Genomic DNA, 124,031 nt, shown 5'->3' on the forward strand with positions numbered 1-124,031 from the left:
AGTGAATTGCAGAACGTCAGATTTTTGCTGAAATTATGACCGCGCAGCTTAGGGTTTTATTTCAAAAAAAGTTGTTCAGACCTTGAGGGCTAATTCTGTTTCCCATGATAGAAACCCATCTGTTTCCACCGAAAAAGCTTTCAGAGGATCGTTTGCAGCAGTTTGGCACCATTTCTGAGTGAATTTCAGAACATCAGATTTTTGCTGAAATTGTGACCGCGCGGCTTAGGGATTTTTTCAAAAAAAGGTCTTGAGACGTCGAGGGCTAATTCTGTTTCCCATGATACAAACCCATCTGTTTCCACCGAAAAAGCTTTGAGGGGATCGTTTGCAACAGTTTGGCACCATTTTTGAGTGAATTGCAGAACGTCAGATTTTTGCTGAAATTTTGATCGCGCGGCTTAGGGAGTTTTTCAAAAAAAGTTGTTCAGACGTCGAGGGCTAATTCTGTTTCCCATGATACAAACCCATCTGTTTCCACCGAAAAAGCTTTCAGAGGATCGTTTGCAGCAGTTTGGCACCATTTCTGAGTGAATTTCAGAACGTCAGATTTTTGCTGAAATTGTGACCGCGCGGCTTAGGGATTTTTTCAAAAAAAGTTGTTCAGATGTCGAGGGCTAATTCTGTTTCCCATGATAGAAACCCATCTGTTTCCACCGAAAAAGCTTTCAGAGGATCGTTTGCAACAGTTTGGCACCATTTCTGAGTGAATTTCAGAACGTCAGATTTTTGCTGAAATTGTGACCGCGCGGCTTAGGGATTTTTTTCAAAAAAAGGTCTTCAGACGTCGAGGGATAATTCTGTTTCCCATGATACAAACCCATCTCTTTCCACCGAAAAAGCTTTCAGAGGATCGTTTGCAACAGTTTCGCACCATTTCTGAGTGAATTTCAGAACGTCAGATTTTTGCTGAAATTGTGACCGCGCGGCTTAGGGATTTTTTCAAAAAAAGTTGTTCAGACCTTGAGGGCTAATTCTGTTTCCCATGATATGAACCCATCTGTTTCCAGAGAAAAGGCTTTCAGGGGATCGTTTGCAACAGTTTGGCACCATTTCTGAGTGAATTGCAGAACGTCAGATTTTTGCTGAAATTGTGACCGCGCGGCTTAGGGATTTTTTCAAAAAAAGTTGTTCAGACCTTGAGGGCTAATTCTGTTTCCCATGATATGAACCCATCTGTTTCCAGAGAAAAGGCTTTCAGGGGATCGTTTGCAACAGTTTGGCACCATTTCTGAGTGAATTGCAGAACGTCAGATTTTTGCTGAAATTGTGACCACGCGGCTTAGGCATTTTTTCAAAAAAAGTTGTTCAGACGTCGAGGGCTAATTCTGTTTCACATGATACAAACCCATCTGTTTCCACCGAAAAAGCTTTCAGGGGATCGTTTGCAACAGTTTGGCACCATTTCTGAGTGAATTGCAGAACGTCAGATTTTTGCTGAAATTATGACCGCGCAGCTTAGGGTTTTATTTCAAAAAAAGTTGTTCAGACCTTGAGGGCTAATTCTGTTTCCCATGATAGAAACCCATCTGTTTCCACCGAAAAAGCTTTCAGAGGATCGTTTGCAGCAGTTTGGCACCATTTCTGAGTGAATTGCAGAACATCAGATTTTTGCTGAAATTGTGACCGCGCGGCTTAGGGATTTTTTCAAAAAAAGGTCTTGAGACGTCGAGGGCTAATTCTGTTTCCCATGATACAAACCCATCTGTTTCCACCGAAAAAGCTTTGAGGGGATCGTTTGCAACAGTTTGGCACCATTTTTGAGTGAATTTCAGAACGTCAGATTTTTGCTGAAATTTTGATCGCGCGGCTTAGGGAGTTTTTCAAAAAAAGTTGTTCAGACGTCGAGGGCTAATTCTGTTTCCCATGATACAAACCCATCTGTTTCCACCGAAAAAGCTTTCAGAGGATCGTTTGCAGCAGTTTGGCACCATTTCTGAGTGAATTTCCGAACGTCAGATTTTTGCTGAAATTGTGACCGCGCGGCTTAGGGATTTTTTCAAAAAAAGTTGTTCAGATGTCGAGGGCTAATTCTGTTTCCCATGATAGAAACCCATCTGTTACCACCGAAAAAGCTTTCAGAGGATCGTTTGCAACAGTTTGGCACCATTTCTGAGTGAATTTCAGAACGTCAGATTTTTGCTGAAATTGTGACCGCGCGGCTTAGGGATTTTTTTCAAAAAAAGGTCTTCAGACGTCGAGGGATAATTCTGTTTCCCATGATACAAACCCATCTCTTTCCACCGAAAAAGCTTTCAGAGGATCGTTTGCAACAGTTTCGCACCATTTCTGAGTGAATTTCAGAACGTCAGATTTTTGCTGAAATTGTGACCGCGCGGCTTAGGGATTTTTTCAAAAAAAGTTGTTCAGACCTTGAGGGCTAATTCTGTTTCCCATGATATGAACCCATCTGTTTCCAGAGAAAAGGCTTTCAGGGGATCGTTTGCAACAGTTTGGCACCATTTCTGAGTGAATTGCAGAACGTCAGATTTTTGCTGAAATTGTGACCGCGCGGCTTAGGGATTTTTTCAAAAAAAGTTGTTCAGACCTTGAAGGCTAATTCTGTTTCCCATGATATGAACCCATCTGTTTCCAGAGAAAAGGCTTTCAGGGGATCGTTTGCAACAGTTTGGCACCATTTCTGAGTGAATTGCAGAACGTCAGATTTTTGCTGAAATTGTGACCACGCGGCTTAGGCATTTTTTCAAAAAAAGTTGTTCAGACGTCGAGGGCTAATTCTGTTTCACATGATACAAACCCATCTGTTTCCACCGAAAAAGCTTTCAGGGGATCGTTTGCAACAGTTTGGCACCATTTCTGAGTGAATTGCAGAACGTCAGATTTTTGCTGAAATTATGACCGCGCAGCTTAGGGTTTTATTTCAAAAAAAGTTGTTCAGACCTTGAGGGCTAATTCTGTTTCCCATGATAGAAACCCATCTGTTTCCACCGAAAAAGCTTTCAGAGGATCGTTTGCAGCAGTTTGGCACCATTTCTGAGTGAATTGCAGAACATCAGATTTTTGCTGAAATTGTGACCGCGCGGCTTAGGGATTTTTTCAAAAAAAGGTCTTGAGACGTCGAGGGCTAATTCTGTTTCCCATGATACAAACCCATCTGTTTCCACCGAAAAAGCTTTGAGGGGATCGTTTGCAACAGTTTGGCACCATTTTTGAGTGAATTGCAGAACGTCAGATTTTTGCTGAAATTTTGATCGCGCGGCTTAGGGAGTTTTTCAAAAAAAGTTGTTCAGACGTCGAGGGCTAATTCTGTTTCCCATGATACAAACCCATCTGTTTCCACCGAAAAAGCTTTCAGAGGATCGTTTGCAGCAGTTTGGCACCATTTCTGAGTGAATTTCAGAACGTCAGATTTTTGCTGAAATTGTGACCGCGCGGCTTAGGGATTTTTTCAAAAAAAGTTGTTCAGACGTCGAGGGCTAAGTCTGTTTCCCATGATAGAAACCCATCTGTTTCCACTGAAAAAGATTTCAGGTGATCGTTTGCAACAGTTTGGCACCATTTCTGAGTGTATTGCAAAACGTCAGATTTTTGCTGAAATTGTGACCGCGCGGCTTAGGGATTTTTTCAAAAAAAGGTCTTCAGACGTCGAGGGCTAATTCTGTTTCCCATGATACAAACCCATCTGTTTCCACCGAAAAAGCTTTCAGGGGATCGTTTGCAACAGTTTGGCACCATTTCTGAGTGAATTGCAGAACGTCAGATTTTTGCTGAAATTGTGACCACGCGGCTTAGGGATTTTTTCAAAAAAAGTTGTTCAGACCTTGAGGGCTAATTCTGTTTCCCATGATACAAACCCATCTGTTTCCAGAGAAAAGGCTTTCAGGGGATCGTTTGCAACAGTTTTGCAACATTTCTGAGTGAATTGAAGAACGTCAGATATTTGATGAAATTGTGAGCACGCAGCTTAGGGATTTTTTCAAAAAAAGTTGTTCAGACGTCGAGGGCTAATTCTGTTTCCCATGATACAAACCCATCTGTTTCCACCGAAAAAGCTTTCAGGGGATCGTTTCCAACAGTTTGGCACCATTTCTGAGTGAATTGCAGAACGTCAGATTTTTGCTGAAATTCTGACCGCGCGGCTTAGGGTTTTATTTCAAAAAAAGTTGTTCAGACGTCGAGGGCTAATTCTGTTTCCCATGATACAAACCCATCTCTTTCCACCGAAAAAGCTTTCAGAGGATCGTTTGCAGCAGTTTGGCACCATTTCTGAGTGAATTTCAGAACGTCAGATTTTTGCTGAAATTGTGACCGCACGGCTTAGGGATTTTTTCAAAAAAAGGTCTTCAGACGTCGAAGGCTAATTCTGTTTCCCATGATACAAACCCATCTGTTTCCAACGAAAAAGCGTTGAGGGGATCGTTTCCAACAGTTTGGCACCATTTTTGAGTGAATTGCAGAACGTCAGATTTTTGCTGAAATTTTGATCGCGCGGCTTAGGGAGTTTTTCAAAAAAAGTTGTTCAGACGTCGAGGGCTAATTCTGTTTCCCATGATACAAACCCATCTGTTTCCACCGAAAAAGCTTTCAGAGGATCGTTTGCAGCAGTTTGGCACCATTTCTGAGTGAATTTCAGAACGTCAGATTTTTGCTGGAATTGTGACCGCGCGGCTTAGGGATTTTTTCAAAAAAAGTTGTTCAGATGTCGAGGGCTAATTCTGTTTCCCATGATAGAAACCCATCTGTTTCCACCGAAAAAGCTTTCAGAGGATCGTTTGCAACAGTTTGGCACCATTTCTGAGTGAATTTCAGAACGTCAGATTTTTGCTGAAATTGTGACCGCGCGGCTTAGGGATTTTTTTCAAAAAAAGGTCTTCAGACGTCGAGGGATAATTCTGTTTCCCATGATACAAACCCATCTCTTTCCACCGAAAAAGCTTTCAGAGGATCGTTTGCAACAGTTTCGCACCATTTCTGAGTGAATTTCAGAACGTCAGATTTTTGCTGAAATTGTGACCGCGCGGCTTAGGGATTTTTTCAAAAAAAGTTGTTCAGACCTTGAGGGCTAATTCTGTTTCCCATGATATGAACCCATCTGTTTCCAGAGAAAAGGCTTTCAGGGGATCGTTTGCAACAGTTTGGCACCATTTCTGAGTGAATTGCAGAACGTCAGATTTTTGCTGAAATTGTGACCGCGCGGCTTAGGGATTTTTTCAAAAAAAGTTGTTCAGACCTTGAGGGCTAATTCTGTTTCCCATGATATGAACCCATCTGTTTCCAGAGAAAAGGCTTTCAGGGGATCGTTTGCAACAGTTTGGCACCATTTCTGAGTGAATTGCAGAACGTCAGATTTTTGCTGAAATTGTGACCACGCGGCTTAGGCATTTTTTCAAAAAAAGTTGTTCAGACGTCGAGGGCTAATTCTGTTTCACATGATACAAACCCATCTGTTTCCACCGAAAAAGCTTTCAGGGGATCGTTTGCAACAGTTTGGCACCATTTCTGAGTGAATTGCAGAACGTCAGATTTTTGCTGAAATTATGACCGCGCAGCTTAGGGTTTTATTTCAAAAAAAGTTGTTCAGACCTTGAGGGCTAATTCTGTTTCCCATGATAGAAACCCATCTGTTTCCACCGAAAAAGCTTTCAGAGGATCGTTTGCAGCAGTTTGGCACCATTTCTGAGTGAATTGCAGAACATCAGATTTTTGCTGAAATTGTGACCGCGCGGCTTAGGGATTTTTTCAAAAAAAGGTCTTGAGACGTCGAGGGCTAATTCTGTTTCCCATGATACAAACCCATCTGTTTCCACCGAAAAAGCTTTGAGGGGATCGTTTGCAACAGTTTGGCACCATTTTTGAGTGAATTTCAGAACGTCAGATTTTTGCTGAAATTTTGATCGCGCGGCTTAGGGAGTTTTTCAAAAAAAGTTGTTCAGACGTCGAGGGCTAATTCTGTTTCCCATGATACAAACCCATCTGTTTCCACCGAAAAAGCTTTCAGAGGATCGTTTGCAGCAGTTTGGCACCATTTCTGAGTGAATTTCCGAACGTCAGATTTTTGCTGAAATTGTGACCGCGCGGCTTAGGGATTTTTTCAAAAAAAGTTGTTCAGATGTCGAGGGCTAATTCTGTTTCCCATGATAGAAACCCATCTGTTACCACCGAAAAAGCTTTCAGAGGATCGTTTGCAACAGTTTGGCACCATTTCTGAGTGAATTTCAGAACGTCAGATTTTTGCTGAAATTGTGACCGCGCGGCTTAGGGATTTTTTTCAAAAAAAGGTCTTCAGACGTCGAGGGATAATTCTGTTTCCCATGATACAAACCCATCTCTTTCCACCGAAAAAGCTTTCAGAGGATCGTTTGCAACAGTTTCGCACCATTTCTGAGTGAATTTCAGAACGTCAGATTTTTGCTGAAATTGTGACCGCGCGGCTTAGGGATTTTTTCAAAAAAAGTTGTTCAGACCTTGAGGGCTAATTCTGTTTCCCATGATATGAACCCATCTGTTTCCAGAGAAAAGGCTTTCAGGGGATCGTTTGCAACAGTTTGGCACCATTTCTGAGTGAATTGCAGAACGTCAGATTTTTGCTGAAATTGTGACCGCGCGGCTTAGGGATTTTTTCAAAAAAAGTTGTTCAGACCTTGAGGGCTAATTCTGTTTCCCATGATATGAACCCATCTGTTTCCAGAGAAAAGGCTTTCAGGGGATCGTTTGCAACAGTTTGGCACCATTTCTGAGTGAATTGCAGAACGTCAGATTTTTGCTGAAATTGTGATCACGCGGCTTAGGCATTTTTTCAAAAAAAGTTGTTCAGACGTCGAGGGCTAATTCTGTTTCACATGATACAAACCCATCTGTTTCCACCGAAAAAGCTTTCAGGGGATCGTTTGCAACAGTTTGGCACCATTTCTGAGTGAATTGCAGAACGTCAGATTTTTGCTGAAATTATGACCGCGCAGCTTAGGGTTTTATTTCAAAAAAAGTTGTTCAGACCTTGAGGGCTAATTCTGTTTCCCATGATAGAAACCCATCTGTTTCCACCGAAAAAGCTTTCAGAGGATCGTTTGCAGCAGTTTGGCACCATTTCTGAGTGAATTGCAGAACATCAGATTTTTGCTGAAATTGTGACCGCGCGGCTTAGGGATTTTTTCAAAAAAAGGTCTTGAGACGTCGAGGGCTAATTCTGTTTCCCATGATACAAACCCATCTGTTTCCACCGAAAAAGCTTTGAGGGGATCGTTTGCAACAGTTTGGCACCATTTTTGAGTGAATTGCAGAACGTCAGATTTTTGCTGAAATTTTGATCGCGCGGCTTAGGGAGTTTTTCAAAAAAAAGTTGTTCAGACGTCGAGGGCTAATTCTGTTTCCCATGATACAAACCCATCTGTTTCCACCGAAAAAGCTTTCAGAGGATCGTTTGCAGCAGTTTGGCACCATTTCTGAGTGAATTTCAGAACGTCAGATTTTTGCTGAAATTGTGACCGCGCGGCTTAGGGATTTTTTCAAAAAAAGTTGTTCAGACGTCGAGGGCTAAGTCTGTTTCCCATGATAGAAACCCATCTGTTTCCACTGAAAAAGATTTCAGGTGATCGTTTGCAACAGTTTGGCACCATTTCTGAGTGTATTGCAGAACGTCAGATTTTTGCTGAAATTGTGACCGCGCGGCTTAGGGATTTTTTCAAAAAAAGGTCTTCAGACGTCGAGGGCTAATTCTGTTTCCCATGATACAAACCCATCTGTTTCCACCGAAAAAGCTTTCAGGGGATCGTTTGCAACAGTTTGGCACCATTTCTGAGTGAATTGCAGAACGTCAGATTTTTGCTGAAATTGTGACCACGCGGCTTAGGGATTTTTTCAAAAAAAGTTGTTCAGACCTTGAGGGCTAATTCTGTTTCCCATGATACAAACCCATCTGTTTCCAGAGAAAAGGCTTTCAGGGGATCGTTTGCAACAGTTTTGCAACATTTCTGAGTGAATTGAAGAACGTCAGATTTTTGATGAAATTGTGAGCACGCAGCTTAGGGATTTTTTCAAAAAAAGTTGTTCAGACGTCGAGGGCTAATTCTGTTTCCCATGATACAAACCCATCTGTTTCCACCGAAAAAGCTTTCAGGGGATCGTTTCCAACAGTTTGGCACCATTTCTGAGTGAATTGCAGAACGTCAGATTTTTGCTGAAATTCTGACCGCGCGGCTTAGGGTTTTATTTCAAAAAAAGTTGTTCAGACGTCGAGGGCTAATTCTGTTTCCCATGATACAAACCCATCTCTTTCCACCGAAAAAGCTTTCAGAGGATCGTTTGCAGCAGTTTGGCACCATTTCTGAGTGAATTTCAGAACGTCAGATTTTTGCTGAAATTGTGACCGCACGGCTTAGGGATTTTTTCAAAAAAAGGTCTTCAGACGTCGAAGGCTAATTCTGTTTCCCATGATACAAACCCATCTGTTTCCAACGAAAAAGCGTTGAGGGGATCGTTTCCAACAGTTTGGCACCATTTTTGAGTGAATTGAAGAACGTCAGATTTTTGCTGAAATTTTGATCGCGCGGCTTAGGGAGTTTTTCAAAAAAAGTTGTTCAGACGTCGAGGGCTAATTCTGTTTCCCATGATACAAACCCATCTGTTTCCACCGAAAAAGCTTTGAGGGGATCGTTTGCAACAGTTTGGCACCATTTTTGAGTGAATTGCAGAACGTCAGATTTTTGGTGGATTTGTGACCGCGCGGCTTAGGGATTTTTTCAAAAAAAGTTGTTCAGACCTTGAGGGCTAATTCTGTTTCCCATGATAGAAACCCATCTGTTTCCACCGAAAAAGCTTTCAGAGGTTCCTTTGCAGCAGTTTGGCACCATTTCTGAGTGAATTTCAGAACTTCAGATTTTTGCGGAAATTGTGACCGCGCGGCTTAGGGATTTTTTCAAAAAAAGTTGTTCAGACCTTGAGGGCTAATTCTGTTTCCCATGATACAAACCCATCTGTTTCCACCGTAAAAGCTTTCAGAGGATCGATTGCAGCAGTTTGGCACCATTTTTGAGTGAATTTCAGAACGTCAGATTTTTGCTGAAATTGTGACCGCGCGGCTTAGGGATTTTTTCAAAAAAAGGTCTTCAGACGTCGAGGGCTAATTCTGTTTCCCATGATACAAACCCATCTGTTTCCACCGAAAAAGCTTTCAGAGGATCGTTTGCAACAGTTTGGCACCATTTCTGAGTGAATTTCAGAACGTCAGATTTTTGCGGAAATTGTGACCGCGCGGCTTAGGGATTTTTTCAAAAAAAGTTGTTCAGACCTTGAGGGCTAATTCTGTTTCCCATGATACAAACCCATCTGTTTCCACCGAAAAAGCTTTGAGGGGATCGTTTGCAACAGTTTGGCACCATTTTTGAGTGAATTGCAGAACGTCAGATTTTTGCTGAAATTGTGACCGCGCGGCTTAGGGATTTTTTTCAAAAAAAGGTCTTCAGACGTCGAGGGATAATTCTGTTTCCCATGATACAAACCCATCTCTTTCCACCGAAAAAGCTTTCAGAGGATCGTTTGCAACAGTTTCGCACCATTTCTGAGTGAATTTCAGAACGTCAGATTTTTGCGGAAATTGTGACCGCGCGGCTTTGGGATTTTTTCAAAAAAAATTGTTGATACGTCGAGGGCTAAGTCTGTTTCCCATGATAGAAACCCATCTGTTTCCACCGAAAAAGCTTTCAGGGGATCGTTCGCAACAGTTTGGCACCATTTTTGAGTGAATTTCAGAACGTCAGATTTTTTCTTAAAATTGTGACCGCGCGGCTTAGGGATTTTTTCAAAAAAAGTTGTTCAGACCTTGAGGGCTAATTCTGTTTCCCATAATAGAAACCCATCTGTTTCCACCGAAAAAGCTTTCAGGGGATCGTTTGCAACAGTTTGGCACCATTTCTGAGTGAATTGCAGAACGTCAGATTTTTGCTGAAATTGTGACCGCGCGGCTTAGGGATTTTTTCAAAAAAAGTTGTTCAGACGTCGAGGGCTAATTCTGTTTCCCATGATACGAACCCATCTGTTTCCAGAGAAAAGGCTTTCAGGGGATCGTTTGCAACAGTTTGGCACCATTTCTGAGTGAATTGCAGAACGTCAGATTATTGCTGAAATTGTGACCACGCGGCTTAGGGATTTTTTCAAAAAAAGTTGTTCAGACGTCGAGGGCTAATTCTGTTTCACATGATACAAACCCATCTGTTTCCACCGAAAAAGCTTTCAGGGGATCGTTTGCAACAGTTTGGCACCATTTCTGAGTGAATTGCAGAACGTCAGATTTTTGCTGAAATTCTGACCGCGCAGCTTAGGGTTTTATTTCAAAAAAAGTTGTTCAGACCTTGAGGGCTAATTCTGTTTCCCATGATAGAAACCCATCTGTTTCCACCGAAAAAGCTTTCAGAGTTCGTTTGCAGCAGTTTGGCACCATTTCTGAGTGAATTTCAGAAAGTCAGATTTTTGCTGAAATTGTGACCGCGCGGCTTATGGATTGTTTCAAAAAAAGTTGTTCAGACGTCGAGGGCTAATTCTGTTTCCCATGATACAAACCCATCTGTTTCCACCGAAAAAGCTTTCAGAGGATCGTTTGCAACAGTTTGGCACCATTTCTGAGTGAATTTCAGAACGTCAGATTTTTGCTGAAATTGTGACCGCGCGGCTTAGGGAGTTTTTCAAAAAAAGTTGTTCAGACCTTGAGGGCTAATTCTGTTTCCCATGATAGAAACCCATCTGTTTCCACCGAAAAAGCTTTCAGAGGATCGTTTGCAGCAGTTTGGCACCATTTCTGAGTGAATTTCAGAACATCAGATTTTTGCTGAAATTGTGACCGCGCGGCTTAGGGATTTTTTCTAAAAAAGGTCTTCAGACGTCGAGGGCTAATTCTGTTTCCCATGATACAAACCCATCTGTTTCCACCGAAAAAGGTTTCAGGGGATTGTTTGCAACAGTTTGGCACCATTTCTGAGTGAATTGAAGAACGTCAGATTTTTGCTGAAATTTTGATCGCGCGGCTTAGGGATTTTTTCAAAAAAAGTTGTTCAGACCTTGAGGGCTAATTCTGTTTCCCATGATACAAACCCATCTGTTTCCAGAGAAAAGGCTTTCAGGGGATCGTTTGCAACAGTTTTGCACCATTTCTGAGTGAATTGCAGAACGTCAGATTTTTGATGAAATTGTGAGCACGCGGCTTAGGGATTTTTTCAAAAAAAGTTGTTCAGACGTCGAGGGCTAATTCTGTTTCCCATGATACAAACCCATCTGTTTCCACCGAAAAAGCTTTGAGGGGATCGTTTCCAACAGTTTGGCACCATTTCTGAGTGAATTGCAGAACGTCAGATTTTTGCTGAAATTCTGACCGCGCGGCTTAGGGTTTTATTTCAAAAAAAGTTGTTCAGACGTCGAGGGCTAATTCTGTTTCCCATGATACAAACCCATCTGTTTCCACCGAAAAAGCTTTCAGAGGATCGTTTGCAGCAGTTTGGCACCATTTCTGAGTGAATTTCAGAACGTCAGATTTTTGCTGAAATTGTGACCGCACGGCTTAGGGATTTTTTCAAAAAAAGGTCTTCAGACGTCGAAGGCTAATTCTGTTTCCCATGATACAAACCCATCTGTTTACAACGAAAAAGCTTTGAGGGGATCGTTTCCAACAGTTTGGCACCATTTTTGAGTGAATTGAAGAACGTCAGATTTTTGCTGAAATTTTGATCGCGCGGCTTAGGGAGTTTTTCAAAAAAAGTTGTTCAGACGTCGAGGGCTAATTCTGTTTCCCATGATACAAACCCATCTGTTTCCACCGAAAAAGCTTTGAGGGGATCGTTTGCAACAGTTTGGCACCATTTTTGAGTGAATTGCAGAACGTCAGATTTTTGGTGGATTTGTGACCGCGCGGCTTAGGGATTTTTTCAAAAAAAGTTGTTCAGACCTTGAGGGCTAATTCTGTTTCCCATGATAGAAACCCATCTGTTTCCACCGAAAAAGCTTTCAGAGGTTCCTTTGCAGCAGTTTGGCACCATTTCTGAGTGAATTTCAGAACTTCAGATTTTTGCGGAAATTGTGACCGCGCGGCTTAGGGATTTTTTCAAAAAAAGTTGTTCAGACCTTGAGGGCTAATTCTGTTTCCCATGATACAAACCCATCTGTTTCCACCGTAAAAGCTTTCAGAGGATCGATTGCAGCAGTTTGGCACCATTTTTGAGTGAATTTCAGAACGTCAGATTTTTGCTGAAATTGTGACCGCGCGGCTTAGGGATTTTTTCAAAAAAAGGTCTTCAGACGTCGAGGGCTAATTCTGTTTCCCATGATACAAACCCATCTGTTTCCACCGAAAAAGCTTTCAGAGGATCGTTTGCAACAGTTTGGCTCCATTTCTGAGTGAATTTCAGAACGTCAGATTTTTGCGGAAATTGTGACCGCGCGGCTTAGGGATTTTTTCAAAAAAAGTTGTTCAGACCTTGAGGGCTAATTCTGTTTCCCATGATGCAAACCCATCTGTTTCCACCGAAAAAGCTTTGAGGGGATCGTTTGCAACAGTTTGGCACCATTTTTGAGTGAATTGCAGAACGTCAGATTTTTGCGGAAATTGTGACCGCGCGGCTTAGGGTTTTTTTCAAAAAAAGTTGTTCAGCCCTCGAGGGCTAATTCTGTTTCCCATGATACAAACCCATCTGTTTCCACCGAAAAAGCTTTGAGGGGATCGTTTGCAACAGTTTGGCACCATTTCTGAGTGAATTGCAGAACGTCAGATTTTTGCTGAAATTGTGACCGCGCGGCTTAGGGATTTTTTCAAAAAAAGGTCTTCAGACGTCGAGGGTAATTCTGTTTCCCATGATACAAACCCATCTGTTTCCACCGAAAAAGCTTTCAGGGGATCGTTTGCAACAGTTTGGCACTATTTCTGAGTGAATTGCAGAACGTCAGATTTTTGCTGAAATTGTGACCGCGCGGCTTAGGGTTTTTTTCAAAAAAAGTTGTTCAGACCTTGAGGGCTAATTCTGTTTCCCATGATACAAACCCATCTGTTTCCACCGAAAAAGCTTTCAGGGGATCGTTTGCAACAGTTTGGCACCATTTCTGAGTGAATTGCAGAACCTCAGATTTTTGCTGAAATTGTGACCGCGCGGCTTAGGGATTTTTTTCAAAAAAAGTTGTTCAGACGTCGAGGGCTAATTCTGTTTCCCATGATACAAACCCATGTGTTTCCTCCGAAAAAGCTTTGAGGGGATCGTTTGCAACAGTTTGGCACCATTTTTGAGTGAATTGCAGAACGTCAGATTTTTGCTAAAATTGTGAACGCGCGCCTTAGGGATTTTTTTCGAAAAAAGTTGTTCAGACATCGAGGGCTAATTCTGTTTCCCATGATAAAAACCCATCTGTTTCCACCGAAAAAGCTTTCAGGGGATCGTTTGCAACAGTTTGGCACCATCTTTGAGTGAATTGCAGAACCTCAGATTTTTGCTGAAATTGGGACCGCGCGGCTTAGGGATTTTTTCAAAAAAAGGTCTTCAAACGTTGAGGGCTAATTCTGTTTCCCATGATACAAACCCATCTGTTTCCACCTAAAAAGCTTTGAGGGGATCGTTTGCAACAGTTTGGCACCATTTTTGAGTGAATTGCAGAACGTCAGATTTTTGCTGAAATTGTGACCGCTCGGCTTAGGGATTTTTTTAAAAAAAAGTTGTTCAGACGTCGAGGGCTAATTCTGTTTCCCATGATACAAACCTATCTGTTTCCACCGAAAAAGCTTTCAGGGGATCGTTTGCAACAGTTTGGCACCATTTCTGAGTGAATTGCAGAACGTCAGATTTTTGCTGAAATTGTGACCGCGCGGCTTAGGGATTTTTTCAAAAAAAGTTGTTCAGACCTTGAGGGCTAATTCTGTTTCCCAAGATACGAACCCATCTGTTTCCAGAGAAAAGGCTTTCAGGGGATCGTTTGCAACAGTTTGGCACCATTTCTGAGTGAATTGCAGAACGTCAGATTTTTGCCGAAATTGTGACCACGCGGCTTAGGGATTTTTTCAAAAAAAGTTGTTCAGACGTCGAGGGCTAATTCTGTTTCACATGATACAAACCCACCTGTTTCCACCGAAAAAGCGTTCAGGGGATCGTTTGCAACAGTTTGGCACCATTTCTGAGTGAATTGCAGAACGTCAGATTTTTGCTGAAATTCTGACCGCGCAGCTTAGGGTTTTATTTCAAAAAAAGTTGTTCAGACCTTGAGGGCTAATTCTGTTTCCCATGATAGAAACCCATCTGTTTCCACCGAAAAAGCTTTCAGAGGATCGTTTGCAGCAGTTTGGCACCATTTCTGAGTGAATTTCAGAACATCAGATTTTTGCTGAAATTGTGACCGCGCGGCTTAGGGATTTTTTCAAAAAAAGGTCTTGAGACGTCGAGGGCTAATTCTGTTTCCCATGATACAAACCCATCTGTTTCCACCGAAAAAGCTTTGAGGGGATCGTTTGCAACAGTTTGGCACCATTTTTGAGTGAATTGCAGAACGTCAGATTTTTGCTGAAATTTTGATCGCGCGGCTTAGGGAGTTTTTCAAAAAAAGTTGTTCAGACGTCGAGGGCTAATTCTGTTTCCCATGATACAAACCCATCTGTTTCCACCGAAAAAGCTTTCAGAGGATCGTTTGCAGCAGTTTTGCACCATTTCTGAGTGAATTTCAGAACGTCAGATTTTTGCTGAAATTGTGACCGCGCGGCTTAGGGATTTTTTCAAAAAAAGTTGTTCAGACGTCGAGGGCTAAGTCTGTTTCCCATGATAGAAACCCATCTGTTTCCACTGAAAAAGATTTCAGGGGATCGTTTGCAACAGTTTGGCACCATTTCTGAGTGTATTGCAGAACGTCAGATTTTTGCTGAAATTGTGACCGCGCGGCTTAGGGATTTTTTCAAAAAAAGGTCTTCAGACGTCGAGGGCTAATTCTGTTTCCCATGATACAAACCCATCTGTTTCCACCGAAAAAGCTTTCAGGGGATCGTTTGCAACAGTTTGGCACCATTTCTGAGTGAATTGCAGAACGTCAGATTTTTGCTGAAATTGTGACCACGCGGCTTAGGGATTTTTTCAAAAAAAGTTGTTCAGGCCTTGAGGGCTAATTCTGTTTCCCATGATACAAACCCATCTGTTTCCAGAGAAAAGGCTTTCAGGGGATCGTTTGCAACAGTTTTGCACCATTTCTGAGTGAATTGCAGAACGTCAGATTTTTGATGAAATTGTGACCACGCAGCTTAGGGATTTTTTCAAAAAAAGTTGTTCAGACGTCGAGGGCTAATTCTGTTTCCCATGATACAAACCCATCTGTTTCCACCGAAAAAGCTTTCAGGGGATCGTTTCCAACAGTTTGGCACCATTTCTGAGTGAATTGCAGAACGTCAGATTTTTGCTGAAATTGTGACCGCACGGCTTAGGGATTTTTTCAAAAAAAGGTCTTCAGACGTCGAAGGCTAATTCTGTTTCCCATGATACAAACCCATCTGTTTCCACCGAAAAAGCTTTGAGGGGATCGTTTCCAACAGTTTGGCACCATTTTTGAGTGAATTGCAGAACGTCAGATTTTTGCGGAAATTGTGACCGCGCGGCTTACGGATTTTTTCAAAAAAACGTCTTCAGCCCTCGAGGGCTAATTCTGTTTCCCATGATACAAACCCATCTGTTTCCACCGAAAAAGCTTTCAGGGGATCGTTTGCAACAGTTTGGCACCATTTCTGAGTGAATTGCAGAACGTCAGATTTTTGCTGAAATTGTGACCGCGCGGCTTAGGGATTTTTTCAAAAAAAGTTGTTCAGAGGTCGAGGGCTAAGTCTGTTTCCCATGATAGAAACCCATCTGTTTCCACTGAAAAAGATTTCAGGGGATCGTTTGCAACAGTTTGGCTCCATTTCTGAGTGTATTGCAGAACGTCAGATTTTTGCTGAAATTGTGACCGCGTGGCTTAGGGATTTTTTCAAAAAAAGGTCTTCAGACGTCGAGGGTAATTCTGTTTCCCATGATACAAACCCATCTGTTTCCACCGAAAAAGCTTTCAGGGGATCGTTTGCAACAGTTTGGCACCATTTCTGAGTGAATTGCGGAACGTCAGATTTTTGCTGAAATTGTGACCGCGCGGCTTACGGATTTTTTCAAAAAAACGTCTTCAGCCCTCGAGGGCTAATTCTGTTTCCCATGATACAAACCCATCTGTTTCCACCGAAAAAGCTTTCAGGGGATCGTTTGCAACAGTTTGGCATCATTTCTGAGTGAATTGCAGAACGTCAGATTTTTGCTGAAATTGTGACCGCGCGGCTTAGGGATTTTTTCAAAAAAACGTCTTCAGCCCTCGAGGGCTAATTCTGTTTCCCATGATACAAACCCATCTGTTTCCACCGAAAAAGCTTTCAGGGGATCGTTTGCAACAGTTTGGCACCATTCCTGAGTGAATTTCAGAACGTCAGATTTTTGCTGAAATTGTGACCGCGCGGCTTAGGCATTTTTTCAAAAAAAGTTGTTCAGACGTCAAGGGCTAAGTCTTTTTCGCATGATAGAAACCCATCTGTTTCCACTGAAAAAGATTTGAGGGGATCGTTTGCAACAGTTTGGCACCATTTCTGAGTGTATTGCAGAACGTCAGATTTTTGCTGAAATTGTGACCGCGTGGCTTAGGGATTTTTTCAAAAAAAGGTCTTCAGACGTCCAGGGTAATTCTGTTTCCCATGATACAAACCCATCTGTTTCCACCGAAAAAGCTTTCAGGGGATCGTTTGCAACAGTTTGGCACTATTTCTGAGTGAATTGCAGAACGTCAGATTTTTGCTGAAATTGTGACCGCGCGGCTTACGGATTTTTTCAAAAAAACGTCTTCAGCCCTCGAGGGCTAATTCTGTTTCCCATGATACAAACCCATCTGTTTCCACCGAAAAAGCTTTCAGGGGATCGTTTGCAACAGTTTGGCACCATTTCTGAGTGAATTGCAGAACGTCAGATTTTTGCTGAAATTGTGACCGCGCGGCTTAGGGTTTTTTTCAAAAAAAGTTGTTCAGACCTTGAGGGCTAATTCTGTTTCCCATGATACAAACCCATCTGTTTCCACCGAAAAAGCTTTGAGGGGATCGTTTGCAACAGTTTGGCACCATTTTTGAGTGAATTGCAGTACGTCAGATTTTTGCGGAAATTGTGACCGCGCGGCTTAGGGATTTTTTCAAAAAAAGGTCTTCAGACGTCGAGGGCTAATTCTGTTTCCCATGATACAAACCCATCTGTTTCCACCGAAAAAGCTTTCAGGGGATCGTTTGCAACAGTTTGGCACCATTTCTGAGTGAATTGCAGAACGTCAGATTTTTGCTGAAATTGTGACCACGCGGCTTAGGCATTTTTTCAAAAAAAGTTGTTCAGACGTCGAGGGCTAATTCTGTTTCACATGATACAAACCCATCTGTTTCCACCGAAAAAGCTTTCAGGGGATCCTTTGCAACAGTTTGGCACCATTTCTGAGTGAATTGCAGAACGTCAGATTTTTGCTGAAATTATGACCGCGCAGCTTAGGGTTTTATTTCAAAAAAAGTTGTTCAGACCTTGAGGGCTAATTCTGTTTCCCATGATAGAAACCCATCTGTTTCCACCGAAAAAGCTTTCAGAGGATCGTTTGCAGCAGTTTGGCACCATTTCTGAGTGAATTTCAGAACATCAGATTTTTGCTGAAATTGTGACCGCGCGGCTTAGGGATTTTTTCAAAAAAAGGTCTTGAGACGTCGAGGGCTAATTCTGTTTCCCATGATACAAACCCATCTGTTTCCACCGAAAAAGCTTTGAGGGGATCGTTTGCAACAGTTTGGCACCATTTTTGAGTGAATTGCAGAACGTCAGATTTTTGCTGAAATTTTGATCGCGCGGCTTAGGGAGTTTTTCAAAAAAAGTTGTTCAGACGTCGAGGGCTAATTCTGTTTCCCATGATACAAACCCATCTGTTTCCACCGAAAAAGCTTTCAGAGGATCGTTTGCAGCAGTTTGGCACCATTTCTGAGTGAATTTCAGAACGTCAGATTTTTGCTGAAATTGTGACCGCGCGGCTTAGGGATTTTTTCAAAAAAAGTTGTTCAGATGTCGAGGGCTAATTCTGTTTCCCATGATAGAAACCCATCTGTTTCCACCGAAAAAGCTTTCAGAGGATCGTTTGCAACAGTTTGGCACCATTTCTGAGTGAATTTCAGAACGTCAGATTTTTGCTGAAATTGTGACCGCGCGGCTTAGGGATTTTTTTCAAAAAAAGGTCTTCAGACGTCGAGGGATAATTCTGTTTCCCATGATACAAACCCATCTCTTTCCACCGAAAAAGCTTTCAGAGGATCGTTTGCAACAGTTTCGCACCATTTCTGAGTGAATTTCAGAACGTCAGATTTTTGCTGAAATTGTGACCGCGCGGCTTAGGGATTTTTTCAAAAAAAGTTGTTCAGACCTTGAGGGCTAATTCTGTTTCCCAAGATACGAACCCATCTGTTTCCAGAGAAAAGGCTTTCAGGGGATCGTTTGCAACAGTTTGGCACCATTTCTGAGTGAATTGCAGAACGTCAGATTTTTGCCGAAATTGTGACCACGCGGCTTAGGGATTTTTTCAAAAAAAGTTGTTCAGACGTCGAGGGCTAATTCTGTTTCACATGATACAAACCCACCTGTTTCCACCGAAAAAGCGTTCAGGGGATCGTTTGCAACAGTTTGGCACCATTTCTGAGTGAATTGCAGAACGTCAGATTTTTGCTGAAATTCTGACCGCGCAGCTTAGGGTTTTATTTCAAAAAAAGTTGTTCAGACCTTGAGGGCTAATTCTGTTTCCCATGATAGAAACCCATCTGTTTCCACCGAAAAAGCTTTCAGAGGATCGTTTGCAGCAGTTTGGCACCATTTCTGAGTGAATTTCAGAACATCAGATTTTTGCTGAAATTGTGACCGCGCGGCTTAGGGATTTTTTCAAAAAAAGGTCTTGAGACGTCGAGGGCTAATTCTGTTTCCCATGATACAAACCCATCTGTTTCCACCGAAAAAGCTTTGAGGGGATCGTTTGCAACAGTTTGGCACCATTTTTGAGTGAATTGCAGAACGTCAGATTTTTGCTGAAATTTTGATCGCGCGGCTTAGGGAGTTTTTCAAAAAAAGTTGTTCAGACGTCGAGGGCTAATTCTGTTTCCCATGATACAAACCCATCTGTTTCCACCGAAAAAGCTTTCAGGGGATCGTTTGCAACAGTTTGGCACCATTCCTGAGTGAATTTCAGAACGTCAGATTTTTGCTGAAATTGTGACCGCGCGGCTTAGGCATTTTTTCAAAAAAAGTTGTTCAGACGTCAAGGGCTAAGTCTTTTTCGCATGATAGAAACCCATCTGTTTCCACTGAAAAAGATTTGAGGGGATCGTTTGCAACAGTTTGGCACCATTTCTGAGTGTATTGCAGAACGTCAGATTTTTGCTGAAATTGTGACCGCGTGGCTTAGGGATTTTTTCAAAAAAAGGTCTTCAGACGTCCAGGGTAATTCTGTTTCCCATGATACAAACCCATCTGTTTCCACCGAAAAAGCTTTCAGGGGATCGTTTGCAACAGTTTGGCACTATTTCTGAGTGAATTGCAGAACGTCAGATTTTTGCTGAAATTGTGACCGCGCGGCTTACGGATTTTTTCAAAAAAACGTCTTCAGCCCTCGAGGGCTAATTCTGTTTCCCATGATACAAACCCATCTGTTTCCACCGAAAAAGCTTTCAGGGGATCGTTTGCAACAGTTTGGCACCATTTCTGAGTGAATTGCAGAACGTCAGATTTTTGCTGAAATTGTGACCGCGCGGCTTAGGGTTTTTTTCAAAAAAAGTTGTTCAGACCTTGAGGGCTAATTCTGTTTCCCATGATACAAACCCATCTGTTTCCACCGAAAAAGCTTTGAGGGGATCGTTTGCAACAGTTTGGCACCATTTTTGAGTGAATTGCAGTACGTCAGATTTTTGCGGAAATTGTGACCGCGCGGCTTAGGGATTTTTTCAAAAAAAGGTCTTCAGACGTCGAGGGCTAATTCTGTTTCCCATGATACAAACCCATCTGTTTCCACCGAAAAAGCTTTCAGGGGATCGTTTGCAACAGTTTGGCACCATTTCTGAGTGAATTGCAGAACGTCAGATTTTTGCTGAAATTGTGACCACGCGGCTTAGGCATTTTTTCAAAAAAAGTTGTTCAGACGTCGAGGGCTAATTCTGTTTCACATGATACAAACCCATCTGTTTCCACCGAAAAAGCTTTCAGGGGATCCTTTGCAACAGTTTGGCACCATTTCTGAGTGAATTGCAGAACGTCAGATTTTTGCTGAAATTATGACCGCGCAGCTTAGGGTTTTATTTCAAAAAAAGTTGTTCAGACCTTGAGGGCTAATTCTGTTTCCCATGATAGAAACCCATCTGTTTCCACCGAAAAAGCTTTCAGAGGATCGTTTGCAGCAGTTTGGCACCATTTCTGAGTGAATTTCAGAACATCAGATTTTTGCTGAAATTGTGACCGCGCGGCTTAGGGATTTTTTCAAAAAAAGGTCTTGAGACGTCGAGGGCTAATTCTGTTTCCCATGATACAAACCCATCTGTTTCCACCGAAAAAGCTTTGAGGGGATCGTTTGCAACAGTTTGGCACCATTTTTGAGTGAATTGCAGAACGTCAGATTTTTGCTGAAATTTTGATCGCGCGGCTTAGGGAGTTTTTCAAAAAAAGTTGTTCAGACGTCGAGGGCTAATTCTGTTTCCCATGATACAAACCCATCTGTTTCCACCGAAAAAGCTTTCAGAGGATCGTTTGCAGCAGTTTGGCACCATTTCTGAGTGAATTTCAGAACGTCAGATTTTTGCTGAAATTGTGACCGCGCGGCTTAGGGATTTTTTCAAAAAAAGTTGTTCAGATGTCGAGGGCTAATTCTGTTTCCCATGATAGAAACCCATCTGTTTCCACCGAAAAAGCTTTCAGAGGATCGTTTGCAACAGTTTGGCACCATTTCTGAGTGAATTTCAGAACGTCAGATTTTTGCTGAAATTGTGACCGCGCGGCTTAGGGATTTTTTTCAAAAAAAGGTCTTCAGACGTCGAGGGATAATTCTGTTTCCCATGATACAAACCCATCTCTTTCCACCGAAAAAGCTTTCAGAGGATCGTTTGCAACAGTTTCGCACCATTTCTGAGTGAATTTCAGAACGTCAGATTTTTGCTGAAATTGTGACCGCGCGGCTTAGGGATTTTTTCAAAAAAAGTTGTTCAGACCTTGAGGGCTAATTCTGTTTCCCATGATATGAACCCATCTGTTTCCAGAGAAAAGGCTTTCAGGGGATCGTTTGCAACAGTTTGGCACCATTTCTGAGTGAATTGCAGAACGTCAGATTTTTGCTGAAATTGTGACCGCGCGGCTTAGGGATTTTTTCAAAAAAAGTTGTTCAGACCTTGAGGGCTAATTCTGTTTCCCATGATATGAACCCATCTGTTTCCAGAGAAAAGGCTTTCAGGGGATCGTTTGCAACAGTTTGGCACCATTTCTGAGTGAATTGCAGAACGTCAGATTTTTGGTGGATTTGTGACCGCGCGGCTTAGGGATTTTTTCAAAAAAAGTTGTTCAGACCTTGAGGGCTAATTCTGTTTCCCATGATATGAACCCATCTGTTTCCAGAGAAAAGGCTTTCAGGGGATCGTTTGCAACAGTTTGGCACCATTTCTGAGTGAATTGCAGAACGTCAGATTTTTGCTGAAATTGTGACCGCGCGGCTTAGGGATTTTTTCAAAAAAAGTTGTTCAGACCTTGAGGGCTAATTCTGTTTCCCATGATATGAACCCATCTGTTTCCAGAGAAAAGGCTTTCAGGGGATCGTTTGCAACAGTTTGGCACCATTTCTGAGTGAATTGCAGAACGTCAGATTTTTGCTGAAATTGTGACCACGCGGCTTAGGCATTTTTTCAAAAAAAGTTGTTCAGACGTCGAGGGCTAATTCTGTTTCACATGATACAAACCCATCTGTTTCCACCGAAAAAGCTTTCAGGGGATCGTTTGCAACAGTTTGGCACCATTTCTGAGTGAATTGCAGAACGTCAGATTTTTGCTGAAATTATGACCGCGCAGCTTAGGGTTTTATTTCAAAAAAAGTTGTTCAGACCTTGAGGGCTAATTCTGTTTCCCATGATAGAAACCCATCTGTTTCCAGCGAAAAAGCTTTCAGAGGATCGTTTGCAGCAGTTTGGCACCATTTCTGAGTGAATTGCAGAACATCAGATTTTTGCTGAAATTGTGACCGCGCGGCTTAGGGATTTTTTCAAAAAAAGGTCTTGAGACGTCGAGGGCTAATTCTGTTTCCCATGATACAAACCCATCTGTTTCCACCGAAAAAGCTTTGAGGGGATCGTTTGCAACAGTTTGGCACCATTTTTGAGTGAATTGCAGAACGTCAGATTTTTGCTGAAATTTTGATCGCGCGGCTTAGGGAGTTTTTCAAAAAAAGTTGTTCAGACGTCGAGGGCTAATTCTGTTTCCCATGATACAAACCCATCTGTTTCCACCGAAAAAGCTTTCAGAGGATCGTTTGCAGCAGTTTGGCACCATTTCTGAGTGAATTTCAGAACGTCAGATTTTTGCTGAAATTGTGACCGCGCGGCTTAGGGATTTTTTCAAAAAAAGTTGTTCAGACGTCGAGGGCTAAGTCTGTTTCCCATGATAGAAACCCATCTGTTTCCACTGAAAAAGATTTCAGGTGATCGTTTGCAACAGTTTGGCACCATTTCTGAGTGTATTGCAGAACGTCAGATTTTTGCTGAAATTGTGACCGCGCGGCTTAGGGATTTTTTCAAAAAAAGGTCTTCAGACGTCGAGGGCTAATTCTGTTTCCCATGATACAAACCCATCTGTTTCCACCGAAAAAGCTTTCAGGGGATCGTTTGCAACAGTTTGGCACCATTTCTGAGTGAATTGCAGAACGTCAGATTTTTGCTGAAATTGTGACCACGCGGCTTAGGGATTTTTTCAAAAAAAGTTGTTCAGACCTTGAGGGCTAATTCTGTTTCCCATGATACAAACCCATCTGTTTCCAGAGAAAAGGCTTTCAGGGGATCGTTTGCAACAGTTTTGCAACATTTCTGAGTGAATTGAAGAACGTCAGATTTTTGATGAAATTGTGAGCACGCAGCTTAGGGATTTTTTCAAAAAAAGTTGTTCAGAGGTCGAGGGCTAATTCTGTTTCCCATGATACAAACCCATCTGTTTCCACCGAAAAAGCTTTCAGGGGATCGTTTCCAACAGTTTGGCACCATTTCTGAGTGAATTGCAGAACGTCAGATTTTTGCTGAAATTCTGACCGCGCGGCTTAGGGTTTTATTTCAAAAAAAGTTGTTCAGACGTCGAGGGCTAATTCTGTTTCCCATGATACAAACCCATCTCTTTCCACCGAAAAAGCTTTCAGAGGATCGTTTGCAGCAGTTTGGCACCATTTCTGAGTGAATTTCAGAACGTCAGATTTTTGCTGAAATTGTGACCGCACGGCTTAGGGATTTTTTCAAAAAAAGGTCTTCAGACGTCGAAGGCTAATTCTGTTTCGCATGATACAAACCCATCTGTTTCCAACGAAAAAGCGTTGAGGGGATCGTTTCCAACAGTTTGGCACCATTTTTGAGTGAATTGAAGAACGTCAGATTTTTGCTGAAATTTTGATCGCGCGGCTTAGGGAGTTTTTCAAAAAAAGTTGTTCAGACGTCGAGGGCTAATTCTGTTTCCCATGATACAAACCCATCTGTTTCCACCGAAAAAGCTTTGAGGGGATCGTTTGCAACAGTTTGGCACCATTTTTGAGTGAATTGCAGAACGTCAGATTTTTGGTGGATTTGTGACCGCGCGGCTTAGGGATTTTTTCAAAAAAAGTTGTTCAGACCTTGAGGGCTAATTCTGTTTCCCATGATAGAAACCCATCTGTTTCCACCGAAAAAGCTTTCAGAGGTTCCTTTGCAGCAGTTTGGCACCATTTCTGAGTGAATTTCAGAACTTCAGATTTTTGCGGAAATTGTGACCGCGCGGCTTAGGGATTTTTTCAAAAAAAGTTGTTCAGACCTTGAGGGCTAATTCTGTTTCCCATGATACAAACCCATCTGTTTCCACCGTAAAAGCTTTCAGAGGATCGATTGCAGCAGTTTGGCACCATTTTTGAGTGAATTTCAGAACGTCAGATTTTTGCTGAAATTGTGACCGCGCGGCTTAGGGATTTTTTCAAAAAAAGGTCTTCAGACGTCGAGGGCTAATTCTGTTTCCCATGATACAAACCCATCTGTTTCCACCGAAAAAGCTTTCAGAGGATCGTTTGCAACAGTTTGGCACCATTTCTGAGTGAATTTCAGAACGTCAGATTTTTGCGGAAATTGTGACCGCGCGGCTTAGGGATTTTTTCAAAAAAAGTTGTTCAGACCTTGAGGGCTAATTCTGTTTCCCATGATACAAACCCATCTGTTTCCACCTAAAAAGCTTTGAGGGGATCGTTTGCAACAGTTTGGCACCATTTTTGAGTGAATTGCAGAACGTCAGATTTTTGCTGAAATTGTGACCGCGCGGCTTAGGGATTTTTTTCAAAAAAAGGTCTTCAGACGTCGAGAGATAATTCTGTTTCCCATGATACAAACCCATCTCTTTCCACCGAAAAAGCTTTCAGAGGATCGTTTGCAACAGTTTCGCACCATTTCTGAGTGAATTTCAGAACGTCAGATTTTTGCGGAAATTGTGACCGCGCGGCTTTGGGATTTTTTCAAAAAAAATTGTTGATACGTCGAGGGCTAAGTCTGTTTCCCATGATAGAAACCCATCTGTTTCCACCGAAAAAGCTTTCAGGGGATCGTTCGCAACAGTTTGGCACCATTTTTGAGTGAATTTCAGAACGTCAGATTTTTTCTTAAAATTGTGACCGCGAGGCTTAGGGATTTTTTCAAAAAAAGTTGTTCAGACCTTGAGGGCTAATTCTGTTTCCCATAATAGAAACCCATCTGTTTCCACCGAAAAAGCTTTCAGGGGATCGTTTGCAACAGTTTGGCACCATTTCTGAGTGAATTGCAGAACGTCAGATTTTTGCTGAAATTGTGACCGCGCGGCTTAGGGATTTTTTCAAAAAAAGTTGTTCAGACGTCGAGGGCTAATTCTGTTTCCCATGATACGAACCCATCTGTTTCCAGAGAAAAGGCTTTCAGGGGATCGTTTGCAACAGTTTGGCACCATTTCTGAGTGAATTGCAGAACGTCAGATTATTGCTGAAATTGTGACCACGCGGCGTAGGGATTTTTTCAAAAAAAGTTGTTCAGACGTCGAGGGCTAATTCTGTTTCACATGATACAAACCCATCTGTTTCCACCGAAAAAGCTTTCAGGGGATCGTTTGCAACAGTTTGGCACCATTTCTGAGTGAATTGCAGAACGTCAGATTTTTGCTGAAATTCTGACCGCGCAGCTTAGGGTTTTATTTCAAAAAAAGTTGTTCAGACCTTGAGGGCTAATTCTGTTTCCCATGATAGAAACCCATCTGTTTCCACCGAAAAAGCTTTCAGAGTTCGTTTGCAGCAGTTTGGCACCATTTCTGAGTGAATTTCAGAAAGTCAGATTTTTGCTGAATTTGTGACCGCGCGGCTTAGGGATTGTTTCAAAAAAAGTTGTTCAGACGTCGAGGGCTAATTCTGTTTCCCATGATAGAAACCCATCTGTTTCCACCGAAAAAGCTTTCAGAGGATCGTTTGCAACAGTTTGGCACCATTTCTGAGTGAATTTCAGAACGTCAGATTTTTGCTGAAATTGTGACCGCGCGGCTTAGGGAGTTTTTCAAAAAAAGTTGTTCAGACCTTGAGGGCTAATTCTGTTTCCCATGATAGAAACCCATCTGTTTCCACCGAAAAAGCTTTCAGAGGATCGTTTGCAGCAGTTTGGCACCATTTCTGAGTGAATTTCAGAACATCAGATTTTTGCTGAAATTGTGACCGCGCGGCTTAGGGATTTTTTCTAAAAAAGGTCTTCAGACGTCGAGGGCTAATTCTGTTTCCCATGATACAAACCCATCTGTTTCCAAAGAAAAAGGTTTCAGGGGATCGTTTGCAACAGTTTGGCACCATTTCTGAGTGAATTGCAGAACGTCAGATTTTTGCTGAAATTTTGATCGCGCGGCTTAGGGATTTTTTCAAAAAAAGTTGTTCAGACCTTGAGGGCTAATTCTGTTTCCCATGATACAAACCCATCTGTTTCCAGAGAAAAGGCTTTCAGGGGATCGTTTGCAACAGTTTTGCACCATTTCTGAGTGAATTGCAGAACGTCAGATTTTTGATGAAATTGTGAGCACGCGGCTTAGGGATTTTTTCAAAAAAAGTTGTTCAGACGTCGAGGGCTAATTCTGTTTCCCATGATACAAACCCATCTGTTTCCACCGAAAAAGCTTTCAGGGGATCGTTTCCAACAGTTTGGCACCATTTCTGAGTGAATTGCAGAACGTCAGATTTTTGCTGAAATTCTGACCGCGCGGCTTAGGGTTTTATTTCAAAAAAAGTTGTTCAGACGTCGAGGGCTAATTCTGTTTCCCATGATACAAACCCATCTGTTTCCACCGAAAAAGCTTTCAGAGGATCGTTTGCAGCAGTTTGGCACCATTTCTGAGTGAATTTCAGAACGTCAGATTTTTGCTGAAATTGTGACCGCACGGCTTAGGGATTTTTTCAAAAAAAGGTCTTCAGACGTCGAAGGCTAATTCTGTTTCCCATGATACAAACCCATCTGTTTACAACGAAAAAGCTTTGAGGGGATCGTTTCCAACAGTTTGGCACCATTTTTGAGTGAATTGAAGAACGTCAGATTTTTGCTGAAATTTTGATCGCGCGGCTTAGGGAGTTTTTCAAAAAAAGTTGTTCAGACGTCGAGGGCTAATTCTGTTTCCCATGATACAAACCCATCTGTTTCCACCGAAAAAGCTTTGAGGGGATCGTTTGCAACAGTTTGGCACCATTTTTGAGTGAATTGCAGAACGTCAGATTTTTGGTGGATTTGTGACCGCGCGGCTTAGGGATTTTTTCAAAAAAAGTTGTTCAGACCTTGAGGGCTAATTCTGTTTCCCATGATAGAAACCCATCTGTTTCCACCGAAAAAGCTTTCAGGGGATCGTTTGCAACAGTTTGGCACCATTTCTGAGTGAATTGCAGAACGTCAGATTTTTGCTGAAATTGTGACCACGCGGCTTAGGGATTTTTTCAAAAAAAGTTGTTCAGACCTTGAGGGCTAATTCTGTTTCCCATGATACAAACCCATCTGTTTCCACCGTAAAAGCTTTCAGAGGATCGATTGCAGCAGTTTGGCACCATTTTTGAGTGAATTTCAGAACGTCAGATTTTTGCTGAAATTGTGACCGCGCGGCTTAGGGATTTTTTCAAAAAAAGGTCTTCAGACGTCGAGGGCTAATTCTGTTTCCCATGATACAAACCCATCTGTTTCCACCGAAAAAGCTTTCAGAGGATCGTTTGCAACAGTTTGGCTCCATTTCTGAGTGAATTTCAGAACGTCAGATTTTTGCGGAAATTGTGACCGCGCGGCTTAGGGATTTTTTCAAAAAAAGTTGTTCAGACCTTGAGGGCTAATTCTGTTTCCCATGATGCAAACCCATCTGTTTCCACCGAAAAAGCTTTGAGGGGATCGTTTGCAACAGTTTGGCACCATTTTTGAGTGAATTGCAGAACGTCAGATTTTTGCGGAAATTGTGACCGCGCGGCTTAGGGTTTTTTTCAAAAAAAGTTGTTCAGCCCTCGAGGGCTAATTCTGTTTCCCATGATACAAACCCATCTGTTTCCACCGAAAAAGCTTTGAGGGGATCGTTTGCAACAGTTTGGCACCATTTCTGAGTGAATTGCAGAACGTCAGATTTTTGCTGAAATTGTGACCGCGCGGTTTAGGGATTTTTTCAAAAAAAGGTCTTCAGACGTCGAGGGTAATTCTGTTTCCCATGATACAAACCCATCTGTTTCCACCGAAAAAGCTTTCAGGGGATCGTTTGCAACAGTTTGGCACTATTTCTGAGTGAATTGCAGAACGTCAGATTTTTGCTGAAATTGTGACCGCGCGGCTTAGGGTTTTTTTCAAAAAAAGTTGTTCAGACCTTGAGGGCTAATTCTGTTTCCCATGATACAAACCCATCTGTTTCCACCGAAAAAGCTTTCAGGGGATCGTTTGCAACAGTTTGGCACCATTTTTGAGTGAATTGCAGAACCTCAGATTTTTGCTGAAATTGTGACCGCGCGGCTTAGGGATTTTTTTCAAAAAAAGTTGTTCAGACGTCGAGGGCTAATTCTGTTTCCCATGATACAAACCCATGTGTTTCCTCCGAAAAAGCTTTGAGGGGATCGTTTGCAACAGTTTGGCACCATTTTTGAGTGAATTGCAGAACGTCAGATTTTTGCTAAAATTGTGAACGCGCGCCTTAGGGATTTTTTTCGAAAAAAGTTGTTCAGACATCGAGGGCTAATTCTGTTTCCCATGATAAAAACCCATATGATTCCACCGAAAAAGCTTTCAGGGGATCGTTTGTAACAGTTTGGCACCATCTTTGAGTGAATTGCAGAACCTCAGATTTTTGCTGAAATTGTGACCGCGCGGCTTAGGGATTTTTTCAAAAAAAGGTCTTCAAACGTTGAGGGCTAATTCTGTTTCCCATGATACAAACCCATCTGTTTCCACCTAAAAAGCTTTGAGGGGATCGTTTGCAACAGTTTGGCACCATTTTTGAGTGAATTGCAGAACGTCAGATTTTTGCTGAAATTGTGACCGCTCGGCTTAGGGATTTTTTTAAAAAAAAGTTGTTCAGACGTCGAGGGCTAATTCTGTTTCCCATGATACAAACCTATCTGTTTCCACCGAAAAAGCTTTCAGGGGATCGTTTGCAACAGTTTGGCACTATTTCTGAGTGAATTGCAGAACGTCAGATTTTTGCTGAAATTGTGACCGCGCGGCTTAGGGATTTTTTCAAAAAAAGTTGTTCAGACCTTGAGGGCTAATTCTGTTTCCCATGATACGAACCCATCTGTTTCCAGAGAAAAGGCTTTCAGGGGATCGTTTGCAACAGTTTGGCACCATTTCTGAGTGAATTGCAGAACGTCAGATTTTTGCCGAAATTGTGACCACGCGGCTTAGGGATTTTTTCAAAAAAAGTTGTTCAGACGTCGAGGGCTAATTCTGTTTCACATGATACAAACCCACCTGTTTCCACCGAAAAAGCTTTGAGGGGATCGTTTGCAACAGTTTGGCACCATTTTTGAGTGAATTGCAGAACGTCAGATTTTTGCTGAAATTTTGATCGCGCGGCTTAGGGAGTTTTTCAAAAAAAGTTGTTCAGACGTCGAGGGCTAATTCTGTCTCCCATGATACAAACCCATCTGTTTCCACCGAAAAAGCTTTCAGAGGATCGTTTGCAGCAGTTTTGCACCATTTCTGAGTGAATTTCAGAACGTCAGATTTTTGCTGAAATTGTGACCGCGCGGCTTAGGGATTTTTTCAAAAAAAGTTGTTCAGACGTCGAGGGCTAAGTCTGTTTTCCATGATAGAAACCCATCTGTTTCCACTGAAAAAGATTTCAGGGGATCGTTTGCAACAGTTTGGCACCATTTCTGAGTGTATTGCAGAACGTCAGATTTTTGCTGAAATTGTGACCGCGCGGCTTAGGGATTTTTTCAAAAAAAGGTCTTCAGACGTCGAGGGCTAATTCTGTTTCCCATGATACAAACCCATCTGTTTCCACCGAAAAAGCTTTCAGGGGATCGTTTGCAACAGTTTGGCACCATTTCTGAGTGAATTGCAGAACGTCAGATTTTTGCTGAAATTGTGACCACGCGGCTTAGGGATTTTTTCAAAAAAAGATGTTCAGGCCTTGAGGGCTAATTCTGTTTCCCATGATACAAACCCATCTGTTTCCAGAGAAAAGGCTTTCAGGGGATCGTTTGCAACAGTTTTGCACCATTTCTGAGTGAATTGCAGAACGTCAGATTTTTGATGAAATTGTGACCACGCAGCTTAGGGATTTTTTCAAAAAAAGTTGTTCAGACGTCGAGGGCTAATTCTGTTTCCCATGATACAAACCCATCTGTTTCCACCGAAAAAGCTTTCAGGGGATCGTTTCCAACAGTTTGGCACCATTTCTGAGTGAATTGCAGAACGTCAGATTTTTGCTGAAATTGTGACCGCACGGCTTAGGGATTTTTTCAAAAAAAGGTCTTCAGACGTCGAAGGCTAATTCTGTTTCCCATGATACAAACCCATCTGTTTCCACCGAAAAAGCTTTGAGGGGATCGTTTCCAACAGTTTGGCACCATTTTTGAGTGAATTGCAGAACGTCAGATTTTTGCGGAAATTGTGACCGCGCGGCTTACGGATTTTTTCAAAAAAACGTCTTCAGCCCTCGAGGGCTAATTCTGTTTCCCATGATACAAACCCATCTGTTTCCACCGAAAAAGCTTTCAGGGGATCGTTTGCAACAGTTTGGCACCATTTCTGAGTGAATTGCAGAACGTCAGATTTTTGCTGAAATTGTGACCGCGCGGCTTAGGGATTTTTTCAAAAAAAGTTGTTCAGAGGTCGAGGGCTAAGTCTGTTTCCCATGATAGAAACCCATCTGTTTCCACTGAAAAAGATTTCAGGGGATCGTTTGCAACAGTTTGGCTCCATTTCTGAGTGTATTGCAGAACGTCAGATTTTTGCTGAAATTGTGACCGCGTGGCTTAGGGATTTTTTCAAAAAAAGGTCTTCAGACGTCGAGGGTAATTCTGTTTCCCATGATACAAACCCATCTGTTTCCACCGAAAAAGCTTTCAGGGGATCGTTTGCAACAGTTTGGCACCATTTCTGAGTGAATTGCGGAACGTCAGATTTTTGCTGAAATTGTGACCGCGCGGCTTACGGATTTTTTCAAAAAAACGTCTTCAGCCCTCGAGGGCTAATTCTGTTTCCCATGATACAAACCCATCTGTTTCCACCGAAAAAGCTTTCAGGGGATCGTTTGCAACAGTTTGGCATCATTTCTGAGTGAATTGCAGAACGTCAGATTTTTGCTGAAATTGTGACCGCGCGGCTTAGGGATTTTTTCAAAAAAACGTCTTCAGCCCTCGAGGGCTAATTCTGTTTCCCATGATACAAACCCATCTGTTTCCACCGAAAAAGCTTTCAGGGGATCGTTTGCAACAGTTTGGCACCATTCCTGAGTGAATTTCAGAACGTCAGATTTTTGCTGAAATTGTGACCGCGCGGCTTAGGGATTTTTTCAAAAAAAGTTGTTCAGACGTCAAGGGCTAAGTCTTTTTCGCATGATAGAAACCCATCTGTTTCCACTGAAAAAGATTTGAGGGGATCGTTTGCAACAGTTTGGCACCATTTCTGAGTGTATTGCAGAACGTCAGATTTTTGCTGAAATTGTGACCGCGTGGCTTAGGGATTTTTTCAAAAAAAGGTCTTCAGACGTCCAGGGTAATTCTGTTTCCCATGATACAAACCCATCTGTTTCCACCGAAAAAGCTTTCAGGGGATCGTTTGCAACAGTTTGGCACTATTTCTGAGTGAATTGCAGAACGTCAGATTTTTGCTGAAATTGTGACCGCGCGGCTTACGGATTTTTTCAAAAAAACGTCTTCAGCCCTCGAGGGCTAATTCTGTTTCCCATGATACAAACCCATCTGTTTCCACCGAAAAAGCTTTCAGGGGATCGTTTGCAACAGTTTGGCACCATTTCTGAGTGAATTGCAGAACGTCAGATTTTTGCTGAAATTGTGACCGCGCGGCTTAGGGTTTTTTTCAAAAAAAGTTGTTCAGACCTTGAGGGCTAATTCTGTTTCCCATGATACAAACCCATCTGTTTCCACCGAAAAAGCTTTGAGGGGATCGTTTGCAACAGTTTGGCACCATTTTTGAGTGAATTGCAGTACGTCAGATTTTTGCGGAAATTGTGACCGCGCGGCTTAGGGATTTTTTCAAAAAAAGGTCTTCAGACGTCGAGGGCTAATTCTGTTTCCCATGATACAAACCCATCTGTTTCCACCGAAAAAGCTTTCAGGGGATCGTTTGCAACAGTTTGGCACCATTTTTGAGTGAATTGCAGAACGTCAGATTTTTGCTGAAATTGTGACCGCTCGGCTTAGGGATTTTTTTCAAAAAAAGTTGTTCAGACCTTGAGGGCTAATTCTGTTTCCCATGATACAAACCCATCTGTTTCCACCGAAAAAGCTTTCAGGGGATCGTTTGCAACAGTTTGGCACCATTTCTGAGTGAATTGCAGAACGTCAGATTTTTGCTGAAATTGTGACCGCGCGGCTTAGGGATTTTTTCAAAAAAACGTCTTCAGCCCTCAAGGGCTAATTCTGTTTCCCATGATACAAACCCATCTGTTTCCACCGAAAAAGCTTTCAGGGGATCGTTTGCAACAGTTTGGCACCATTTCTGAGTGAATTGCAGAACGTCAGATTTTTGCTGAAATTGTGACCGCGCGGCTTAGGGTTTTTTTCAAAAAAAGTTGTTCAGAACTTGAGGGCTATTTCTGTTTCCCATGATACAAACCCATCTGTTTCCACCGAAAAAGCTTTGAGGGGATCGTTTGCAACAGTTTGGCACCATTTTTGAGTGAATTGCAGTACGTCAGATTTTTGCGGAAATTGTGACCGCGCGGCTTAGGGATTTTTTCAAAAAAAGGTCTTCAAACGTTGAGGGCTAATTCTGTTTCCCATGATACAAACCCATCTGTTTCCACCGAAAAAGCTTTCAGGGGATCGTTTGCAACAGTTTGGCACCATTTTTGAGTGAATTGCAGAACCTCAGATTTTTGCTGAAATTGTGACCGCTCGGCTTAGGGATTTTTTTCAAAAAAAGTTGTTCAGACGTCGAGGGCTAATTCTGTTTCCCATGATACAAACCCATCTGTTTCCACCGAAAAAGCTTTGAGGGGATCGTTTGCAACAGTTTGGCACCATTTTTGAGTGAATTGCAGAACGTCAGATTTTTGCTGAAATTGTGACCGCGCGGCTTAGGGATTTTCTCAAAAAAAGTTGTTCAGACCTCGAGGGCTAATTCTGTTTCCCATGATACAAACCCATCTGTTTCCACCGAAAAAGCTTTCAGGGGATCGTTTGCAACAGTTTGGCACCATTTTTGAGTGAATTGCAGAACCTCAGATTTTTGCTGAAATTGTGACCGCGCGGCTTAGGGATTTTTTTCAAAAAAAGTTGTTCAGACGTCGAGGGCTAATTCTGTTTCCCATGATACAAACCCATGTGTTTCCTCCGAAAAAGCTTTGAGGGGATCGTTTGCAACAGTTTGGCACCATTTTTGAGTGAATTGCAGAACGTCAGATTTTTGCTAAAATTGTGAACGCGCGCCTTAGGGATTTTTTTCAAAAAAAGTTGTTCAGACATCGAGGGCTAATTCTGTTTCCCATGATAAAAACCCATATGATTCCACCGAAAAAGCTTTCAGGGGATCGTTTGCAACAGTTTGGCACCATCTTTGAGTGAATTGCAGAACCTCAGATTTTTGCTGAAATTGTGACCGCGCGGCTTAGGGATTTTTTCAAAAAAAGGTCTTCAAACGTTGAGGGCTAATTCTGTTTCCCATGATACAAACCCATCTGTTTCCACCTAAAAAGCTTTGAGGGGATCGTTTGCAACAGTTTGGCACCATTTTTGAGTGAATTGCAGAACGTCAGATTTTTGCTGAAATTGTGACCGCTCGGCTTAGGGATTTTTTTCAAAAAAAGTTGTTCAGACGTCGAGGGCTAATTCTGTTTCCCATGATACAAACCCATCTGTTTCCACCGAAAAAGCTTTGAGGGGATCGTTTGCAACAGTTTGGCACCATCTTTGAGTGAATTGCAGAACCTCAGATTTTTGCTGAAATTGTGACCGCGCGGCTTAGGGATTTTTTCAAAAAAAGGTCTTCAAACGTTGAGGGCTAATTCTGTTTCCCATGATACAAACCCATCTGTTTCCACCTAAAAAGCTTTGAGGGGATCGTTTGCAACAGTTTGGCACCATTTTTGAGTGAATTGCAGAACGTCAGATTTTTGCTGAAATTGTGACCGCTCGGCTTAGGGATTTTTTTAAAAAAAAGTTGTTCAGACGTCGAGGGCTAATTCTGTTTCCCATGATACAAACCTATCTGTTTCCACCGAAAAAGCTTTCAGGGGATCGTTTGCAACAGTTTGGCACCATTTCTGAGTGAATTGCAGAACGTCAGATTTTTGCTGAAATTGTGACCGCGCGGCTTAGGGATTTTTTCAAAAAAAGTTGTTCAGACCTTGAGGGCTAATTCTGTTTCCCATGATACGAACCCATCTGTTTCCAGAGAAAAGGCTTTCAGGGGATCGTTTGCAACAGTTTGGCACCATTTCTGAGTGAATTGCAGAACGTCAGATTTTTGCCGAAATTGTGACCACGCGGCTTAGGGATTTTTTCAAAAAAAGTTGTTCAGACGTCGAGGGCTAATTCTGTTTCACATGATACAAACCCACCTGTTTCCACCGAAAAAGCTTTGAGGGGATCGTTTGCAACAGTTTGGCACCATTTTTGAGTGAATTGCAGAACGTCAGATTTTTGCTGAAATTTTGATCGCGCGGCTTAGGGAGTTTTTCAAAAAAAGTTGTTCAGACGTCGAGGGCTAATTCTGTTTCCCATGATACAAACCCATCTGTTTCCACCGAAAAAGCTTTCAGAGGATCGTTTGCAGCAGTTTTGCACCATTTCTGAGTGAATTTCAGAACGTCAGATTTTTGCTGAAATTGTGACCGCGCGGCTTAGGGATTTTTTCAAAAAAAGTTGTTCAGACGTCGAGGGCTAAGTCTGTTTTCCATGATAGAAACCCATCTGTTTCCACTGAAAAAGATTTCAGGGGATCGTTTGCAACAGTTTGGCACCATTTCTGAGTGTATTGCAGAACGTCAGATTTTTGCTGAAATTGTGACCGCGCGGCTTAGGGATTTTTTCAAAAAAAGGTCTTCAGACGTCGAGGGCTAATTCTGTTTCCCATGATACAAACCCATCTGTTTCCACCGAAAAAGCTTTCAGGGGATCGTTTGCAACAGTTTGGCACCATTTCTGAGTGAATTGCAGAACGTCAGATTTTTGCTGAAATTGTGACCACGCGGCTTAGGGATTTTTTCAAAAAAAGATGTTCAGGCCTTGAGGGCTAATTCTGTTTCCCATGATACAAACCCATCTGTTTCCAGAGAAAAGGCTTTCAGGGGATCGTTTGCAACAGTTTTGCACCATTTCTGAGTGAATTGCAGAACGTCAGATTTTTGATGAAATTGTGACCACGCAGCTTAGGGATTTTTTCAAAAAAAGTTGTTCAGACGTCGAGGGCTAATTCTGTTTCCCATGATACAAACCCATCTGTTTCCACCGAAAAAGCTTTCAGGGGATCGTTTCCAACAGTTTGGCACCATTTCTGAGTGAATTGCAGAACGTCAGATTTTTGCTGAAATTGTGACCGCACGGCTTAGGGATTTTTTCAAAAAAAGGTCTTCAGACGTCGAAGGCTAATTCTGTTTCCCATGATACAAACCCATCTGTTTCCACCGAAAAAGCTTTGAGGGGATCGTTTCCAACAGTTTGGCACCATTTTTGAGTGAATTGCAGAACGTCAGATTTTTGCGGAAATTGTGACCGCGCGGCTTACGGATTTTTTCAAAAAAACGTCTTCAGCCCTCGAGGGCTAATTCTGTTTCCCATGATACAAACCCATCTGTTTCCACCGAAAAAGCTTTCAGGGGATCGTTTGCAACAGTTTGGCACCATTTCTGAGTGAATTGCAGAACGTCAGATTTTTGCTGAAATTGTGACCGCGCGGCTTAGGGATTTTTTCAAAAAAAGTTGTTCAGAGGTCGAGGGCTAAGTCTGTTTCCCATGATAGAAACCCATCTGTTTCCACTGAAAAAGATTTCAGGGGATCGTTTGCAACAGTTTGGCTCCATTTCTGAGTGTATTGCAGAACGTCAGATTTTTGCTGAAATTGTGACCGCGTGGCTTAGGGATTTTTTCAAAAAAAGGTCTTCAGACGTCGAGGGTAATTCTGTTTCCCATGATACAAACCCATCTGTTTCCACCGAAAAAGCTTTCAGGGGATCGTTTGCAACAGTTTGGCACCATTTCTGAGTGAATTGCGGAACGTCAGATTTTTGCTGAAATTGTGACCGCGCGGCTTACGGATTTTTTCAAAAAAACGTCTTCAGCCCTCGAGGGCTAATTCTGTTTCCCATGATACAAACCCATCTGTTTCCACCGAAAAAGCTTTCAGGGGATCGTTTGCAACAGTTTGGCATCATTTCTGAGTGAATTGCAGAACGTCAGATTTTTGCTGAAATTGTGACCGCGCGGCTTAGGGATTTTTTCAAAAAAACGTCTTCAGCCCTCGAGGGCTAATTCTGTTTCCCATGATACAAACCCATCTGTTTCCACCGAAAAAGCTTTCAGGGGATCGTTTGCAACAGTTTGGCACCATTCCTGAGTGAATTTCAGAACGTCAGATTTTTGCTGAAATTGTGACCGCGCGGCTTAGGGATTTTTTCAAAAAAAGTTGTTCAGACGTCAAGGGCTAAGTCTTTTTCGCATGATAGAAACCCATCTGTTTCCACTGAAAAAGATTTGAGGGGATCGTTTGCAACAGTTTGGCACCATTTCTGAGTGTATTGCAGAACGTCAGATTTTTGCTGAAATTGTGACCGCGTGGCTTAGGGATTTTTTCAAAAAAAGGTCTTCAGACGTCCAGGGTAATTCTGTTTCCCATGATACAAACCCATCTGTTTCCACCGAAAAAGCTTTCAGGGGATCGTTTGCAACAGTTTGGCACTATTTCTGAGTGAATTGCAGAACGTCAGATTTTTGCTGAAATTGTGACCGCGCGGCTTACGGATTTTTTCAAAAAAACGTCTTCAGCCCTCGAGGGCTAATTCTGTTTCCCATGATACAAACCCATCTGTTTCCACCGAAAAAGCTTTCAGGGGATCGTTTGCAACAGTTTGGCACCATTTCTGAGTGAATTGCAGAACGTCAGATTTTTGCTGAAATTGTGACCGCGCGGCTTAGGGTTTTTTTCAAAAAAAGTTGTTCAGACCTTGAGGGCTAATTCTGTTTCCCATGATACAAACCCATCTGTTTCCACCGAAAAAGCTTTGAGGGGATCGTTTGCAACAGTTTGGCACCATTTTTGAGTGAATTGCAGTACGTCAGATTTTTGCGGAAATTGTGACCGCGCGGCTTAGGGATTTTTTCAAAAAAAGGTCTTCAGACGTCGAGGGCTAATTCTGTTTCCCATGATACAAACCCATCTGTTTCCACCGAAAAAGCTTTCAGGGGATCGTTTGCAACAGTTTGGCACCATTTTTGAGTGAATTGCAGAACGTCAGATTTTTGCTGAAATTGTGACCGCTCGGCTTAGGGATTTTTTTCAAAAAAAGTTGTTCAGACCTTGAGGGCTAATTCTGTTTCCCATGATACAAACCCATCTGTTTCCACCGAAAAAGCTTTCAGGGGATCGTTTGCAACAGTTTGGCACCATTTCTGAGTGAATTGCAGAACGTCAGATTTTTGCTGAAATTGTGACCGCGCGGCTTAGGGATTTTTTCAAAAAAACGTCTTCAGCCCTCAAGGGCTAATTCTGTTTCCCATGATACAAACCCATCTGTTTCCACCGAAAAAGCTTTCAGGGGATCGTTTGCAACAGTTTGGCACCATTTCTGAGTGAATTGCAGAACGTCAGATTTTTGCTGAAATTGTGACCGCGCGGCTTAGGGTTTTTTTCAAAAAAAGTTGTTCAGAACTTGAGGGCTATTTCTGTTTCCCATGATACAAACCCATCTGTTTCCACCGAAAAAGCTTTGAGGGGATCGTTTGCAACAGTTTGGCACCATTTTTGAGTGAATTGCAGTACGTCAGATTTTTGCGGAAATTGTGACCGCGCGGCTTAGGGATTTTTTCAAAAAAAGGTCTTCAAACGTTGAGGGCTAATTCTGTTTCCCATGATACAAACCCATCTGTTTCCACCGAAAAAGCTTTCAGGGGATCGTTTGCAACAGTTTGGCACCATTTTTGAGTGAATTGCAGAACCTCAGATTTTTGCTGAAATTGTGACCGCTCGGCTTAGGGATTTTTTTCAAAAAAAGTTGTTCAGACGTCGAGGGCTAATTCTGTTTCCCATGATACAAACCCATCTGTTTCCACCGAAAAAGCTTTGAGGGGATCGTTTGCAACAGTTTGGCACCATTTTTGAGTGAATTGCAGAACGTCAGATTTTTGCTGAAATTGTGACCGCGCGGCTTAGGGATTTTCTCAAAAAAAGTTGTTCAGACCTCGAGGGCTAATTCTGTTTCCCATGATACAAACCCATCTGTTTCCACCGAAAAAGCTTTCAGGGGATCGTTTGCAACAGTTTGGCACCATTTTTGAGTGAATTGCAGAACCTCAGATTTTTGCTGAAATTGTGACCGCGCGGCTTAGGGATTTTTTTCAAAAAAAGTTGTTCAGACGTCGAGGGCTAATTCTGTTTCCCATGATACAAACCCATGTGTTTCCTCCGAAAAAGCTTTGAGGGGATCGTTTGCAACAGTTTGGCACCATTTTTGAGTGAATTGCAGAACGTCAGATTTTTGCTAAAATTGTGAACGCGCGCCTTAGGGATTTTTTTCAAAAAAAGTTGTTCAGACATCGAGGGCTAATTCTGTTTCCCATGATAAAAACCCATATGATTCCACCGAAAAAGCTTTCAGGGGATCGTTTGCAACAGTTTGGCACCATCTTTGAGTGAATTGCAGAACCTCAGATTTTTGCTGAAATTGTGACCGCGCGGCTTAGGGATTTTTTCAAAAAAAGGTCTTCAAACGTTGAGGGCTAATTCTGTTTCCCATGATACAAACCCATCTGTTTCCACCTAAAAAGCTTTGAGGGGATCGTTTGCAACAGTTTGGCACCATTTTTGAGTGAATTGCAGAACGTCAGATTTTTGCTGAAATTGTGACCGCTCGGCTTAGGGATTTTTTTCAAAAAAAGTTGTTCAGACGTCGAGGGCTAATTCTGTTTCCCATGATACAAACCCATCTGTTTCCACCGAAAAAGCTTTGAGGGGATCGTTTGCAACAGTTTGGCACCATTTTTGAGTGAATTGCAGAACGTCAGATTTTTGCTGAAATTGTGACCGCGCGGCTTAGGGATTTTCTCAAAAAAAGTTGTTCAGACCTCGAGGGCTAATTCTGTTTCCCATGATACAAACCCATCTGTTTCCACTGAAAAAGCTTTCAGGGGATCGTTTGCAACAGTTTGGCACCATTTTTGAGTGAATTGCAGAACGTCAGATTTTTGCTGAAATTGTGACCGCGCGGCTTAGGGATTTTTTCAAAAAAACGTCTTCAGACCTCGAGGGCTAATTCTGTTTCCCATGATACAAACCCATCTGTTTCCACCGAAAAAGCTTTGAGGGGATCGTTTGCAACAGTTTGGCACCATTTCTGAGTGAATTGCAGAACTTCAGATTTTTGCTGAAATTGTGACCGCGCGGCTTAGGGATTTTTTCAAAAAAAGTTGTTCAGACGTCGAGGGCTAATTTTGTTTCCCATGATACAAACCCATCTGTTTCCTCCGCAAAAGCTTTCAGGGGATCGTTTGCAACAGTTTGGCACCATTTTTGAGTGAATTGTAGAACGTCAGATTTTTGCTGAAATTGTGCCTTAGGGATTTTTTTTTGCTGAAATTGTGGCTTAGGGATTTTTTCAAAAAAAGATGTTCATACGTCGAGGGCTAATTCTTTTTCCGATGATAAAAACCCATCTGTTTCCACCGAAAAAGGTTTCAGGGGATCGTTTGCAACAATTTGGCACCATCTTTGAGTGAATTGCAGAACGTCAGATTTTTGCTGAAATTGTGACCACGTGGCTTAGGGATTGTCAGATTTTTGCTGAAATTGTGACCGCGTGGCTTAGGGATTGTCAGATTTTTGCTGAAATTGTGACCGCGCGGTTTAGGGATTTTTTCAAAAAAAGTTGTTCAGACGTCGAAGGCTAATTCTGTTTCCCATGATAAAAACCCATCTGATTCCACCGAAAAAGCTCTCAGGGGATCGTTTGCAACAGTTTGGCACCATTTCTGAGTGAATTGCAGAACGTCAGATTTTTGCTAAAATTGTGACCGCGCGGCTTAGGGTTTTTTTCAAAAAAAGTTGTTCAGACCTTGAGGGCTAATTCTGTTTCCCATGATACAAACCCATCTGTTTCCACCAAAAAAGCTTTGAGGGGATCGTTTGCAACAGTTTGGCACCATTTTTGAGTGAATTGCAGTACGTCAGATTTTTGCGGAAATTGTGACCGCGCGGCTTAGGGATTTTTTCAAAAAAAGGTCTTCAGACGTCGAGGGCTAATTCTGTTTCCCATGATACAAACCCTTCTGTTTCCACCGAAAAAGCTTTCAGGGGATCGTTTGCAACAGTTTGGCACCATTTTTGAGTGAATTGCAGAACGTCAGATTTTTGCGGAAATTGTGACCGCGCGGCTTAGGGATTTTTTCAAAAAAAGGTCTTCAGACGTCGAGGGCTAATTCTGTTTCCCATGATACAAACCCTTCTGTTTCCACCGAAAAAGCTTTCAGGGGATCGTTTGCAACAGTTTGGCACCATTTTTGAGTGAATTGCAGAACGTCAGATTTTTGCTGAAATTGTGACCGCGCGGCTTAGGGATTTTTTCAAAAAAACGTCTTCAGCCCTCGAGGGCTAATTCTGTTTCCCATGATACAAACCCATCTGTTTCCACCGAAAAAGCTTTCAGGGGATCGTTTGCAACAGTTTGGCACCATTCCTGAGTGAATTTCAGAGCGTCAGATTTTTGATGAAATTGTGACAGCGCGGCTTAGGGATTTTTTCAAAAAAAGTTGTTCAGACGTCAAGGGCTAAGTCTTTTTCGCATGATAGAAACCCATCTGTTTCCACTGAAAAAGATTTGAGGGGATCGTTTGCAACAGTTTGGCACCATTTCTGAGTGTATTGCAGAACGTCAGATTTTTGCTGAAATTGTGACCGCTTGGCTTAGGGATTTTTTCAAAAAAAGGTCTTCAGACGTCGAGGGTAATTCTGTTTCCCATGATACAAACCCATCTGTTTCCACCGAAAAAGCTTTCAGGGGATCGTTTGCAACAGTTTGGCACTATTTCTGAGTGAATTGCAGAACGTCAGATTTTTGCTGAAATTGTGACCGCGCGGCTTACGGATTTTTTCAAAAAAATGTCTTCAGCCCTCGAGGGCTAATTCTGTTTCCCATGATACAAACCCATCTGTTTCCACCGAAAAAGCTTTCAGGGGATCGTTTGCAACAGTTTGGCACCATTTCTGAGTGAATTGCAGAACCTCAGATTTTTGCTGAAATTGTGACCGCGCGGCTTAGGGTTTTTTTCAAAAAAAGATGTTCAGACCTTGAGGGCTAATTCTGTTTCCCATGATACAAACCCATCTGTTTCCACCGAAAAAGCTTTGAGGGGATCGTTTGCAACAGTTTGGCACCATTTTTGAGTGAATTGCAGTACGTCAGATTTTTGCGGAAATTGTGACCGCGCGGCTTAGGGATTTTTTCAAAAAAAGGTCTTCAGACGTCGAGGGCTAATTCTGTTTCCCATGATACAAACCCATCTGTTTCCACCGAAAAAGCTTTCAGGGGATCGTTTGCAACAGTTTGGCACCATTTTTGAGTGAATTGCAGAACGTCAGATTTTTGCTGAAATTGTGACCGCGCGGCTTAGGGATTTTTTTCAAAAAAAGTTGTTCAGACGTCGAGGGCTAATTCTGTTTCCCATGATACAAACCCATGTGTTTCCTCCGAAAAAGCTTTGAGGGGATCGTTTGCAACAGTTTGGCACCATTTTTGAGTGAATTGCAGAACGTCAGATTTTTGCTAAAATTGTGAACGCGCCCCTTAGGGATTTTTTTCAAAAAAAGTTGTTCAGACCTCGAGGGCTAATTCTGTTTCCCATGATAAAAACCCATATGATTCCACCGAAAAAGCTTTCAGGGGATCGTTTGCAACAGTTTGGCACCATTTTTGAGTGAATTGCAGAACCTCAGATTTTTGCTAAAATTGTGAACGCGCGCCTTAGGGATTTTTTTCAAAAAAAGTTGTTCAGACATCGAGGGCTAATTCTGTTTCCCATGATAAAAACCCATATGATTCCACCGAAAAAGCTTTCAGGGGATCGTTTGCAACAGTTTGGCACCATCTTTGAGTGAATTGCAGAACCTCAGATTTTTCCTGAAATTGTGACCGAGCGGCTTAGGGATTTTTTCAAAAAAAGGTCTTCAAACGTTGAGGGCTAATTCTGTTTCCCATGATACAAACCCATCTGTTTCCACCTAAAAAGCTTTGAGGGGATCGTTTGCAACAGTTTGGCACCATTTTTGAGTGAATTGCAGAACGTCAGATTTTTGCTGAAATTGTGACCGCTCGGCTTAGGGATTTTTTTCAAAAAAAGTTATTCAGACGTCGAGGGCTAATTCTGTTTCCCATGATACAAACCCATCTGTTTCCACCGTAAAAGCTTTCAGAGGATCGATTGCAACAGTTTGGCACCATTTCTGATTGAATTGCGGAACGTCAGATTTTTGCTGAAATTGTGACCGCGCGGCTTACGGATTTTTTCAAAAAAACGTCTTCAGCCCTCGAGGGCTAATTCTGTTTCCCATGATACAAACCCATCTGTTTCCACCGAAAAAGCTTTCAGGGGATCGTTTGCAACAGTTTGGCACCATTTCTGAGTGAATTGCAGAACGTCAGATTTTTGCTGAAATTGTGACCGCGCGGCTTAGGGATTTTTTCAAAAAAACGTCTTCAGCCCTCGAGGGCTAATTCTGTTTCCCATGATACAAACCCATCTGTTTCCACCGAAAAAGCTTTCAGGGGATCGTTTGCAACAGTTTGGCACCATTCCTGAGTGAATTTCAGAACGTCAGATTTTTGCTGAAATTGTGACCGCGCGGCTTAGGGATTTTTTCAAAAAAAGTTGTTCAGACGTCGAGGGCTAATTCTGTTTCCCATGATACAAACCCATCTGTTTCCACCGTAAAAGCTTTCAGAGGATCGATTGCAACAGTTTGGCACCATTTCTGATTGAATTGCGGAACGTCAGATTTTTGCTGAAATTGTGACCGCGCGGCTTACGGATTTTTTCAAAAAAACGTCTTCAGCCCTCGAGGGCTAATTCTGTTTCCCATGATACAAACCCATCTGTTTCCACCGAAAAAGCTTTCAGGGGATCGTTTGCAACAGTTTGGCACTATTTCTGAGTGAATTGCAGAACGTCAGATTTTTGCTGAAATTGTGACCGCGCGGCTTACGGATTTTTTCAAAAAAACGTCTTCAGCCCTCGAGGGCTAATTCTGTTTCCCATGATACAAACCCATCTGTTTCCACCGAAAAAGCTTTCAGGGGATCGTTTGCAACAGTTTGGCACCATTTCTGAGTGAATTGCAGAACGTCAGATTTTTGCTGAAATTGTGACCGCGCGGCTTAGGGTTTTTTTCAAAAAAAGTTGTTCAGACCTTGAGGGCTAATTCTGTTTCCCATGATAAAAACCCATCTGTTTCCACCGAAAAAGCTTTGAGGGGATCGTTTGCAACAGTTTGGCACCATTTTTGAGTGAATTGCAGTACGTCAGATTTTTGCGGAAATTGTGACCGCGCGGCTTAGGGATTTTTTCAAAAAAAGGTCTTCAGACGTCGACGGCTAATTCTGTTTCCCATGATACAAACCCATCTGTTTCCACCGAAAAAGCTTTCAGGGGATCGTTTGCAACAGTTTGGCACCATTTTTGAGTGAATTGCAGAACGTCAGATTTTTGCTGAAATTGTGACCGCTCGGCTTAGGGATTTTTTTCAAAAAAAGTTGTTCAGACCTTGAGGGCTAATTCTGTTTCCCATGATACAAACCCATCTGTTTCCACCGAAAAAGCTTTCAGGGGATCGTTTGCAACAGTTTGGCACCATTTCTGAGTGAATTGCAGAACGTCAGATTTTTGCTGAAATTGTGACCGCGCGGCTTCGGGATTTTTTCAAAAAAACGTCTTCAGCCCTCGAGGGCTAATTCTGTTTCCCATGATACAAACCCATCTGTTTCCACCGAAAAAGCTTTCAGGGGATCGTTTGCAACAGTTTGGCACCATTTCTGAGTGAATTGCAGAACGTCAGATTTTTGCTGAAATTGTGACCGCGCGGCTTAGGGTTTTTTTCAAAAAAAGTTGTTCAGACCTTGAGGGCTAATTCTGTTTCCCATGATACAAACCCATCTGTTTCCACCGAAAAAGCTTTGAGGGGATCGTTTGCAACAGTTTGGCACCATTTTTGAGTGAATTGCAGTACGTCAGATTTTTGCGGAAATTGTGACCGCGCGGCTTAGGGATTTTTTCAAAAAAAGGTCTTCAAACGTTGAGGGCTAATTCTGTTTCCCATGATACAAACCCATCTGTTTCCACCGAAAAAGCTTTCAGGGGATCGTTTGCAACAGTTTGGCACCATTTTTGAGTGAATTGCAGAACCTCAGATTTTTGCTGAAATTGTGACCGCGCGGCTTAGGGATTTTTTTCAAAAAAAGTTGTTCAGACGTCGAGGGCTAATTCTGTTTCCCATGATACAAACCCATGTGTTTCCTCCGAAAAAGCTTTGAGGGGATCGTTTGCAACAGTTTGGCACCATTTTTGAGTGAATTGCAGAACGTCAGATTTTTGCTAAAATTGTGAACGCGCGCCTTAGGGATTTTTTTCAAAAAAAGTTGTTCAGACATCGAGGGCTAATTCTGTTTCCCATGATAAAAACCCATATGATTCCACCGAAAAAGCTTTCAGGGGATCGTTTGCAACAGTTTGGCACCATCTTTGAGTGAATTGCAGAACCTCAGATTTTTGCTGAAATTGTGACCGCGCGGTTTAGGGATTTTTTCAAAAAAAGGTCTTCAAACGTTGAGGGCTAATTCTGTTTCCCATGATACAAACCCATCTGTTTCCACCTAAAAAGCTTTGAGGGGATCGTTTGCAACAGTTTGGCACCATTTTTGAGTGAATTGCAGAACGTCAGATTTTTGCTGAAATTGTGACCGCTCGGCTTAGGGATTTTTTTCAAAAAAAGTTGTTCAGACGTCGAGGGCTAATTCTGTTTCCCATGATACAAACCCATCTGTTTCCACCGAAAAAGCTTTGAGGGGATCGTTTGCAACAGTTTGGCACCATTTTTGAGTGAATTGCAGAACGTCAGATTTTTGCTGAAATTGTGACCGCGCGGCTTAGGGATTTTCTCAAAAAAAGTTGTTCAGACCTCGAGGGCTAATTCTGTTTCCCATGATACAAACCCATCTGTTTCCACTGAAAAAGCTTTCAGGGGATCGTTTGCAACAGTTTGGCACCATTTTTGAGTGAATTGCAGAACGTCAGATTTTTGCTGAAATTGTGACCGCGCGGCTTAGGGATTTTTTCAAAAAAACGTCTTCAGACCTCGAGGGCTAATTCTGTTTCCCATGATACAAACCCATCTGTTTCCACCGAAAAAGCTTTCAGAGGATCGTTTGCAGCAGTTTGGCACCATTTCTGAGTGAATTGCAGAACTTCAGATTTTTGCTGAAATTGTGACCGCGCGGCTTAGGGATTTTTTCAAAAAAAGTTGTTCAGACGTCGAGGGCTAATTTTGTTTCCCATGATACAAACCCATCTGTTTCCTCCGCAAAAGCTTTCAGGGGATCGTTTGCAACAGTTTGGCACCATTTTTGAGTGAATTGTAGAACGTCAGATTTTTGCTGAAATTGTGCCTTAGGGATTTTTTTTTGCTGAAATTGTGGCTTAGGGATTTTTTCAAAAAAAGATGTTCATACGTCGAGGGCTAATTCTTTTTCCGATGATAAAAACCCATCTGTTTCCACCGAAAAAGGTTTCAGGGGATCGTTTGCAACAATTTGGCACCATCTTTGAGTGAATTGCAGAACGTCAGATTTTTGCTGAAATTGTGACCACGTGGCTTAGGGATTGTCAGATTTTTGCTGAAATTGTGACCGCGCGGTTTAGGGATTTTTTCAAAAAAAGTTGTTCAGACGTCGAAGGCTAATTCTGTTTCCCATGATAAAAACCCATCTGATTCCACCGAAAAAGCTTTCAGGGGATCGTTTGCAACAGTTTGGCACCATCTTTGAGTGAATTGCAGAACCTCAGATTTTTGCTGAAATTGTGACCGCGCGGCATAGGGATTTTTTTGAAAAAAAGTTGTTCAGACCTCGAGGGCTAATTCTGTTTCCCATGATACAAACCCATCTGTTTCTACCGAAAAAGCTTTCAGGGGATCGTTTGGAACAGTTTGGCACCATTTTTGAGTGAATTGCAGAACGTCAGATTTTTGCTGAAATTGTGACCACGCAACTTAGGGATTGTCAGATTTTTGCTGAAATTGTGACCGCGCGGCTTAGGGATTTTTTCAAAAAAAGTTGTTCAGACGTCGAAGGCTAATTCTGTTTCCCATGATACAAACCCATCTGTTTCCACCGAAAAAGCTTTCAGGGGATCGTTTGCAACAGTTTGGCACCATTTTTGAGTGAGTTGCAGAATGTCAGATTTTTGCTGAAATTGTGACCGCGCGGCTTAGGGATTTTTTCAAAAAAAGTTGTTCAGACGTCGAGGGCTAATTCTGTTTCCCATGATACAAACCGATCTGTTTCCACTGAAAAAGCTTGAATATAAGCCACACCCGCAAATAAGCCACACCTTTAAAGTTCAGGAGGGAAAAAAGAAAATACTTGAGTATAAGCCCGTCCCTTAAAATTGTGTTACAGGCTGAAAATCGCTGCGGTTGGTAGAATTGTAACTCTGAGCAAATTTAAGCCTTTGAATTTGCAAGCCCGCAAAAGTTACCGTAAAATTGCTAAAATTGCAAATTGCTATTCAATTCCTACAATTCCACAGGCACTCACACCCATAAATGGCAAATGTAGAAGAAAATCCTACGGTTAACTGCACAACAGTCTCAAGCTTGCAAATCGGCAATAAAACTTTTTTTGTTCCGTTTTACCGTATGTCTTTTTCAGCAGCGATATTGTAAAAGCCACTTTTTGTAAGGTCGCAAATTTTAGCCGCACTTTTAACTTTTCACGGTCAGAATTTTTTTTAAAATGTGGCTTATGTTCAGCCTAGTACTGTATTTTTTTGCTTGGAATAAATGGCTGTCTACACCATTTCAGATTTTCTCAACATGGATTTGCATGGGGAAAGCGGATGGGAATGCCTGATGGAAACAGAAAAGCAAAAGGAGCTCATCCCCTCTGTGTATCTCACTGTCTGAAGTATGTATGCTGTGAACTCCTGAAGATTAAAGACCATTAAAAAAACACAAAACTCTGAAATTTCCAAAACCTCGGACTCTTCAGTATGTCAAAACACAATGTACATTACCATAGTTAGAAAGTCTAAGGTTCACAGGACAGTTTTTACTAATGTCTAAATGTTGGAAGATTTAGAATTTGATAGAGCAAGAAGAAAAACCAAGATTATATTCATTCCACATTTGCAATGAGATTGCCCAAATATCAAAAACTAAAGCTGTGCTCAACCTTCTGCTGTTTAGATATTAGAACTAGCAGTTTCAGTAGGAATGTTCCTTTAACACACTTTGATTGTTCAAATAAAATCAACTTTTTATTCCAGTTCAGTGTCACTGCTGCTCAAATATGATGCCTAAATACTTGGTGCTGCTATGGTCAATGGAGTCATCTAATGTCATTCCATATGCAAGATGCAGATAACATTCTGTCTTATACAAAATTGTTATCACCTAAGCAGAAATACCGTAACAATAAATAACAGCCTTTCTGTATTCTGCTCTGGTTTCGCCAGAAGCAGCTTAGTCATGCTGGCCCCATGACCTGGAAAACTGTCTGCAGACAAACGTGGGCTCCCTTGGCCAGTAAAGCGAGATGAGCACCACAACCCCAGAGTCGTCTGCGATTGGACTTAACTGTCAGGGGTCCTTTACCTTTTTAAAGCAGAAATAAATGATTTCACATTCTTTCAGACCAGACTGCTTGTGGATTTCCATCTTCCTTCCAATGAGTGTGAATCGGCAGCTAAAAAAGCCAATGCAATTCTGGGCTGCATCAATAGGAGTATAGCATCTAGATCAAGGGAAGTAATAGTGCCACTGTATTCTGCTCTGGTCAGACCTCACCTGGAGTACAGTTCTGGGCACCACAGTTCAAGAAGGACACTGACAACCTGGAACGTGTCCAGAGGAGGGCAACCAAAATGGTCAAAGGCCTGGAAACAATGCCTTATGAGGAACGGCTAAGGGAGCTGGGCATGTTTAGCCTGGAGAAAAGGTTAAGGGGTGATATGATAGCCATGTTCAAATATATAAAAGGATGTCATATAGAGGGAGAAAGGTTGTTTTCTGCTGCTCCAGAGAAGCGGACACGGAGCAATGGATCCAAACTACAAGAAAGAAGATTCCACCTAAACATTAGGAAGAACTTCCTGACAGTAAGAGCTGTTCGACAGTGGAATTTGCTGCCAAGGAGTGTGGTGGAGTCTCCTTCTATGGAGGTCTTTAAGCAGAGGCTTGACAACCATATGTCAGGAGTGCTCTGATGGTGTTTCCTGCTTGGCAGGGGGCTGGACTCAATGGCCCTTGTGGTCTCTTCCAACTCTATGATTCTATGAGTTTGTTTTGACTTTCCCATGTGACTCAAGGAGGACTCAACCATGGATGTCAGTTCAGCTTATCCACTCCAATGTGACTTAATTGTCCATGGATCCCACGCTGAAAATCTGTTTTATATGAAAAGTAAGCTACTAGGCCTGTTGTGAGATGAAAATGAGAATTCTGGGGGGAAATATTCGTGTATGTCTGCCGTAAGATTTATATCTGCCTTTTAAAATTGTTTTCTGGCCAGAACCTGAGAGTTTTGCGGAACTCTGCAACTGCATTCCAGTAAGCTACTTACCGAACTTGTGAATGACACTATCATGCATTTTCTGCTTATCAGGCCAGGCAGGAGGAACATTTGCCCTCCAGATGTTGCTGAGGTCTGATGGGAGTTGTAATTAATCAACATCTGGAAGGCCAAAATTTTCCGACTCCTGAGTTAGGCCGTGTTCAGTTTTAGAACTCCCCAAAGCGTCACCAGCTTACAATTATGTTTCAGAAGCAGGATATTAGGCTTTGTGGGTAGTCCACCTATATCACTGAGTAAGATCACAGCAATTATTAGACAGTAATAATTATTAGACAGGGACGCGGGTGGCGCTGTGGGTTAAAGCCTCAGCACCTAGGACTTGCCGATCAGAAGGTCAGCGGTTCGAATCCCCGCGGCGGGGTGCGCTCCCGTCGTTCGGTCCCAGCGCCTGCCAACCCAGCAGTTCGAAAGCACCCCCAGGTGCAAGTAGATAAATAGGGACCGCTTATTGGCGGGAAGGTAAACGGCGTTTCCGTGTGCGGCTGTGGCTCGCCAGATGCAGCTTGTCACGCTGGCCAAGTGACCCGGAAGTGTCTGCGGACAGCGCTGGCTCCCGGCCTTTAGAGTGAGATGAGCGCACAACCCTAGAGTCTGGCAAGACTGGCCCGTACGGGCAGGGGTACCTTTACCTTTTTAATATTTGCTATTAAAAAGTACATCAGTCTGCAGCATTGTACAGTAAATAGAAGTTTTATTCTCTCCCAGCTCTGCAAGATTAGCACTGCCAACAGTCAGAGATCAGCTTATGATACAAGGAAGTAGTAACTATTTACAATTTACAGGAGTGTAAATTTATTCCCCACAAAATATAAGTACAAAAGCTAGGAATAAACAAATGAGGTACTGCAATTTGGATTCATTATAAAGCAAGTGCTTGAAAGAAATTGCCTTTAGCAAACAATCAAGAGATCAAATTGTGAGGGAGGGGGAAAAGTCGAAACAGGTTTAATTTACCAAGAACATCACCAAGGCCTCCTACCCACCCAAAGTATATTGCACAATTATTTCAGACGATAAAACTGTTAAAAATAAATAGGGCAGTCAAACCATTAATTCTTCAGAGAGATCCTGTGAGATCTGTATTGCAGTGAGGCAAAACATTTATTAAAAAATATTCTAAACCAAAATAGAAAACTGTGTTCAATATAAGCACTCCATCACCGCGTAAGACAATCTTTCAAGACAACTGTTTGATTACATTCATGCCCAACCCACAACCGATTATTGTTCTTAATTTTGCTCATTTCACGTGGGGCGATGAATAGTAGTTCTTCTCCTGTCCATTCTTCATAGTGCTAGTATGGAGATATGATCAGATTTCAAAGGAGCGCCATCTGCTACAAAGTGCATGAGTTGCAAGTTCTTCAAGAGGACGATCGCAGCCAGGACTGGAAGGGAGGGATGATACGGAAAAATTAAAAAGCGCAAGTAAAAGCAAAGCAACAAACTAATTTACGATACAGAAAGACATAATAGGTTTAAGAGGCAAGCTGAAAACTAACTATCCCACAGTTTTAAAAAGTAGTTTACTGGTGTGTGTTGCTTAATACAGTTCAATATTACACATTTGGCCCACCAGCTAGATCTAGTCCACTCCCCCGCCCCTTAGTAAGTGAATGGAAAAGGCACAATGGCATGACAGAAAGACTGCAAGGGTCTTGGCTAGGCAGCAGGCACAATGTACTATGGGGAATAGAGCAATATATCCATAACAGTGGATGCAGGGAAGACACACTATCTATCTATCTATCTATCTATCTATCTAATCTAATCTATCCTGTTGTTGTAGATGTAGTTGTTACTACTACTACTACTATTATTATTATATGCATATGTATCCCTTATAAGTTCAGTTTTATTTCAGTTAAAATGTGGGGTTGAGATATCTTCGAAACAGCTTTTCCTTTGGCTCACTTGACCTCACAGGTGATTTTAATGTTTTGTTGCTTTAGTGTAGCCTGAAACAGCCAACGTAGCTGATCACATTTCATTCACAAGAGCTTCATATTGTCTTGAGTAATTTCCATCTATGCTACCCAGTATAAATATATTGAAGCATATATATGGTCAAAATAATTTGTCCTCTGCAAGTTCCTTGGCTTCTGGATTCTGTAATCTAAGTTAAATAAATTTGTATTTTCAAAACGAACTTCTGCATAATCACATTTTGTACGCTTGACTTTAAATCGTTATTTAAATTCTGAAGAACCTAGATTTATGTGGCAATTCAGTAGTTAGGGGGCTATGCAAAGTAGAACATGCAAAAATACAGAGGACAAACTTCCCACTTCTACAGCACTGGGACTTTCTGCAGACAGCTTGCTTCACATTTTCAGATTTCCTTCCAAAGCAATTCATAACTTGATTTTTTAGCTTCTTGTGAATTCAGTCCTATGCCGGATTTCAAAACAGATGTAGAATTCACAAGCAGCTAGAAGAAAGGGGGATAACTAGCCCTTCCTGACAGTTGTAAACGACTAGTGCAATCAATTTTGAATAATAAACCTATTACTGAATTTTTCTGGCTTGGATTCCATTCCATTCCTTATTACATTTTGAGAATTGAAGTGAAAACTGACATTAATATATTTAGGCAAATAAAGGTCAAAATAAACATGACACTGGAAACGTGCAACAGGGTACCGCTGTTGCTATTAAAATAAAATAAAAAATGCTGGGAGATCCAATCCAATCCAATATACTACATCTAGTTTGGTCTGCAGTATATCAGCAATTAGTACACAAGGTAAAGTGAGCCAAAATCAGTGCAACTTGTATTATAATCTTATGTTGTTCTAATCTTATGCATCAGATGTGTGAAGCTGCGAACATGTTCTTCAAAATAATCTCAAATTGGTCCAAGATCACAAAAAAATGTTAAGGGATTAAGAAGTCCTCTTTACAAGTGCTAGCCTTGCAAAATAAATATGATAAGAACAAGTGTTCAGCATGCTTATTAGTGGTAAGCCAAAACTTGTCATACTTACTTAAGTCTACAGATTTCAGTGGGTTTACTCTGTACAATTAACAGTGGATATCACTCACTATTATTAACAAACATGGTATGTACTAGGCAAAACCAAATATTGTATGTACCACGCAACACTCACCCACATGCTAACTAAAAGCACTGATTGATGGCTTATTCAGAAGATGCCACTGCGAGGTGAGGTGAACTACAAAGCCAGGAAAAGAACAGCTTAGTGGGTTACTGTGTTAATAAAAGCAATGTGAGTTTAGACATCTTAGACATCTATTTCCACACTGTCAAACTTGTGGACATAGCAAGTGAGATGCCAGTGATTAGCCTTGTCATTTCTCTGCTCTGTACAGAGTTTGACATATGGGTGAAGGGTAAAAACAGCAATGGCAGCCAGCACTGGCACTGCTCTCCAGGATGAACTTGAGCCAAGTTTTGCCTGCTTCATGCAATGCACATGCACAATCCATGAACCTGCAGAATTTTGCTTTTAAGCCTAGGGTGCCTCATTGTTGTTTCTTGCTACTTTTTCCTTCAGGTGGCTCAGGCAAAGGTCTACTAATTTCTACTAAAGCTGCTAGTATCAAAATAGGACTCCAGGGCAGGAACACATGTGACTTAATTCTGACAGATAAAACATGAAATATTGGGCTTGGTACAGTGGTACCTCTGGTTGCGAACTTAATTTGATCCGGAGGTCTGTTCTTAAGCTGAAACCGTTCTTATCCTGAGGCGCGCTTTCGCTAATGGGGCTTCCTGCTGGGTGCACAATTTCTATTCGCATCCTGGGGCAAGGTTTGCAACCAGGAGCAGCTAGTGCCAGGTTAGCGGAGCTCATAACCAGAAGTGTTCATAACCAGAAGTGTTCGTACCCAGGGGTACCACTGTATTCTATTTCCCTCATCTCGTCTAACAACTGCATGCAAAATTATAGAGCCAACAGAAAAGCACAAGTATTAGTATGTATTAAAGCAGGATATGAAAGTAGGCAAACAGGAAAACCAACTGATGACAACGTTTCAATTTTCAAACAGAATCCCACAAAATATAGTGTGCTACCGCTCAAATAGTTTCCCCATAAATCTGAATTGTACAGAATTTTAAGTCCTTTTTGTTTCCTCTACTTTGTACCTTTGTCATGGTCTTCAAATGGTACTCAGACACAGTTTTAGAACAAACCAATGGTAGCCACAAAAGGTAAATAATTTTGAATGGGATGCTGGCAAACTATTAAGTTTATTTCATATTTATTTCCCATCACATATAACTGAAACTTAAATTGTGAGCTGAAAATGTAGAAAAAGGGAGAAACCCCATTTAAGCTGTTTTGCTCTGGGAATCAATGTACTCTGTGAGCGAATACAGATAGCAGCATCCTTTGAGCAAACAAAAAGAAGAAACAAAGAGACAGAATTGACAATCATGACACACACTTCATGTGTCTAAGATCCATGAATGTATCTTGGTTTTATATGGCAAATTTTCCCTTCAGCAATTCCTACATTGAACCCTAGTGTTTAATAATAAAACAAACAGAATGATAAACCTAATGCCTGGAAAGTCCTATGATTGTGGGCGTTTATCACCTTCCTAAGATGATATCAATATTATAGGATTTATTAAATTACTTTAATTGAAAAGCATCTTCTTTTCAACATCACAGTTCCCAAGGTGACTTGTTAAGTAGGCTTTTGAATAGATGAGTAAAACTGTTGCGGACTTCTTCCATATTAACACTGACATTTTATAGGTTTCCCTGACTTGCAGTTGTAGTCCAACTGGAAGACAGATCTATCAAGCAAAGTGCTGATGTAGACATAACAGGAGATTTTTTGTCATCACAATCAGCAAAGATGCACTCAGGGTCTTCCAACATTAAGGTGTTTATTGCTACCACTAAGAGTTTCCCTGCCCTGTGTGAAATCCTTACTTCCATATACAAAATCCTTCTGCGGGAAAGTTAGGTGACCAAAGAACTTTAATGTTAAGACACACCTGAGAAGCCACTTTTATTTAGTATCTTACTATGGCTTACCAAAGGGACGTGGGTGGCGCTGTGGGTAAAAGCCTCAGCGCCTAGGGCTTGCCGATCGAAAGGTCAGCGGTTCGAATCCCCGCGGCGGGGTGCGCTCCCGTTGTTTCGGTCCCAGTGCCTGCCAACCTAGCAGTTCGAAAGCACTCCCGGGTGCAAGTAGATAAATAGGGACCGCTTACTAGCGGGAAGGTAAACGGCGTTTCCGTGTGCGGCTCTGGCTCGCCAGAGCACCGATGTCATGCTGGCCACGTGACCCGGAAGTGTCTCCGGACAGCGCTGGCCCCCGGCCTCTTGAGTGAGATGGGCGCACAACCCTAGAGTCTATCAAGACTGGCCCATACGGGCAGGGGTACCTTTACCTTTACCTTATGGCTTACCAATGCCCGTGCATCTTCTCGTTCCAAGATCTTCTGTGCTTGGTCAGCAGGGAATTTCAGCACCGTGGTTATAACCTTTGCCATTGTCTGAAGAAGAGGGGAACAAAGTAATGGGCATGATAAGAATATGATCTGCTAAACAGCAGTTTCATTGATTTATAAAAGCACTGTATTTTTTGTAGTCCTTATGAAAGCATAGGAATGCATAAAGAATACTTGTGTTTTTCATAAAAAATCTGTGGCAACCTAAGGCTAAGACTTTAAAATAAATGCACTACATTAAAAGCTAAGAGTCTGCAATCCAACATCACCAGCGACTTAAAATTCCCCAAGTGCTTTTGGCCAGAATACCGTATTTTTCGCTCTATAAGACGCACCAGACCACAAGACGCACCTAGTTTTTGGAGGAGGAAAACAAGAAAAAAAATATTCTGAATCTCAGAAGCCAGAACAGCAAGAGAGATCACTGCGCAGTGAAAGCAGCAATCCCTCTTGCTGTTCTGGCTTCTGGGATAGCTGCACAGCCTGTATTCGCTCCATAAGACGCACACACATTTCCCCTTACTTTTTAGGAGAGAAAAAGTGAGTCTTATAGAGCAAAAAATACGGTAAATGGTACAGAAATGGATTCCAAACGATCAGATTTAAAATAAGGCTGAGTACAAGTTCAAAACAGCAATAAATTCAGTATTCCATCACTTAAGGCTTCAATGTTTTTGAAATAGTTGGTTGCAGATAAAGGCCAGATAAAGCCTATATTTACTCATATGCTATCCACTGAAAACAAAGTTCAACTTAAAAGGAAGGCTCTTAACATTCTTTCCCACTGCTATTTCTTGGAAGGAGAAAAATAATAATGTAGTATAGATGGCCTCATAGCAAGAAATATATAGTAAACAGTTTCATGAGTAAGAATGTGCTGGTGACTCTGCTATATGGTATTATTTGCTGAAGTATTATTTGTAAGTGAAAAACAGCTTCTGCCCACAGCAGAATTAAAAGAAATTATTTTTTTTTATTAAAAAAAAGATCTAAGAAGATGGTGACTGAACTATGTTGCGGCGTGATTGGTTATCTGAAATTTTAACTCCAGCAGGGCAGTGCTGTTTTCCAATGGAGAGCGTTGCTGCCGCTTGCTGAGAGGGAGACGACTGCAGTGTGGAGAGCTCAGCGCAGTGCAAGCACGGCAGCAGGAATATCAGATTGGCTCTGATGCTGCACTGCTCAGTCCTCACCCTCTTGGTAAGTGGCATGCTGTTAGCAACCCAGGTGCACAATGGCCCCCTGCCTGTGCTGCCCCACTGGCTGCCCCACTCTCCACACTATGTTAATGAATTTACTGCTGCTCATTATTTCTCCCAGCCCATGCAAACTGATTGTGACCGAAGGTTGGGAACTTGCTGAAAGAAGTAGCTGAAGGTTTAAACCTAAATCAGATTCAGGGATAGTTAAGAGACAAAACTGCAGGGGAGGTGGTCTGGAATCTCACCTGGAAGGGGATGGGGGACAGGAAGGAGCTATGGTTCCATGGCAGAGAGGGAAATGAAGTTTGCGGGGAAACAGGGTTACATGAGTCCTACATCACAGGAGGAAGGGGGCTGGCATATGAGTATTTGTAAGTTTGAGGACAATAGCTCCATCACATTTGCAAAGAGGAGCCTATGAAACCTAAAGAAGGAGTGGACAGACTTGGGGCCTACTTTTATGCTAGCTAGAACCTTGAGATCAACCAAGCAGAGGCAGGTACAAAATAGCGGCTCAGCCAGTTGGACGCACACATATTATATATACATATACATGTGCCTCTGAGTGCATGTTCAGCTCATAAATTTACCAATGCCAAAAGCAAGTAGCAAGTCCTTTCACATAAAAGTCTGTTCCTGTTCCTTGCTCATGTCCAGTATTCTTTTTCAGCAAGCTAATTTGGGGAGGGGGGATTTTTAGCTGTTGCTATTGTTATGACGCGGGTGGCGCTGTGGGTAAAACCTCAGTGCCTAGGACTTGCCAATCGCATGGTCGGCGGTTCGAATCCCCACGGCGGGGTGAGCTCCCGTCGTTCGGTCCCAGCTCCTGCCCACCTAGCAGTTCGAAAACACCCCTAAGTGCAAGTAGATAAATAGGTACTGCTTTATAGCGGGAAGGTAAACGGCGTTTCCGTGTGCTGCGCTGGTGCTGGCTCTCCAGAGCAGCTTCGTCACGCTGGCCACGTGACCCAGAAGTGACTCCAGACAGCGCTGGTCCCCAGCCTCTTAAGTGAGATGGGCGCACAACCCCAGAGTCGGACATGACTGGCCCGTACGGGCAGGGGTACCTTTACCTTTTTATTGTTATGACAATCGGGAGTTGGAAACTCCTGCGAATCTACTGCAAGCTGCCCACCCTGGCCTATGGAGTGTAATATCCACTGAGAGTGGTCCTGTTTGAAAGTATTATTTAGTTAGGAGATTTATAACCTACCCTTCATCAATTTTGAAACCAGGATGGGGTACAACTAAACAACTTTAATAACCAATTCCACACATTAATGATGAAACACTAAAACAAACCCATCACAGATGTAACTCTTCATAAATAGGATATACCCTGTGTCACACCACCTTGCTTCTATCCAAGGTAGATGTGAGCAAGAATGGGCTCATCCCGTAACTTAATAATACTACAACCTGTGCAGTTCTTCTTCTTCCTCGAAGTGACTGTTAGCTTAATAAACATGTGCCTTGAATATGGGGGATACCTTTGTCTCTCGACCCATCATGTACTCGAACAACACCTTCCTCAAGTATTCAAACTCCGTAGGTTCTCCAAAAAGAGAGACATCTGAATGGCAGAGGTTGCCATCTGCACAGACAAGAGACAGTGTTTTATACAATTGTATTTTACACAGATGTGCTACCATCAGTATGCTCATCTCTCTTGACCAAACTGTAACATACAGACATAATGATTGTCACTTACCCGGATTATACTGCTTTTGTAAAGAGCTTTTTACATTTTAACAAGAGGATTAAGCGGCTAGTTCTTAACTCTTGCCTCTGTACCCAAGACACTAACTTACCCTCTCCTTCAAATATATCACCAGGCAGAGGCAGAGGACTATTGTTCAAGCCCCTTCCTGGTAGCATGCTTGTGCCTCAGTGGGAAAGATGGATCTTCCAGTCCCTGAACTGTTTCTGTCCCAGCTGGTCAGTAAGAATTACTATTTAGCTTAAAGAATCAACATCTGAATTCAAACCCGCCCCCATCCCATTTTTCTTTTGTGTCATGTCTTTTAGATTGTAAGCCTGAGGGAAAGGACTGTCTTGTTTGAACTGATTTATGTAAGCCGCTCTGGGAGATTTCAGCTGAAAAGCAGAGTACAAATGCTCTAAACAAACAAAGCCTTCACAAGTAGGATCAGTTGAGTACACAAACCTCCTAACCCTAAGCGCTATCCCTTCCAGAGATTCATGATTGCCTTTTCCTCTCCTATGGCCAATAGCTCCTGCCTGATGCTAGAAGTAACTGCCAAAACAATGGAAAGTATAGGAATCAGGATAAATCCTTTAAGGTAGCACCAGGGAACCTTAGACCTAGCACAGTACCCAAGTTGTCCTGCAAGGCCATAGCCCACAATGCCCCTCCTCACCTGCCCAACATCATATGTAACACCAGGTGTCAGGCAAACATGGACATGGCTACTAAGGAAGAATAAGGAGTTCAAAGGTTGCTTCTCATTGTCCTTGGTAAGTAGGGCTGATTGGAACAGACAGGGAGATCCACTGAGATCAGCTGCACTAGGTGATCCCAAGAGGAGCTCCTTAGCGCAGCTAAAAAGGCTCGCTTTCTCTGTCTGGAGGAAGTGGTTTCTCTCCAAAGAGAAAAAGGTTCTAGTTGAAAGAAGCAGTTTGATCCAAACCTCCCACTCCAAAGAGAATTCAAAGGAGCTCCATGTAACCACAATCCCTTGATCAGTCGTTACAAAAAGCTCTTTTGAAGGTGTGCTCCCCAAGCACCAATTTGGACAGGTGCCATTCACACGACGTCATTATGTCTTCAGGTGATTCTCTCCACCTGTTTGCGTATGACGTACTCCTGGGGAAGGTGAGAAACCTGCATTATCAAACTATCAAACCCTGTGTAACCACTGAGGGTAGGGGCCAACTGGGGCTCTCGGCAACAGATCTAACCATCTTACAGTATCACCATGACCACATTTTTAACAAGGATCAATATTCTACAAGGCTAGACTACAAACAAGCATGCTCTCTCTTAGCAAATCTGGCTCCACCGGCCTAGAAAAGCCATCTCATTGGACCACCTCACTGCTTTGGAATTTAAAGCCTTCCTTTGTAGAACTGTGTTACCTGTATCAAGTCATTTGCATCATTGGCTGCTGCTTATTACAACTTGATCCTTTGCTCCACTGCCCCACCCTCAACATGGAGATATGACAGTTCGGAAAGCAAACCCCACAGGACCCTGACACCCTTTGAGTGTGTGAGTGCGCAGGCATGTCCAAGTTTTACATCAAATGTTGAAGGACAAGGCTGGGAAAATATTTGCAATATATTGTATTAACTAAGCTCTTACAAGTGTTTCTCCTAAGACTTCTAATCTAATCCTGTTTATGTTTCTTAGCAACATTGTTTTCATAAAATTTTTGCATGGTAACTGATATCTTAAAATGTTTTCTTCATAAAAACACAATATAAAAAGCAGAAGCATTCTAAGTATGCCATTAGACTAGCTTTCAGAGGGCAAGGGGAAAATATCTGCATTCTTGGAGATTAAGCCATGACTCTTATTTTTCCATTTATGTTCACTTAAACTAAAAGTCCAAAAGTAGCAGATTTTACTTTCCTAGTTACGTGTGGAATTTAACTTTTTATGCACAAACATAATTGCTGATGGAACTCAGCAAACACTCGTGGCTACCACTGGAAATCACTTGCTAAAACTAGAGGATTGTTAAACTAAAACATCCTCCTCCAGGATGAGACTGCAGTATGAAAACATCTACAGCCCAACTCTCAGTCGTACCGTATTTGTACTGTGGCTTGCTGACATTGCAGCAGGCATCATTAATCCCAAGATTTGAGGAGATCTAAAACATGTCTTCAATACCTGATTTCTGGAAAAGTATGAACTACACATGTATCAAAATGTTAGCTACTGGTTATACCTTAATTTTGATATTATCCATGTTGCTCACATGCACACATAAAACATGTGGCAAACATGCTTACATGTCACACTCATTTTCCATGAGGTAAAATTATACTAAAGGACAACAAAACATTAAAATTAAAGAATAAACCATAATCTGCATCAGGAACTGCATTACTGCAACTCATGTCTATTTACGGCTTTGAAGGTCTAGTCGTCAGGGTATGTAAGCAATTGGAATGAAAATGACTGAAAATATGAACTATGTTCTATTTGTGATTTCAATGTAGCAATTTTTCCACAAGGGAATAATAATATAATAATAATAAATTTTATTTATATCCCGCCCTCCCCAGCCGAAGCCGGGCTCAGGGCGGCTAACAACAATTAAATACTCAAACAATCAAATAATCAAACATTCTAAAAACATTCCATTATAAAAATTAATTAAAGTCAAATTAATGGCAACCGTTGAGCAAAATTCTGTGCAGGTTGCCAGAGGAGGGAGTCAGGCTGGGACCTGACCAAAGGCCTGGTGGAACAACTCTGTCTTACAGGCTCTGCGGAAAGATGTCAGGTCCCGCAGGGCCCTAGTCTCTTGTGACAGAGCGTTCCACCAGATTGGAGCCGCAGCCGAGAAAGCCCTGGCTCTAGTTGAGGCCAGCCTAACCTCTCTGAGGCCTGGGACCTTCAGGATGTTTTTATTTGACGAGCGTAGGTTTCTCTGTGGGGCATACCAGGAGAGGCGGTCCCGTAGGTACGAGGGTCCTAGGCCGTAAGGGAACACTTATATATATTGCATGTGATCCATGAGGTGGACATTGGAATGCAACTAATCTTACATTTACAGATCATGCAAAATCACTTCATTTTTAAAAATATGTATTTGTGTAAAAAGATTCAGAACTGCTCTACTGAACAATATTTCAGCGTAACATCTTCCATCTGATATATGCAAACTTTTAGGGTCAACTGTACAGGAAGGGGTCTAGATACATGGCAAAATCTGTATAGCTCAGTTCAACGCAAATAAGCAAACTGGCATGGAACTGAGAGACTATTAACAAGTGTTAACAAGGCCTTCCATACCTGACACACAACCATAAAAGTCTGAAGACTAACTTTTGGCCTTAAATTTATCTATCTCCCTAAATTTAGATAGCTCAATGGGGTTTTCTCCCCTAGTTAGGTTTCAAATATTCTCTTAGGCTTTATTCTGTAGCTCAGTGCCAAGACAAACATTCCTCACCTCTGTAAGGCGATGCAACTGTTGTGACATACATATTCTTCTCGTAATTTTTCAACCGGTCTTGTAGTGTATGAATCTAAGAATAAAGTGATGGATGAGGAGGATAAAACAAACATAACTGAGATGACTTGGAATATGTTTCAACTTTGAGGTGTACTGAATGTACGAGAAAGCAGTTACCAAACCCTGTCCGTCTGTCCCCACCCACTACTGGTGACAACTCAGGATGTTAAATATTATCTATCTATCTATCTATCTATCTATCTATCTATCTATCTATCTCACTTAAACTTACCATGTAAATATTTGTCAGTGTGCATTAGACATGTTGCCTTTCTTTCTGTCTAATTTAAGATCTGATAAAAGTAGACCTGGCCATGAGTCTCCTGGGAAGCAGAGAGGGGCTGGCTAGCACTATACTGACTATACTGACCCTTGACCAAACTGTCCTCTCATCCGGTATGAGTGCTTGTTATCTGACCACTTCAGTTTCATAGTCTTACTGTTTTTTTCTGTTTGCAGAAAGAGCGTTTTTTGCTGATTGCAACCGAAGAGTGGTTTTGTTCTGAACTGAGTGATTACATATGGGAGTGTTGCTTTGGATCAAAGCATTGCCTCTGGCTTGGCTGATAAGAACAGAACCAGCTACATGTGGGGGAATTCATCCCAAAGTGGAAGACATCAAAGATCATCTCCCTTTGGGGTCACCACTTGGAGGACACACAGTCAACGATGCTTCCCACTGTGGGGTAGAAATTGGAACAGTACAAGAGAAATAGGTATGTCACCCTGACCCAAGGTGCTACTATTGGTATATAAAGCCCCCAGCAGCTTGGAATCAGTTTCCTTGAACAAATGCTTTACACATCTACTCCCTCTCTATTAATAACAGGCAGTCCCCTTTATTGTACCCTTTTCAACACTTACTAAAAACTTTTTTTACCTTTTTTCGTTTTACCTAGAAATATAGTTTTATTATGCATGCTTGTTTTTAAATTGTTGATTTTATCTGTATTTTGATAACTGAATTATGCATACTTCCTTTATTGTTTGTTACATTTACCGTATTTTTCGCCCTATAGGACGCACTTTTCCCCCCCAAAAATGAAGGGGAAATGTGTGTGCGTCCTATGGGGCGAATGCAGGCTTCGCGGACCTCTCCGTAAGCAGCGGGAGCACTCCCGCTGCTTGCAGAGAGTTGCCTGCATGCTGAAGCCTGCGCGCGCCGAGCTCAGCGCGTCCAGGCTTCGCGGACCTCTCCGTAAGCAGCGGGAGCGCTTCCGCTGCTTGCGGAGAGTTGCCGGCATGCTGAAGCCTACGCGCGCCAAGCTCAGGATGTCCAGGCTTCGCGGACCTCTCCGCAAGCAACGGGAGCCACCGCTGGGCTCCCATGGCTTGCAGAGAGCTGCCTGTTTGGGGGCTGGGGTCGGGGGAAGCTCGGGCTTCCCCCGCCCCAACCCCGCGACTGGGGGGGAAATAATTTTTTCCCCTTTATTTCCCCCCCAAAAAACTAGGTGTGCCTTATGGGACGGTGCGTCCTATAGGGCGAAAAATACGGTATATCCCATCTTTCCTTTGAGGAGCTCAAGGTGGCTTACAAAGCCATCCTCCTCCTAATTTTATCCTCACAACAACCACGTGAGGTAGGGTAGGCTGAGAATGCGTAACTGACTATAACACTCAAGTAAGTTTGAAATACAGTCAAGCCTTGGTTCCCAAATGCCTCCATTTTGGAGCATTTCGGCTCCCGAACACTGAAAACCCTAAGTAAGTGTTCCAGTTTTTGAACGTTTTTTGGAAGCTGAATGTTCGATGCAGCTTCTGCTTGAGTGCAGGAAGCTCCTGCAGCCAATTGGAAGGCGCACCTCTGTGGTTGAACATTTCGGAAGTCAAACGGGCTTCAGTAACAGGTTATGTTTGACGACTGAGATTTGACCGTAGAATCAAAGGTTATTTGAGCTTGGTTTTGATTGCTGCAAACTGATTCCTTTTAGGGCTTGAGTGTCACACTTTTAATAGCCTGGTGATGATGAGCAGACTGAATCTGTGTTTAACGGCACTATACTATGCATGTTTACTCAAAAGTAAGTTCAATAAAATGGGATATAGGGTTGCAGCCTAGGTAGCCTTTTATAACCTTTTCAAATTATACCTAGAAAATGCTTTAATGTACCCAAGAGCTAAAGATCCTTATTTTTTTATCAGATCCTTACCTGTTCTATGAATTCCTGTTCTTTCAGCTTTGAATCGCTGACAAGTGTTGTCTTCTGGGCTAGCTGGGCCTGAAACACAACCAGAAACATATATGAAAATGTGCACTACAAACACTTAATTTATTACTTTTCATAAAAGGAAAACTTGACATTTATGCTAGTGGTAAAGATGAAGCCAATCTTACCTGAAGTTCAGCTATTGTTACCTAAAACAGAAAAATGAACATTTAATAAAATGTTTTTGCTTTGTACCCTGCCAAATAAAACAAAAAGCACAGCAGGATATTTTTCATCCATATGAATTGCCATGAATTCCTGATTAACTCTCCATTATCTATTTCTCTGATTCATAATCTTATTGCAAAATCTGAGATGGTATATATTACTATTTGGTACAAAGAAATTTCTCTTACAATTGTTTTATCACATAAAAGCAGTTTTGAGGAGCACAAATAATTAAAATAGCTTAGTCACACCCAAAATACAGCTTGAAATAAATCTAAGTGGTACAAAGAAACTATTCAAATGAGAGACTTAAGTAACTATTAAATGAATTCCTAAATAAGTAATATACTTGTTTTCTTGTGAACAATTTGCTTTCATCATAATCTCTATTAGTTGAGAGCCATGAAGGAAGACTGGGTTTTTTCTTGTAGCAGACATTTAATTTTATGCTAAATTGCCACGGTCATTACATGAACTTACAGCCCGTTTTACATTAATGAGACATGAGGGTACATAAATGGCTGCAAAAGGACATTATCAAAGAAACTACAAATTTTGGTTAAATTGTGACACTAAATTGTAATCCCACTATTCAAAAGGATAAAATACAACATATATAATATATGGGTAAAGGGCAATCTGAACACACAGTTTCAAATGAGAGTAATAAAAGGTGTGAAATATCTTTTTCACCCTAGGATGCCGACTCTCCTGATCTCAGGAGATGAAGGTTTCAACCAAACGATTGAAGGTGTGGGGGGGGGGGTAGGCACATACAGAACTTGATTTTTATTTGCATGTTAGGAGATGGTCCCAAAGCTGTTCATTCTCCCTGCACTACTACAGTAGGTGGTATGTGGTACCAATTCATAGGCAATAATTACCGTATTTTTTTGCTCTATAAAACTCACTTTTTCCCTCCTAAAAAGTAAGGGGAAATGTGTGTGCGTCTTATGGAGCGAATGCAGGCTGCACAGCTATCCCAGAAGCCAGAACAGCAAGAGGGATTGCTGCTTTCACTGCGTAGCGATCCCTCTTGGTATTCTGGCTTCTGAGATTCAGAATATTTTTTTCCTTGTTTTCCTCCTCCAAAAACTAGGTGCGTCTTGTGGTCTGGTGCGTCTTATAGAGCAAAAAATACGGTAGCCTGCAGCACTTGACACGTTGGTTGTAGCTCTGGGGCTTTTACACTCTCCATTTAGGGTGATTGAACCCTGGGTTTCAACAGCCAAACTGTGAACTCGCAGCATAAAATAGCTGGAGGAATGACTTCTCAGACATGGCAATGCTGTCATGTACTTATCCATCCCTATGGAACTGGCATACTTATGGTAAGGAAACTCCAAGCCAATCTGCAAGCTTGAGCCACCGAGCCCTCCAATTCTGACTGTAGCATTTTCAGGGAATAGAGCACCATCAGTTGTCGGGAGCAGGTTGAAGGTAGTCTCTTATTGTGGGGCTGGAATCCTGCTCCTTACTAGCACCTCCAGATGATGTGATCCTCAGCACCTGAACGGACCATGTTAGCCTCCATATCCACAGCTAGCTGCACATATGTGATGTGGTTCTAATCACATGCGTCACCAAAGTGCTTGGGTGGTATTCAACCATGTCTTACTCAGGGTAGACCCACTGAAATTAATCAACTTAACTTATGGTTATATTCATTAAATTCAATGGGTCAACTCTGAGTAAAGCTTCGTTGAATGCTGTCGCTTATTTCCCAATCTCTCTAATTTCAAAGGAAACCAAGTGCAACTAACTCAGTATGGAACCAACTGTATATATAACTAACTGATTTACTACTGAAATAAAACTAAGATATCGAAGAATAGATCAGTTTCCACAGTTAATATTATTTGCCCCTGTAGAAGAGAACAGCAATTGCTTCAAACGTGAGCGAGAACTGTGGCAATAAAGGATAAAAAACAGCCAAGCCCCTTTGCCAATTGTTAGATCAAAAGGTTAAAATACTCTAAAGCCTAACAAAATATTTCTATTAAAACTCTGAAGGTAAGCTAAGATACAAGCCAAGAACCACAATAAATTCCTAAGTAAAAATTTGTAAAATAATGTTTTCTAACTTACTTCACCACTGTTCCAGCTTTCTTCATCTGCCAGTCTTTGTTTGTACTCCTCCTGCAATTTCTCCAGCTGGTTCTGAAGCTCATTTACTTTTTCTGTCATTTCTTCTTCTCGAGTCTTCAGAACAAAAGAAAGAAATAAAACCATTACTTTATATACTTCACAATTAGGAGACAAGCTGGCTTCCATCAGCTTTAGCTACAAGAACTTTAGCTGCGAAATCATACACGAATACTGGATGAAACTGCGCTCTGACTTTTAGGAACACAAAAACAAGCAATACCATATCTACCTCAAGGATTTCTTCATACTTTTTCACTGTCCTTTGTAGGTCATCATCTTTTTCTAGCAACTTTTTATGTAACTGAGTTATCTCTGCGTGGTGACTTTCTATGAGTTCAGATTCAACCTCCTGAGCTTTACCTGTGAAAAATGGTCAACAGTGTTTACATATCGCATTTTAACTGGGCTGTTATTTTAATTGAATTAGCAGGAATACATTCTAGATACATTCAAAAAAATGAATACTACAGTAAAAGAAGAAACTCTACAGAAGAATTCATTAAAAAACACTATTAGAATCTAATGAGATGTCGACATGTCAAAACATAATCGATAACATATTCCTTTTCTTATTTTGGCATACAAGGTGTCTTCTTTCACAATAGAGTAGGTTGGGTCAAACAAGCCAGTATCATGTTAAAACCAGTAGGCAAGATTATGCTTTGAGTAGTAAGCAATGAATTAAACTTCACTCAAAAGTTTAACTGCTTATCTATCACCTCTTCTTTCCCTATTTTTACAGCTGTTAGTATAGTTGGAACTCCCCATTCCAATATGGAGCCATTGAATGCCTAATTCTTACTAAAAAAACTATACAGATGTTATGGTACTTTCAAACTATCTCGAACTTCACACTTGTTAACTTACTGCACAATTTATTATCAGATATACCGTATTTTTCGCCCTACAGGACGCACCTAGGTTTTTTGGGGGGGGGGGTTATTCCCCCCCCCCCAGCCACAGCTTCAGCGCACCCCGCGCTCCGGGCAGCAGGCTGCTATCCGCAGCCCAGGGAGCCCTGCGGGAACACCCATGGGCTCCCCAGGCTTGCTGATAGCTTCCTGAAGCCTGGAGAGCGAAAGGGGTCGGTGCGCACTGACCCCTCTCGCTCTCCAAGCTTCAGCGAAAGCCTGCATTCACCCCATAGTACGCACACAGATTTCCCCTTCATTTTTGGAGGGGGAAAAGTGCGTCCTATAGGGCGAAAAATACGGTATATGCAAAATTAATATATTTACATTAATGGGTTTGTGTATGTGTGTGTGTGTACACACACACACACACACACACACACACGGTACAGTATTGCATGAGCATTCAAATCTAGGGCAAGAATAGAGGGGAATTCAAGGCTTGTTATCATGCCCCTGACTGTTCTCTCTATGGATGTTCTTTCTTCTAAATTGATCTGATGGTTGAATTTACAAGAGGTATAGCCATTTAAAATCAACACAAAGTACTGTTCCAACTCACTGATTGTTTCTTTTACAGCTGTTTCTATTTCTTGGTCCTTTTGTGCCATCTGGGTATTGAATTCCCTCATCAACTGCTTTAATGTGGAGTTGTGCTTCAATTCAATGTCCTCCTGTTCATATCTATAAAGGTACAGCAAAATAAGAAGTCCAGATTTTCTAGGGCAGATATGGCAATTCAAAAGTAAAGCAAAAAAGCATATTAATTTCCAGCAGAGAGATTTGAGAGCCTGCCAAGCATAAGACTGTGTTAAAACAAATGGCTTTCACGAACAGTTTTTCTTTACATTTGTATGGTTATCTGTGTGATTGAGACAAGAGTTACTGAGAAGAGAAAAATACCGGTAATTCATTAAGAAAAATGTTACCAAATAGACTTTTTGTGAAAACATACTGAGGATAAAAGTTCATCTACCTATGATAATTGAAAAATGTGTCCAGTTAAGGCTATAAAAAGGATGATTTGTACAAGTGCAGCTTATACAAATCCAATTAATTTTGTTAGGGCAAATGAAATAACTTAATTACACCATGTAAACATAACCTGAGATTTGACCTGCAAACTCCTAAGGCTTTTAGGACAATGTAGGATAAGGATGTAGACCCAGCAATCTTCGCCTTTGAGGCATGTGAAATGAAATGAAACCAGGAAACGACTAAGTTTCCAGCTGCTATAGTTTCCAGCTGCATCCAAACCAGAAAATCATCGTTACCAGCTTTGGAACAAGCCAGAATATTAAATTTGGATGAATGGGAAAGTATGGTTAGAGACTTCTTGGTTTGATTATTAAAGTGAGACAAAGGGAGGAATTAAGGAGCTTGTGTACTGAGGGCAGAGTATAAGGTTCACTTGAGGCTTTTTAACTGGAGTTACAATTGCCCAAATGCAGCCAAGGACTAGTTTTCCATATGATTTGCTATGAATTTGAAGGATTTATTTTGCCAATGCTGATTATGAATAATAGAGGTTTCATATATCAAGGGACAAACCTAGCAGTTCGAAAGCACGTCAAAGTGCAAGTAGATAAATAGGTACCATACTGGCGGGAAGGTAAATGGCGTTTCCGTGCGCTGCTCTGGTTCACCAGAAGCGGCTTAGTCATGCTGGCCACATGACCCGGAAGCTGTACGCCGGCTCCCTCAGCCAGTAAAGTGAGATGAGCGCTGCAACCCCAGAGTTGTCCGCGACTGGACCTAACGGTCAGGGGTCCCTTTACATCAAGCAATTATTGTTTGGACATAAAGTTATGTAATGTTAACTTTTCTTATTTTATACAGTGCTACTGCTCATGCAGGTGCTTACTGGAAATTTTACAGACTACTACTAGAACTTACTTTATTTTTTGTTCCATTTCTTCTACCGATTCTTTTTTCATTATCTCCAGCTCCTGCTGATGTTCCTTCCGCAGGATACGCAAATCCTTCTGTAGCCTACTCACATCTTTGGCAAGTTTCTGTTTCTCCTGCTCAGTCTCCTCCACTTTAGCTTGCAAATCCTTTTGCTCAATGTGCAGATCATCAAGCAGTTTCTGAAGCTCAAGGACCGATCTACTCTTTTCTTCTGTGCTTTCTTTCAAGTCTTTTATAAGGCCATTTCTTTCCTCCAGCTGCTGTCGGAGTCCCTGCAAATGTTCATCATGTTTTGAAATAGTATCTCCCATCTCAATTCTGTTCAGTTCTCTCTCTTTTGTTAAAGTCTCATCCAAACTGTGTATCTTTTGTTGCAAAGACTGCCTCTCTCCCTCCTTTTCTTGCAGCTTTTCCTGCAAGTCTTTAATCATACCCTCCATATTTTGCTCTTTTTGTTCTTTGGTTTTCAATTCTTCTTGGATAGCTGCATGCTTCTTAATTTGCTCCTCAAGTGCTTGTTGAAGCTTTTCAAGGTCTTCTTGCTCCTTTTTACAGAGTTCTTCTTGTTGATACTGAGCCTCTAGCTTTGAAACACTATTTGCTTTTTGTTCCTCGTCATACATCTTTAGCTGTCTCTCCTTTTCCAATAAATCTTTTTGTAAACCATCTATTTTTAATTCATACATCTGTTGCATGTTCCCTAATGCACATACTTTGTCTTGCTCTGTGGAAACTTTTAAGGTTTCTACCTTCTGTATCATCTCCTTTTCTAACTCAGAATTGATTGATCTAATTTTGTCTTCTAAATACGCAATCTTGTCTTCTTTGTCTTGCAATTTTTGCTTTAACTGCTGTTCCATGTCTTGTCTATATTGCTGTTCCCTTTCTTCCATTTGAGATGTCAGTTGCTTCCTAATAGAAGCAATTTTTTGTTCAGCCTTTTTTTTCAGGTCTCCTATTTTAGCAGTGGTTTCTGAAGTAAGCCTCTCTTCCAAAGACTTTAATTCTTCCTCTTTGCTTTTCATTAAAGCCACTTTTGTTTCTTCAAATTCTTTTGATTTTTCCCCAAGGTCAACTTCCATGGTCTGCATTTTCTTTTCAAAAAGTAGTACTTCTTGTTCCATCTCTTTAAGCCTTTTATCCTTTTCCAAAGCTGCCACCTGAGTTTGTTGAAGCTCTTGTGCCAGCTCTTTTTGCTCACTGTTCTGCTCATTGTGCCTTTTGAGTTTGTCCACTAAGGAATCATTTTCTGCTGTTTTCCGAGTGATGTGTTCTTCTAGTTCAGCAATTCTTGCTGTATGGATTTTTAACTCGGCAACCAAATCAGACTCTTGTTTTTCTCTTCTAATCTGCTTTTGTTCCAGTAAGCCTTTCAAATGTTCTATGTGCTTGGTTTGCTTATCACACGCTTCCTTCATTTTATTCAATTCCTCTTCTTTCTCAATAGCTTGGTTATTACTTAGTTCAACTTTGTTTTGTAGTTCTTTAATTGTGTTATGATTCTGTGTAAATCTTGACTGGGCTTTCTTCTTCCACTCTGACATCTTGTTCATCCAGTGGTCTACCTGTTCAAGAGCAGTTGCTTTTTCTTGACTCAGTGTTTCAATTCTGGAAGACAATTCTTGCACCTCATTCAACAGCTGAAGTCGATTTTCTTTGTGTTGCTTGTTTAACAGAGTTGTGGCAGCATCTTTTTCTGATTTGTCGATTTCAAGCTTGAGATTTAACTCACTGACAAGCTTGTTAAGATCAGTGATCTCTGCCTTCTTTTCATTTAGCTCCTCCTTCAGAGAAGTGACAGCATTAATATGTTCAGACAATTCTTTCTTCAATTGTGTGATGAAAGTTTCTTTCTCTGTTGCTGCTTCCTGCTGGTGTCCTCCTTCTTTTTGCAATTGCTCTTTTTCTGTTACGAGTCTGTCAATATCCACTTTCAAAGACATTATCAAGTTTTCCTTTTCTTGCAAGTGTTGTTTTGATTCTTTGAAACAGCTGCTTAAAGTATCACGACTCTCTCTTATTTGCTTAAGTTGAGCTTCTAGGTCAGGAATTTTACAGGTTTTAATTAATATTGTTTCTTTTATTTTTGTTGTGCAATTGTGACAGTGTACAACTCTAGAAATTGCCGAAGAAATTTTTTCATTGCATTTCACAAGCAGTTCTGTGATTTTTATTTCTAGGAAAGATTCTGCTTTCTGCCGGTAATCCTCTAGTTGTGTAGCTATATCCCTTGCAAACTTCTCAAATTCCGCTTTTTTCTGTTGAAGCTCCAAATGTTTGTCCTCCAGTTTTTTCTCATAATCTTCACACTCTTTAGAATGTGACAATTGCAGAGCCTTGAGTTGTTCGTCATATGTTTTCAACTTCTCTGCCAGCTCACCAACTTTGTTCTTCTCTTTTTCTCCTACTGCTTTTACTTCACTAAGCTGTTCCTGGACTTCTATCTTCTCCTTCAGAGACAAACTAAGGTCATCCTCTAGTTTCTCAAGTTGCTTCTTCAAATCAGTTTCTCTCTGCGTCAAAACTGTCACTTGAGCTGATGTTTGCTGTAGCTGTTCTTGCAACTCATTCAACAATTTGTCCCTCTCTCTCTGTTCATTCTTTAACCGAGCAATATCTGCATTTCTGTCCTCCCTTTCAATACTGAAGGTGGCCAGTTTCTGTTTCAGGACTCCTACTTCTTGATCTTTTTCTTGCAACTCCATTTCATGCTTTTCTCCAAGTTCTTCAGCCAGCTGACTCAGCTTCTTCTCCCAGGTTTGGACAACTTCTTCTAGTTCTTGTTTGTGAGCTTCAAGCAGGCTTTCTAGTTGTTCCTTCTGATTCTTCTCCAGTTTTGACACAGCATCATCAATTCCAGTTGAACTGGCATGAGCCATTTCCAGCATTTTTGCATTGAATTGCTTCTCTTTCTGACTAAATTCCAACTGTTTATTCTCCATCTCCTTTTTGAGTTTTGCTTCCTGCTCTGAAAGTTTCTTCTTGAATCTCTCCTGCATTTCCTTGGATTTTCCTTTAACTTTCTCCATTTGTGTCTCTTGTTGCTTAAATTTGATTTCATATTCACTCTTTAAAGCACTAATTTCTGCCTCTTTGGCTGATAGCTGCTGTCCAAGTTTCTCAATTTGTTGATTCAATAGCCCCTTTGTTTGTTCAAGCTCATTTTCCTTATCAGTAAAATGACTCTTTGCCCGATTTACCTCTTCTCTAAGATCTCTTAACTGTGATTCATGCTGTTCTGTCAGGGATGACACTTTCTGCATATTTTCTTTCTTTTGCTCCTCAAGTTCACATTTCAGATCACGTACCTCAGATATCCGAAACTTTAATTCAGCTTTGAGTTCATTCAGTTCAGCTTCGGTTTTTACAATCTGTTCATCAAGACGCGATTTTTCAGCGTCTACATTTCCCAGCTTTTGCTGCAAATCTATTAACTTTTGTTCGTAAATGCTTGCTTGTTCTCTGGCCATGCTCTCATTGGACTGAAAAAGGCCATCTAGTTCAGTAGACTTTTCTTTGCATTCAATTTCAGCCTTTCTAAGAGATTCCTTCAGTGTTTTCAAATGCTCTTCCAATTCCACTTGGCATTTCTCTTTTTCTTCCAAGAGTAGCTTGAGTTGACTAATTTCATCTTTGAATGTTTTCTCCATGACTTCCTTATCTTGAAAGATAGTTTCAACTTGTTCCTTATGATGGTTCTTCTCTTGCTCCAGCTTTCCCTCAAACTCTAGCTTTGCTTTATCTGCATCATCTTTTAATATCGACAAACGCTGTTCAAGATCTTGACGAATTTTTAGTGTGTCTGATAACTCAGAAGAGAGTGCTTCTAGCTCAGTTTGTTTCACATCAAGCTTTTCTAAAGTTTTTTCATTCATCTCTTCTATATGGCCGTGAAATTGAGTCTCTTTCTCTTTCAAAACTTTAGTCACTTCATCAAGCTGCATTTTCAATTTGTCCATTTCCGACTGCTTCTGCAGTGTTAATGTCTCAAGTTTTTCTGTCCAAACTTGTTGTTCTTGCCGTTTCACATCCTCAAGCTCTTCCCTATGTTTTTCAACCATGGCAGTGATTTCTTTATTGTGCCTGTTGCTTTCTGATTCTATTTGAGCAGTCAGTTCCTCCAACTGGCGGTCATTCTGCGAACACTTTGGAAGGGAACTTTCCAATTCTAGAATTCTCTGTTTAAAAGATTGGTTGAAAAATATCATCAATCCCTTTTTCTGTGACTGACTCCTACTTAAAGATAATACTTTAATGAAATTATTACTATGAGCTATACATTTCAAAACATTATGACATAATCAATCCAAAATTAAGTACTTTCAAATACTCTGCTGCTCCAGAGAAGCGGACACGGAGCAATGGATCCAAACTACAAGAAAGAAGATTCCACCTAAACATTAGGAAGAACTTCCTGACAGTAAGAGCTGTTCGACAGTGGAATTTGCTGCCAAGGAGTGTGGTGGAGTCTCCTTCTTTGGAGGTCTTTAAGCAGAGGCTTGACAACCATATGTCAGGAGTGCTCTGATGGTGTTTCCTGCTTGGCAGGGGGTTGGACTCGATGGCCCTTGTGGTCTCTTCCAACTCTATGATTCTATGATTCAAATCCCATTGATGGGCGCGTGAAACATATACTCCGCTGCCTCCCATTTGAATCAATAGAACTCCAAAGTGCTGAACTTTGGCTGGATTGCACCCTTAATAGGTGCCAATTTTATATAGCCTTGATGTACAGAAGGAGAATGGGGAAATATTACTGGACCCAAAGCTGAGAAAAACTTCCAGAACCATTACATACTTTTCTCATTAAAGTGGAATAAAGACAAAGAGCAAGGGGGTTCTCAAATTCCATCAAAATGAATAATAACAAGAACAATTTGAATCTTCAAAGTATGACCAAGATAAGAAAGTCCTTAACAAAATATTTCCTCAAAAGAGCTAACTTTGGCTTTATACTGAGCCAAGTGATGGTCAGTTCCTCCCGTCTCCCTGTAAAATCACCCACAACTGTACATAAAGGCATAAGAGGCATGGCATTATCAACTGCACAGGATGCCTGTCAGATTAAAATCAGCACAACAGACTTACACACTGCTTTTGACATTGTGTCTCCACCCCACTTCCACATGGCCTAAGGCGCACGTACCTAGGTTACAAGGTATACAGGTTCTTGGAACTAAGAGATTGACTATTCTTGAATTAAAGGGGAAAGGTCACATTCACCTACCGAATCATTTAAAGCTCCTGGGAAAAGGCACCTAACAAAGCAGTAGCTTGTACAAAGAGAAAGTTGTGTAGCTGACTCCCAAACACGAATCCTGATAATTAATGTAAGGATGAACATCATATGCCTCCTATGTTCTGTTTCTAAGACCACCAAGGCATGTGGAAGAGGAAGGCAAGGAAAGATGCAACAGGGGAATATGAGGCTAGGTTATTCTCCTCCTGCTGCAACATATCTATTTAGAGACACTATGTTTGGCTCAAATCACAGTTTCCGCCCCCTTTGTTGTCTGCCTCAACTGATTTCACAATCTTTCGCATGAATCACATAGTGTTTTTTAATATTTTGTTGGGAGTCGCCCAGACTGACTGGGGCAACCCAATCAGATGGGTGGCATATAAATAATAAAATGTAATAATAATAATAATAATAATCATCATCATCATCATCATCAGCCATGCCTTTGGGGCCAAGCACCCTTCCCAAATTTCTCCCATTAGACACAACTATAGGTATGCATACCCCTCATATGCAGTTTACATTTTAGGTTTGTGCAATATAAAAAAGCAGTCCAATGTTCCAAATCTTTTACTCACAGTTTTGTAGGTTTCTATTTCTTGCTGCATGTCCTCTAGTTTTTTGTCACATTCCAACTGAATTGCTTTTTTCTGCAGTTCCAGTTCTTCTAGGGCTAATGATTCCTGTTGTTCTTTTTCTTGTGTAGTCTGTAGGTGTTCACTCTGGCACTTTTCCTGTGTCAAGAATTATGACTTTTTAAAAAAGAAAGTACCATAAAGTCACTGTTCTATCAGCAGCACTAGGAGTATTATCTATTTTAATTCTTGCTCGTACATTTTTTTAAAAAAGTGGATATCACACAAACAGATTAGAAGTCCACGAAGAACCTTATAATTTTATATTTTTCATGAAACTGTAAAGAATCTGAAAGTGAAGTTTCTGTGTGCAGAAAATGAAGAAATAGCAGCAATAATCTAGATTTAGAATTAATCTATTAGTCCTTATCTAACCTTACATACGTGCATGGCCAGCAGTAACAGGGTCTAAACTCTGTAACCTTTACTCAGCATAATTCCCTGACTCTACCTATCCATCCATAGGGCTGCAAGCACATTTGTTCCATGGTATACAGGGAGCCTTCAACCAAACACAGTTCAGCTTACTAATATGTGCATTTGCAAACACTAGAGTAAAGGTGACTGAATAAAAAAGACTGCCTTTTCAGTTACACAACACAATGAAATATGGACAAGTTCTGTCTGGAAACTCTTATACAGAAATCCATTTCCATACATTATGTTTCAGGTATATGTTTAAACCAAGCAAACTACCCAGTGGCGTAGCGTGGCGGGTGCAGGGGGGGTCGGCCGCACCGGGCGCAACATCTGGGGGTTAGGGTTAGGGTGCGCAAATCCACGGGATGGGGGCGCAAATTACTTGCCTTGCCCCGGGTGCTGACAACCCACGCTACGCCACTGAAACTACCTAAAAAGGGTTGCGGGAGAAAGAAAAAGGAAGCGTTTAGAACAGATAGGCAAACTCTCCAAAACGTGTCAAAAGTTCAGAAGTTCCTCTTTATGTAACAGGCATGTCTAGAACATCTAGGATTGGCTACTGTAATGTACTGCATGTGCAGTTACCCTTGAAAACTATTTTAAAAACTACCAAGTTTGTTCAAAGTACAGGGTCCTGACTACTGACTGGGACACGTCAGCAGGAAGGTATCCGAGCAATACCGAAAGCACTAGCTTCTTGCTAGTTTCCAAGCACAACTGAAAATCCTGGTGCTCATCTTTAAATCCTTCTAGAGTTTAGGACACTGGTCCCATACCAATCTGCCAGTATATCGAGGTCATTTTCAGAGGCTCTCCTTCAGATGCCTCAAATTTCTGGAGGTAAGAAATGGTGGGATCCCATTTGTAGAATTCCTCTCCCAGGGAGGCCTACCATTTACTTCCATTGTTATCCTTTTGACACCAGGCACCAACATTCCATTCTCCCAAACTTTTTAATGCATTGTTGTGTTCTTGATTAACATGAACTTACTTATTGCATTTTATTTTAGAAATTGCTGAAGGGTGGTGTGCATATATATACATATTTTAAATAAATAGGTGTTATTATTCACTTGGTCTGTAGATTTCCAGATATATATACAAATGCATCTTTATGCACCAAGTTCTCCTATTCATACTTAGCTTTATTCATCATCACAAACACACGTATACACACACCAGACCCATCTGGCTCTTAAGAGACACTTACAAGAGCTGTTTTCATTTGTTCCTGAAACGCCTGGTCTTGAGCCCGTAATCTATCATTTAATATCTGTTCTTTGCTAGCCAATTCCCTTTTATGTAACTTTTCTAGTTCGGTAATTCGTTCTTCTGAAGATTTCTGCAAATTTGAAAGGCACACGTCTGATGTTACCCAAGAAACAAAGGTGCTTCTATATTATTGATCAAAGAGAAATGAAATAAAGAACAAAAATGTGACTAAACAGATTGCTTTCTTGCAAGAAATGCTATTTGGTGCTTTTTTAAAAAAATAAAAGATCCAAAAGACTTCCAGTGCACATTTGCAATTCTATCTACATTTACTAAGGAATAAGTCCCATTCACCTCAAAGAGGCAGAGATGCAGAGAATTGCACTATGAATGCCTCGCATCTTCCCATTCAGTTTTTAATAGGCCTTCAAGAGTACAATTCTAATTATGCTTACTCAGAAGTCCCACTGAATCCAATGGGCCTTACTTCAAAGTATGCATGCATAGAACTACAGCCAAACAGTGCAATCCTATTAATATTTACTCAGCAGTAATAGCTGCATACAATGGAGTTAACTCCCAGATAAGTATGTATAGCATTACAACCTTAGTAATATATTTCTGGGTGTTGCCTAGCAGCCAGGTTCAACACAATACTACAGAATCCATATACCTTTTCTACCTTACAGAGATTCAAACAATTCCTATCCATATTTTGGTTCTGCAGCAGAGAAAGTGGCATGATTAAACACACAAATTCTTTTGTGTGTTAAACAAGGCTTTAATGGAACAGTGTAAAGCTGCAAGATTGATTTATTATCAGATTCTTAGTACAGTGGTACCTCGGGTTACAGGCGCTTCAGGTTACGCTTCAGGGTTGCGCACCATGCTGAACTCAGAAATACCGGAATGGGTTACTTCTGGGTTTTGGCGCTTGCGCATGCGCAGAACTGCCAAATCGCGACCTGCGTGTGCGCAGACAAGGCACTGTGGGTTGTGAACGTGCCTCCCGCACGGATCCTGCTGCAAAACCAACCCAAGGTTCCACTGTATAAAGGTAAAGGGACCCCTGACCATTAGGTCCAGTCGTGACCGACTCTGGGGTTGCAGCACTCATCTCGCTTTATTGGCCGAGGGAGCCGGCGTACAGCTTCCGGGTCATGTGGCCAGCATGACTAAGCTGCTTCTGGCGAACCAGAGCAGTGCACAGAAATGCCGTTTACCTTCCCGCTTACCTACTTGCACTTTGACATGCTTTCGAACTGCTAGGTTGGCAGGAGCAGGGACCAAGCAACGGGAGCTCGCCCCGTCGCGGGGATTTGAACCGCCGACCTTCTGATCAGCAAGTCCTAGGCTCTGTGGTTTAACCCACAGCACCACCCGCGTCCCGTTCCACTGTATACTGCACTTTTATTCACCCATACACCCCCCCCAACAAGGGAAGATTGAACTATGCCAGTATTAACATGATATATTCTGATTTCAATGTGAATTGCTACCTTATCTCTGCAGTTTACCTTACAGAAGATCTAGCATTTACCTTCATAATTTCAATGTGAATTGTTACCTTATCTCTGCAGTTTACCTTACAGAAGATCTAGCATTTACCTTCATAATATTAACCACCTCCTGCTTCACCCTTGTTAATTCCTGTTGAAGGCTCACACGCTCTTCCTCGCTTGCCTTTTCTACTGCCTTGATCCTTTCATCCATTTCTGCTTGCAGTTTCTTGCGTGCTTCTTCAGTCCTTTGGGCTGCACTGAGAGCCTTCTCAAGCTCTTCAAATGCTGCAGAAAACAAGAAAAAGAAGAGGTTATATGTATGGTTTAACATGGCAGAAACTCTAGACAAAGTAAAATTACCATATGTAGGCCATATTCTCACTGAATAACCTAGCTAAAGAGAAATCATGAAGTCAGCCTGGAAAGGCAATCGTTTACTATTATGTCAACAAAATAAAACTCAGAAATCAAGGGACTAGGCTCTGCTTCCTGCTTAGTGTCAAACATCTCCACCCTTAAAATAAATTGAACAAGAATATTGTATAGAAGAGGCAATTCAACAGAAATTCCCTTTTCACTCATGACTGCATAGCAATTCTCAGGAGTCTATAAGAATGTCTGGAATGCCTGCACTCGTGTAATCCTAACAGCAGCTTATTTGCATTAGAACCGTGAATAACTATACTGCCCTTTAACTTTTATACAGTTTCTTTAAACTTCATTACAGCTCAATTGGTGTCCTTGTTTTAGCTCTCTAGGAGACAGGTCAGAACACTACTTTCATCAGCACATAACACTAAATCCAACCATGGATAAGTGTGAACAAGCAAAAATCACAGCCACTTTGTTCCTCCTGTGAGCCTTTTGCACTACCAGAATCCAAGTCATGGTTTGCTTTGGCATTACATGCAAACCTAAGCCACAGGTTGTCGTTTCCAAAGAAACGATGAGTGATAAGCAAATAACAGCTGGTTACAACTCATAGTTTATTTGGAATGAGACAAACCATAAGCCTGGATTCACACATAATGCTAAACCAAATGGTGATTTAGCTCTCAGTATTACTGCGGCAACAGGAGGGAAGCAAAACAGCTGATATTTTTGCTCTGTGCATCAGCAAGCTTGCTCATGTCAACCTAAGCCACAGTCTGGCATAATGTTATATGTGAACCAAGTCGGGGCAGTGCATAATTAATATTGCAACTTGCTGATTATTTACTATGCATACGATTATATGCTGGTTTTCTCTTAGTCTTCCTTTTATGTAAATTTAGTTGGGGTCTTAGCTGCTTTGATTATCCCTTTTTAAGATAGAAAAGTGGAATGACGATTGTTTTAAATACATGAAAAATAATTTTATAATTAAAAAATGTTACGACTGAATGTTATGACTGAAGAATTTTTATCAATGTTGTTGTTTTGGCATAGTAAAATCCTCAAGTAGTGTGTGTGGGGGGGGGAATCAAGTTGCCACATTAGTTAAATTGTTAAAAAAGCTATTTGCATTCTTCTACATGGGGGGACTCTTCCATAAAGACACTTTGCAATAGAAAAATGATGCCGTTAACGCCCTTTGTGAAGGCTCTACCACATTAGCATGAGATTTGGCCCCGTGTGCCTTCCAGCACAGTTCAGAACATATTTATCAATCCCATTGTACTGAAATGTAGGTGCATTTCATATGTTCAGCACAAAGTACTAACATAAATAAGCATATACTAGTAACGGACAAATTTAGGAACTGCCATATTATCCAAACATTAACACTACCGCATTTAAAAATGTGGCACTGCCCATCTTCTCTGTCTTTTAATGAATTATCTATATTCAGTAGCATTGGCTGTTACTGGGCTATGGTTGCAAATGTCTAGCGCAGTGTCACAGCACTATCAAGGCTGCAATCCTATATTTGGGTGTAAGCTCCACTGAATTCAATGGGTCTTACTACTGAGTAGACACTCATAGAATGGTGCTAAATTTTATAAGGGGGAAAAGAAATGATTCAACATGAGAATGCTATTTTGGGTGGCAGCAGCGTGTCAACTGCAACGCACACTTTCCCCCTTAAGCTCTGATGGAGGATGAGCAATGAAACCTCATAGTGCAATAAATCACAATTTAAGGTGTCAAAGGGCTACCTTCTAAAAGGCAGAGTTCAAAAATGCACAGGCCATTTTATTTATTTATTTATTTTTAGCTTTGTGAAATGTAAAATGGGTGAAAAAGAAATACACATTCAGGCCCACAGGCAGGAAGAACAGAAACTTTCCAGTAAAGACTAGGAATGACTACTCAAATGCAGAAACCCAGCAACATGCAGCTGTATTACCATAAATACAAACACATGACACCAGGGAGAAAGCTACGCAAGCATGAAAACACAAAGAAGCGGCACTTCACAGAAACACATTCTGTTCTCTAAAAGTAAAATTTTATGCATCTCAGGCATCCTAACACATAAGCAGAAACACAACATTACTATTTGAGGTAGCTAATTCTAATACAAGGGGCAGGTGCCAGCTGCAAATGATTGTGTATACTCATGAAGTTACACAACCGGTGTCCATGTTAACCTTTTACTCACTCAGTGAGTCTGGTTAAACCAAAGCTATAAAACCAAATCGTAAAACAGAGGTGGGTTTTCGCCCCCATTATACTAGCATAGCTGTTTCAAAGTAATCAATGTGTGAGAATATTCTGCAATTTGCACTTGACAGGAAATCTAAGCAAGAGCTGTTTGACAGTGGAATGGGGTACTTCCAAAGTTGATGGGCTCCCCCTTCATTGGAGGTTTTTAAACAGAGGTTGGGTGGCAATTTGTCAGTGATTATTTAGCTGTGATCCCTGCACTGCACAAGGTTGGGCAAGATGACGCTTTGGTTCCCATCCAACTCTACAATTCTGTGTTTCTATTAATCTAAGTACACAATGATAAATCACTTCCACTGAACTGATCACATTGTAGCTTTCTGGGGCAAACATGAATGTTTTTCAAGGCAAATGCTAAAGGCTTTCCTAAGCAATGCCACCAATGCAATTGAAACTACGAGCCATAAACAATAGATGAGATGGTAAGCCAGAGTTCTTGACTGTGCTCCTTCAGACTGCAGGTGAGGACAGCAGAGATTTTTTAAAAAAAATTAAAAGATGTACTTTTAATTTAACTGCACTTGGTCCTTACTGCAATCAATGAAAAGGGTTAGGCACAACCCAAGTCCCAATCGTTCAACAGGAAATAGTCCTTATTGAAATTGCTACAAAAAGTTAAGTATAACTAACTCTCTAGACTAGATCCAACCCACTGACTTCAGTAGGGGGGAAACCTCACTGCCCCTCTCTCCACAGAAGAAAGCTGTGCCATGAAAAGTCATGCTTATCACCTAATCTGCTGTTTGTGAAAACTGTCATCACTTTTTTAAAGGAGTTTGTGATAAGGAAGAGGAGCGAAAGGAAGGGTTGAGCTTCACCTGAGCTAGCAAGCTTACATTCACATTCTCAAAAATGCATTTTGTGGGTTTCCACAAAATGGTCTATCTATGAAATAATCAGCTATAGAAGAATGGTATCTTTTACTGGTCCAACTCTGTTTTAAAGCAAGTTATCAAGCTGTTGAACGCAAGTTGAGCACACAGGTTCTCCATCAGTTATAGGGGATTTAAGATGAAGTATAAATTATCTGTTTTTATACATGAAAGCCTAGCTTCTCACCTTGCACTAACAAATAAAGATTCAGAGAAGGTTCAATGGACTTTTACCAGACAAAGAGATAGCTCATGGCTCAGAGTGTTTCAAGGAAAAATATCACATTTATTTGACTACTCTGTGGGATTCCATGGGATAAAAGACACATTACCAGGCTGCAGAATGTTGGCAACTGAATTGATGTTGCGCCAAAAAAGATGAAGGCAGCCATATACAAGAGTGTGTTGCATCATTATGAGCCACAGAGTGGTATTCTGTGAGATCAACAGCATATCCTTTTTCTCTAATGGAACTGGTGAAGGAAAATGATGAGCACAATTTGCAATTATTTTTAAAACACTCTTCATTTTTTTTTTAAAAAAGTGAAGTGCCAGCCATAAGCCAACTCCTTGCTTTTGCTCTGATGAAATACCTAGGTGTGGTTCAAAAGCTTGCAACAAATTTTCATAAACAACTAGAGTTGGTGCAATAAAAGCTATCTTTACCTCTTTCTTTTAAGTCTTTCATGCCATATTAACTGATGTCTTCAACTTATGGCACTATCTAGTGGTGAAAGCAGGAGAAAGCAGCATGGTACCAAATTATGCAGACTAAGAAATACTCATTTAGTCTGTCTCAACAAGTATGCAAGAAATGGAAGTGCAGAACTGTAACAAAAAAAATCATCTAGTCAAAACAACATTCTCTTACATTTAGGCAACCTGCACCAACAATGATTTTGAATAAGCACCTGAATATATAAAAGAGTTTCTTGTCTATGAATGAAATAGCTTTTATGCAAAGAAGGAAAACAATTACGAGGATTTATCTGAAATGGTTTTACATGGCCAAACACTGGCGAACCCTCACAATGTTTTGTGCAGAATATTTAATACTGGTATAATGCTAAAGTTTGAATTATGAGAAATTAATGTACAAGTTATTATAACATAACCGATTTCCAAGAACTGTAAAACAAGGCCAAATATTCCAAGGCATTAAGAGATTTAACTACCATACATTGAACTGAAGGCACTCACTTTAGTTATTGCCTGAGAAGCACAGAATTTACTTTCTAAAGCCCTCTGCAAGCAGCAGTTGAGTGATATAAGTAAGAGATCCCTTACCCCAATCCTGTTCATACAAGGCTTGGGAAAGGCACCATGATTCACTTATTGGCATGTGTGGATGCACAAAAATAAGATGCTTAGTGAGATTTTAACACAATACTTTCATTATTACAGAATGAAAAGCTGCAGTAATAATCTGACATATGAACTGAACTGTTATGGTTTTATTTCATTTAGTTTCAAAGCTTAGCATTCCAAGCATATTTTATTATATATATTTATTACAAGAATTGTTGCAATGACTTGCCCATCACATTTGAACACTGGTAACGCAATCCTACCTGCTGACTCACAAAAATCAAAACAAGTAGGACTTTGGCTTAAAGCGGTATCTTTGTGTCTCTCAACAACTTAGATATACAAGCATATCGAATGTTACCTATCCTTAATATTAAATAGATGCAATAACTCTGTAAAGTATTATCTAACCTTTTATATCAAAACAAAAAAATTGTAAAAGATAACATTTTGCATTCCATTCTGTTTATCTGCCATTTCCCCCACAATTAACTATTTCTGTTTAACAAGCGAAAAGAGAAATGCTAATTCTGGAGGTAGGATGTTGGATGTGTGGAGTGACTAAGAACACAGAAAATACAGGCATAAAACTGTACTGCTGCAAATATGAGCCATCCTCATGGCTGCACATTATCTCTTCCCATGAGCAATTTCTACTGCACTGTCAACACCGGTTAACAAACCATAATTACTTTGTAAATCATGGCTTGAAGTAGTTGCAATCCATGGTTATAGAAATATGATTTGGAATTACCCAGGGGTGGCCAACAGGTAGATCATGATCTACCGGTAGATCACTGGTAGATCACTGGCTCCCCCACAGAAACTCAACAACTTTGGCTCCCCTAGGAAAAGCTCAACAATTTTGAGCTGAACCCCCCAAAACGGAGGTAGATCACTGCCAGATTTTAATTCAGAAAGTAGATCGCAGCCTCTTGGGAGTTGGCCACCCCTGGTTACCTATAGCTTTAGTGCACATATAATGCATAACCATGGTTAATACAGGGAAGAGAAGGGAAGAGCTAAAGTGCTCTGGATGGAGAAGGCAAGAAAGTGCATTCATAAGGCTGCTTCCAATATGAAAAACATGGCTTGCAGATAGTCTGCACCAGGTCTCAAAAGACAGATCCTCCCGTTGTCCACATTTAGTGTCTAAAGGTAAAGGTAAAGGTAAAGGGACCCCTGACCATTAGGTCCAGTCGTGACCGACTCTGGGGTTGCGGCACTCATCTCGCTTTATTGGCCGAGGGAGCCGGCATTTGTCCGCAGACAGCTTCCGGGTCATGTGGCCAGCATGACTAGGCCGCTTCTGGCGAACCAGAGCAGCGCACGGAAACGCCGTTTACCTTCCCACCAGAGCGGTACCTATTTATCTACTTGCACTTTGACGTGCTTTCGAAATGCTAGGTTGCCAGGAGCTGGGACCAAGCAACAGGAGCTCACCCCGTCGTGGGGATTCGAACCGCGACCTTCTGATCGGCAAGTCCTAGGCTCTGTGGTTTAACCCACAGCGCCACCCGCGTCCCATTCAGTGTCTACATCAGGTCAGACTAACTAGCAGGAATGGAGTGTCTCTTTTTCATAGCATGTGACTTCATGCTTAAGCTATTGGTATGACTACTACTGAATGCCAAGAGTTTTAGCTGCTGTGTGGAACTTAGAAGTAAGGTGGCTCCTCATCACAGGACTTGCTGTCAAACTTACTGATCTAACTCCTTCAATTTGTAAGGCACTGCAGAAGCACATTATTCAAAATGAGGTGGCTTAAATCTATGTGGACCATCCTAGCCAGCTCTGATTCCATGATAGGGTTGAGCATTTTCCCCCTAAATGAGGAATGTTGGAACTGTTTTGTCTGCCAACTTATTGACTCTTTCATTTCTGTACAAGCAATTAAGGAAGGAGTAGAGCAAGGATGGCTGTAGGTTTCCACCAAGTTCCACAAGGCACTATCACTACCATTAGTCAAACAGTGTTGTTAATTTTGATGGGCCAGGGAAATGGTGTTAGTGTTAGTGTTGCGACAGTTAGTGACAAAGTGCAAACAAATGATGCCAAAGAAATGTTTCCTGCTTGGATAAGGAACAATCACCACAACTTCTTACCAGCTTTTTCAGACTTTTCCTTCTGTTCTTTTAACTCTTCCCCTTGCATAACCACCTGCTTGACGCGAGTACGCAACTGGGCAATTTCTTCCTCCTTCATTTCCAATGTTTCATGCATTTGCCGTTTGGTTTCTGCTATTACCATGCCCTATAAAATGGGTAATTACAGATAAGGAGGGTGCTGTGTGGAAACATACATACACACACTCATAAACAAGACATGGTTATTGTTATGCAACCTCCCCACCTCTTTGTTGCATTAGAAAAAAGTGCAGAAGCATTGTGAGGAAGAAAACACTACCGAGTACTGGACAAATATATAGCAACTATAACCAAGAGGATGGAAAGAGGATCTGGAGATTACTGGTGGAACTTTAAAAAAACCCAACCCTCAGACTCTGATTATGTGCATGCAGAGCCCCATATCTATGACAAGTCAAAGACCATGAAGAAGAGCAAACAGCAGGCTTAGATATGGACTTTGCTCCTCCCAGCAGAAAAGATATGCAATTTGTTCTGGAAGTTTCCTGTTAGAACAGTGTTGGAGGTGACAGCTGCAGGGGAGAAGGGAACTGGCAAAAGTTACCTCCCCTTCCTTCCAAGAAAAGGATTCTGCCCCTGGATCTAAAGCCTTCTGTGGATGGAAGGAGTTGCTCTGGTCACAGAAGAAAAAGTCTGCATCCCATTCTCTCTCTGCGTTGCTCTCTCATATATCCTCATTTTAGCAATTATTTTCAAGGCAGTCAGCAAAATAAATTCCATGCAATTTTTATGCCTGAATTAGCACTGTTCGCACAATACTTTAGGAATTTAAAAATAATCTATATTGCTTACTTTATCTTGCTCTAGCTGTTCTATCAAGTTCTTGGCGTCACGTAACTGAGTGATCAGCTTGGTCTTCTCAGCCATATGAAGATCCTAGGAGACAGGTTAAAATATAAGCAGTGTACCTATCTTGCAATAGCTCTCTTCCCCTCACCCACCAAAGCTTCACATTTGAGTATAGGGAACGACCATTTTGCATGTGATTGCTGATGCACACACCACTTTCAGCCCGGGAAGGGCATGAAACGGCACAGGCTTACATGTACCCTGCCAACGCATGCAATGACCTGGAAAGCAACCCCCATGGAAACAAGGAGTAGCCTGTATTTCTTACTTGAATCTATACTATCATTCAGCTCCCCACTGGAGAACATCAACACACACAACTCTGGGAATCCTCTGCATTAAGATACCTTTTGTTCCTTCTAAATGCTGGTTATATAGGGAGGAGGCTGAAAATATTTGTTTCCTTGTTGAAGTTATCCTGATATCAGACATTACAGACTTTGAGGGTATAAGCTTTACTTAAAACATTTATACGACGCTCTTTGCCCAAAAAGGCTCCTAGAGTTTCTTAAGGAATAATGTGGAGGCTACTATAAAACTCATTTAAAATTTTAATTTTCAGGCATACACTAGATTAAAAATAAAATACAATCAAGAGTAAAATATGTCCAGTTCCTCCTATTGTAACAAGGACTGCAGCCTTGCTCCCAATTGTGCATGAAATATCTCACTCTGCTGAAAATTTAAAGGACCATGTTTCCACTTCCGGAATAAAAACATCACTGCATGCTTATACGAAAATAAAAAACCCAACAAACCTACTTTGAAGTCTAATTAAGTTAGGTTAATAAACACACACAATTAGAAATGTGCAATTTAAGATATGCAGTTCTGGAAGGTCCTGACATATAGTCTACATCTTTTATTATTATTCCATTTAATAGAATTGAAACCATGTCTAGCCCTTACCTTGGGCATTCTGGAATTTTACAATATGTTTCAGGATGTGACATCTGGCATCTTTTGCTTTATCAGTTAAGCAAAGAAAATGTTGACCTTGTGTGAATTGATACACAAAGTCATTTTTCAGTACCTTTATTTTCTCTAGTTCCTGAAGTCTCTCATCCAGTTGTTCCTGAAGTGCCTCTTTTTCATTGGTTAGCTGTACCGAGCGCTCTTTATAGGAGCGGATTGTTTCTTTACATCGGTGGAGCAAGTTCTCTTGACGTTTCACTCGCTGAGTAAGAGCTTCTAGTGTTTTAGCAGAATCCCCATCACCACCTACATCAAACAGAAAATTATGTTTGGGCAATATAATTGCCTGGACAAAAAATGCTTGAATATCATGACTGAAGAAAGGTGTGAGGTAAGTAAAGTTTATATCCAAAATCCAAAGTCATTGGTTCCGTTACTGCAATAATTTCCGCTTGCACAACCGAACTCTGAACTCTCCTTCGCCCATATTTTCCCTAAATCTTGTCTGAAGGTTCTTCCTACCCTCTGGAGCAGATTTGGGGTTGCCGGAATACATAAAACAACCTTGCCTTCGATAGGAGAAATTTTAAAAAGAACAAAAGGGGGGGGGGGGGAGCCAGCAAAGCAAACCCCTGTCATGTAACTGAAAGGGAATATGCGGAGCTCTGATAAGCACATCTTACCTCAGCAACATCTTGCCCCTCCTCCCAGAGAGAAAGGGATGCGTGCAGGAGGAAAAGGAATTTCTGTTGTACAAGCATAAATTCTAATGGAACATGGGCACTGGATACTGGCCAATGTAAACTAAATAAATGAAGAATACTATTGTAGTGCTCTCATAGTAACATCGTCTGGAAGTACTTAAAATCCCCTGCATGTTCAGGAAGAGATCTTAACATCAATATTTTATCAACAATCTAAAAAGCAGCTGTAAAGCCCTACCAACACTGAACTGGAAATCTGTACAGTCATACCTTGGGATGAATATGCTTCAGGTTGAGCATTTTCGGGTTGTGCTCTGCGGCGACCCGGAAGTAAGAGAATGCGTTACTTCCGGGTTTCGCCACTTGCGCAGACGCTCAAAATGACATCATGCGCATGCGCAGGAAGCGGCGAAACGCAACCCGCACAAGCACTGATGCGTGTTATGTTCGCTTCAGGATGCGAACTGGGCTCTGGAATGGATCCCGTTCGCATCCAGAGGTACCACTGTATTAGGAAACATAGTTATTCGGTAGAACTTGATGAGATGAAAGCACAAGATTGTTAGTATCTTATTTTCAAGATATTTACACTCTTTTTCTACTACACCAACCTACCAGGACTCTCTGGTTGCACAGCATTCTCTGTGTTTAAATCTTTTGTTGGACTCTGAACTTCTGGTTGAGTCTGAACATTTGGATCAGGTAACTCAATACTTATTTGGCCATTCTGCAATCGTTGTTTCAGTAATGATACCTGCAAAAAGAACAAAGTAATATAATTGTTTATTCAGCTACTGTCTGACATTTCTTAACATATAATTAAAATGTTCACTTGGCTGCTGACAGGTGAACTACAGCATAATGTCAGACTTCTGAAAAGCTGCTGGCCCATTGCAGGCATATTGGTGAGACAGAAGCAGGCAGAGGAGGAAGACAAGGACAGGTGGGAGGGGCCCCCAGGAACAACTCTAAGAGGAGTGACAGGAGGTAGCACTGCGTGCAGGAGGTATCTGATTAGAGGTGTGATGTCACAGGGATGGAACACTCCTCTGTCAACCTGCTTGGTCCCTCCTCTGGATCCAGTTCTTCACCCCTTCCCCTGGATCAGGCACTGATTGGGGTCCCGAATTTCACCTCTCCCATCCTGCTAGGACTCTCCTAGTGACATCTAGCTCCAACTCCTCCCCAAGATCCCCTACATTAGATCTGCACAATGCTTGTGACAGTAAGATTCTGACATGTTTAAAATCTGGACAATTACATTCCCAACTATGCATTTGCCCAGGTAGTATAAATTTTGGTCCAAAATGCAGACCAAGCAGAAGTTTTCTCCATCCTCAATTTTTCCTCTCTCCTGAACCCATCAAAAAAACAATTGGGAAACTGACTTAGAAAGAATGAAACAGATAATTTAGACAGAATGAAAGATTATGCTCTCTCTTGGCAAAGCTAGTACACTCAGTGTGTAAGAAAAGACAAGTAACTGTTCTTCCAGGGTACTTTGGAAGCATCTCTCTTGACCAAACATAGATACCTGAGTCTGCAGGACACTGATGAGTTGATCCTTTTCTTCTAAAGATGCATCGAACTCTTCCTGAAGATGTTTTTTGGCCTGTTGATCCATCTGGAGTTCCTTAAATAGAACATACATTTTGCAAATATTTCTAATTGATAATAATAAAACCGCTTAATCAGGGGGTTATCCCTACATTGCAAGAAGGGTTCTCAAGCACACCATTCAGACAGGGAGATGTCCTGTAGTGCCCCACAGGGCTCCAGCTTGTCCCCCATTATATTCAATATCTATATGCAACTGCTGTGTGTTGAAATCAGATTTGGAGTGAATTGTCACCAATACACAGATAACACCTAAGTCTCCGTTTGTTCTACTTTGTTCTACCTGGGAGAGGCAGGTGAAGTACTAAACCCCTGCTTGGAGATAGTGATGGGCTGGATGTTGGCTGAAGAACTGAAAATGAATTCTGCAAAAGCAGAGGTCTGATGTGTTCTAAGGTCTCAAGTCCAGGAGGTTGCCTTTTCTGGACAGGGTTGCACTCCCCTGGAACTATTAGATCTGTAGCTTGGGGGCATTCCTGGATCTAGCCTTGCCATTGGAGGTTCAGGTGATCTCAGTAGCTAGAAGTGCTTCTTCCAGCTATGTCTAGTTTGCCAGCTATGTCTCCTTTTGGACAGAGATCTTGCCACATACTCCATGCTCTGATAACTTCAAGACTGGATTACTGCTTCTACCTGGGGCTGTCCTTGAAGATGACATGGAAAGTTCAGCTGATCTAAAATATACAACAGCCAGATTACTGGCTGAGAATCAATTTAGAACTCATACAAAGCAGCTTCACTGGTTGCCTGTTTCCAGGCCCAATTCAAGGTGTTCACGTTAGTGTTTCAAGGCCTAAACAACTCAGTCCCTTAAGTATGGTTGAAAGTCTGGTAAGAAATTGAAATGATGATGTTAGTTGACAACCAATGCCAGAATGACTTTACTATCAACAACTGGTTTTCATTTCGCTATGTTTTTTGTGAATGACCACTGTTCATATCGTAATCATCACTGCAAATTTCTGCATTTATTTCCTTTTGACGTCACTGTTTACAATCCCCTCCCCGATAATGTATATAGGTAATGATTTTCTTGTGACAAATTCATGACTGCAGCTAGTAAGATGAAGTTCATAGAGCAATAGGGTTGCCAACTTATGAAGCACCCTTTAACTCTCATTTTAACAGCCCCATGCCACCAACATAGCGAGCCGATGGTAAACACACAAGAGCTAAAAAAAAACTAACAACAACACATGGCTAGGCCAATTTTTTCTGTGGCCAGTTGACAAGACTGTAGAGAAATCTTTTTCAGCATTCCGAAATTGTGATGAACAGAATAGCTAGAAGGTCTAGTTTCTTGCTGTTTCCTCATAAAATGTGAGTGTTTATAGAATGAAATGCTTTGGATTCTATGCTTAAAAACCATGTTATGATATTAAGTCACTATTTGCAAAATATACACATACCTGCATTAACGCTCCACATGGCAAAAAAGAGGGCCAATTTCTTGTAATCCAAAAAGGAGGCTTAAAAGGCATAAATACTGCTGCACAGAACAGCTATACATGCTTGCACAAGGATTGCTGAACAGAATTGGGGAAGGCCTTGGCAATATCTGAAGACATCTTGTATTTGCCAAGTCATCTCCTAAAATCATTTGTCTTATCGTTGATCTAAACACATCAGCCACCTAAAATTACCCCAGACCAGATTGGTTAACATGTGCACACTTCATGACCTTAGGAGTTCACTGATGCTATGGCAACCTAGTTGAACATAACCAGGCGGAACCCAGTGACATCACTGTGACAGTTTGCATGCAGAATGTGTCATACTAGTTTCAACAGCAGATTATATCCTGAAGTCAACCAATAGCTAGGAATATTGACAACTGCTGTGGTATTCTTTTCTTTGTAGTGACTGATGTCACTGTCCCACTTTAAACACATTGCTCATTATTTTGATTTCTAAATATCCTTAACTATAAATATCTACATTTATTACAGTTATGTCAAATGATGCTGCAGCTTCACTGGAACAGAGCAAAGTGTTCAGGGAATAGAGAGTCCCCTGCTGTTTTCAGTAAGTGTTCATTTGCTCCCTCAAACAAACAGAAAATCCCAGCTCATTGCAATGTTACCTGATAAAATCAAATAACCAATGTTCATGGACCTTTATTATCTATCTTAGGTATCTATTGTCCATTACACACTCATCAATAACGTAAAGTGACACTAACAATTTTGCAAACACTTTGGAATATGAATTAGCAAAGCTAGCATCAACTTTACTACTTTTATTTCACATTTATTAAGCAGTAACAGAACACATCATTCTTTAAGGAATGGTTCTTCAGTTGGTAGAAAGCACAATAGAAAGTGGATTTATTTACATGCATTTGCAAGAAGTAATGCTGCAAATCCTGCAGCACTCACAAGTAATAAAGGTAAAGGGACTCCTGACCGTTAAGTCCAGTCGTGAACGACTCTGGGGTTGCGGTGCTCATCTCGCTTTACTGGCCAAGGGAGCCGGCATACAGCTTCCAGTTGATGTGGCCAGCATGACTAAGCCACTTCTGACGAACCAGAGCAGTGCACAGAAATGCTGTTTACCTTCCCGCTGGAGCAGTACCTATTTATCTACTTGCACTTTGACGTGCTTTCAAACTACTAGGTTGGCAGGAGCAGGGACCGAGCAACGGGAGCTCACCCCATTGCGGGGATTCGAACCGCCCACTTTCTGATCAGCAAGCCCTAGGCTCTGTGGTTTGTCACAATAAATTAGTGGGCTTTAGTGTACAAAATGATGTGCTAGAACACTTTAACTTTATTAAGCAGTTGCAAACAAATGTTCATACAGTAGAACAGAGATTGGCAACTTAATTTACATAACAGAAAAATGAATAGAAAGAGGGAAGCAACTCAAAGATTTCTGGCTTTGCAGTATTTGTAGAGTCTGAGGATTGTCTCCCAGCTGACGCTAAGTCTTCCATCCACAAAAAGGAGGAAGAGTTTTTCAGCTCTTGCCCCTTCCCTAGTATACCTCTAGGAAACTGCTTCCTTACACATTCTGCTGACTGAAAATTTACTGTCAAAATCAGCGACGTGGCTAACCCGTGGCCCTTCGGTTGTTGTGGGACTATAACTCCCATCATCCCTGATAACTGGCCATAAAACCAGTATTGGTAGTGGGGAGTAATTAAGGTAATGGTTCTTTAAATGAACATTAATTGTGAAAATGGCAAGACGTACAATCTAGGGAATACATCTGAAGTAACAAGGAAAACATGTGTCAAGTTCCCTTTCCTTATGGCCATCTGTCTCCTGGCAATTAATTTGAGAGGTCATGTTACAATTTCCCCCTCAAAATGCATAATACTCCAACTAGACTTGGCTAAACAATTGTATATATGACCTTAAATAGACCAGCACTAAACAGTTTTTATATTGCGATACTACCTTTGAAAGCAGTAACTAGATTATTTGCACCTAAAAAAAAAAAAAAAGCTTATTTGAAGCCAGGCCTGCGCTGTTAGATCGACGTATTACTTACCTTATGAAAAATTGTTTGTTTTCATATTGATCTTATTCCGTGAATGGCCATGGGTTCACTATTTTACACATGTTTTCTATACCAATATCATCAATATTTGATTTGATTTGCTTTTACAAAGTATATATATTAGTTAATATAATATACCAATATTAGTTATTGTTTTGATTGCCTCAATTATTATTCTACTGTACGTGCTAAATTATTCAGAAAATGTCCATTCACTGAGAATTACTGCTAAGATATTAGAAAAGATATTTGCTTTTCGTAAAATCTTCATAAGGCCTATGCGGATTACGGGAATACTCTTTATTACTGCGCTTTATTACTGTCGCATAGCTAATCATGTAAACTCAATTCTCAGATTTTTTGTTGTAAGATTACATGCACAACTGGAATTAAGTATTACCTCCCGCAGTTCACCAATTCTGCGAAGTGCTTTATCCTGACTCTGGCTCAATATTCCCTAAAAACAAACAGAGAAAGATGATTTTTGAAATATTGAATACATAAAAGCTACATATGAGTAACAATTTCTGCTTTGCATTGCCACTACAAATCAAGCTCCAGTTCAAAAGCTATATTTCCCCTAAAATACAAATCTGAACTGTCTAGACGTAAATTAGGCACAAAGCAGTTTGTACTTCCTTAAACTTAAGGAATTAATTTCCTTATCCCTCCAACATTTCCCTCCTTGGCAATCCTTGCTCCAGTTTAATTTTGTGCTATCTCCTTTAATTCCTGAAGACTGCAAGCTCTGCAAAATATTGTTCCTATTAACAATATTCCTAAAACAGACAAGCACATTATTGCGATTCTAATTCCCACTTGTCTTTGTCATCACTGTTCTGCCTCTGGTCAGGAGGTTTTTGTGATGGCCATGATCAGTGGCAAAATAATTTTAGGCCAGAAATAACAGCCTTTAGGGGTGCAGGGAATCTAGTTTTCAGGTAGGCTTACTGGAGCTTGACTGAAGGAGACTCCAGGGAAACGGTCACGTCAGGGGAAAGGAACACTTCTGTGGATTACAACCATATTTAAAGACTCTCTGTTGCATACTGGACACAATTTAAAGTTACACCCTTAAAAGTGTCACCTGGCAAAGAAAAGGCTATAAAAAATGTTCAGGTAAGATCCTAAGTCTTTTTTCTTACCTGCAGCTTTTTCTTTTCTCTTTGCACAGCTTGATAGGCAGTGACCAGCTGAAAAGCGTAAAACACAGCTGATAATGAAGAATTATCTGAAGAAGCGTCTATACAAATTGTTTACTGTGAAACCCAATGTGCTTTCGCCAGGTCATTGAGCTTTATTGTTTCTCACCCCCTATGAAAATGTTCACCACCACATTTTGAATTTACTATACTATAATACAGTGGTACCTCGGGTTAAGTACTTGATTCGTTCCGGAGGTCAGTTCTTAACCTGAAACTGTTCTTAACCTGAGGCACCACTTTAGCTAATGGGGCCTCCCGCTGCTGCCGCGCCGCCGGAGCACAATTTCTGTTCTCGTACTGAAGCAAAGTTCTTAACCCGAGGTACTATTTCTGGGTTAGTGGAGTCTGTAACCTGAAGCGTATGTAACCTGAAGCGTATGTAACCCGAGGTACCACTGTATACATCAAAGCACACTTTAGCCTTAGCTATTGCAGCACAGATATGTGTGTTCCAATTCATGTTATTTTTAAATACAATTCCCAGATAATTGAAATACTTAACTTCTTGTATTAAATATCCTTTGATTATCCAATTTTTTTGGGTTCCCGCTCTTTGTAAATTGCATAATTTTTGTCTTATCGTAGTTAATTTTGAGGTTATTAATAGAGCAAAAGTTTGAGAAACTCTTAGATAATATTTTTAAACCCAAAGAGGAAAGTGAGATAATTACCGCATCATCTGCATAAAGTAATAAAAAAACTGGGATATTGTTTAAATAAGGGATATTAGTGGTTACATTCTGAAGAAATAATGGGAGGTCAGATGAAAAGAGATCAAATAGGGTAGGGGCCAAGATACAGCCTTGCCTAACTCCTCAGTTATTCAGAATTGGACCTGCAAGTCTACCATCTTTTGAGACTTTAACATATACAGTGGTGCCCCGCAAGACGAATGCCTCACAAGACGGAAAACCCGCTAGACAAAAGGGTTTTCCGTTTTGGAGGTGCTTCGCAGGACGAATTTCTCTATGGGCTTGCTTCGCAAGACGAAAATGTCTTGCGATTTCTGGGGTTTTTTTCCCGCTCCCCACCCCCTTTTTCTAAGCTGCTAATAGCCTTTTAGCAGCTAATCCGCTAATCCCTTAAGCCTTTAATAGCCGCTAATAGCCGCTAAACCGCTAATAGCGCTAATCCGCTAATGGGCTTGCTTCGCAAGATGAAAAAACCGCTAGACGAAGAGACTCACAGAACGGATTCTTTTCGTCTTGCGAGACACCACTGTATTTGGTTACTGGAGTGTAAACTTCATCAAAGCACACCCTAAACCTGCTTCAGAGAGTTGAGGGACAGGGAGGGCAAAGGAGGCTGCAGGGTGGGGGGACACCCTAAATTTCTGTTAACAGATGCTTGTTTCACCTTCAGTTAGTTCTTCCCACATTAGTTTTTCACATGGCCCACTCAATAACTCAAGTATGTTCCTACCTCTGAGTATTTTCCTCTGTAGCTGCCTAAACTTCGTTCCATCCTGCGCAACCGTTGCAGAAGCTGTTCCTTGGGGAGGCTGTCTACATTTCCGGGCAATTCTTCTGCTTCACTTTCCACATCAGATGGTGGATCAAACGTGGGACCAGGAGAATCAAAGTCCAGTTTGTTCAGTGAATCTCTTGAAGAAGTCCGTACTAAAGACTCTTTAGAAGAGGATCGGAACAAAGTTTCCTTTAAGGGGCTTCGAAACAATGATTCCATCGAAGGAACTCGAATCTGAATCTTCTGTGCAAAAGACTGGACGTCACTAGGCTGTGAATACACAAGACATTGCCTGAGTTTCTAGACCACATTTTCTTAACACACGCCAAACAAAACATACTGGCACACATGTAAAGTGTTACACTGCCAGTATAAATTTACCGGTACTTCCAAAAGTAAATACTTTTCTTTGACGCTTATGAAGTACAAGTACTCCATCAGTGTATGAATAAATTTTGATGTATTTATTTATCTAACAAACAGAACATTTCCAGAAGTGGTAAAATATAGTTTATATTAAATTGGGCAAGTTTGATGAGACAGTAAAATATAAGAAGCATAAAAATAATGTATTTCCTAAGACACTCTGAAGCTCAAGCATCAAGCTATTTGGCCGCCTCTGCTTTAGTACCAAGACATTACAGACACAAACGAGAAGTTAGTCAATAGCTACAAAATAAAATAAAATAAAATAAAATATATATTGTATGCTACATACCTGTGGGGAAGATGGTTCACTTTCATTATTATTAGTGCTGGGTGTTGCTTGCTTAGATACATTCTAAAAGTTGAAAAAATAAATATTTCAAGAAAAAAATTAGAACACAGTGTCCCAAGTAGCAATTTTGCAGTATATAAATAATATACATGGCAATCTGCTTTTTTTTTTTTTTAGTAAATTAGTACTTTTACTTTGCAACTGCTTATTATGATGCATTCATGCAAATTGAAACAAGCATATTAGCCATAAAGTCTCCCGTAATACAAAACTATAAAGCAATTGTGCTTACATGAATTAGCGCAACAATGAAAAATTATAGAGAATTTATCATAAGATGTATTCCTTAAGAAGAATCTCAAAAGCTAATTGACAAGCACAGGTCTGGTTCCGATTCTGAGGTCTCCTGAATGACCAGCAAAATCCCTACACAAAAACATTCTACTTCATACAACTTTGGATTATTATCATTCCCTATACAAGTCTTCAGAGATGGCAGGGCAGAACTAAATGGGGGGAAATAAAGTTTGCTGATAACAACATCAGTCTTATATACACAAAAATCCCATTAAAATAACTATGAAGATTAGTACTTACACCTTTTGAATGTTGAAATTTCAACCATTTCTTTGGAAAATGCACTTTTAAGGTGAAAAGATGTTCAAAATAAAGCTATTAATGTGATTGCTCTCAAATCCAAACTTATTTTTCAGAGATTATTACAAGTTGCACAGCATTCTTCAGATATAAAAAGGTTTACTTACTATAATGAACATTTAGCATAAACTATGCAATGTTTTTAGTAGTTCCTATACTACATTTTGCTTAACCATACTAGCCAAGATCCAAAAAACTATTTTGGGTACGTCCAACGGCTTTTGGAATTTTTTTCTTTTATTTGACTTCCGCCTATCTCACAATTTGCTCTGCAAAGCCTCCTCAGGTTCAACAGTGTTTGATACAAGGCATGGAGGCTGCTATTTACAGAGCACCAGTCCAATGCCCTCTTCTGCTTTAAACTCACTAAGCCCACACATTTAAAAATATTATATTGTCAGAAAAATAAGCAAAACAAAGAGAACTATATTGGGGATTAGAAGCATATTCATTTTAGACCTCTCAGGTCCTTCATCAGAAATGCAGTCCTTGATTATACTGTCTCTACTGTCCTTTTATTATTGAATATTAAACTTTTTCTCCTACTTTCTTGCTTCTTGCTCCACCCCATTTGTCTTTTTCCAGACAAACTACAAGCTGTAGCCACGGTTTGTTCTTTTATCTGAGTGAGGAAAACTATAAACCTGGGTTTGGATGTGATGCTAAGCCAAACCATGGCTTTGCATAGCACAGCAGTAAGAGGACCACAGGAGGAATGGACATGCTGCAATTTCTGCTATAAATACTCACATGCTCACACAATCATGCTCAGCCATGGTCTGGCTTAGTGTTAAGTGTGAACTAGCCAATGGAAGCAATCCAGTCTTAGTGCTGTGGGATCACAGCACTAAGATCAGAAATAAGCTCCTGCTTGCTCTCACAGCTTGGATTTTGGATCACCGGATGTCACATAACATCAGGTAATTGACAGATGGGCAGCCTCTTCCTTCTGTCAATGTGGTCAGCTGAGGGTAAACTGGTTCTGGATTCGGCCTGCCAGCTGGATCATCTTCCTTGTCCCTGCCTTATCGTGGTGTGTTCTCAAAAAGTGCCAGGGGGATTCTATTATTCAACACTAATTCAAAACTTACCCAGAACATAAAGCAATGAGCAACTCATTGAGGTGTAATCAATGCTACCCGCTTGCTTCAGGACTTTTGTGCATAAACAACGGCATTCTCATACTGAATCAGTCTGCCCTAAACCAGCTTACTAGTAGATATGCAAAGGCCACAACAGAGGGGAAGTAAGTGCCACTCCAAACAAGTAGCTCATCTCATCACCAACCACTGCTGGACCCATGTGATTACTTAAAGGTACTTCTCACATACAAATTGTAACTCAACTGAACTGGAAATTAAAATAAGGCCATAATCCTAATCATGCTTACTTAAACAACTCTGTCAAAGATACTGGGACTTACATCAGAGAAAATCCATTTAGGTTGGGATAATTATGTAATTTATTTAAGAAACCTAAATATGTGGAATAAAGCTCTCACACACACCCCGCCTGCATGAACTTTGCTTCCTCTGTGTCCCAGCCAATACTTGTTTCCAGTGCCATCTAGGCTGCGTAGTTAATTTAGTCCCAGATAGATGCAAGAATTTTAATACAAAAAGGAGCTTACAGATTTCATAGTATCAATGGATGTCCCTGGGAGAACGTAATACAGAATCTACTTACAATTATAAACTTTTTTTTAAAAAAAATTTAAACTGTCTGCTGCAGGTGATACCAGCTCAACAATGAAAAGGAAAAGCAACCTATGGGAAACATTTCTCCTCTATTATATATACTTCATTCTAACAGTATTCAAATACTGTGGATGCTATGTCCAAATGCCATCATAGTGCGTTCTTTTAAGCAATTTGAAGTTATAAGAAGGCAAGCTGGCCTGAAATACCAAACCTAATTTTGGCCTCATCTGCTTGTTCTAATTGTATGTGGCACCAACTGAAAATGGTGACATAAGGATCGAGGTGGAATGATTAATTTCCCAGGGAAGTTTCTATTCTCAATCACCCATCATTTCTAACAGGGTCAAAAAAGAAAATGGAACAAATTAGCAAAAGGAACCCTTTGTACATCAGGGGGCAACAATTCCATTTCTCTTCATCCTCCTGCTTGTCCTCATTCTGTAACTTCTCTCTGAGCAAGTGAAAACATACTCTTCACAGAACTAGAACTAGAAAATAATTGTTCCTCAATACTCTCAAGGATACCAGGCCAAAAAATTTTTTTTAAGATCAGGTGTGTTACTATAAAGAAAAAGGAGATGGCAAAGCTTTTTTAAAAATTAAAAGAACCACACACTAAAATTATCACCGATATGACAAAGGTATTTTGTGATTAATGCCTGAAAGCAAAGCAATGTTAATTTATATGTTAAATTAAGCCAATGTTATCATATAACTTGGTTTGCTTAACTCTTGATTAAGCAAAAATATGTCCTGAATTTTAGTGCAGGGTTAGCAATACGGCACTCAGTATGCTTTAGTGAGACTATAAACCAAAAGAAGCACTGGTTTTCCCCTATAATAGCCTCTTGTCCAAGTCAGGGTGTCACTATGAGGGACAGAACAGGGGCAGGGACTCACCACACTTTCACTCTGTGGCTTATGTCGTTTGGTGGGATCCAAAGCAAAGACAGTATACTCAGAAAGAAAAGCAGGCTCTGATATCATCCCAGCTAGCAGCTGTGTCATTCATTGCAAAAAGCAAGGAAATGAAAAATAAAACATGGTAATAAGGTAAAGGGAAGGAACACAAAAGCATGTTGCAGTTTGAATTCAGAAATGTTTGTGCTTAATGCTAACAAAAACTGCAAAAGTATATATCACTAGCACCAAGGAAAGTTATTGAGTAGGACACACTGAAAGTGGAACAGAGCACTCAAACCAGCCAAGATGTATGCATGTATACAGACATGAGAGAATAACAACAGAATCTGATAAGCCTTATTTTAGAGTTTTTAAAATGAAAATAATTGTGTATTGTCAAGTATCATCTACATATTTAAGCATCATCTACATATATGTGCATGGTCACAATATTTACAAGTCAATACTTAATGGGGAAAGAGCTTTGGATGAGAGACTACCACAGCAATAGTCTAAATTGTGATTCCAAGAATTCACTAATTATCATCCTTGTTTTAGGAAGGTATGACAAGCAAAGATCTACTTTTTAACATGCACTACCCAACGTATTTTATTCCACTCCAAATTATTTAAATGAATGATGATAGCAGTATAAGCATACACATATCAAAATACAGCAGAGAAAAGAAGGGAAAGCCTCACATGACATTATAATCGCAGGATTTTTCCTTTACTTCTCTAAACTAGTAAAGTAAGTTGTAAACAAACCTTTCAACTATAATATACACAATAACTCAGGAATTATTTTTAAAGTGCATGACAATTGTATAAGTCTGTAAACTAGCTTTGAACAACCTAGTGCACTCCAGATGTGAACTACAACTCGTGCCAGCCTCAGACAGCACATCTGTTTGGCAAAGGCTATTCTAAACCACTCTGGCTATAAGCATCAAGGCTGAATGCACTAACAGATTATGTGTGATCATGCTGAATACTAAATCCAGGCTGACCCCTGCTCTGTGCATTATTCGCCAAAAGAAATAATATGTCAAGAAGAATAGTGGCTTGCAGAAAAGATGGCAATGCGTCATATGCCAAATTAATACAGACTTAACTAAAGTCTGCTTGCCAACTAAATCTGATGATATCAGACTGCTAGTCACAAAACTGATAAACTGACTCTAACTAGCAAAAGCTGTCCTTTGCTCTATTCACCGATAATTATTCAAAATCAAATGTATGAATGTAAAGTTTGGCAATCTGACTGTCACTCTACAAATGAACAGGAATAAAGGCAGGATAAACAGCAGCCCATGTAAGAAATGAGGATTCTCCCTTAAGCGTGTACACACTGATCAATCCTAAATCTCCCCTTTTCTGTTGCATCCTCCCCTCCAGCGGAGGGCTGTAAAGAAAAGAGAATTGGGTAAAAATTGATTTGCTCCCTTGTTTCAACACCCTGCTCTGTCCCTCTTCTCTAACTCCTCTAAATGTGAAAACATGACTAAGAAAATGTGCAACAGCAAGTGGATCGCACACTTCCACACTCCATTCTTTCCCAGCTTCCATCCTGGCCCCTAAGAAACAGTGTTAATGAAAAATGACCTTTTCTCCTCTTCACAAGAAATTATTTGTTCAATGGTAAGTAATAAAAAGCCCATAACAGAATTAGTTAATTTTCTTCAGAGTGGTGTGCAATACAGACAGAAATGATAAATATGTACCTGGAATAGTCATCCCCTTGAACAAACTAAGGATACAAAATTAAACAGAAAACAAGCCCCAGGTTGTTTTAGGAGCCCCTGTACTTCAACCCCTTAACAGTGCAATCCTATTCTCAAGTTTGGGTGCTCATCATCTTGCATTATGTCTCTTCTTCATTCCTGCATCACATGGGGGTTGACTAGATGACCCTTGAGGTCCCTTCCAACTCTACAATCCTACGATTCTATGATTTGTGTGATAGACTTACCCTTTGACGAATATACATTTAACATGCAATTTTCTTAATGTTTCATTGATTTTTGCTGTACTATTTCAACTTTTCTCGGGGTTGATTATTTTGGGGTGCACCCTTTTTCAGGCAACAGGTTTCCACCTACCTCTCTGTTGGGAGTTAAAGTGCCTTCATCATTTTGCTCTTCAAGTGAAGATGTTCTACTCCTGGAAGTTGATGGTGAAGATGCAGAGGATCCCTGCAAAAGAAGTAACAGAAATGAAGAACTGCTAGTCCCTACACACAAGCAATCTGACCATATGCAGTGTTACCTGCACCCATTAGCTGGGGTACCTGCCACCAAGTTGCAATAACAAGGATTTCAAGATTGTAGGCCATAACCCTGAAACTGGAAAAAATAATGCCAAACAGACCAAAACTAACTGATCAGCAATTTCATTCAAGAGCAACACAGCAAGTAACAATCTAGATGTATGGGCTGGTCACCATCCATCCTGTCAAATAATGCCTATGTACCCGCCTATGCTTTAAATTTTCATTGGAAGCCTTTCTTCAGATGCCCATGGCTTCGGAGGCAAAGTGAATGGCAATCAGGGACAGGGCCTTCTTGGATTCTGCTTCTGGAATTCTCTCCCCATGATGTAATTTTGGCACCAAGAAAAATGCTTTCTCTTTTCTAAAACCTTTCAAAAATCAGTTAATGCTATTTTAATCTGCCATCATTATCTCCTGCAGCTACACTGTTTTATTCTACATTGCTCTGCTTGTGTTTTTTCTTTTTATTCAGTCACCACAAGAGGACTGCTAAAACATGGGGCAGAAATTTACTAAAGAAACACAACATGCAGCAGAATAAAGTGGTTATGCGTTATGCTAGTAGAACTGACTGTACCAGTTCAGACAGCAAGTGGTGATCACATTTTAAATACAACCCTACATGAAAAAACTCCCTACAAATCAGTACAGTAGCAAAAAGGCCAACACAAATCTCTTCCCGATGAGCTAATCTTCAAGATTGTGGATGAGATTAATCTTTAAGATATGGACAAGAATTCAAAAATAGTATTCTCCACCAGAAACTGATGCAATTCTGTAATCCAGGTTCCCATCTCAGCACTTTAAACACTTCATTATTCTGCATATATAGACCATGTAGTATGCTGCTTAATATTGCAATGAACGTTCAATGAACACAAAAACCTAATTAGTACAAATTTGCTCATAACACCCTGTACCAAGTTTAGATGTACAGTACAAGAAAGCCACACCGACTACAACTCACCAGTGTTCAAATTACAGAAGGGCAGATTTCCTCACCTTTTGGTTACAACCTCTTAACTACTTGAAGGGGGGTTGTGATTTGATGAGAATTCAGGGGTGTCAGGAGCTGAAGCTTGTAGAGTTCAGAGTCCTCTCCCTCCCTCCCCCCCCCAATAAAGTGATAACTGATAATTATAGATCACTTGGGGTAAATGCTCATGTAACCATCCAATACCAACAGCCCCTTGAGTTCATCATATTCTGCAATTCTATAGAGAAAAGGTGACATAATGGAAGACGGTACACTATTAGCACACCCATATTTACTCTTTTATGCCTTTGAACTTAATCATGTGAAACATGTCGATCTGCTCCACAAAATCAGTTACAGTTCTGCATATCCTGCTCCACCTTTGTCAGATTCCCAGCAGGGATTGCAGCAACCGGCTCCACCTCTTTCAAGCACTCACTGCTCCTGCCACCAGAGATTATATCAAAGGCATCCTCCGCAATTGTCTATGTAAAAAGAAATTTCTGTGCATTGGATGTTCTGTCTTTGAAGGGCTTGGGGCTGGAACGAACTCTTTGTACAGCAAAGAGCTAATAGAATGAAATATAGTGCTACTAGCAGGCTCTGATTTTTTAAATGAAAAAAAGAAGAAGGCGCAGACAGGGGATGTGCTGCATTTGGTTTTTTAAGGCATGGACTAGGCACAAATATAATTGTAACCAACAGGGATTTAAATACGGTTGAGGGAACTGGGTATGTTTAGCCAGGTGAAGAGAAGACTGACAGGAGACTGAATAACCATCTTCAACTATCTAAAGGGCTGTCTCACAGAGGATGGAGAAAGCTTGTCTTCTCCTGCTCTGGAGGCTAGGACCCGAACCAATTATGTCAAGTTCCGAGAAGGGAAATTCCAACTCCACATCAGGAAGAACTTTCTGACAGTAAGAGCTGTTTGACAGTGGAACAGACTCCCACCAGAGGTAGTAAACTCTCCTTCCTTGGAGGTTTTTAAGCAGCAGTTGGATGGCCAACTATCATGTATGATCTAGCAGAGATTCCTGCATTGCAGGGGGTTGGACTAGATGATCCTTGGGGTCCCTTCCAACTTTACAATTCTATGGACTCTCTCTCTCTCTCTCTCTCTCTCTCACACACACACACACACACAGACGTATGTCTATACAGATGTTATATGTATATGAATTTGTGTGTGTGTGTGTATGGGTGTGTATGTAGGTCTCTCTGTGTGTGTGCATATTTGTGTGTGTATGTACACACACACACACAAAATACCCACCCACAGAAAGACAGACACGCCCCTTACTACCTGTTAAGTCCAGGCTACAATCCTAAGTAGTATATTTAGGCCCCTCCTGTACGGGAGGGGGACGACCCCAACTAAATCCAACTAAAACTGCTGGGATTGCTCAATCGGTAGAGCATGAGGCTTTTAATCTCAGGGCCCTGGGTTCGAGTCCCCCGTTGGGCATGAAGATACCTGCATCGCAGGGGGTTGGACTAGATGACCCTCGGGTAACTTCCAACGCTTCTAAATCCTTCCACCACCACCACACCGGTGTCAGAGACGTTATCAGCTCGGGGTGGGTCACGGAGGCTGCTGTCATGTGTTATACCGCACCTGCGTGGAAGGAAGTACGGCCACCCGCACTCAGCGAGGTGGGCGCAGGATCAGGCCGCAGCGGTGAGAGGAAGCCTTCCTCCTCATGCACACAAGCAAACAAATGCTCATGTAACCATCCAACACCATCAGTTTATCTTATTCTGCAATTCTTTATTTTTTTATTTATTTAAAACCAGACAGCACCCGTGGGGTATCGAACTGCCGTTAAGCAATTGGTGAATCTACAAAGATTGAAGCTGGCCCCCTATTCTGCAATTCTATAGAGAAAATGTGACATAATGGAAGAGAGTAAATCACTATAAGCCCACCCATATTTACTCTTTTATGTCTTTGAACTTAAATCATGTGAAAAGCTAAACGTGTCAATCTGCTCCACAAAATCTGTTACAGTTCTGCATATCCTGCTCCAAACAAACAAACAAACAAACAAACAAGTCGCGGCCCCCGCCTCCCTCCGCAGCCTCAAAGGCAGCGGAGGTCGGGAGGGGGCGGGGAGCGCGCTCCCGCTTGACGTCAGGGCCACGCAGGTGGGGGGGGGAGAGAGAAAGAGAGACCCTCGCAGGGCATGAAGACGAGCCACGCAAGGCCGCTACTGCGGCCGCCCTCCTCTCCGCCGCCGCCTCACCTGGGCCAGGCCGGGGCCTCGGCCGCCGGGACTCCGCGTCGCCGCCGCCGGCGCCAGCTGCTCCTCGCTGATCTTCTGCTTCAGCCTCTTGAACATGGCAGCGCGGGAAGAAGAGCTCTCGGCCGGGCTGAGGCGAAAGGCGAGGGCGCTCGGCCTCTTCCAGGGCCCAGGTGGGGTCGGCCGAGGCGGGGAACGTCTTTCCCCCTCAGGTTTACCTCACGGCCGCTCCTCTCCCCTCCCCCTGCTCAAGGCGGCGCGAGGTGGAGGAGGGGCGTAATGGCCGCTGACGCCGCTTTCGTTGACCCTCTTGCCCGCCCCTTCGCTGGGCTCCCTCCTCGCTCCGGCGGCAGGTGAGTAAGCAGGGCCAACACGCATGCGCGGCCGACGTGGTTCCGAAAGCGTAATGGGGACGGGGGGGGGGAGGGATGGAGTGGCTACGGCGAAGGGGGAGGCCCAAATTTCCTCCGGACGACGGGACAAGCCCTCCGCCTCGTTCCTGCGCCCTGGCAGTTCGGTTCGCCTCGGCCGCCGAAAGGTTTGGCAGCTCGGAAGTATAATTCCAGCAGGTGGAATGGGGCCTGATCCGGACTTTCCCTTACGGCCGCTTGCTTTCGCCTGATGCATAGGGAGGGATGCTCAGCGCCTGCCATCATGCAGGACAAAGCCATTCTGAACAGTGCCACATGGCTTGGGAAGAGAAAGGAGTCTGATACGGAATAGTGAGAATGCATTTGGTGTGGGGTGTTTGGGAGACCGGCGGCCAAACCTAACAGACGCATATTCTTACTGGTTAGCATGAGAAAGGGGCTAAGTCCATGTGTAGGGAAGTTGTTAATGTTTGGTGCTTTCCTGTGTTTGATGCTGGAAGCCGCCCAGAGTGGTAGAGGCAACCTAGTCAGATGGGCGGCGTATAAATAAATACTTATAAATAAATAAAATAAATAAAAAATAAAGGTAAAGGGACCCCTGACCATTAGGTCCAGTCTTGTCCGACTCTGGGGTTGCGGTGCTCATCTGGCTTTATTGGCCAAGGGAGCTGGCGTACAGCTTCCGGGTCATGTGGCCAGCATGACTAAGCTGCTTCTGGCGAACCAGAGCAGCGCACGGAAACACCATTTACCTTCCCACCAGAGCGGTACCTATTTATCTACAGTGGTACCTCTGGTTGCGAACGGGATCCGTTCCGGAGCCCCGTTCGCAACATGAGCAGAACGCAACCAGCCCATGCGTGGGTCGCGATTTGCCACTTCTGCGCATGACGTCATTTTGAGCATCTGCGCGAGCGACGAAACCCGGAAGTAACTCCTTCCGTTACTCATGTAAAAAACACACTGATTCCCAGACCGTTTGCGGGCGGGATTTAGAAGGTGATTGGGCCGGATTTAGCCCCCGGGCCTTAGGTTGCCTACCCATGAAGTAAGACAATAGAAACACTTAACTAACTGACCAATCACGTCGGTTCTCTCTCCCCCCCCCAACAAAAGTCCTGCCCCCCCCCCCCGCAAAAAAAATCCTGACTATGCCCACGGTCTGGAAAGATGCCAATGTTACAAGTTTGTACTGGACCACCCAAATAAATCATTGTTTCCTGCAGCCTTATTGTGATTTGCCTTTATTTGAAGGATTCTCCTTGTACATGTTTCTTAGTATTTCTAATCTACATGGTGAATGTGAGCACAGAAAAAGGGACAACAGTTGCTTCAGAGTCAAAATGGACAGCTATTCTCATGCCCTCTTAAGACAGAATCCAACCAGGTATTTGCATGCAGTTTTAGCAGCTGCATTAGAGAAGCTGCAACCGTGCATGCAAGGCTACACACGTTTTGCCTAGAAGGCAGTTTGATGGGATTGCCACACACACAACATTTACAGGAAAGGGCACAGTACACATGCAGCTACTTGAGATATTGTGGAGTTTGCTCCACCCTATGTAAATATAACTGGTAGTTGTGGCCAGTCCTGGCACCAAGTCAATTATGGTGTTTACTTGAGCTATAAGTATGTACATAAGTGCAACATTTGTTTAATGAGCAATGTAAGGAGCAGTGCTTAAACCAAGGGTGGGGAATCTGTGGTCCTCCAGATGTTGTTAGGCTCTGGCTTGCATCATCCCTGTCCAACATCTGGAGAGCCAGCCACAGATTCTCCTTCCATGCATTAAATATTTACAGTTAAGTGGCAGTAAGGAAACAGAAATTTTGTCATACAGAGCCTAAAAACAACTGTGTAAGTGACTTCAGGTAACAGAGACCAGTTTTGTTTTTAAAATAAAGTAAGACTGTCAAGTAACCTGAAAGATCTTTTTCTTTATCTTTTTATCCTCTGAAATGTTAGCTCAGATCCTGACACTCCAATTTAGAAGCAGGAATTCTGTTGTAATCCCTTCAAGCCAGAACAGCAGATTGTACAAGTATTGCACAATAAATTAGACTTCATGGTGTTGTTTTTCTTCTTCATCCTCATCACTGGAGCTTTCTGTACATTATTCGTTTCATTCCAAAGCTAATTTCCTCATACAAAATATATACGGTATCTCTCAATAAGTTTACATTTGTGTACTTCAGATTCAAAGGCTTCAAACATGCAAAGTTTTAATGCCATCTCTAGGTGAATGGCTAAGCCGCAAATGGAATTTTCTTTACAATAACACTACAAGAAACACTTCTTCCATCATTTTTCTAGCAAGTAGCTTTTAAAAACAATATACAGAAGGCCTCCTGCCAGCCTTAATCTGAAATAATGAGTGACAGCTTTCTGAGTCAAGAGACTCACTCCCTGGGAAAGTGGTATATATTATTCATGCAATTCTCAGTATAGCTTTTCAGATGCACAGTTACAATGACCCATGGGAAAGGTACAGATTTGACAGCAACTCATCCTTCAGCAACCTGTCCAACACAAATATGAGCAAGCTAAAAAAAATGAGCAGCATTCCCAAATACAACCGTTCTTCACGCTAAGAAATCAATCTGAAAGATAATCTTCCTTTAAAAAGGGTCTTCAGGTATGGAGGCCACACATTTCAGTAGATGAGCCTCTTCCCTTTTGGGGACAATTTTACAAGACACACTTATCTAATTCTATTAAATTACAGTGGTACCTCGGGTTAAGTACTTAATTCGTTCCAGAGGTCCGTTCTTAACCTGAAACTGTTCTTAACCTGAAGCATCACTTTAGCTAATGGGGCCTCCTGCTGCTGCCATGCTGCCGGAGCACGATTTCTGTTCTCATCCTGAAGCAAAGTTCTTAACCTGAAGCACTATTTCTGGGTTAGCAGAGTCTGTAACCTGAAGTGTATGTAACCTGAAATGTATGTAACCCGAGGTACCACTGTATAGCAATTACAAAAACTAAAAGGGGGTGCATTTCTCCATCTAGTTTTGGGACTGTGGCAGTTTGTGAAAGGTTCATAACTTTGGGGAGATCTTTAGTCCAGTGGCAGAACATCTGCCTTCCGTATAGAAGATCTTTGGTTCAGTTCCCAGGACCTCACAAGTAAGGTTGGGAGAAACTGCTGTCTGTTTCCAGTCAGTGTAGACAATTCTGAACTAGATGGAACAAAATTCTCACTTTGAATCAGGCAGCTGCTTATATTTCTCCTGGCATTTTTGGGTCTCTGTAGAGTTACTGTTCTTACTGTGGTAGTGTTAGGCCAGGCACAGGCAAACTCAGCCGTCCAGATGTTTTGGGACTACAATTCCCATCATCCCTGACCACTGGTCCTGTTAGCTAGGGATGATGGGAGTTGTAGTCCCAAAACATCTGGAGGGCTGAGTTTGCCTATGCCTGTGTTAGGTTCTGAACAGGCCCTTGGAAGTGAGTAGCTTTGGTTTTGTTTTTACCATTAAAGGGTTTTTTTTCCTTTTTGTGTGCTCGAGACTAGTGCTGTTAGTGACAATGACCAATAGATGGCACTGTGTGAGTAGAACATTGGTGTTTTCAGCAATGATTCAGCTTTGGCTCCATCTGATTGATGGAGTCTTTTGTAAATTAGAAAGACTTAGCTTCTTGGTATGTTTGCTGCAGCATATGATCCTTCATATAATAAATAAAGGCAGGATGCCTGCATTGCAGAGGGTTAGACTAGATGATTCTTAGGGTACCTTCCAACTCTACCATTCTATGACCATCAAGGTTATATCGGCTGCAGAAAAAAAATATACACTCTAATGCAATATTTAAAGAAACGTAGCTCAGCCGCCAACTTTTCAGGGGTTGGAAACAACATGTCCAGACATGAGGTAGGAGCAGCTCATGGCCCTTATTTCGTCTTCTGGTGCTACCGGCAGTCTTGTAGGTTATTGCCCCTCACTGTATTGGTAACGTCAGTATATCATTTCCCAGTTTGTGCTCATTGGGAAAGGAAGGGATGGAAAGACTAGCCAGATCAGGATTGCCTGTGCCAAGGCATTTCCATGTAGTTGCATTCTAACTCACTACGCATATAAGCTGCTCATGATTTTTAGTGGGGAGAGCAGGAAGAGAGGGAGTTGGAAAATGCATGAACAAATAGTTTAACAGTCTTAAGCCCTCTGTACTGCTCCTGCCAACCTAGCAGTTCGAAAGCATGTCAAAGTGCAAGTAGATAAATAGGTACCACTCCGGCGGGAACATAAACGGTGTTTCCGTGCGCTGCTCTGGTTCGCCAGAAGTAGCTTAGTCATGCTGGCCACATGACCCGGAAGCTGTACACCGGCTCCCTTGGCCAGTAAAGTGAGATGAGCGCCACAACCCCAGAGTCGTTTGCGACTGGACCTAAAGGTCAGAGGTCCTTTACCTTTACCTTTTTACTGCTTAGTCCACCCATCCTGCCATCTCCAGGTTACCAAACACATATGATTATTCCTTAAAGGAAAAGGGACCCCTGACCATTAGGTCCAGTCGTGGACAACTCTGGGGTTGTGGCGCTCATCTTGCTTTACAGACCGAGGGAGCCGGCGTACAGTTTCCGGGTCATGTGGCCAGCAGGACTAAGCCACTTCTGGCGAACCAGAGCAGCACATGGAAACGCCGTTTACCTTCCCGCCAGAACGGTACCTATTTATCTACTTGCACTTTGATGAGCTTTCGAACTGCTAGGTTGGCAGGAGCAGGGACTGAGCAACGGGAGCTCACCCCGTTGCAGGGATTCGAACCACCGACTTTCTGATCAGCAAGTTCTAGGCTCTGTGGTTTAACCCACAGTGCCACCCGCATCCCATGATTATTCCTTAGGAGCACATTATTATTATTATTATTATTATTATTATTATTTATTGAATTTATATACCACCCAGAGGCCTCAGGGTAGTTCACAGAAAAAAATCAAAATATAAAACCACAAAATATACAGTATAATCAAAATAAAACAACACTCCAACTACACGTCTCCTCCAAACCCCCACTTTTGAAGCCACATCCTATTCTCAGAGGCTACATCTTAAGTCACCACTGTGGGACCAGCAACACGCAAGCAGGAGGTATCAGCAAGGTTAAGGGAACCCCAACATTTGCAGAAGTAAAAAAGAAAGGTTATTTGGAAAACCCTAATGCAAGGGGAGGACTAAAAAACAAACCAATGAGGACTGAACCAAAACAAGCTACGGTAACTTGTGGGGGGAATGTACGAAGCATCCTAGAAAAGGGTATGGCTAGTTAGGTGCATGAACAGGAACACTACATACTGAAACATGTTACAGCAGGTCCTACTCATTCTGAATATGTCAAAAGTCCAGGACTTAAAATATTGTAGAAAGGTCTTGCCATTTCCTGGTGAAATACCTCCGTGCCCATGACTAAAGCTCAACTAAGGTATGCAGCAGGGATTAGGAGCCTGTGTCCCTATAGATGTTATTATTTATTAAATTTATATACCGCCCTACATCCAGAGACCACAGCGCGGTTTACAACATAGGACACCTAACAGAAGATGTTGCTGGACTCTAGCTTCCATCAACCCCATCCAGGGTGGCCAATAGTTAGGGATGGTTTTATTTTATAAGAAAATTACATTTATATGCTACTTTTTTCTTTCAAGGATCTCAGGGTGGTGTATAGGGTTCTCCTCCCAGGTTCATCCTCACAACAAGGTTAGGCTAAGAGATGGTGGCTGGCCCAAGGTCACCCAGTGAGCTTCATGGCTGAATAGGATTCGAACCCAGCTCCGTCAGGTCCTAGTCCAACATTCTTAACCACTACACCACACTGGCTCTCCACATGGATGGAGCTTTAGTGCAGCAGCATCTGGAAGATCTAAAGTCTGAAGTACTGGGGAGACAGCTCTAAAATAAGGAAAAGAAATAATCAAAGGTTAAAACAGTGTACATTACAGAAGTATTGGGGTGAACACCATTTAAACAGAATGTGTCACACGTGTTAAATATATGCTTATGATGTCATAAACCTCTGACACTGATAGTAAGTTCATCTTATTTCAGGGCATGACAATCTATTGAAAGAGCTGAGATGCCAGCATCACTGCAAAGTAAGAAGGCCAGATAAAACCACAAAGTGCAGCGAGGAAAGAACATTATTTTAAAATTTCCTGTATATCTAGTTTTGCAGCTTGCCAAAAAAATAAAAGTGCGTTGAAAGGGGTGGGAATCAAAATGCAAAGCCGCTCAAGTGAAAAGTTTGTGTCACTTAGTGTGATTATTGCTTAAAATCTCAAAATGATTTAGCTAAAAACAAGCTTGACAGATTGGGAATTTCCACTTAGCTTGCTGGCGTTCAGCCCTTCTGCAAGGTTCATTGCAGCGCTGCTTTTGCTTGGGGGCTCTAATTACAGCTTTATCCACTTCATAATCTCTCATACTGACATCAGAGATTTATTCCCTGCCTATCTGCTATCAGCAACCTCCCACTAGGCTGGATAGCTAGAAAGGCTTTAGGAGACATTCCTTCTACTTTGACCTATTGCTCCATGGAGAGACTGGCTTCAAGCTGGATTGCCTAAATTTTGATAAAAATTATTAATAGGAGAGTTTTGCCAAAGTGTCTTCTGGGCAGAAGTTGAAGAGCACTGTCTGTTTCAGCTCCTTTGGCAGCAAATGCATGAGGTCTATAATAGCAGGGAAGGGAACTATCCTAAGGTCCAGAGAGCCTGATTCAGTCCTGGGTTGCCAATTGCCTATCCAGCTTAGATGATTCATCTTGGTGCCGTAGCATAATGGAAAATATTAAGTTAACATTGTACTTCTGTATCCCTTGGGCAGAATTCTAATTTTAGTTTTCACTAGTCACCACTGGCTGGCCGAGTGGAATAAAACAAGTTGCAGCTCAGGGGGAAACAGTAAGGCTGAATGGCTTTATCGTTTCTGCAAAGAGGGCACACCACTTCCTTTCTGGCTCAGTGCAGCTGTCAATGCTCTTATGCAAAAAAACCAAAGCGCTGCACCAACAAGTACAAAATAACCCCTCTGCAGCGCCACAAATCCAACTCAATGGTGTAATGTTGGAAAATGTTGAACAGCTCGCCTACCTATCTTTCAACAAGGGCCAACATTGATGCCAAAATTCAGCATCACCTGAGCTCTGCGTGTGTGGCTTTCTCCCGATTGAAGTGCAGAGTGTTTGAGGACCGGGACATTCGCAGGGAAACCAAAATGCTTGTTTACAAAGCTATTGTACTACCAACCTTACTATATGCTTGTGAAGCATGGACCACTTATAAACACCATCCCCAACTCCTCGAAAGATTCCATCAACGGTGTCTCTGAAAAAGTTTACACATCACTTGGGAAGACAGGCGAACTAATATCAGTGTACTGGAAGAAGCAGAGATCACCAGTGTTGAAGCAATGATTCTTCAACATCAGCTTCGTTGGACTGGTCATGTTTTGCAGATGCCCGATTATCGTCTCCCAAAGCAACTACTCTATTCCAAACTTAAAAATGGAAAGTGTAATGCTGGTGGTCAACAAAAGAGGTTTAAAGAGTGTCTCAAGTCAAATCTAAAACAATGTAGTATAAACACTGACAGCTGGGAAACACTGGCCTGCGAGCACTCCAGTTGGAGAACAGCCTTTACCAAAGGTGTCATGGGCTTTGAAGACACTCTAACTCAGGACGCAAGGGAGAAACGTGCTAAGAGGAAGGCACGCTTGGCAAATCCACACCGTGATCAACTCCTGCCTGGAAACCAATGTCCCCACTATGGAAGGACGTGTGGATCCAGAATTGGCCTCTACAGTCACTTACGGACTCATTGTTAAAACCGTTTTATGGAAGACAGTATTACTCGGCTACGAGTGATCACCAAAGAAGAAGACGACTCCGGACATTGCAGTTTGGTGATTTAGTGGCAGCAGCAACCAGATCCAGCAGCTTCTGCCAACAGCAGACAAAGCTTTGTGGGATTCATTGCCTTGAGCGTTCCTTATGCAAAAATGCGGCAGAAGAACCTGCCTTAAGCAGAGGCTGCCTTCTATGTCTCTGGATGAGTCCCTGCTCTTGGATCTCCTTCTCCCACTAAGTTGGTTTGAAACTTTTGTGCTTCACCCCTCCCAAAAGCCAGAATTTTACGATAGAATAACAATACTGACATTTGCTTGATTTGACATGGACGTGGGTGGCGCTGTGGGTTAAACCACAGTGCCTAGGACTTGCCGATCAGAAGGTTGGCGGTTCGAATCCTCGTAATGGGGTGAGCTCCCGTTGCTCGGTCCCTGCTCCTGCCAACCTAGCAGTTCGAAAGCACATCAAAGTGCAAGTAGATAAATAGGTACCTCTCTGGCGGGAAGGTAAACGGTGTTTTCGTGTGCTGCTCTGCTTCGCAAGAAGCGGCTTAGTCATGCTGGCCACATGACCAGGAAGCTGTACGCCGGCTCCCTCGGCCAATAAAGCGAGATGAGCGCCGCAACCCCAGAGTCAGTCATGACTGGACTTAATGTCCAGGGGTCCCTTTACCCTTTACCTTTAACCTCCCTGCAAATCAGGATGAATGCTCAGTGACCAGGGTGTCTAGAAGTGATGTTATAGTGCAGGTGTGGAGAACCTTTCATCACACCCCCCCTCCCAGCCTGATGTTGCTAAACTACACTTCTCAGCTCCAGAAAGTATAGCCAACAGCCAGGGGTGATGGGAATTGTATTTCAGTAACATGTAGAGGGCCAAAGGTTCCCCATGTGTAGTGGGAGGCAGTTTACCAGTCAAGAGATAATTCACTGAACTAGGTAAGAAACATTTATGAAAGCATGTTACTACTGGCAAGCGCTACTTGAATTCTGTTCTTAAAGGGTGCAACTGTTACCTTCCATAGTCCCTAATGCATACTGATTGGAGCACACCATATTTAAAGCCCGTAACGACGAGCTATTCCTAGTCATTCCATTTATACTAAATGTCCAGGGATGACCTTAGCCATTTTGCTGTCTAAAATAAACAGGCCATGTGTCAGGAGCTGGAGGAATCTGTGTGAACAGCTGACCTGCAGGTAGCAGAGTCTTAATGTGCCGACTTCACCCATCTGGGCTGACCACTGGATATTTCTGTGTGGGAAGGAGTCTAGAAGGCTTCTGCTCACAGGTAGGGGAGTATTTTAAATGTATCCCACTCTGGGAGATTTCCATATCTTTCATTATGGAAATTGGAGGTTGGTTTCTTTGGGAATTTGACAGGGTACTGTGTCCTTTGGGGGAATGGGCTGAGCAACACTGGCCTTTGTGAAGTTTGTGAGGCGAAAGAAAGAGTTAGGTCATGTTGCATGAGATTGAGATGCAGCAGTGAAGGGGGGAGCATCTCTGCAAGCTGAACCACTCGGGCATAATATCTTGGGGGTTGTCTTTTGGGAGCAGAAATCTTTGGGTCAAAATCTGGCCAGTGGCATGATGAATTATTGTAATTAAGAAGTATTATATTATAGCTGATTGGTGGTGATAATAGGACCTCCCTTTTGGCCCTTGAGGCACATACTGGAGATGGGATTGGGATGTCTTCACTTGATGCAATTTATCTGTTTGGTTTCCCTGCGCGCGCACGCGCACACACACACTTCCTGTTCAACAAGCCGCCATCTGTGCATGTGCAACAGCTCTCTCATATGTGCACACTTCAGCTTTTAAAATCAGACAGAAGCTGCTCTGAAGGAAAATGCAGTATTTCTGAAGGAACTGTGAGACAGCTACATTTCTGAGCACAATTCAAAGTGTTGGTGCTGACCTTTAAAGCCCTAAACGGCCTCGGTCCTGAAGGAGCGTCTCCACCCCCATCGTTCTACCCCGACACTGAGGTCTAGCGTTGAGGGCCTTCTGGCAGTTTCCTCACTGCGGGAAGCCGAGTTACAGGGAACCAGGCAGATGGCCTTCTCGGTAGTGGCACCCGCCCTGTGGAACGCCCTCCCACCAGATGTCAGAGAGAAGAAAAACTACCAGAGTTTTAGAAGACATCTGAAGGCAGCCCTGTTTAGGGAAGCTTTTAATGTTTAACAGACTACTGTATTTTAATACCTTGTTGGAAGCCGCCCAGAGTGGCTGGGGAAACCACTGGGGTATAAATAATAAATTATTATTATTGCCAATGTCATGCATACAAGTCTTCAAACACCATCAGTGGGAGTGGTGCACCGGAGTTAGATTAAATGGTAATGTGTACTCAGCCAAAGTCTGCCTGAGCTCTGGGTGTGATCCGGACTGATAATTTGAGCCTTCTTCCTGGCTCATCTTCTGGTCCTGATTCCTGAGTTGTTTATTGGTCCCATCACAGTCCAGTGGCATAGCATGGGGCAGCCACAGGAGCGGTTGCCCCGGGCACAAAATTGTGAAGGGCTCCACATTTCAACGCCTGGTGCTGACTCAGTACACCTCTGGACACTTATGTCACTGGGCTCTGTTGAAAACTGCTTCTCCATGCAAACCAGGAAGTGACCTCTCTAGATGACAGAAGGACTCTTCTTATCTATGCGGCTGTGGTCTCCTGAGGGACAAGAACGCTGTTGGATGGAGTATGCATGATGCACATTCAACTGCCTTTTTTCATCCCACTCATCCACTTCTCTGCACAGTCGCGGGTGCTAGCAACCCATGCTACACCACTGCCACAGTCCCCCAAGAAGCTACTATTTGCATTCAAAGGAAGCCTCCATTAGTGCCCCTGGGAGCTTTCCTTGAAATGCAGCTACAGAGTCCTGCTTTTTTGGGTGGTTTTGCCGGGGGGGGGGGTGGAGTTCCAAGCCTGCTGAGAATTCCCTGCAGTTGCCACTTGTCTTCCAGACAAGCTAGAATGATGAATTTGGCACAGTTATAGTTTATCAACCAATAATTATGGAGGGAGGGGGAGGACAATCCCAAACCCCAGAGTTTCTCGTGGTAAAATTTTACCTTAGGACTGTTTGTCAACAGAATTTTTTTTACCAAAGTTCATGAGGGGAGAGTCCACTTGTGGAGACAAATGTGGAGGATTTCCCCTCAACTGCATCCCTCCCAGATTATATAAAAGCAATATGTGCATTAGTAGATAATTTAATTAACTGAGTAGATATTTATGCAGGCAAAATGACATCATCCATGCACAAGGGGGCGGTATCAGCATGGTCGGGGGAAGGTTTGCAGAAGTACAGATTTATTATTTTTTGAAAATGTACGGGGGGTGGGGGTCATAGGCCTGAGCATGCTCAGTGAGTACAGAATGCTAAATGATCAGGTGATAGGGGAGGAAAACCAGAAGGAAGGGGAAAGGACTAGACCATGCTGAACAAGAGCATTCCACGCTGCAACCCTTTGTTGCAGGTCCCTCTTGTTCCCTCTGAGTTCCTGGGCAAGTGCTGACCCTATGTTTATGTAGTCAAAACAGCACCACCCATGCATGAGGGGAAATCAGCAGAAGTACACAAATATTGGGGGGGGGATCTAAAGGGGAACCCCGAAAACTGCACTGAGGACTTCTGCCTATCTGTGGGAAGGGGGATAGGAACCTGGGTGTGGGAGAGTTGATGGAATGGAGCACTGTAGAAGTGGGCAGGGCTGGCAAAGTGAATAGAAGAGCTCGGTACTGCAACATTTTATTCCGAGTCCCAATTTTAGTTATTTAAAGGATTGTCAATTACATTTTCATTCCTCGCCCCTTAGCATTGCATATGTCTACTTTTTAAAAAAAATCTTCCGAAATCGAAGACAATTCACCCTCAAAATCCGCACAATGGTCCCCTGCACGGATGACACAAATGTTTAGAAATACATTTCCCTGAAGAAGAAGAAAAGCAAGATTACCAGCCTAATCGCTTCACCCTTGAGTTTCTGCCAATCAGCGCGGCAGGGCCCCAGCCCGTTTCCCATACAATCCTTTCAGCCCTTCTGTTTCCTGGCCTCTGCTGCTAACCAGTTTTCCAACATACTGTAATATATGCCAAGCTGCCACAGCTCCCAGGAGATGACTGACAGGCCCAAAATAGCTCCGGGACAGTGTACAGCAAGCCACATCCTCTCCTCCTCTCCTCCCTCACGTTGCTGGCATCAGAAGACCCCAGAGAGAAAAAAAAACCCACCCCATATTATAGCTTTCTGCCAGCTGTCTGGAAGGAAATCTGATTGGTTTCCATCTGTGCAGCTACACTAGTAAAGTAGCACAGTGGATGATCTGGATCAGAGATTAGAAAGCCGTGTGTTTAAATGCATGACTTGTTGCAAAATACAGAATAGTTAGTAGTTCAGCAGCAGCTGCAAAACCTGCTCTTTGTGGAATAATATTGCAACATCAGAAACACAGAAACTCACTAAACAATGCCTTTTTCCCCCCTTGCAAATTGATTCAACCTTGTAACACAACAGCTCTAACAGGGGTGTGGGCATGTACAATTTTTAACGTGTGGAATTGTTTTTAAATGCTTGTGTTGTTTTTATGTATGGCATTGCTTTTAATCGATTTATATATTGTTTTGGTCCTTGTTTTATGGTTGTAGATATTCTATTTGTCTTGTAATTGCTTATTTTATTGCTTAAACCCACCCTAGGTGTAGGGTGGCTAATAAATCTCATTAAATAAATGTACAATTTTCAAAGCAAGCATGGCTTGAATCCAGCCGGGCAGGCGCTGAGCACAATCTGCACTACTAACTTTTAAACGAGGGGTGACAAACTTTCTTGTCCGCAGCTTTGCTTGACAGGGAAATGGTTTTTAAAGGTAGGATGGGCACATGGATATTACCTCTGCTCTGGAAGAGGCCAAACTCATACACACAACGTGGGCCATCTTTAATCATCGTCACCACCAGCTATGAAAGCATCATCAGATTGTGCTGCAAAATACTGGGTAGTTTTTGACAATGCAGAGATGCGCAGCCTGGGAATCATTTTGGACTCACAGCTGTCCATGGAGGCACAAGTTAATTCTGTGTCCAGGGCAGCTGTCCACCAGCTCCACCTGGTACGCAGGCTGAGACCCTACCTGCCTGCAGACTGTCTTGCCAGAGTGGTGCATGCTCTGGTTATCTCCCACTTGGACTACTGTGATGTGGTCTATGTAGGGCTACCTTTCAAGGTGACTTGGAGCTAGACTGGTGACCGGGAGTGGCCACCGGGACCATATAACACCAGTCCTAAAGTACCTTCATTGGCTTCCAGTACATTTACGAGCACAATTCAAAGTGTTGGTGCTGACCTCAGCCCAGTATAACTGAAGGAGCGTCTCCACCCCCATCACTCAGCCTGGACACTGAGGTCCAGTCGACGGTCCTCTGCTGGTTCCCTCACCGCGAGAAGCAAAGTTACAGGAAACTAAGCAGAGGACCTTCTTGGTAGTGGCACCCTCTCTGTGAAACCCTCCCTTCAGATGTCAGACTATATAACTTTTAGAAGACATCTGAAGGCAGCCCTGTACTGGGAAGTTTTTATTGTTTGATGTTTTATTATGTTTTGATATATGCTGTAAGCCGCCCAGAGTGGCTGGGGAAACCCAGCCAAATGGGCAGGGTACAAATAAGATGATGATTATGGTTGATTAGAGAAATGTAATTTTAAAATATTTGGTTGTAAGTCACTTAGAGACTGTCCAGTGTTAAGACAGCTAACAAATGCAATTAATGACTTGATAGCATTATTATCGACCAGGAGAGAGAGAGAGAGATCAACCAATCCTGGTTGACTTAATAACAATAAGAATAATAATTTGCATGTCAATGAGAATATATAAAACACATGCATACACACATAGAGATGGGTGAGTGCACAAAGTGGTAATTCCTGAGGAAAAGCGGTCTCAGAGGGTGCGTAACTGCTCCAAAGGAATTACAAACATACCGTATTTTTCGCACCATAGGATGCACCGGACAATAGGACGCACTTTGTTTTAGAGGGGGGAGAACAAGAAAAAAAAAATCTCCCCCTCTCTGCCCAGCGCCCCTTCAGCGAAGCGGCAGGAGGCGCTGCGCAGAGAGGGGGAGAACTTTCCCTCTCTTGTTTTCCCGCTCTAAAACAAGGTGCCGTTTAAGGTGCGTTCAGGCGGCTACCTTGGAAGCCTGGAGAGCGAGAGGGGTCGGGAGCAGCGGAAAGGCGCAGCGGAGAGGCTCCTGCCATAGCCGCGCGTCACCTCTCCAGCCGGGAGAGGGTCGCGGGGCTATGGCGTCTTCCCTCCATAGGACGCACACACATTTCCCCTTCATTTTTGAAGGGGAAAAAGTGCGTCCTATAGAGCGAAAAATACGGTACTTCCAAGTGTCTGTCCTGCAAATAAAAGTCTGTAACAGCTGCCCTGAACTTGCTGCCACATCAGAACGCATTATTTTAGTGTTATCCTACTGTGGCTTTTGGTTTGTTTATTTTTTTCTATTTAAGTTTTTGACGGCAGTGAATTGACAAAATCTAAATTTGTTTACTTGTGCTGCCCATCAAAGAGAAACAAAGGATCCGGATCGCCATCCTCAGACACGAAAAACCACATACGGTTCAAGGAAGAGAATTATATGGATCCTAAAAACAGCACAGACTTCTTGGCCCCGTGTGTTTATGGCAGGGATGAGGTCCTCCGGACCTTATTGAGATGTGGGGCTTACTTCTGAGTCAGTGGGGCTTACTTCTGAGTAGGAACATATAGAACACTGTAAGGCTTTCTTCCGATACCCACCGAGTTTAATGGGACTTCCTTCTCACTGACATGCAAAGAATTGCACTGCCATGTAAGGCTTGTTCATACATTACAATAGACACAGGTACAAGCTGTCTATGCACATGTCAAAGTGTTTGCATGAAGGATTTGAAACAGCTCATCTACTGTGTACACAGGTACACAGACTGTACACTGCAACATGAGAATAACAACAGAAGTGTGCAGCTCAGCTATTTTTGTACATAGGCCCACAGATGGTACACCCATGGAATGTAACATGTGGACACCCCTTTTGAAACATACAAAACTACCTTGCACTAAATCTGACCAACCACTTAGCCTAGAACTGCCAGCTCAGGGAAGATACTGGTATATTTCCCAGCCCTGTTACCTGAGATCTTTTAACTGGACATGCCAGGGATTGATTTGGGACTCCTTACGCATTCAGGGCATGTGCTCTCCCACTGAGCAGAACTGGGAACCCTCCCCAAAGCTCAGACTCTAGCTTCTGAAATGTTCTCAGGGTTGGGCTTTCTGAAATAGGTTGTTATTTAAAGAATGGAAACTAGTAATCTTTCATCTTTTTAAAAAAGAACAAGAACCACTATGGTTTTGCTGCTAGGAAATGTCAGAAATATTCAGAGGCAACACTTTAATCTTGCTTATTTCTGAAGGTTGAGGGATTGGCAATGCAAATCACTTCTTGCAAGTTTTAAAATACGGAAAGCAGTAATGAATGTTCAGGGCCCAAGAAGCCCTATCATTTTAAGTGAGACTGTAACTATGCAGCACGTAATGACTATTTAGGAATTGTCACTAAGTGCAGCATAGTAGCTTCTTATGCCAAGCTAGAAGAGGGGAAATGATGGATAGGCAGTTATCTCCTCTATTGTTAAAGCTACTGTTTGTGAGAGGGGGTTTCTTGTATTTTAAAGAGATGTCTGAAAGGCATACATCCAACAAGTCATGGAAGGCTGCGCCTCTACAACTTCGCCCTCTTGTTTAGCTACATCCATAACTGGACCACCCTGTCAAAGAGTGAGCCAGCAGTAAATCACACCATTCAGAGTCGGCGTTAACTCTTTGTTAGCAAGAAGGCAGTCTTCATATACTTGATGGAATGTCAGGCCTAATGAGCACAGCAGCTCATCCCCAGTAAGTCTTGCCTTGTGAAAACAGTTGCCAAGACTGAAAGTCCCCACAGCTGTCTTAAGTCCCCTCCTCTCCAGGGCTTTTTCCAAGCATTTGGAGGTCATGCCTGCATGTAGCCTGCCACTGCTCTGCCTGTTCCAACTCTCTTCGGGCTCTGGGAGACAAGTGGGGAGGTGAGCTTGTTGCAGCAGGAGAGAGAGACATGACTTTTCATAGCCCAACTCATCTCTGCCTCTTGACCTGCTTCACCCTCTGCCCCTGATTCTGTACTTCTCTCTGTCATCAACTCTCCCAGCTCACTAAGCCCTGTTACCTCTGCCCAATCTTCTCCCTCTGAGCCTTCTTCCCTTGGTGGTTCCCGAGCTGGTTCCTCTTTCACCCAACCAGTCCATCACACCATCCAATGGCCACTGACAGGTGGATGGGGCTGCTCACCTTTCAATCAGCTGACCTTGTATGATGTCAACTGATTCAGATTTAAGCCTGCATCTGCAAAGGAAAATTTGAAGGCACAGCTGGTCCATTCTGCTGATTCTTTCCTCCTTGAATTCTGCACCGTTTTCTGCAGCAGTTCAGGGTGACAGGAAAAGGCCTCGGATTGTAAAAATGCATCGAATTCCAGCAGTGGCTGGCAGGGAAGAAACAAGGCCACAATCCAGAGGGCACTCCTGTTTCTTCCTGTTGAAGTTGGCGCCTGAGGTCATATGACATGTTGTGGTTTGAGACAACCCACATTGTGCGTCAAATAGGGAGGCCTAGTGCGTCTAACTGGGTCCGGAGGTTGTGCCTAAATGCACTGCAGCCCTTCCAGAAAAAGACCGTCATAACTGTTGCTGGTTAATCATAATTATCCCTGATGAGATATTTCCTGCCCTAGCTGCTGCTGCAGCTGGCATGGAAAAAGAATGGGGGTTGCATCTATGAGCAAGATCCAGTTTAACAACTAATAAGGCATTCTGTCTTCAGCCAGTCAGCCTGCAAAGAGCCCTGATGTGAAAATGAAACAGGATTCTTGCATCATCACTTGCAATAAAGTTTATGTCAATCAAACTATCCTGCCTTGTGCAATCCTTTCCTTTTAAATTATTCTTACACAGTCCTGGAGTTCTCCATTTACCGTACTTCCTTACAGCACAGTCCTAATCATGTATTCTCAGAATGAAGTCCTGCTGAATTCAGATGGGCTAGGTAAATGGGGTTAGAATTGCAGCTGTACTTAAAAGATTTTCAATGCGAATAGTTCCAGGGTGGCTAACAATACCCAACAATAAAATTATTAACACACACAAAAAAACAGATAAAATTGTTAAAGAAGAAGAACAGCAGGTAGAATTGCAATGTAAATCTAACATCACCAGAGGTTAATGGCCCATGTCCTACACTCTAGGGCAGATGTTGGACTCTGAATCCCATCAGTCCCAGATAACTTGTGCAGTAGTCAGGGATGGTGACAGTTCAAGTATCTGGCCCTAAACTAAACTGCTTAATAATCACCTGGAAACTCCCAACTAGATGACCTCCACAGTTGAGATTTCTAGAGGACTTGGTCCTGCTAACCACTGCCCACTGCTAGGCTAAGGCAAGCAACAGTCCCCAAACAGCCCAAATAACAATATTCCAGTGAAAGGGTAGATAGGAACTGAGACAGAGGAAAGTGTCCGTGTTCTGTTATCCAGCACATTCTTCCTCTGCAAGGGAAGCACTTTCTCTGATACAACAGCTGCAAGGAGCAGGGCTTCCAGTACCCTGGCCCCCAAGGCTGTAGGATTAGCATCCTGAGATAGTCTGCCCCAAACTAGTGTGCACTGTGCCTTAGAAACCTCGAAGCAGACCAGAGAATATCACCATGAGGAGAGCAGGAATCATGAGGGGAACAAGGGGGACCCCATTCACATCATGGCACAGCCAAGGAATGGGCACTGGAGGTTTCTGTAGAAGTTCACTGCAGCAAAGCCCTCCTTGCTTTCCTATGATGCTAAGAAGCCTGCACACATGTACAATAACATCCCAAGCCTCTAAAAACTTTGTTACCAGAATGGAAATGATGGGGCAATCACACACACCCATTTGGCGTACATACACCTTGCATTTACACCACATCTCCCTTCCAAGGCATCTTGGGAACTGTATTTTGTTACAGGATTCTTTGTTCCCAGGATTCTTTTTTCAAGAAATAATAATAATAATAATAATAATAATAATAATAATATTTTTTTATTTATATCCCGCCCTCCCCAGCCAAAGCCGGGCTCAGAGCGGCTAACAACAGTAAAACGATACAACATTCTAAAATCATTTCATTATAAAATCAGTTCAAATCAGATTAATGGCAACCATTGGGCTAGAGTTCTGTGAGGAGACTCAGACTGCATTGTGGGAATTAACGGAACAAAAATATCTGGCCTTTGGGGCTTTCCATCCAGTTCTGCACAGTGGGCGAACCATTTGTTCCAAAATAATTTTGAGATTCATATATCCCAGCGACATCTCGTCCCCATAGCTTTGTACCTGATGAGCAAGTGAAACCGCCACCCTTCCTTCGGGGAGTCTGGTTAGAGTGAACGTCAAACATCCACAGTGTGAGAAAGGAAGGGAAGCTCACGAAAGTGGCAAGCAGCAACATGCAGCCCAGAAGGTGAGGTGAACTAGAAAATTGGTGCCTGAGAGAGGCAAGCGTATCCCTTGAGACCCTTTCTCTTTTTTATGAGTTTCCTTTGAATGTTCATATGAAATGGCTTATGATGCACCAATATCACAGGTAGCACTAGCATGATGTGCTGTATTGAGGAAGGAGGAATATCAATGGTAAGTAATTTAGGATGACTCCTAAATCCATTTACCTGGAGTAGACCCCATCAAATTAAATATGACTTAATTCTGAAAAGGGACACGGGTGGCGCTGTGGGTAAAACCTCAGTGCCTAGGACTTGCCGATCGTCAGGTCAGCGGTTCGAATCCCCGAAGTGGGGTGAGCTCCCGTCTTTCGGTCCCAGCTCCTGCCCACCTAGCAGTTCGAAAGCACCCCCGGGTGCAAGTAGATAAATAGGGACCGCTTACTAGTGGGAAGGTAAACGGCGTTCCGTGTGCTGCGCTGGCTCGCCAGATGCAGCTTTGTCACGCTGGCCATGTGACCCGGAAGTGTCTGCGGACAGCGCTGGCCCCCGGCCTCTTAAGTAAGATGGGCGCACAACCCTAGAGTCGGACACGACTGGCCCGTACGGGCAGGGGTACCTTTACCTTTACCTTAATTCTGAAAAGACACGATTAGAATTATGCTCTTACGCTACTGACAGTACAGTCCTATAAATGTATCCCCTGAAGTAAGCCACTTTGAGTTCAGCTGGACTGAAGAGAAGGAGAGGTAGGAGGTAGAGATACAGTGGTGCCCCGCAAGACGAATGCCTCGCAAGACGGAAAACCCACAAGACGAAAGGGTTTTCCGTTTTCAGAGGTGCTTCGCAGGACGAATTTCTCTATGGGCTTGCTTCGCAAGACGAAAATGTCTTGCGATTCTTGAGGTTTTTTTCCGCTCCCCAACCCCTTTTTCTAAAGCGCTAAGCTGCTAATAGCCTTTTAGCAGCTAATCCGCTAATCCCTTAAGCCTTTAATAGCCGTTAATAGCCCTTAAACTGCTAATAGCGCAAATCCGCTAATGGGCTTGCTTCGCAAGACGAAAAAACCGCAAGACCGCAAGAGACTCGCGGAACGGATTCTTTTCGTCTTGCGAGGCACCACTGTAATGGAGGGCAGAAACACAAAAAATGTAGAGTAAAAGGTTATCACGCATCTATCTGCATACAACCTTCAAAATTAATGTAGCACAACATATAATATCCTGTGAATTTGCTCCAACAATCAATCTAGGTCAAATATCTCTTGAGAGGATTGTGTAGAAATTACTTCTGCGGTTGTTGCAATTGGTATTCTCTTTTCAGTACTTATTAAAAGTAAAATAAAAAAGCTAGCCCATTGATCTTTCTATACTTGCTAGAACAAC

At 42.0% G+C, this 124,031-nt stretch overlaps 1 protein-coding gene across 7 annotated transcripts; it reads right to left on the bottom strand.

The window, feature by feature from the left end:
* Positions 1–49,627: 49,627 nt before the first annotated feature.
* GOLGA4 (golgin A4) lies at positions 49,628–104,402 on the bottom strand. Of its 7 annotated transcripts, XM_083404625.1 has the most exons (26): positions 103,871–104,237; positions 100,479–100,571; positions 98,374–98,472; positions 95,117–95,179; positions 94,354–94,668; positions 92,872–92,919; positions 92,127–92,183; positions 88,140–88,238; positions 87,221–87,359; positions 86,020–86,207; positions 84,930–85,013; positions 84,096–84,243; positions 77,268–77,446; positions 75,658–75,789; positions 73,971–74,126; positions 68,136–72,328; positions 66,802–66,923; positions 65,558–65,688; positions 65,269–65,382; positions 63,141–63,161; positions 62,956–63,024; positions 60,743–60,818; positions 57,083–57,186; positions 54,349–54,435; positions 52,067–52,132; positions 49,628–50,344 (listed from the first exon to the last, which is right to left on the bottom strand). In XM_083404625.1, exons 1-25 carry the CDS (start codon positions 103,964–103,966, stop codon positions 52,103–52,105), a joined length of 6,843 nt encoding a protein of 2,280 aa, XP_083260751.1. In that variant the 5' UTR covers positions 103,967–104,237; the 3' UTR covers positions 49,628–50,344; positions 52,067–52,102. The 7 variants fall into 7 exon arrangements, with proteins under 7 accessions (XP_083260751.1, XP_083260753.1, XP_083260752.1 ...); XM_083404627.1 differs by lacking the exon at positions 98,374–98,472 and having other exon boundaries at positions 103,871–104,402; XM_083404626.1 differs by lacking the exon at positions 52,067–52,132.
* Positions 104,403–124,031: the final 19,629 nt, after the last annotated feature.

The sequence above is a fragment of the Podarcis tiliguerta genome, assembly GCF_965153285.1.
Source record: "Podarcis tiliguerta genome assembly, chromosome: 12".
Classification (NCBI taxonomy): Eukaryota; Metazoa; Chordata; class Lepidosauria; order Squamata; family Lacertidae; genus Podarcis; species Podarcis tiliguerta.

Excerpts from the sequence above, each read along its gene's own strand:
- GOLGA4 (XM_083404625.1), bottom strand. The coding sequence starts at position 103,966 with ATGTTCAAGAGGCTGAAGCAGAAGATCAGCGAGGAGCAGCTGGCGCCG. Across the intron at positions 88,239-92,126 it reads GAATTGGTGAACTGCGGGAG|GAACTCCAGATGGATCAACA; the intron begins GTAATACTTAAT and ends GTTCTATTTAAG. Across the intron at positions 65,689-66,801 it reads AGCTGTAAAAGAAACAATCA|GTAAAGCTCAGGAGGTTGAA; the intron begins GTGAGTTGGAAC and ends CATTTTTCACAG.